Genomic DNA, 119,324 nt, shown 5'->3' with positions numbered 1-119,324 from the left:
TCAGAAGTTCTAAGAAACTCTAAGTGGGTTGAAGGACGAGAGCCTGTTTAAGGGAAAGAGCATCGAGAGAAGTATAAAACATCCTGAAAGATATGTGTTGAAGAAGCTAAGAAAAAAAGAGTACCTCAAGAAGGAGAAATGGATAAATTGTGTGGAATATTACTGAAACACATAAATTAAGGTTAGACAGAGCAGGATCCCCAGGTTTTAGCAGTATGGAGGAAATGGATGGCTCCAGCAAGAGCAAATTTTGTCAAGTTTTGAGAGCTTAAGACAGACTGAAGTGGTTGAGTAGTTAATTATTAATAGGATTTCCCAAGTGGCGCTAGTGGTTAAGAACCTGCCTGCCAATGCAGACGCTGGTTCAATCCCTAGGTCAGGAATATCCCCTGTAGGAGGAAATGGTAACCCACTCCAGTATTCTTGCCTGGAGAATCCAAAGGACAGAGGAGCCTGGCAGGCTAAACTCCACAGGTCCACACAGAGCTGGACACAACTGAAGCGACTTAGCACAGGTGCATATTGCAACTTCAAAAAACGGAATTGCTAGTCACAATTCAATATGAATTATCAAAAAAAAAAAACAAAAAAAAAATATGAATTATCTCAAGTCCTGTGTAGGGAGACTCATGAGGTATGTATCGCACTTGAAAATCTTATGTAAGCCTAATAATCTGTTCCCAACATTTTACAAAACTGGAGACAATTTAACAGAGGTATTTTCTACTTCAAAGAACCATAAGGTTCTTTCAATTAGTAGAATTCAATCTTCCATGAGAATTTAAAGGACATAACACTGTATTTCTCAGATGACCTAAATGCAGATATCTCCAGAGTGACACATCTCACATTATTCACTTATCATTGCATTTATCCACTGTCCTCATAAATGGTACTCTTATTTAACTATCTTTTTATCTCAGTCTTGTCTTCTTCCTGCTATGCCAATCTCATCTACCCTATCCTTGAGGGCCCAGCTGCAGTCTCATCTCCTGTTTTGAGGCCTGCAGAAAACACTGATCTACATTAATTGCTGCCTTTTCTGATTTCTAATGAACTATATTACATATATTTATACCAAGAAAATATCTTTATTTTTCACTTATACCTGATCAAGAGGAAAGACTACATGATTCTTGAGTTTAAGAATCAGATCAAATTGTATTCTTGTAACCCATGGTACAGTTCCATGCACATAATAGATTCTCAATAAAAATGTGTTGTATTAAAAAGTAATGAAAGAGATAATTTTCTAATTTTTTTTTAAATTTTTAGTTCTGGTAATGCCGTGTGAAGCTTGCAAGATCTTAGTTCCCCCACCAGGGACTGAACCCATGCCTTCAGCAGTGAAAGCTCAGTCTTAACAACTGTACCACCAAGGAAATTGAAAGAGATAATTCTGAAAACACAGGATAAAAAATAAAAACACACCAAAATCTGAAATGCAAAGGATGTCTAGGTTTCCTTCCACCTTGAGCAGATAAAATGCTTTTAAGTGCCTCCCAAATTAAGGAGTTTTTATACGGATTCCTAAATCTTTTTACAGAACCACTTGGCTTCATTGTGAAGCTCGGTTCTCAACTTCTGACTCAAGTTCAGAGAGTAATGCCACTTTTAGCCTTGATTCTGTAACTGTACTGACAATTCTATTTTCTTATCTCTCTGTGGAGATAATTACATTGCAAGTGATTTGATGAGTCAAAGTTTTAATAGCAGTTTGAAGAAGGGCCTATATATATTTGGATCTTCATTGGTACAAATAATGTACAAATAACATGTTTTGTTGGCTTCTAAGTTGCTTTCCTAACATGTGGATACACAGTGCATATATCATCAAGTGATTGATATATTAGCATTTTACCACAACAGAAATATTGAAAAGAGACAATGGGGGGAAGTACATAATCTACTGCTGCTGCTGCTGAGTCACTTCAGTCGTGTCCAACTCAGTGTGACCCCATAGACAGAAGCCCACCAGTCTCCCCCGTCCCTGGGATTCTCCAGGCAAGAACACTGGAGTGGGTTGCCATTTCCTTCTCCAATGCATGAAAGTGAAAAGTGAAGTCGCTCAGTCGTGTCCGACCCTTAGCGACCCCATGGACTGCAGCCTACCAGGCTCCTCCATCCATGGGATTTTCTAGGCAAGAGTACTGGAGTGGCTTGCCATTGCCTTCTCCGGTACATAATCTGAGATATATATAAAAAGAAAACTAATTTCAGAGCTGATTATAAACAATAAATCATTCATGCATATTAGAGTTAAGTTTATCTGTTATATAATAAATTTCATGCATTTTATATGCATCTATTTTTTAAATGCCTGCTGCTGCTGCTGCTAAGTCGTTTCAGTCATGTCCGACTCTGTGTGACCCCATAGACAGCAGCCCACCAGGCTCCGCCGTCCCTGGGATTCTCCAGGCAAGAACACTGGAGTGGGTTGCCATTTCCTTCTCCAATGTGTGAAAGTGAAAAGGTAAAGTGAAGTCGCTCAGTTGTCTTGTACTCTTCGCGATCCCATGGACTGTAGCCTACCAGGCTCCTCCATCCATGGGATTTTCCAGGCAAGAGTACTGGAGTGGGTTGCCATTGCCTTCTCCATAAATGATCAGTAACTATTATTATAAAATATTTTCTGGAAAAACTTAAGTTCCTAATTTAGATTCATTATTGAAACATAAAAATTTCATCTCTTACAGCTAAAAATTTGCATACCATGGAAGTATCAACAGAAATTCTTTCACATATCCCTAATAGATTATTTACAGTTTTGCTTCACAAATAAAAGGAGGTAAGTCTTTAAAGTCCTTTTAAAGTGTTAGTAGCGTAGCAATTTTTTTGAGAATCTAAAAGATATTATTCTCCAAATTTAATCACAAAAACAGAATGACATGAAAGAAATCACCTCAAAGAAACAATACACCTTAACATTAGAGCTGGTTCGTCCCAATACACCAGCCCCGAGCATCCTATATCATGCATCAAGATGGGTAACACATGTACACCCAGGGCAGATTCATGTCAATGTATGGCAAAACCAATACAATAATGTAAAGTAATTAGCCTTCAATTAAAATAAATAAATAAATAAGAAAAAAATTAGAGCTGGGAAAGCCTTAGTCCTACTCTCAAAGTACATCAATGAGCAAGTTGAGGAGCAAAGTGGCATCTGACTGAGTTTTTAAGTGGCAGAACCAAATGTAGAATATTAATTACCTGACTCCAAGCAATGCTTAATATGTCACGTGATATTCTATGATTCATTCATTCCACATTGAGCACTACTGTATGCTAAGTGTGAAGGACAAAGGTACAAGTTCTTACAGTGGGCAAGGTCATGACTGTTAGAAAAGACAAATATTTAAATATATACATTGAAGTATACTGTTGTGAATGCCAAAATACAAAAGAAGAGTGAGTAAATAATTTTTTCTAGTCTAGGAGAATCAGGTAAGCCTTCATAAAGTAACATTTAATCTGGGTCTTCAGAAGGTGAGGGCTGCTGTAAAAAAATTACCTCAAATACGCTGACTAAAAACAACAGAAACTTATTTTCTCAAAGTCCTGGAGGCCGGAAGTCTGAAATCAAATTGGTGACAGTTTAATTCCCTCTTGAGTTTGTAAGGCAGAGTCCATCCCCTGCCTCACTTCCAGGTTCCAGTGGCCAGTGGCTTGTAGATAACTCATTACAATCTCTGTCTCTGCCTTCACATCATCTTCTCTGTATTCCTTTCCCCTTCTCTTTCTCATAAGAAAACTTGTCGTTGGATTTAGCACTTACTGTAATTCAAGATGATCTTATACCAAGATTCTTACCTTAATTACATCTATAATGACCTTTTTTCAAATAAGACCACACAAAGCACACAATGGAATAGTACTCAGTCATTAAAAAAGAAGAAAATACTGTCATTTGCAACAAATACAGATGGACCTAGAAGCTGTCATACTAAGTGAAGTTAAATCAGACAGCAAAAGACAAATATCATATGATATCACTTACATGTAGAATCTAAAATGGGATACAAATGAACTTGTTTGCAAAACATAAACAGACAGAGAATAAACTTATGGTTACCAAAGGGGAAAGGGATGGGGGAAGGATAAATTAGGAGTTTGTGATTAGAAGACACAAACTACTGCATAAAAATAGATAAACAACAATGCCCTACTGCACAGCACACAGAGCTATAGTCAATATCCTCTAATAACCCACAATGGAAAAGATCATGCAAAATAATATATATATAAACTGAAACACTTTGTTGTACAACAGAAAGAAAAACAACATTGTAAATCAAATATAATTCAATTTAAAAAAATTATGATTTCAAGTTTCCCACACAGTGATCTTCAAGGAACCTCTGGAGCTCCCAGTATTGCTGGTCAGGATCCACTGCTCTAATAAACCCTCAGAAGCATACTTTGCAAAATCAAATCATTTTAGTGTTAACCAACTGAGAGAACAGTACTAAAAATCCAAATATCCTAAGTGATACATCACTTTTAAAAACTACTTTTGGTGTTTTCTATTCAAAAACAGGTTCAGTTCAGTTCAGTTCAGTCTCTCAGTCGTGTCCGACTCTCCGCGACCCCATGAATCACAGCACGCCAGGCCTCCCTGTCCATCACCAACTCCCGGAGTTCACTCAAACTCATGTCCACAGAGTCGGTGATGCCATCCAGCCATCTCATTCTCCGTCGTCCCCTTCTCCTCCCGCCCCCAACCTTTCCCAGCATCAGAGTCTTTTCCAGTGAGTCAACTCGTCGCATGAGGTGGCCGAAGTATTGCAGTTTCAGCTTTAGCATCAGTCCCTCCAATGAACACCCAGGATTGATCTCCTTTAGAATGGACTGGTTGGATCTCCTCGCAGTATAAGGGACTCTCAAGAGTCTTCTCCAGCACCACAGTTCAAAAGCATCGATTCTTCGGCGATCAGCTTTCTTCACAGTCCAACTCTCACATCCATACATGACCACGGGAAAAACCATTGCCTTGACTAGACGGGCCTTGGTTGGCAAAGTAATGTCTCTGCTTTTTAATATACTATCAAGATTGGTCATAACTTTCCTTCCAAGGAGCAAGCGTCTTTTAATTTCATGGCTGCAATCAGCATCTGCAGTGATTTTGGAGCCCCAAAAAATAAAGTCTGACACTGTTTCCACTGTTTTTCCATCTATTTCCCATGAAGTGATGGGACCAGATGCCATGATCTTTGTTTTCTGAATGTTGAGCTTCAAGCCAACCTTTTCACTCTCCTCTTTCACTTTCATCAAGAGGCTTTTGAGTTCCTCTTCACTTTCTGCCATAAGGGTAGTGTCATCTGCATATCTGAGGTGATTGATATTTCTCCCAGCAATCTTGATTCCAGCTTGTGCTTCTTCCAGCCCAGCGTTCCTCATGATGTACTCTGCATATAAATTAAATAAGCAAGGTGACAATATACAGCCTTGACGTACTCCTTTTCCTATTTGGAACCAGTCTGTTGTTCCATATCCAGTTCTAACTGTTGCTTCCTGACCTGCATACAGGTTTCTCAAGAGGCAGGTCAGGTGGTCTGGGATTCCCATCTCTTTCAGAATGTTCCACAGTTTATTGTGATCGGCACAGTCAAAGGCTTTGGCATAGTCAATGAAGCAGAAATAGATGTTTTTCTGAAACTCTCTTGCTTTCTCCATGATCCAGCGGATGTTGGCAATTTGATCTCTGGTGCCTCTGCCTTTTCTAAAACCTGCTAAAACAGGTAAAGAGTCCTAATTTTGGAATGAACAATGTGATGTAACATCACCATGAATGACAATGTTTCATTAAACCCCTAAGAGCTGAGATGACACCCAGCAGTGGATCATGGTCAAAAATCAGAGACTACTTGATAGAGGCAGCAAATATTGACCTTGGTTTTAAAGGAGAAAAGAAACACGAATGACTGAGTAAAAAGTAACAAGGTAAAAGGTATAAGATATGAGTTAAAAGGTACAAGATAGGTTCTATGTTTATTCTGTTTTTTTAGGATTTCCAAATCAGAAATTTTACTAAGTCCAGGTAGCCTGTTCCAGGATATATAACAAAAAAGGGAGTGAAAGTCTCTAAGCTACAAAAGAGTTTCAGTTGGCTTACTATTTTCCCTGTGCCTGTAATTTTGTTCTGCTTTGTTTTTGCCAATTACAGATTTCAACATAGAAACAGCCGGCTAAAGAAAACAGCTTCTAGATGTATGTTGTTCTTAATGACTGGTTACTAAGTATTTTCAGATCTTAATTTTGGGTCAGGTCCTTATTGTAATTATTGATTTCACTTTGAAGTTTAAAAATAAGAGTTACTGTGCACTCACATATCCATTCCCTTATTCAAGTTATTAAAAATCCTGTCATTTTACAAGCCATGTTATAGAGCACTCTGGGGTCACATAGAGTCGGACACGACTGAAGTGACTTAGCAGTAGCAGCAGCAGCAATAATATTTCCCAGTGTCTTTATTTTAACAGAAAATGCTCAAATTCTGTCTAAGATATAATAAGGCATAATACCAGAAAGTTCAGGAGTTAGTCCGTTGAATGACTAAAAGCAGTATACTCATCCATTTTCTCATTTACTCAATGAATATTTATTAAAGATCAAAGTACATATGCACACACACAGGCACACTCCGAACTCTTTTGCAGTGATCAATGACTATCAAAACACATATTTTCAGTTCTAATGTGTTGAGCTTTAAAAACTAGAAATAAAAAGTATTTAACTCAATAAAAGCCAGTTGAGCTTCATTTCTTCCCAATTTAGATTATACATGATATAAACAGCACACATTGCTCCTCTTCAAGAGAGGAAACTACATGAAAATGTCAAATTTACTTGTGGTTTCATTAATCTCAGATAACCCTGACATTCAAACATAAATTTGGAGCCACAAGAAAAATCCTTCTGAAAAACAGTATAAATTTTTTAGGTGATATTCTTATTTTTGTAATCAAAATTGTTATTGCTACTCTATCTCATCCATGTTTTCATTTTTTTATAGCACCTTAGGAAACTCATCATCGGCTCTTCAGTGAAGATGATATTGAGGATGTTTTTGTAGTACATAGTGTTCTTTTGAGACCTTCAGGTGACATCTCTTTCTGGTCTTAGTATAAGTGATGACTATATTTTAAGCAACTAATTAACTTCTACATTATGTTGCCTTGAATCACATATTAAAATATGCTTCTGCTTTACTCAAAATAATATCTTTAATTGATTCTCAGCAAGTATTAGTAAGGGCTTCCCCTTATTAATTGCTAGTAGTAAAGAACCTACCTGCCAATGCAGGAGACATAAGAGACCCAGGTTCGATCCTTGGGTCGGGAAGATCTCCTGGAGAAAGGCATGGCAACCCACTCCAGTATTCTTGCCTGGAGAATCCCATGGACAGAGGAGCCTGGTGAGCTATAGTCCATGGGGTCACAAAGAGTCATACACAACCAAAGCAACTTAACATACACAAGTATTAAATAAACAGGAGAATATAAGTTCCATAAGAATAATTCTTACTCCATGAGTAAAATTCCTCAATTGTATCAGTGTAATACTGATATCCTATTAACTGGGATTCCCTGATAGGTCAGTTGGTAAAGAATCTGCTGTAATGCAGGAGACCCCGGTTGGATTCCTGAGTCGGGAAGATTTGCCTGAGAAGGGATAGGCTACCCACTCCAATATTCTTGGGCTTCCTTTATGGCTCAGATGGTAAAGAATCTGCCTACAATGCAGGAGACCTGGGTTCGATTCCTGGGTTGGGAAGATCCCCTGGAGAAGAGAAAGGCTACCCACTTCAGTGTTCTAGCCTGGAGAGTTCCATGGACTGTATAGTCCATGAGTCACAAAGACTCAGACATGACTGATTTTCACGTTCATTAACTGCACCAATTTTCCACATACTTATCTTCCTTGATGCTGAGCTTTTAATATTGACCTTCACTTGTTTAAAATATCTTTTCTCCTTTAATATACATTTTCTATTTTCTGTCTTGAGTTCATAGCCAATAACAATTTGTACATACATCTTTACTTATATAAATACACACTACAGCACAGGTATGAACATAACCATGTACTTGATATACAAACACAATAACATTTCCATGAGACTGGTTTATTGGAGAGTTCACTGGGTGATAAAGATGAAATAGTTGGTTTTGTTTTGCTTTCCAAAAAGCTATACAAAACCCCCACCCCGTTGCATTTCATTTTCTTTCTGAGGAACTATTCTGTCATCATATCTATATAATTTATTAACCATTTTAACTTTTAGAACTGTCTGATTCATTTTTTAAATTTAGTTATTTATTTTAAAGTTTAATTCCATATCTGATTCAAAGACCTTTTTATGCTTTCATTCTAACCTAAGCTACAATTATCACCCTAGAGGCTTAGATCTGGGACCAGGCTATCTGCTTACTATACCTCTCTCATTTCTTTGTTCTCTTTACTCTGACTGATTCCTCCATCATTGAGCATACCTGAACCAGTTGAGAAGTGGGACTGAACAAAATACTGTCACAGCTCAAAGCCTGAGTGTAAGATGCATTTCTCAGTTCTACTTTACCATGGGGTTATTGGAAGCTTACATGATCATTAATGATGTTGTTCTTGGATGCCTATTCTAATTTTTCTTAGATGTGGAACTTGCACAGAAACCTGAGTGGAGAGGGGAAAAGAAATAATCTGGATATTCTTGGGACCATAGCTGAAATAGCATCAAAGCAGTGCCAAAATAGATCACCATTAACCTCTAAAAACTATGCCTCACAAAACTATTCAGAATCTTCGGGCATATGAGTCAACAAAACCATTTTACATGATAAGCATCTGTGTGAAGAGAGCAGAGAAAAGAAGCTAGTGTGACAAGTAGTTTCACAAGTTCTCTTGGTTATTTGTGTCTATGCAACCAAATGATTTGAGAATTCACAGGCAGATGTGAGTGGATATTAGGAAACTAAATGCCAATTCCCTTCTTGCAGTCATCACAGTTTTCTTGGGAGTTCAATTTGAGGAGAGAGACAGAACAGCTTTGCTCTGTAAACAAAGCCCACTTACAATGACTGCCCTTATAATGACTACAAGTGACAGGATAGGTGGTGTCAGAATCTCTTCTTGGAACTGGCAAATCTCAGCAGGTTCTAAAAATGGTCAGCTCCAACTGCTGGTAGGTATAGACTGCAACCGGGGAAGGAAATGGCGACCCACTTCAGTATATTGCCTGGAAAATTCCATGGACAGAGGAGCCTGGTGGGCTATAGTCCACAGGGTTGCCAAAGAGTCAGACACGACTTAGCAACTAAACAGTAAAACAGGCTGTAACAAGTGTAATACTTTTTGCTTTTAATACTAGCTTTGGGTGTTAGCCATAATTCCAGAACATCATAAAAAAATCCTATTTCACCTCTTGTCAAGCCTTCCCTAGCAGAATCTTAGTTGTATTCAACTAGCTGGCTAAGATTCCTTGATCTCAGGGAAGGTAAGTCTTTTGCTAGCCCTAGAAAATGACTCATGATTAATAAAAACTAGTCACAGAAATCCCACTATCCCACTTTCCTTCGTTAAATATTTTCCCCAAATTTCTTGGAGATAGAGGTGCCCATATGACATGTTATACTCAATGAGACATAAGAGAAAGTCTGCTAGGAGACTCTGGGTAAATTTTATGTTCCAATATAAAAAGATATACTTTGCAAGAAGAAACTTTTATGTCCCAGGCCTTCCTACTCAGGATACTGGTTGTGTGGTTTTGGTGCCTGCAAATGCTGCAACTATCTTGAGACAATGTCTAGAGGGCCACTGAGAGCATGATGATGCTAACAAAGTGAAATGTTATCCTTGAGCTGCTATACGCAACCTGCAATAGTCTTTCAGATTTCTTGCCTTTGTTATATAAGCCAAAATCCATAAGGAATTCTTCTAACTACACATAGATTTCTTCTCAACCGAAGATGTTTTAAAAATGCACAGTTAAATTATTAATGATCACGCATTTTTCATTAAAAGATTATATTTACCTCCAGATAATTTCCTCCCAGATATCAGGACATGCAAGCACACCCTGTCTTGATGACAATCTCTCTATCAGTATGAAAGGCTAAATATTGCTTTCAGGAACAATTACTCATTGGTCTCATTATCTTCAATAACCGTGATTTTGAGGAATTGGAAATAAAGAACAATTTTTCTTTAAAAATAACTAAAGATTTCCTTGGACTTCCTTGGTAGCTCAGATGGTAAAGAATCTGCCTGCAATGCAGGAGACCCAGGTTTCATCCCTGGGTGGGGAAGATTCCCTGGAGAAGGGAATGGCAACCCACTCCAGTATTCTTGACAGGAGAATCCCATGGACAGAGGAGCCTGGCAGGCTACAGTCCATGGGGTTGCAAAGAGTTGTACATAACTGAGTGACTAATACTTTCTTTCACTTTAAACAGTTCCTATCAAGTTAATGAGCCTCTAATTCCTGCAGTTGGAGCTAGAGAATCAATAAAAAATGAAATAAAGTTATAAAGAAGGTCACAAATGGAAAAATTAGAGATAGATTAACTTTTAAAGTAAATACATGACACAAAAGAATCCCTATAATTTAAACATCTGTCTTGGCAGAGATACAGATGGTTAAACTTGGGAGAAACCGCTATGTGACTTTAATTTCTACTATTATCTGCTGAATAGGTAATTTCAATAAAGTATTTTAGAATAACTTACAAGAACCATTTTATATCATACATTTTTGCAAGGAAACCTTTTTAAAAATTAAATTTATTCTATCATGTACATGACGAGAACAATAGAGTTGGTAATTCATTATATTAATATTTCAGCTTATTTAAATACATAATTAATATCTTTCTAGACAACTATACAACTTTTCATTCCAGATTTACTTTAGAAAGAGAGTTGCATATTCCTGTATCCTGAAATCTATTTTTTATATATAAACTTCCTTTCACAACATATGTTTCAGTTACAAAATCACACTTATTTAATTTTAATAATTGACTAAGTGTGATCGATAACTGGAAGAAGATTTACAAACACAGGCCTCTCTCTCTTTCTGCCGGAGAGAGATACCATCTCTCTTTCAGTTGCTTTAGAGTCTAGTTGCTGTAGCTAAAAGTAAATGGCTATCTTCTGGTTAGAGATTTGATATTTCAGGGAGAAACAAAATATTCATGTGCTTATGCCAGTTAAAGCAGCTTTGTTTCCCACAAGTAATGTAAGACAGATTATTTTTCATGCTACTACTCTCAAGCTAAATTTGCTTATATTTCAACCACAAAACTCATTTGGAATTTTCTTATCCTACCACTAAGGAATAATTAAGCTGTGTATCATAAGCTAAATGTGCACATTTCAAAAAAAAAAAAAGGGCCCTAGTCTTCCAGTATATCTATTCTCATTGCTTGCATGGCATCTATCCCTATTGTATTCTCAATGCATAAACCACATACACACAAATGTGGGCATAATTTGAAAAGTAAATAATATTTTCTGTTTCTTAACTGGTGTGTTAACCAACCAAACACAATTTTCTCTGATTACAGCACACTCTGATTATCTAAAAGATACCTGATTATCTAAAAGAGATAGATACAGATGGAACTGTGACTTAGGCAGTGCTCATTCTTTAATGGCTTTTTAACCTTATCTCTGGAACAATTCTCCCTATCTTCTGCAGCCCCAACGAACAAATCATTAATTCAGCTTGCCACTGTCACAAAAGCAGTTGAGCAGGACAGACTCTGCTGGGTTACTGCTAATTATATGTGTTGTATACACCTTCTTTCCCAGTCCCTGAAGGTTCTACTTTTCCTAGCAAATCTAATAGTAATCTAGCTGACTAGGTTTTATTACGAGGGTCCCCATGCCATTTTCATATTTATCATAATCTCCGAAAATAAATATATTTTTAAACTCTAACTTGATATGTAAATATAAGTGGCCATTGTTTTAGTCTATTCAGGCTGCTATAATAAAACACAAGAGAACGGGTGATTTATAAACAACAGGAATTTATTTCTCAAAATTCTGGAGGCTGGAAGTCTGAAGTCAGGGAACTGGCACTGACAGGTGAGGACCCTCTCCTAGCTTACAAGCTTGTTCTTGTATCCTTACATGCCATGAGCAGCAAGAGATCTAAGTGCAGTTGCTTTCATAAGAGAAATAATTCCATTCAAGAAGCCTCTGCCCTTATGACCTAATCATGTCCCAAAGACCCTGTCTCCTAATACCATCACCTTGGGGGTTAGGTTTCAACATATAAATTTGTGGGGGACACATGAACATTTGACTTCCCTGGTGACTCAGTGGTAAAGAGCCCACCTGCCAATGCAAGAGACGTGGATTTGATCCCTGGGTCAGAAAGATCTGCTGGAGAAGGAAACGGGAATCCACTCCAGTATTTTTGCTTGGGAAGTCATATGGACAGAGAAGTCTGGTGGGCTACAGTCCATGGGGTCACAAACAGGTCGGCCACGACTTTGCCACCAAAACAACAACATAAACATTTAGACCAAAACAGCCACCTACATCCAACATCCGGCAATTTCTTCAAATAATCCAGTCTGTATTATATCTCTTGGCTTTCATATTCAAGAGGCTTTTTTTACTGAGGATACCTTAGCTCTTTGTCTACCTGGTTCAGTTCAGTTCAGTCGCTCAGTCGTGTCTGACTCTTTGCGACCTCATGAACCACAGCACACCAGCCCTCCCTGTCATCACCAACTCCCAGAGTCCACCCAAACCCATGTCCATTGAGTCGGTGATGCCATCCAACCATTTCATCCTCTGTCGTCCCCTTCTCCTCCTGCCGTCAATCTTTCCCAGCATCAGGGTCTTTTCAAATGAGTCAGCTCTTCACATCAGGTGCCCAAAGTATTGGAGTTTCAGCTTCAAAATCAGTCCTACCAATGAACACCCAGGACTGATCTCCTTTAGGATGGACTGGTTGGATCTCCTTGCAGTCCAAGGGAATCTCAAGAGTCTTCTCCAAAACCACAGTTCAAAAGCATCAGTTCTTCAGTGCTCAGTTTTCTTTATAGTCCAACTCTCACATCCATATATGATTACTGGAAAAACCAAAACCTTGACTAGATGGGCCTTTGTTGGCAAAGTAATGTCTCTGCTTTTTAACATGCTATATAGGTTGCTCATAACTTTCCTTCCAAGAAGCAAGAGTCTTTTAATTTCATGCCTGCAATCACTATCTGAAGTGATTTTGGAGCCCAAAAATAAAGTCAGCCACTCTTTCCACTGTTTCCCCATCTATTTGCCATGCAGTGATGGGACCAGATGCCATGATCTTAGTTTTCTGAATGTTGAGCTTTAAGTCAACTTTTTCACTCTCCTGTTTCACTTTCATCAAGAGGCTTTTGAGTTCCTCTTCACTTTCTGCCATAATGGTGGTGTCATCTGCATATCTGAGGTTATTGATATTTCTCCCAGCAATCTTGATTCCAGCTTGTGCTTCATCCAGCCCAGCGTTTCTCATGATGTACTCTGCATATAGGTTAAATAAGCAAGGTGACAATATACAGCCTTGACGCACTCCTTTCCCTATTTAGAACCAGTGTGTTGTTCCACGTTCAGTTCTAACTGTTGCTTCCTGACCTGCATACAGGTTACTCAAGAGGCAGCTCAGGTGGTCTGGTATTCCCATCTCTTGAAGAATTATCCACAGTTTATTGTGATCCACACAATCAAAGGCTTTGGCATAGTCGATGAAGCAGAAATAGATGCTTTTCTGGAACTCTCTTGCTTTTTCGATGATCCAGCAGATGTTGGCAATTTGATCTCTGGTTCCTCTGCCTTTTCTAAAACCAGCTTGAACATCTGGAATTTTACAGTTCACTTGTTGCTGAAGCCTGGCTTGGAGAATGTTGAGCATGACTTTACTAGTGTGTGAGATGAGTGCAATTGTGCAGTAGTTTGAGCATTCTTTAGCATTGCCTTTCTTTGGGATTGGAATGAAGACTGACCTTTTCCAGTCCTGTGGCCACTGCTGAGTTTTCCAAATTTGCTGGCATATTGAGTGCAGCACTTTCACAGCATCATCTTTCAGGATTTAAAATAGCTCCACTGGAATTCCATCCCCTCCACTAGCCTTGTTCGTAGTGACGCTCTCTGAGGCCCACTTGACTACCTGGTACACACCTGTTAATCCCTCAACACTCAATTATCCTCAGAAAATTCTAACCATTCCAGTAGTTTCTCATTTGTACGTTTATGCCCTCACAACAATCAGCACTCTACCACAGCACGTACAAAAGTTCATTACACTAATTTTAACACAGCGATCTTTTCTTAATAGGCAGTGACAAAAATTGACAATGATTCTATCTCATTCAGCTTTATATTACCACAACTTGTAAAGCAATTGACATCTAATTCTGCAAAATACTTATGGAACAGAATGTATCATACGTAAAGTAAAAAAAAAAAAAAATTGCTGCATGTGATAAAGAAATAAATATCTGATGACTCAGAGGGTAAAGCATCTGCCTGCAATGCAGGAGACCTGGGTTCAATCCCTGGGTCAGGAAGATCCCCTGGAGAAGGAAATGGCAACCCATTCCGGTACTCTTGCCTGGAAAATCCCATGGATGGAGAAGCCTGCTAGGCTATGGTCCATGGGGTTGCAAAGAGTCAGACACGGCTGAGTGCTTTCACTTTCTTTCACTTATATACTATCAAGTACCAAAGCAGCTGTGAGGAGGATATTTTACTGATAGAGGAGTGGGGAGTTGGGTTTTTTTTAATTTTATTTATTTTAATTGGAGGCTAACTACTTTATATTATTGTATTGGTTTTGCCATACACTGACATGAATCCGCCCTGGGTGTACATGTGTTCCCCATCTTGAACCCCCCTCCCACCTCCCTCCCCATATCCTCCCTCTGGGTCATCCCAGTGCACCAGCCCCAAGCATCCTGTATCATGCATCAAACCTGGACTGGCAATTCGTTTCACATATGATAATACACATGTTTCAATGCCGTTCTCCCAAATCATCCCACCCTCACCCTCTCCCACAGAGTCCAAAAGACTGTTCTATACATCTGTGTCTCTTTTGCTGTCTTATATACACGGTTATCGTTATATCCTTTAATGTTAGTCACTCACTCATGTCCGATTCTTTGCCCATCAGGCTCCTCTGTCCATGGGACTCTCCAGGCAAGAATACTGGAGTGCATTGCCATTCCCTTCTCCAAGGGATCTTTCCAACCCAGGGATTGAACCCAGGTCTTCCATATTGCAAGCAGATTCTTTACTGTCTGAGCCAGGAAAGTTCTCCTTTAACTATATTCATATTACTAGTGCTTCTATTATATCTGCCTAGGGTACATCTCAGAGAAGGCAATGGCACCCCACTCCAGTACTCTTGCCTGGAAAATCCCATGGATGGAGGAGCCTGGTAGTCTGCAGTCCATGGGGTCGCTAAGAGTCGGACATGACTGAGCAACTTCACTTTCACATTTCACTTTCATACATTGCAGAAGGAAATGGCAACCCACTCCATTGTTCTTGCCTGGAGAATCCCAGGGACGGGGGAGCCTGGTGGGCTGCCGTCTATGGGGTCACACAGAGTCGGACACAACTGAAGCGACAGCAGCAGCAGCAGCAGGGTACATCTGCCTCATGAACTTCATAAATTTTCCTTTGTATTATATAGTAATAATGTCGCAGAGAAGTCAGCTCTGTACAGAATTGAGCCTGTGTTTTTACCTTGTCAGTGCTCTATTTGAAACCTCATTCAAACTAGTAAAAATTCCTACAATTTTCAGGCAGCTTCTCTACCAAGTCACAGCATTTTCTTTCAAAAGGTGGGTGATGATCTTTTTCCTAAAATTTGGTCCTAAGTAGAAAAACTCTCATGTTTCCCCAACAAATGAAAAGATATTAAATTATAAAGAGAAATTCAGACTAAGTTAGGAAATCTGCCTAAATTGATATTTTGCTGCTTGCCACAAATGAGTTTAACATACCAGGTTAAAAAAAAACTTCCCTGAAATAGCAAAGAGACCCATATGACATAACATTAATAAAACATTTTTTGTGACTTCCACATGATCATATTTATCTCTAATTTAAAAATAAAGCATATGATACAAGGAACCTAAATTTATTTACATCTGCAAACACATTTTTCCATCATTCATTTCACTATTTTGAATTTTCTAATGACTATACAGCCAGCAGTCACTATAGAAATAGTACACCTCTTTTAAGCTTGCGCTGTAAAGTGGATGAGGATGATGAAAAACTTAACTAAAACTGCTTCTAATTTAGGGCAGAGGAACTTTAATAAAGCTGAAGAATTTTCCAAATACATGCCTGTATTCCATATGACTGAAAATACACAATCATAAATATTCTATTTTACATAAGATTTTTTTTGTAATCAGGGTAATAATCACTTATAATTTGGATTATTTTTTAGTGTTTGATTAAATATTCCATTTCTGCCAGTATATCCACTATGAATTACCCTCCTTAATGACACAAATTTATGCATTTCAAATTGATTTTCATATACTACATTTAACTGGAACAAAATTGAACAAATATTCTACACAGGAGAAATAGTCATTAAAGCAGCAGGACTCCTTTATTGGTTTCTGGTAGAACAGGTGAAATTCCTCCCACCTCTTATCAAACGAAATATAGAAAACCCACATTTGTTAAAAATATTTGGTACAGGCAAAGCATTCTAGCTATTGTAATATCGTTTGGCTAAGAATTTCTTCTACATGGATAATTACCTTTCAAAGGATCAAAATACAATGAAATATATAATACCTATTTGATTACAAATGAATCATTTTATGATGAGGGCAGTTCAAACTGTTGAAATTTCTCAGTTACCATTTTTTCAGCTTCATTGAGATATTGACAAATATAACTTGTATATATTTAAAGCATACAACTTGATGGTTTAATATATATGTACACTGTGACATGATTACTACAATCAAGTTAATCGGCATATCCATAACCACACATTGCTATCACAATTTTTGTAGTGAGAACACTGAAGATCAACTCTTATAGCAAATTGCAGGTATACCATACAATATTATTAAATATAGTCATAGAGAACTGTTGTAGCTCAATCAGTAAAGAATCTGCCTGCAATGTAGGAGATCTGGGTTCAATCCCTGGGTTGGGAAGATCCCCTGGAGAAGGAAACAGCAACCCACTCCAGTATTCCTTCTGGATAATCCCATGAACAGAGGCACCTGGTGGGCTACAGTCCATGGGGTCACAAGAGTCAGACATGACTTAGTGACTAAACCACCATAGTCACATGCTGTTCATTAAATCTCCAGAAGTGATTCATCCTGCATAATTGAATGTGTATACTCTTTGTACGACATCTCCCCATTTCTCCCATCCCTGAGTTTCTGGCAAACACCTTTCTATTTTCTGCTTTTTTGAGTTCAAATGCTTCAGATTCCATATATAAATGACATCACGTAGTAATTTGTTTTCCTGTGTCTGGCTTATTGCACTTGTCCTCCAGGTTTGTCCATTGATGCTTTCGAATTGTAGTGCTGGCAAAGACTCTTGAGAGTCCCTTGGACAGCCAGGAGATCAAACCAGTCAATCCTAAACAAAATCAAGTCTTAACATTCACTGGAAGTATTGATGCTGAAGTTGAAGCTCCAGTATTTTGGCCACCTGATGTGAAGACCTGGCTCATTGGAAAAGATCTTGATGCTGGAAAAGATTGAAGGCAAAAGAAGGGGAAAGCAGAGGATGGTTAGATAGCATCACCAACTCAATAGACATGAGTCTGAGCAAACTCCAGGAGATAGTGAAAGACAGGGAAGCCTGGGAGGCTTCAGTCCATGGAGTCACTAAGTGTCAAACATGACTTAGTGACTAGACAACAATAAAATATATACAGTCACATTATCTTTATCCATTAATCCATTGATGAACACTTTAGGTTGTTTCTATATATTGAATATTGTGCATAATAATTTAATGAACATAGGGGTGCAGATTTCTTCAAGATGCTTATTTTATTTCCTTTGGTTACATACCCAGATATGAGATTGTTAATCATATGGCAGCTGTATTTTTCATTTTTTGAGGAAAATCTATGCCGCTTTCCATAATGGTTGTACTAATTTACATTCCCATCCACAGTGCACTGGAGTTCATTTTTCCCTATATCCTTGTCAACATCTCTTTGCCTTTTGGTATTGGCCACCTCATGCGACGAGTTGACTCACTGGAAAAGAGTCTGATGCTGGGAAGGATTGGGGGCGGGAGGAGAAGGGGACGACAGAGAATGAGATGGCTGGATGGCATCACCGACTCTGTGGACATGAGTTTGAGTGAACTCCGGGAGTTGGTGATGGACAGGGAGGCCTGGCGTGCTGTGATTCATGGGGTCTCAGAGTCGGACACCTCTGAGCGACTGAACTGAACTGAACTGAATAGCTGTTCTAAGAAGTTTAAGGTGATAGCTCATTGTAGGTTTCATTTCCACTTCTCTGATGATTAGGGATGTCGTGCACCCCTACATTCATATACCTGTTGGCCATTTGAATGTGCTCTTTTGACAAGTATGTATTCAGGCCCTTAGTCCATTTTTTAATCGAGTTTGCTTTTGTTTTTATAGTTTGTTTTTGCTGTTTGACTGGCTGAGTTATTTATATATTTCATATTAAACCACTTACCAATTATATGGTTTGCAAATATTTTATCCCATTCTTTCGGTTGCTTTTCCTTGCAATCTCATTGAAAAATAGACAAAATTCATTGTCTGTTTTTGCTTTTGCTCCTGTGATTTTGGCATCATATCCAACAATTTATTGCCCAGATTAATGTCAAGAAGCTTTTCCCCTATGTTTTAGTCTAGTGTTTTACAGTTTCGGGAGTTAGGTTTATTCCTTGAATCTGCTTTGAGCTGATTTTTGTAGATGATGGGAGAGAAGGGTCAAATTTCATTCTTCTCCATGGGGATATCCAGTTTTCCCGATATTGGAAAGAGATTAACTTTTCCTTATTATGGGGAATTACCATTCTTGTCAAAGATCAGTTGACTGCAGCTGCGTGGATTTATTTCTGGGCTCTCTATTCTGTTACACTGGCATATATGTCTTTTTTTTTTTTTTTCTGCAGGTATACTGTTTTGATATAGCTTTGTAATATAATTTGAAATCAGGAATTATGATACCTCCAACTTGGTTTTCCTTTCCCAAGATTCTTTTGGGGTTCCATATGAATACTAGAATTGTTATACTACTTCTGTAAAGAATGTCATTGGGACTTTGATAGGGCTTACATTGAACCTATGCACTGAATCTATGCAATCTTCCATTGAATCTTTGGGTAATATGGATATTTTATGAATTCTTCCAATCCACAAACAAAAGATGTCTTTCTACTCATCTGTGTCTCTTGATTTCTTTTACCAATGTTTTATAATTTTAAGTGTATAAGTCTTTTGTATATTATGTCAAGTTGCATCTAATATTTTATTCTTTTTTGTTGTTACAGTGAATTAAATTGTTTCCTTAATTTCCTTTTCAGCCAGTTTGTGTATTTTGTGTTGTTTGTGTACAGAAACATGACTGATTTTTGTATGTTGATTTTGTACCCTTCAACGTTACGGAATTCATTTATTAATTCTAACAGGTTTTGTTACTTGAGTTTTTAGAGTTTTCTACATATATAATTGTGTCATCTGCAAAGAGAGAAAAATCTACTTCTCCCTTTCCAATTTGGATGCTTTTTATTTCTTTTTTCTTAACTTATTGCTTTGACTAGGACTTCCAGTACTATATTGAATAGAAGTGGTAAGAGTGAGCATTATTGCCTTGAAACAGTTATTGAAGGGAAAGTTTTCATTTTTTTCCTCACTGAACATGTTAGCTGTGAGCTTTTCATAAATGGCCTTTGTTGTGAACTTTGGAAGAATGTATTCTGTTGCTTTTGGATGTAATGTTCTGTGTATATTTGTTAAGTTCATATGATCTGATGTTTCCTTAATGATATTCTGTCTAGATGATCTATCCATTGATATAAATTATTACATTTCTATTTCTCACTTTAGTCTGTTAATATGTGCCTTATATATTTAGGTGCCCCTATGTTGGGTGTATAAAAATTTACAAATGTTAGATCCCTGATGTTGTATTGACCCCTTTATGATTATAGAATGCCCTTTTTTGTCCCTTATTATAGTCTGTTTTAAAGTCTGTTTTGTCTGATATGAGTACAACTACCCCATCTTTCTTTTGGTTTCCATTTGCATGGAACAGCTTTTTCCATCCTTTCACTTTTAGTCTGTGCATTTCTGAAGTGAGTCTCTGGCAGAAACATAAAGATGAGTCTCACGTTTTACCCATGAAGTCACTCTATGTCTTTCGACTGAGGAATTTAGTACATTTACATTTAAAGTAATTATTGATATGTATTTATTTACAGCTATGTTGTTAATTATTTTCTAGTTGTTTCATAGCTCCTCTCTGCTTCTTTCTTCTCTTTCCTCCTTTGTAATTTGCTAACTTTGCTTATTAGTATTTTTTAATTCCTTTCTCTTTAACTTTTGTATATCTGCTTTTTACTTTGTGGTTACCATTAGGCTTACACATAACAACTTATAAGAACTTAAGTTTGATAACATTCTAAGGCTCTATATTTCTGCTCTCTATCTCCACCAGGTTTTATATTTTAGAAGCCACATCTTATATGTTTTTATCTTGTATGAAAGTATTAGTCTTTTAGTCATGTCCAACTTTCTGTGATCTCATGGACCATAGCCTCTGTCCCTGGAATTCTCCAGGCAAGAATACTGGAGTGAGTAACCATTCCGTTATCCACAGGATCTTCCCAGGCCAGTGATTGAATGTGGGTCTCCCATATTGCAGGCAGATTCTTTATCATCTGAGCCACCAGGGAAGCCTTGTGTATCTCTTAACTAATGATTGCAGTTATAGTCCTTTATCATATGATTCTTTTGCAATTATTCTCTCCTACTATGTATCACATCTTCTAATTCTCATGAGATTGTCTCCTGTATAGCAGATTATTTCAATTTTAATGAAGCTAAATCTAATAAATAATTTATTGTTTTATTTAAATTTAATAAAATAATAACTCCAGCTTATCAGTTTTTTTTTCACAGACTATGCTTTTGGTATACTATCTAAAAGTACCCCCATCATCACCATACCCAAAGTCTTCTAGGTTTTCTTCTATGCTATCTTTTAAGAGTTTTATACTTTTACATTTTATATTTATAGGGTTGACCAAAAAGTTTGTTCTGGTTTTTCCATTAGATGTTATGGAAAGACCCAAACAAACTTTTTGGCTAACCCAATAGATCTGTGATCTATTTTTAGTTAATTCTTGTTTGTGAAGGTAATTTTGGCATTTTTAAAGTATGAAATGATTTCCAGGATTGGTACCCCAGTTTATAACATTATAGCTATGGAAAATAAGGATTTGGTTTATATGAGCTTGTTTTTTAACCATCAAAGAATCAATTGGTTTTTAAGTTGGAAATCATTTGCTCAAGTGGTTTCTAAATATCTGTTTTTACGTTGGTTTCACTAGTTACTTGGATGGCTGCATGGATTTGGTTTATTTTTTAGAAGTTAATTCTTAGGATCTAATAGGATTTGGTTTATTTTTTAGAAGTTAATTCTTAGGATCTAATAATCAAGAAGGGACTTTAAGGCACATGAAAATAATTGACGATTATACGCTACTACTGTGCAGTAGGTTCGGAGAAGGCAATGGCAACCCACTCCAGTACTCCTGCCTGGAAAATCCCACGGGCGAAGGAGCCTGGTAGGCTGCAGTCCATGGGGTCGCTAAGAGTCGGACACGACTGAGCGACTTCACTTTCACTTTTCACTTTCATGCATTGGAAAGGAAATGGAAACCCACTCCAGTGTTCTTGCCTGGAGAATCCCACGGATGGGGGGAGCCTGGTGGGCTGCCGTCTATGGGGTTGCACAGAGTCGGACACGACTGAAGCGACTTAGCGGCAGCAGCAGCAGTGCAGTAAGTAAGGTATTTAGTTTATTTAAGGGGGATGGCTCAGCTGGTAAATAATCCACCTGCAATGTGGAAGATCTGGGTTTGATCCCTGGGTTGGGAAGATCCTCTGGAGAAGGAAATCTCTACCCATTTCAGTATTCTGGCCTGGAGAATTTCATGGACTATTTAGTCCATGGGGTCACAAAGAGTTGGACACGACTAACTGACTTTCACTTCACAAGGGCCCGAAAGGCCAAAGAATATTCAAACTACTGTACAAGTGCACTCATTTCACATGCTGGCAAAGTAATGCTCAAAATCCTTCAAGCTAGGCTTCAGCAGTACCTGAACTGAGAACCTTCGGATGTACAAGCTGGGTTTAGAAAAGGCAGAGGTCCCAGAGTACACTGTCATCCTGCTTATTTAATTTATATGCAGAATACCTTATGCTAAATACTGGGCTGGATGGATCACAAGCTAGAATCAAGATTGCTGGGAGAAATATCAACAACCTCAGATATGCAGATGATACCACCCTAATGGCAGAAAGTGAAGAGGAACTAAAGAAACTCTTGATGACCGTGAAAGAGGAAAGTGAAAAAGCTGGTTTAAAACTCAATATTCAAAAAACTAACGTCATGGCATCCAATCCCACCACTTCATGGAAAATAGAAGGGGAAAAAAGTGGAGAGAGTGAAAGATTTTATTTTCTTGGGCTCCAAAATCACTGCAGATGGTGACTACAGCCATGAAATTAAAAGACATTTGCTCCTTGGAAAACCTATAACAAACCTAGACAGCATATTAAAAGCCAGAAAATTTGCTGACAAAGGTTCATATACTCAAAGCTACGGTTTTTCCAGTAGCCTTGTACAGATGTGAGACCACTTCTTTGGACCACAAAGAAGACTGAGTGTCAAAGAATTGATGCTTTTGAATTACAGTGTTGAAGAAGACTCTTGAGAGTTCCTTCGACTGCAAGAAAATAAAAAAACAGTGAATCCTAAAGGAAATCAACCCTGAATATTCATTGGAAGGACTGATGCTGAAGCTCCAATCCTTTGGCCACCTGATGCAAAGAGCTGACCCATTGGAGAAGACCCTGAAGCTTAGAAAGATTGAGGGCAGGAGGAGAAGAGGACAACAGAGGATGAGATGGTTGGATGGTATCACCGACTCAATGGAGATGAGTCTGAGGAAATTCCAGTTGATAGTGAAGGACAAAGAAGCCTGGCATGCTGGAAAAGAAGCCATAGCAGTCCATGGAGTCACAAAGGGTCAGACATGACTTAGTAACTAAACAGCAACAACAACAAAAGCAAAAGGGAAATTTAATACGATTTAAATAAAGTGGAAACGCATACCTAATTTTACCGTTGTCACCAAGATTCACCTAAACAATACACCAGTGATCAAATCTGAGCATAGTGCTGAACTTCTAGTGGATGGAAGCTTTAGAAAGGTGCTTTATCCTTTGACAAGCATCATTTTATGCTAACACTACTGTGATTAAGTTTTCGTGAGACCGTAGACTCTTTCTGAAAGTGCAACATCATATGTATATTTTAAAATGACACATGATAGCGGCCCTTGAAATATTCAAAAATATTTCAGTTCTGCATTTCTCAAAATTGCATAGCAAATATTACCTAAGTCATCAAGAGATTTATCTACAATGTCCCTATTCCTTAATGCTTAGAGGCCATATCGACAGAACAGTTGGGGAAATAATATGCCACTGGAAAAAGTAACAACAGGGAATGGAGGTGAGGAGTGGCTGAGAAGGGTATCAAGGATACAGGTTATGTTATCTTCATTGATAAAAACTGTATATAATCTCACATCTTTCCTTACCTATCAGACCCAACTTCAACATTCTCTTTGAGTTTACCTAATTTACAAGCATTGCTTTATTAACATCCAAAAATAAGTACTTACAAAGAAATGGTGAATTCCATTCTCCTTACGTCATAAACCCATGTCCTGTGCGGCATTTTGGGTATAGATTACACATTTTGCTTTATAAATTATGAGAGGCAGAGTTTTCAGATTACAGGTTGAGCTTGCAGCAGTGGAGACAGAACAAACCTTGGACTTTGAAATAAATTTGACCTGCAAATTATCAAGGAAAAATTAAATTGATAGTTAACAGTTAAACCTATCCATGGTTAGCCAAACAAAATCTTTGAAGTTCTAAATAGAAAGATTTGTGTTCCAGTCACATACCTCCTGTTTCCCAATGTATCAGTCAGGCAACAGCAAAGCATGCCCAATCTGATACTGTTTCTTACTTGTTTGACTTGGCACACACTCACTTCAACACAGCTGATCACCTCTACCAGCACCAGTTTCCCAAAACAATGTTTCTTCCTTCCACTGTCTGTTAATACTAGACACATTTTAACAATGGTTTTGGACATTGTAATTCATTCTGAAATAGTGATTTTGACCCAGATATTTTCACTTTGTCAGAAAGAGGGAAAACAGTCCTAAGGCAAGGTAGGAGGTAGGTAGCCAAGATAGGTAGCCAAAGATGGAAAGAAATAGTCATCTTTGCCTAGCCTCAATGACACTGAGTGGCCACTGGCTTCACTTCCACAGAATAGGCAAATCTAAGTAGAATATGGAATAAACTTCTCAAGGAATATTATTAATGATCTTTCTATAAAGGAGTGCTGGGTCTGAATGATCCTTACTGTTGATACACTGTGTCATCACACCTCCTGTCTTCATTTTTTTTCCCATGACTATAAAGTTTGGTGAAAAATTATTTCTTTTTATTTGACAGACAACATGACTTAGTAATAAAGAGGAAACAGCCTAGACAGAGGAGTGAAGAGGAGTTCTAGATCCTCTTGCTCTCTTAGAGCTAACCTGTGGCAAGTCACTTTTCTGAGTCTCAGGTTCCTCTTCTGTAAAATGAAAAATTTAAATATCTCATATTATCATTATAAGAATCAAATGGAAAAATATACGTGAATGGGCTTTGCAAAAATAAGGTTCTACTCATAAAGCATCAGTTGTGCTATTTCTGCTGAAAAGGGATCTAAATTTGCATTTACTCATTTACTCCCTCTCAATCAGTCCCCCTTGAGAAAAACTTGTAACAATCTTTCTAAAACAGAAGACCAGAGTTAGGGGCAAGATTAGAATAAATCTAGTCCCCAAAAGGAATTGGAACTATAAATTTGGCCTAGTGAGATCACACAAGGAAGCAAGTAGTCTGACTTTGACCACGTTTACAGTTTCAAGAAGAGGCAGTTGAACTCCATGAACACTGAGTGATCCCCTGATCGGCTGATATCCAATCAATTGATTTCCACTTGAGAATGCTATTATATCTTCAGCATCTAGATGGGTGGATGAATTGAATTCTGCCAGGAGTGAACCGCACAACTGCACTCATCTCACACGCTAGCAAAGTAACGCACAAAATTCTCCAAGCCAGGCTTCAACAGTACGTGAACCATGAATTTCCAGATGTTCAAGCTGGATTTAGAAAAGGCAGAGGAATCAGAGATCAAAATGCCAACATCCACTGGATCATTGTAAAAGCAAGAAAGTTCCAGAATATCATCTACTTCTGCTTTATTGACTACGCCAAAGTCTTTCACTGTGTGGATCACAATAAACTGTGGATAATTCTTCAAGAAATGGGAATACCAGACTACCTGACCTGCCTCCTGAGAAATCTGTATGCAGGTCAAGAAGCAACAGTTAGAACTGGACATGGAACAACAGACTGGTTCCAAATAGGGAAAGGAGTACGTCAAGGTTGTATACTGTCACCCTGCTTATTTAACTTATATGCAGAGTACATCATGAGAAACGCTGGGCTGGAGGAAGCACAAGCTGGAATCAAGACTGCAGGGAGAAATATCAATGACCTCAGATATGCAGATGACACTACCCTTATGGCAGAAAGTGAAGAAGAACTAAAGAGCCTCTTGATGAAAGTGAAAAAGAAGAGTGAAAAAGTTGACTTAAAGCTCAACATTCAGAAAACTAAGATCATGGCATCTGGTCCCATCACTTCATGGCAAATAGATGAGGAAACAGTGGCACACTTTATTTTGGGGGGCTCCAAAATCTGCAGATGGTGACTGCAGCCATGAAATTAAAAGACACTTGCTCCTTGGAAGAAAAGCTATGACCAGCCTAGATAGCATATTACAAAGCAGAGACATTACTTTGCCAACAAAGGTCCATCTAGTCAAGGCTATGGTTTTTCCAGTTGTCATGTATGGATGTGAGATTTGGACTATAAAGAGAGCTGAGCGCAGAATTGATGCTTTTGAACTGTGGTGTTGGAGAAGACTTTTGAGAGTCCCTTGGACTGCAAGGAGATCCAACCCGTCCATCCTAAAGGAGATGAGTCCTGAGTTTTCATTGGAAGGACTGTTGTTGAAGCTGAAACTCCAACACTTTGGCCACCTGATGTGAAGAACGGACTCATTTGAAAAAGCCCCGATGCTGAGAAAGATTGAAGGCAGGAGGAGAAATGGATGGCAGAGGATGAAGTGGTTGGATGGAATCACTGAATCAATGAACATGAGTTTGGGTGAACTCCTGGAGTTGGTGATGGACAGGAAGGCCTGGCGTGCTGCACTCAATGGGGTTGCAAAGAGTCGGACACACCTGAGCAACTGAACTGAACTGAACTGATGTGAAGAACTGACTCACTGGAAAAGATCCTGATGCTGGGAAAGATTGAAGGCAGAAGGAGAAGGGGATGAGACAGGATGAGATGGTTGGATGGCATCACTAACTTGATGGACATGAGTTTGAGTAAGCTCGGGGAGTTGGTGATGATGGAAAGGGAAGCCTGGCATGCTGCAGTCCATGCGGTCCAAAGAGCCGTACATGACTGAGCGATTGAACTGAAATGAACTGAGGCATGAACAGCTGCTTCACAGCTGGGAGCTTCCAGAATGCTAAGGTGCAAAAATGAGTCATGTTTTCTGAAATTAGCTCTGGTGATTCTAGTTACTCCATAGAGAACTATTCAAAGGGTATACTTTGAAAATACAGGACTGAAGAAAGTGAAGAGGGACTCAAAAGCCTCTTGATGCAAGTGAAAGAGGAGAGTGAAAAAGTTGGCTTGAAGCTCAACATTCAGAAAACTAAGATCATGGCATCTGGTCTCATCACTTCATGGGAAATAGATGGGGAAACAGTGGAAACAGTGTCAGACTTTATTTTTTTGGGCTCCAAAATCACTGCGGATGCTGATTGTAGCCATGAAATTAAAAGACACTTACTAATTGGAAGGAAAGTTATGACCAACCTAGACAGCACATTAAAAAGCAGAGACATTACTTTGGCAACCAAGGTCCGTCTAGTCAAGGCTATGGTTTTCCCAGTGGTCATGTATGGATGTGAGAGTTGGACTGTTAAGAAAGCTGAGCACAAAAGAATTGATGCTTTTGAACTATGGTGCTGGAGAAGGCTCTTGAGAGTTCCTTGGACTGCAATGAGATCCAACCAGTCCATTCTGAAGGAGATCAGTCCTGGGTGTTCATTGGAAGGACTGATGCTAAAGCTGAAGCTCCAATATTTTGGCATATGCTACTGTATTAGAATTCTATCTCTGTATTACATTAGAGAGTTGAAATTACACCTCTCTATATATAACTGGATCCCTAGTGTTCTTGCCTGGAGAATCCCAGGGACGGGGGGGAGCCTGGTGGGCTTCCGTCTATGGGGTCACACAGAGTCGGACACGACTGAAGTGACTTAGCAGCAGCAGCAGCAGCAGTTTACTATTTTTGTACAGGTTAACAATAATGTCTGTAGAGATTAATTACTCGATAGTATTGAACAAAAATGAAATGAGGCTGGACTTATTTTAAAATATCTCTGCCTGGCACCAGCAAGACTTGGTAAAATTATGAGCTTGATTTTCTGCTCCATTGGTGAGATGTGACATAAAACTATCAAAGATCACCATACAGAGTTTCAAATTACACTTCCAAAAGAAAGGCTCCATTATATCCTGCACTTAATAAAAGGATCAGCTCTCCAATGAAGTGGGATTCTGCTTGCCTACTCTTCCAGCACTAGCGCTACATTTTTAGCTTGCCTCCGGATACTCTGGATAAGGTCACTGATTTCCACTGAATTCTAAGTGGTTTTGTTTACGGAAATAGCGTCTCTTAGACTTACAGGTTTGTCATGAAGTTAGGTACTAAGAATATTGGCCACTATGGACTGTCTCCACGGCTAACGGATCCTCCTATAGGCAAGAACTTATTTTTGTGCTTCTGTGATCACACAGGCCAAGAGGCCCTTCCGCAGCATAATTCTAAGTCCTCATTAGGTACTCAGTCATCCAGTGCCCCATGTCTGAAAGTGTTAGTCGCTTAGCCGAGTCCAACTCTTTGGGACTCCATGGACTGTAGCCCATCAGGCTCCTCCGTCCGTGGGACTCTCCAGGCAAGAATACTGGAGTGGGTTGTCATTTCCCTCTCCTGGGAATCTTCCCGACCCAGGGATCGAACTGGGGTCTCCCGCATTGCAGACATATTCTTTACTCTCTGAGCCGTTATTTTCCAGGCTGTTGGTTCTGAAGCCGCTCAGTGATTTCGGAGTTACCTAGGCATAAGCCTACCTCCAAGAGAAAAGGCTACCACTCAGTGAAGAAAAGGGGGGTAAAAAAAGCTTAAGATATTGGAAGTCCAGCTTTGCCACAATACGTGTAGTTTTTTCCTCATCTTAAAATATTTACTCACATCTCCCTGGAGAGTCTTTTGAAATAACTTCTGAGTGAGATAAACTTCAACCGTAACTAATTAGTGGCTGCTTTCTAGAAACAATTTACAAGGTGTACCTGCAGAATTCTCGTCGTTTTATTAAAGCCACAGCTCCTAACATCTGTTTCCAGTGTGACCCGTAACCTTCAGCCAGCAGCCCCGCCCACTTCTAAATCCGCTTAGAGTGCCACCTCCTCCTTTGACTTTCAGCCTATCACATATTCTCTAATGGCTCAATGTAGCTATCGCGAGACTCCAACGGTATCCTTCGAGAGTCTCTAACCGTGTGGACTTGCGCAGAAGAGACTCGTGAAGCTAGGGTCGGAGAAAAGGGGCGGGGCGTCCCGACGTGCGCGTTCACCTTGACCCCACGGTCCAGCGCGCGCCCGGCATCTAGGCGCTGTGGTTTCTGGGCCCCCCGGGAACCCCAACACAAACCAGCATAAAGCGCGCGTGCCCACCTCAGGCCGATCGATGTTCGGTGGATAGCGAATGCGTGCCCGGGACCTGCAGGGGCATCAGAGGGCCCTGGGCCTTGGTGCTTGGAGAAACAGTCTAGGTAGGAGCTTGGGTGATAGAGGGTCAGGGGTCAGAGGTCGGGGGCGGAAGGCGCTTCTGGACGCAGACAGAGGTCCAAGGGAGGGACGACTCCGTTGTTTTGGAGCCTGGGACACTAAAAAGCTAAGAGGGAGCCGCAGCGCGAGTCTCCCCGACCCTTCCCTGTTCCCGACGTGCGGGCCGGGGGACCGCCGAGGCTTGCCCGGGATGAAGAGGAGCCGCGGGAGGGAGGCTTGCTTTGCCCCCGCGGACTCGGCCCACGGTGTCTCGTTCGAGCGTCCTAGGGCCCTTGATCTCGCTCCTCTGCCTCCAGGCAGCTTGTTTGCCCGGCCTGCTGGGAGCGATCGGCGCTGACAGCCTTGCTCAGACTCCTCAAACCGCTTTTGAGTCTTTCGGAAGAAAACTGAGTGGGTATCACCATTCTCCGCAGATGTGCCCCTGGAGACTGGAACTGGGCAGCTGCCTAGCTTATTGGTGTGCGGGATTGTAAATGCGGTAAACGGGAGGCCGGGGCCTCTGAGTTAAAGTTCTCAGGTACCTCAGGAATCAGGTTAATTGCATTCGCATTCAAAACCAGCCTTGCATTTTGTGCCTTTTGACTCCGTGATAGTTTCTGCTTTTCTGAACCGAGATATGTTTCTGATGGTTGACGGTCACTGTCAGATAAACAGGATTAGTAAACAGTGACTTTGTGCCTTTTTTCTAAGGGACTTGACCTTAGCAATGAAGTAAAAACCCTAGATGTTTGGTGTTTTCCTTTTTCCGCCTGCAATGTGTAAGACCTGGGTTCGATCCCTGGGTTGGGAAGATCCCCTGGAGAAGGGAACGGCTACACACTCCAGTATTCAGGCTTGGAGGATTCCATGGACGGTATATAGTCCATGCTCGCAAAGAGTCAGACAGGACTGAGCGAGTTTCACTACTTCTATTTGAATTAACTTGTGACTTTAGTAAACAAAAATACTTTTAGAGTTATTAAAGCTATTTTCAATTATTCTGTTGGGTGATAGCAAGAATGATGAAACTCCCATGAATCAAAATGATCCATGATACCTGTACCGTCACCAGAAAGGCTTGTTGTTTTATGATGAGAAATCATGCTGGAAGCAAGATAGTAGTGAGCAGTAGTGGGATAAATGTTCTGTAATGCAAAACATGGCTCTTCCTAGAGTTCACAGAGTCCACTTAGCGAATAAGCTGGCAGTTGAAAATAAAATGGTTTTGAAGGATGCTTTTTATATATATCCTCTTCTTGTCCGGCCTAAAGAACTGTACTTACAGGATTATTAAATCTGTTATTAAGAGTTCAGGCTAGAACGATTTGGGGGAATAGAATCTGCTGGTGAAAAATGAAGGCCTTTTATAAGTATCTGTGACTAACTATATTTTAGAGTTCTGCAGAGGAAAATACTGTCAACCTGCTGGGGTTATCACTAAGTAAAAGGTTGTGTTAATGCTAGGTCATTGAGAACTTCTCAGTCATCAGTAATGATTGAGTTTCACTTACATAATGCTTACCTTGCAGCGTGGTATCTCAAATGTATATACTCTCCGATTTCTTGGATAGCCTAAATCAGGACCTACCATGGGTTTGTTCTATATCATTCAGTATTGACAATTATCTTTCAATGAAGAGATAGTAATTTGGAGGGGGAAAAATCTGAATAAGTTTAATTGATATCCATCTGTTGTATAGTCTTAGTAACTTAATATTTTATGTTTATTTTTCTAGCAATCTATCTTTGTTTTCTGTTAAAAACACAGATCAGTCAGTTTTCTGTTTCACTCTGGGCCAGAAATTGTAAGGAGTAGTTTCACACTACCTGTAGTCTGTTTGAATGTGGTTGAATAAGATTTGTCCAAAAAGAAATTTGAGTAAAAGACTTCTGGGTCCTTGAGAAGAGAGAGAATATTCACAGATTTAGAAATCTTTGTTTCAGATTACTTTGTATATCATTTCCATCCTGGCCCTGACCCGGCATTGTGAGTACAGTGCTGAATAGGGTACTGTTCCTGCCCAGATTTCAAGTAGTTCAGAGTCAAACAGCTGAGAACACTATAGCAGTTGGAATCAAGAAGGAGAGGCCCTTAACTCAGCATACCTGGTCGTGGAATGTTTTGTGGGAGATAAGAGTCCCTTGGACTGCAAGGAGATCCAACCAGTCCATTCTAAAGGAGATCAGTCCTGGGTGTTCATTGGAAGGACTGATGCTAAAGCTGAAACTCCAATACTTTGGCCACCTCATGCGACGAGTTGACTCACTGGAAAAGACTCTGATGCTGGGAGGGATTGGGGGCAGGAGGAGAAGGGGACGACAGAGAATGAGATGGCTGGATGGCATCACCGACTCGATGGCCATGAGTTTGAATGAACTCCGGGAGTTGGTAATGGACAGGGAGGCCTGGCGTGCTGTGATTCACGGGGTCGCAAAGAGTCGGACACGACTGAGTGACTGAACTGAACTGAACTGCGAATATCGCGATAGGCCAAAAAGCATGAAAGGGCATTTCAAGCAAAAGGCGTTTAAAGGAATGAGAGTGAAAGTGTGGTCCATGTAGGAAACTGTGATATATAATCATGTTACACCCAAGCACTGGTATTTAAGTGGGGGAAGAAGAAGATTCATCTGGTATGAGGAAAATAAGGAGAAGGATTTAGAATTGGATTGTGATTAGAGTAATATGGAATTTTACTGGGACTTGACATATTAGCTGCCAGTTAACATTATGGTTTTGAGTAGCTTTGATCAAATAATTTAATCTTCTTTGGTTCAAGAATTATCCCTAGAAAAAAATCTTTAAATAAAAAAAAAGAGTTAACCAAAACAGGGTGGTGGGGCAGAGGGAAGGCAGATCGTTAATGTTGGCTCAATAGAGAACTGAACGAAAGGAGAGCCTGCTAGAAACCGTGGTATTTATTTTTCTTGAACTTATCATTGTAATTGACAAATACTTTGATAATACGGTGACATTGGAAGAATCAAGTTGGAAGCAAACATCTGAGTGAATGTGCAGATTATAGTGGTATATATAATTTAGAAGATACTGCATGAGGTTGAGTATTACCAGAGAAAAGAGCAAAGAGTAGAAGGAAAGTGTTCTGGTTCAGTAATATGTCTATTACAAGACTGTTGTAATAAAAAGGGCACATATTAACCTCTGTTTGCAATTGATGGCCTCAGACTGGTCATGAGACTACTAATGATGCACCACCAGTTGAGCAGACATTTCGCATCTATGCTGTACTTTGCCAGGAAAGAAATGGATTTCCGTAGGCAGCTAGCTATCCATAACAAGGTTTCTCAAAATTGGCTGGATGCTAGAATCACCAAGTGAGAGTGAAAGTGCTAGTCGCTCAGCCGTGTCCAGCTCTATTTGACCCCATGGACTGTAGCCTGCCAGGCTCTTCTGCCCATGGGATTCTCCAGGCAAGAATACTGGAGTGGGTTGCCATCCCCTTCTCCAGGGGATCTTCCCAGCTCAGGGATTGAACCCAGGTTTCCTGCATTGCAGGCAGATTCTACTGTCTGAGCCACCGGGGAAGAATCACCAAGGGAACCTATAAAAATAATGGAGATAGTGCCTGGGCCCTGCCCCAGAGATGATAGTTTAATTGGCTGGGCTAATACCAGGGCATCAGGATTTTGAAAATTTCCCCCAGGTGGTTCTAGTGTTCATTCAAGTTTGAAACACACTGATCTGTAGTTCCCCATCCTGCCACTTTAAAGTTTGGTTATTGTAAAGTGTAGTTTATAGTGTTCTCAGGGTGATAATAATAGCAACTACCACTTACTGAATATATGCTAAATTTCAGTTGCTGTGCTCTTGTACATACACAGAGAAGCTAGATAATTTCTAACTGGCAAAGCTAGAATTAGAATTTAGGACCCCAAAACTCACATTCTCTCAAATAAGCCACATTGCTTTGCCAGATGTGAGATTCTATAGCCAGTTGCTTTGGGGGCCATTAGAGTTAATGATTCTATCATCACCATATTACTAATATTATGGTGGTTAGTGAGATAGATTGTGTAACTGGCCCAGTTCCCTCCCCATATGTCCCCACCTCTTGACTTTGAGTCCATCTGTGTGAACTTGCTTTGGCCCTTGGAACCTTAGTGTTTTTACTCTGACCAAATGCCAGAAAGGACTTGTGTAATTGGATTTGCACTCTTACTCCTCAGTCACTGTCATAATATCATTCTTGGGTTTTCTTCCTGGTACGAGGAGAAGGATGATTATACTTAGGAAAGCCAAGTGGCTTTTCCCGAAACCTGGCCTATATCAGCCAATCCTAAGCTAATCTGCAGATCTGTGGGAATAAATGATTGCTGTCTCCAGGCAGAGCTTTGGGTGATATGTTATACACCATATTTATGATGGTGGCTAACTGATAAACTGGTGTAGAAGACTGACTTGATTCCGGTATTCCAACCTTTGCTCTGAGAACTGGACACAAACAAGCACTTAGGTTATTAGGGACTTTCTATATCATTCTGATCTCTTATCCAAGGTGATAGAGGAGATAAGATGCTTGAAAAGTAGTTAAGTTTAGTCAGAGGTTTATTGTAGACCTCCACCTCCATATTCATAAACTGATTAAGGGAGTGGAATTCTCGTGATTGACTTAGAACAGCAGTTTTTGATAGACATTTTGCAATTATGAAAATGTTCAATTATTGTCAGTCCATTACGGTAGCTTCTGGTCACATAGAGCTTTTGAGCACTTGAACTATGGCTAGGAAGAATGAAGAGCTGAGTTTAAATCTTTTTGTTTTTAACAGAAATACTACCTCTTAAAGTTAGATGTAGCTGTCAGCATCCTTATGGGACTACACAAACAACTTCTTTGGGGCTTCTGAGGAAACCACTATCTTTTTAAGTCACAAAGCTAACATGTTCCTCAGTAAGAGAAAGGTTCTGTCAACAAGGAAATGAGGTAGATCTTAGGCAGATAAATAATAGTACTTGTTTGTTTCATGGTTATTGTCCTATTCAGATTTTTCTATTTATTGGGCCAACTTTACTCATTACATTTTGTTAGTAAATTATGCATTTTGTCAATACATTTCAAGTTTATTAGAATAAAGCTATTAAGAGTTTTTAATTCCCTTCTGTACCTGCTTTTTGTTTGTACCTTTTAAATCAGTTTATTAAGATAAATTATGTACAATAAAATTCAACAATTTTATATATACAATTTGATGAATTTTGACAAATGTATAAAATCATATGATCACCTGTGGAACATTTCTGTTACCCCAACGGTTTCCCTTCTGCTGCTTTGCTGTCAGTCATACCTCTTACCACTTCCTGACCCCTGGAAACCATAATCTGCTTTCTAACACTGTAGATTCTTACTTTCTCTAGAATTTCATATAAATGGAATCACGCACTGTATAGTCTTTCACATCTGGCTTCCTTCACTTAGTATAATGTGTTAAAAATTCATCCGTGTTATATGTATCAATAGTTTATTATGAGTAGCATTCTGTTTGTTTATCCATTCATCAGGTGATGAACATTTGGATTGTTTCCAGGTTTAGGCATTTATTAACAAAATTGGTTTTAACAAATTCAAGTTTAAGTTTTTTATGATTCTGTGTTTTTTATTTCTCATAGGTAAACACCTGTGAGTGGGATTAATAGGCTGTGCAGAAAGTATATATTTAATTTGTAAGGAGTTGACAAACTTTTCCTATTGGAATGTTTGAGAATTCAGTTCTTGTTGTTCTGTGTCCTCGGTCTTTAACATTTTAACTGTTCTACTAGATATGTAGTTTCTCATTGTGGTTTATGAGTTGAATTTGCAATGGCTTTATGACTGACATGGGACTTCCCTGCTGGTTCAGACGGTAAGGCGTCTGCCTACAACACAGGAGACCCAGGTTCAATCCCTGGGTCAGGAAGATCCCCTGGAGAAGGAAATGGCAACCCACTCCAGTACTCTTGCCTGGAAAATCCCATGGATGGAGGAGCCTGGTGGGCTACAGTCCATGGGGTTGCAAAGAGTCGGACACGACTGAGCGACTTCACTAAATGACTGACAATGGTAAGGATATTTTCATGTGTTTATTTGGCACTTAGAGATCATCTTTTGTGAAATGACCATTCAATATTTTGTCCATTTTTTAAATAAGGCTTTTCTCAGATATTGGTTTGCAAGAGTTATTTATATATTTCACATATAAATCTTTCATCAGATCTCTGTGCTGTTTTCTCTTTTTATGAAGACTTGCCAGTTTTAAGAATAAGAAGTTTACAACTGTTTAAAGTTAATTATCTTCTAAAGGAGTGTAAAAACAAGAGAAAATATTATATTTATGCAGATATTTTTCATTCATAATGCTTTTTTTCTTTGTGTAGGTCCAAATTTCCATCTATCATTTTCCTCTGCCTTGAGTACTTCATTTAACATTTCTTGTGCTGTGGGTCTCCACTTCAGGTTCCACTACCAGGTCCCACCACTACCAGCCCCACCACTAAACATGGCAGCCCCCTTGGTGATACTCTCATCTCTTGTGCTAATTACATTCACGCTGTCACTTAGCTTTCCATTCGGATTCCTTCAGTGTCATTCTTTACGAAGACCTCAAAGTTTCTGGACAGCTGAGATGTCCCATCATTTTATGTTATCTTAGACAGGGCTAGATTCGGGGGAGAATAATTGAGAATAGGTTGTTAGCAGGGGTAGAGGAGTGTAGACTGCTCTGTGTGCTGAGTTTATCTTCACAAAACCAAAATGCAGCTTGATGTTTGTACTGAATTAAATGCCATGGTTTGATCTACACTACTTTTATATCCTCTCCTCAAATACGGGATGGTGTTGAATACTTACTGGGGACTCATCCAGTACCTGGCTGGATTTTATTAAAAAAGTGAGATTACTGAGAATATTTATTAAACTGCACTTGAAGCCAAATTTTATTTATACATTCCTTTCTCTTTTTTTTCAGCTACATGCTTGGAATACATTGGATTAGGCACTGTGACTTTAAGATTTAACTTCTCTGAGTTCTGTGTTACATATAGGAATCGGCTGTTCTTTTGGGAAAAGGGAAAGGCTACCCACTCCAGTATTCTTGCCTGGAAAATTCCATGGACTATATAGTCTATGGGGTCGCAAAGAGTCGGACACAACTGAGTGACTTTAAAAAAAAAATATATATATATATATATATATATATATATGTATATAGTTTAGGGCCTGCCTTATATAGGCTACTTTCAACTTAATTGAAAAAGCTTTCTTTTCTTTTTTTCCTATATTTTTAAATTCTTTTCTTTTATTGTCTCTGCTTTATTTCCCCTTGTTGCTATCTGTCACCATCTTATTTCTTATCCAGCTATCCTCTTATTCTTTTCATTAGCTAATTCACAGAAAGAAATACATTTGCATATTTTCATCTTCCTCTTTTGAAAAAGAATATATTTTTAGAGATTTTTAAGCTATGTCAGGGTCAAGTGAAGTTTTGTTAACCTTTTGGAATTATAAAACAAAATGAAATCCTGTATGTGTTCAAGTGTTACTAAAAGTTTTCAAATAAGCATTTCCAGAATATTTGAGAGATTTACCTATCATGTATTTAAAAATCATTAAATGTATTTTTAGAATTTATTTTAAACAAACATTTGTCTATATTAAATTTCTCTAAAAAGACTGTTAAGATCCTGAGGATTTGTGTGATACAAGAGATTATAGTCAATGTGTTCCATAACTGTATTTGACTTATTAAAAACAATCCATTGCTTTATGTATCTCTTTAAAGATTTCATGTTATATGTGGGATTATTATTCTATGTTGAATTGCTCATCTGGGAATATTTTAATACTAAAATCCTCTCTTGGAATGTCTGCTATTGTGTTTATCTTCTAGGGTTCACATTTACCAAGAGAACTTGAGAATGAGCAGCCGACGGAAACGTGCTCCCCCAGTGAGGGTAGATGAGGAAAAGCAGCAGCAGCTTTGCTGGAATATGCATGAGGACAGAAGGAATGAACCTCTCACCTTAACTGATGACGAGCAGTCCTGCCCAGGTTTGGACCCCTCTCCTGCTCACCGCATCATCCTAGATGACAGTCTAAAAGAAGAAGTGGCTCATAAAGAAAAGAAGAGATGTTCCGAAGCCGTGAGCATCTCAAAATCAATTGATAAAGAAGAGACTGGTGGCATTTTTTCCCCTTTGTCTGTAAAGCTGAATATTGTAATTTCTCCCTATCACTTTGATAATTCTTGGAAAGCATTTCTAGGAGAATTCACTCTTCAGCTTCTTCCTGAACAGTGTTTAATTGAAAATTTTTCTGAAAAGAGTTTTACACTGACGAGTTCCGAGTTGAGCAATCAGTTCCTGATCTATGTTCATTCGGGATGTGAAAATGTAGAGAAAAAAGAAAGAGGACTCAATGAGCCAGTCAGTATCTGTGACAAGGGAATTCAAGTGGAGTCGTCCTTCAGCAGTGAAATGTTAGAAGATTTGGGGTGGCTGCAAAAGAAGAAAAGAATAAAACTTTACCAAAAACCAGAAGAAAATAACATTATCAAGGTATCAATTTATATGGTATCCTTTAAGGTTCTTCTCCATTGGATACCCCATTTTGAAATTAACTTAGAAGGAAGCTCTGTAAAGCCAGCAATAAGCATTTCATTATTAAGTGTCAAAATACACTTCATTGGGGGCATTCAATAACTGTAAAAATATATATACATGTGTATTTTATATATCATAGCCAGTCATTTCCAGGCTGTACTTTTTTGGGATCTTCCTGATTCACCCTTTCCAGCTCTACTGTCAGTGACTTGTTGTGATCTTTATTATCTCTTTCTCTTCCAGTAGCAATCCTTTAGTCGTTGCCTTTTCAGTTCTTTCATCTCCTTTGTCTCTCGGCTGGTATGATATGAATGCAAATGGAATTCTAGTCTATTTATGCCTACAGAATTAACTATAATCTGGCATATAAGTCTCTCCTTTGATAGGCCTTTGTCTCCTCCAGCTTTATCTGTCTCCTTCTCAACTCTTTATCACTCTGCTTTGTATTCTGTCCTAGAAACTACACATTGATGTGTTTCCTGCATACATCCTGATGTCTTTCTGCATCTGTGCTCTCGCTCTCATACGTCCCTCTGCCTGGGTTGTTGGTTCCTCATCCCTCAAAACTCCTGGTCATTCCTCAGTGTGCAGCTCAGGGTTTACTTCATCTGGGGAGATCTTTTTTAAATTCCATGTTTGGTATTACGTGCTCTTCCCCCATAATACCTGACGCACATGCTTATTTTTGCCTTGATCGCTTGTAGTGTACTTCCATTTTAGACCTTTCCCCCCCTTCACTTGATTATGAAGTTTTTTTAATCTTCACAGCCCAGTAGAATACCAAATACTAAACAGATTTTCAGCAAGTGGATGAATAAATTTATGATTCATTTCAGGCTCTGCTATTCACTAGCCAAGTAACTTTTTGTGAATCTTTTAAAGACTCTAAATTCAGCTTCTTTCCATATGAAATGTAAATAATACTCATTCCTTTTACCTCATACAACTGTGCTAAAAATCAGGGGAGGCAATGTAAGTAAATGTACTTCGAAAACTATAAAGCAAGTTAATATGTCTTCATGCTAATACTTGAAATATACTTGAATATACTTGGTTCAATGCTTGAAATTCTAAAATGTTAAATTCACTTTTGTTCAGTTGAAAACATCATACATGTGTGTTATACATTTCCCACACTAAAAAGCAGTTATATCAATAGCCCTATTTATAGCTTCAGAATTGACTGAAGGAAAGGAGAAAATTGAGAAGCATTAGATTGTAATTAATTCTTCCCTGTACAGTCAAACTCTGCAGCCTAGCATCCCCTCTCTGGTGATTGTGAACACCACAAATTGTGGCTCAAGTTGAAAACAGATTTAAGAATTTGTGGTTTGTATGCCTGTGTTCTGTCCACTTCTCCCCCACATCAAGTCTTGATCTCTTCTGTCTTCCCTAATCCCTACTTTAATAAATATTTAAATACTTACTGCTGCAATAGCAAGGCATCTCTAAGCAAACATACAGCAGAATATAAATAATAATGAAAAGTACTCTTTGCCACTTATTCCAGTGTAATGCTGATTGAATTTTGTTCTTAACTGAAAGAATATGAGACTCTCAGTGATCATGGAATCAGGCCCAACATAATACAGGGAAATGAAGGAAACTGTTGATTATCATCAGGAACTTTTAAAATTATACTAAGTGGGCTATCTCATATAGTTGTCTCTCCATTTTGCAAATGACAACATTTGGGTTAAAATCAATCATTTTTTTTTTGTTCTTTTAGCTCTTAAATATCAATGCCAGTATTAAAATTCAAGTATTTTGACTGGAAAGCTTCATACTACATTGTTTCACCAAAGTCAAGCTGTATAACCTTAATCAAGGCCTATTTTCCTGAACATTTTAGTGTTTGATCTAGTAGTAGGGATTAGTAAAACCTATCTGTGCTTAAGACTGTTCTTGGGGAATCTATTTTTAACCAGCTTTAACCATCATTATTCTGATGATCATCTAACTGGGAAATCATTGACTTGGTAGGTAGAATTGGTGTTCTCATCACAGTCTCGCAGGTTTGGTTCCAGTTAGGGAAATATTTTTTTCTAGCTACTTAAATGGTGCATCACACATAGTAAGCACTGCATTTGCAGAATAAATTTGTTATTGAAAGCGGAAATATCTGAGATTTGGTAGGTATATATTTAGAGTTTGTGGGGTAAATACTCAATATCTTTAAAACTGCTAAAAATGTATTTCTTATATGGTCATAAAAAATGGTGTAGTATAGTCAAAACTTTTTAATGTTGATTAATTATTTGTAGGTTGGAATTTATCTTTTGGAAGCTGGCCTAGCAAAACCGGATTTTCTGAGTGATGCAAGTTCAAGAATGAAAAAGTTCAATCAACTCATGAAGAGAGTGATGGAAAAGCTATACAATTTTATTATTCCAGGTAATTTTTAAAGTAAACTTTAAAATTGCTGCTACTGAAAAGCTGTGGATTTCTCCCAAATCCTGTATATAACAGCCAGAAAAACAGCTAATAAAACCATAATAAAATTGAACAACCAACATAAGATTGCTATATGACAAAATTATCTTAAATGCCCCCACTACTATACTTTTTGTCTTTTTTTTTTTTTTGCTTAATAATATGCTTAGCTTATAGTGTGTACTCAAGAAATGTTGATGGCATCAATAGGCAGAATATAAAGGGATCTGAGCTGATTGGAATTTTTGCATTATTCCTGTGTTTTTTTTTTTTATTTTGTCATGGCCAGAGATTCTTGGCTGGCCTTTACTCCACCTCTCCTTTGCAGTCTGACAAATAATCTCAAGAGCCTGCTTCCCATAAAGACCAGTTAACTTTGCTACTGTTTCTTGGCAAGAAGTTGCATCCTTGGTCAGGACTGCAGTTTCAGAGTTGTCTGCCATTGGTTCCCAAGGGAGAGTGTGGATGGCTTGCTGCAGCCCATCAGCACGACTGGAAAAACGGCTCAGATTCTCCAAGTCCTGCTCATGGTGGGTCAGCCTTATTTCTGGTGCAAATCAGAACAGTTTTATACTGGGATATCTGGGAAATCAGTTTCTAAGCTTGGTTATTGAGTTGTTTTTCTGCAGTACATTCTTTGCAGAGCTTCATAATACTAATAATAGTAAATCATTTGCATGCTAAAGACAAAAAAAGGAAAATCACTGGTTTCAGAATTGGAAGGAATGCTTTGAAGTACATCTAGAACATTTTCAGAGTTATGATAAGAGTCCATTATTCTGCCTTTTAAAAATAATAAAATTGGAACTTTTCAAAGGAAAACTTCAAATTTAATTACTAATAATATGCACCTACACTAACAGAAATAGCCAAGCATGTAACTACACATTTATTGTATACTTTTGAAAATCTTAAAAGGACATAATTTTTATTGAAAAAAGTTAACTGTGTATTTTGTAGTACAGTCTATATTTTAAGGCCTATGAGGTATGTCCTACAAATGTGTGTAGGCCTGTTTGAAACCATTCAGTAATAAATCATTGGCTACAGGGGCCTTGCAAATTTTTCAAGAGTTTGAGGGTTGTTTTTTTTTTTCTACATTATAGGCATGAATCTTTTTCCACAGGGCAATTGTGCCTAACAAATGAATCTTAAATTCTTATGAATTTGTATTGGTGGCATAAGCCCTTAATCTCCTAATTGGCTGCTGCTGCTGGTACCCTATCCTTTTTTAGCATAAGAAATAGAATGGGAAACTTTGTCTTATTAGATGTAGAAAAATTGCCTGTGGATTTTTTTAATGTTATAAAAGTAAAATAAATTATTCTTTTACAAACTGCAGTAGATATTCACATTTAGTTCCTCAGAGTTTTATTAAACATCTGCGATGGGCGTAGCACATGCTGGCTGCTCTGAGGAGCTATAAAAACAAAAGACAGCCTTTGCTCTCAAAGAGCATTACAGTTCAGTGGGGAAGGGATGAATACACACAAACAATTATACTACGAGAAAGACTGCAATGTATTGTTATATCCAGTGTATAAGAGTGTTGCATGAACACACAGGAGAATATTCTGATCAGGGAAAACAAAATGTCATGAAAAAAGTATCAGTTATATTATCTTGAAGGGTGGAAGCATAGATTTTTGATCAGTCAAAAGGCACACTAAGCAAAGCCCCAGAGTCGGGAGAGTACATGGTATGTTCTGGGAATAAGAATTGCTTATAGTTATAAATGTAGATCTTGTTGTTCTGAGTACACTTGTTCTTGGATATGCAGATGTGTTGGAAGAGGATGAGGAAGGTTCCGATAGTGAGCCAGAGGGACAGGACATTGATGAACTCTATCACTTTGTGAAGCAGACACATCAGCAAGAAACTCGGTCCATCCAAGTGGATGTCCAGCATCCTGCACTGACCCCTGTGTTGAGACCGTACCAAAGAGAGGCTGTCAACTGGATGCTACAACAGGAACATTTCAAAAGCACCCCTGCTAGTGGCAAGTATAAGATACTTAAAGGCGAATTGATCAGAGGGATTAGATGAGAGAGTTACGGTGGAGGAAATCAGTCAGTAAACAAATCATATTGAAAGCAGGGGATAGAATGGGTGTGTTACTGTAAACAAAATTATTTTCTAAGACATCCTTCAAAATTGACACCTAGAGAAATTCATTTATGAGTTCCCTCATCCATAAAAGTTTGAACTGATTTTTCCAACCAGAGTAAGGGCTGCCTTGATGGAATTTTTAAAAACCAAGAAATTTTTTTTTACATGCCTTTCCAACTAAGAATTGCTTTTGTAACCTGATCAGATGGGAATCATGCTAATATATGAAAAACTGTACAATTTAATCATGAATGTTAGGGACAGAAAGCAAGTTTATAAAAGTGGGAGACTAACGTGTGACTAATCTGACCTTCCTACTTATACTTATTTTCTTAACTCCACAAAATAAATAATGAAATGTCATCTGGTAAGTGTTTTCATAAAAGTAGTCGATTATTGGGAATCATTTGTGTCACTGCTTTATCATTGTCTTTAAAGGGATGGGCACTAGATGAGATTTTTACATGATGCTAGGAAGTGAAGTGCTAACCATTTCTCCTTTTTCCTATATAGATTTATTTTAATTAGTAATGAATATCTCTTCTGTATTTCTCCCACTTTTTTATTCAACAAACTTTTTAAACTTTTTATTTTGGAAATATCAGTTCATAGCCAATATTATTTCTTACTCTTGCTTCTCCCATATTCTGACTTATTCTGAAATAGTAATGCCACATGGAGAAGGAAATGGCAACCTACCAGTATTCTTGTCTGGAAAACCCCATGGACATAGGAACCTGGTGGGTACAGTCCATGGGGTTGCAAAGAGTTGGACACAACTGAGTGACTAAACAGCAGTAACCCCACATATTATATCATTTCATCTGTTAATATTTCAGTTTATTTCATTAAAAGATACAGGTTCTTTTAAACAAATATATATATATATAAAATGAATTTTGAAACCCTAAAATTTCTCAATATCACTGTCTCTCTTCCTTCCTAACCCCCTTTCTGTTTCTCTCTCTTTCAGTTCAGTTCAGTTCAGTCGCTCAGTCGTGTCCAAATATCTGCGACCCCGTAAATCACAGCACGCCAGGCCTCCCTGTCCATCACCAACTCCCGGAGTTCACTCAAACTCATGTCCATAGAGTTAGTGATGCCATCCAGCCATCTCATTCTCTGTCGTCCCCTTCTCCTCCTGCCCCCAACCTTTCACAGCATCAGAGTCTTTTCCAGTGAGTCAACTTGTCGCATGAGGTGGCCAAAGTATAGTTTGTTCAAATCTGAAACCAAATAACATCCATATAGTACTGGAATTACTTGGTGTCGCTTAAGTTTCTTTTAGTCCGTAGGTTTTATTTCCTCTCCTATTTTTTTCTTATATTTGTTGAAGAAATTTTATAGCTCTATAGAATTTCCTACAGGTTATTTTTTCTCTAAAATAAAATAATTTTTTTTAACTAAGGAATTTGATTAAGGTGTAACATAAACAGTAAATGCATAGATCTTAAGGGCACAGTTTGATAAGTTTTGATAAATCTCTGCATCTGTGTAACTAGCAATTCAGTTAAGACAGAACCAGGCTTTCCCAAAAGTAGACACTGGCCACCCATGCCTCTTGAGACTTGAAATGGGACTGTCCAAATTATGTGGTGTAAGTTTAAAATACACAATAGATTTCCGATAATACAAAAAGAAAAGAATGTGAAATATCTCACTACTACTTTTTATATTGATTACATATTGAAATGATAATATTGTATTTGATTAAATTAGACAAAAATATTAAAATTAATTTTACCTGTTCCTTTTAATATTTGTATCATACAGTGCTGACATAAAATATTTCCATCACGCAGCATTTTCCATCATTGCCTCATCCGTGTTCCTACTTCAATCCCTTCAGGAGGCAACCACTGTCATCATAAATTAGTTTTGCCTATTTTTGAAACAGACAATGATAAAATATGTCCACTCAGGTGGAGGGAGTTGCTTCTTTCAACATATGTTTTTGAGGTTCATCCATGCTGCATGTATCAGTAATTCATTGGTTTTTGTCCCCAGGCTAGATTTTGTTGATTAAATCACATGTGTCAATTAGTGGTTTTTCGGTTCTCTGTGGTTCCCATCTATCTTTTAATTTTTTTCATTTTATAAAACCTGTATTCCTACTTCATCTATTAATCACTGAGGAAGGTAACAAAAAATGACTAACCATTTCACTGGAAATAGAGACATACTTACAACTTAGCAGTTGGTTTAAACAACTTAAAATATTGAGAAGGGATAGTGAAAGATGCTGGTTGACACAGACTCAGTACTTCATTGCTGTAGTTTTAGATATTTTTTTCCCTCAGTTAAAGCTTTTCCTCTACTCAGACCCATATGAAAGGTTAGATCTGATATAAGTTAATGTATTAGCCCAGTATCATTTATCTGTGAAGTTATTTAATGATATAAGGTAAATTCTTTAAGCATGTATAAAAGACAAGCTGCTTTCATTTATTGGGTAAGCCTTGATATGTATTGGTTTTCTTTTCCTGTTAATCCTCTATACTAGTATAATTTGTACATTTTGCTATGCTTTGCATAATTAAAATACAATTAATTAAATTATAAAGTATCCAATAAAATATAATTGCAAGTATAATTTGCTTTAGTTTTTCTGTCTTATCACTTGCTTCTATGGAAAATATTTGTGCGCTTAACAAAGGAAGTGAAAGAGTAATATCTGAAGAATGAGAGCGGGTTCCTGGCCTTTTACCCACATGTATGTGTCTTCCCAGGGTATACTGACTGTTGACTTTTATTTTAATGTGATTATCTGGCAGAATGGAAAATAAACAGAAAATGGTTTATTTTTCTTTAGAAAATGCCTTACACTTTCTGTGGCGAGAAATTGTTACATCTGAGGGTTTGAAACTCTACTACAATCCATACACAGGCTGGTAAGGCAAAACTTTGCTTATGTGCTTGATATTGAAAACAAATATTATGAAAACCTATGTGAGATTGATGGCATATGTCTTCAGCCTTGGCAGTACCTCCAAAAGGCATACTAAATTAAAGTCTCATTAGACAGTTTTATAGATAGGATAGACATGGAATTAATAGCACTTGTAATTAATAGATAAATGCAGTAGGATAGACTTAAGATGTGTAGTTATTGATATTTAAAGAGATTATAATTTTAAGTAAAAATGTCACCTTATTATGGGACAGTTCATTAAATTTGTTAATTATATTATAAAAGAGTTTTAAGAATCATTAAATATGATTAGTGAATCAGTAGTTATTGCCATTTTTATTCACAGATTCATAAAGGTCACAGAAGGTAGACATATTTCCCTTTATTTATGGGAGGAAAAAAAATGATGATAGTACCAATTCTGTTTCTGCACGCTTAAGTTGTCAGCTCAGACAGTTTTTTTATTCTCATAGTTCTTATATTCATGATCTAGGGATTATAATTGTTGCAACTGAAAGTATAGTTTTAAAAAGCGTAAGACTTTTATGCATTTCTTCCAGTTCTCTTTAGGAACAGTGTGATTTATATTTGCATTCCTATGATGCGTTTTTCTTGTATTTTCCTTTAGCATCATTCGTGAGTACCCAAATGCTGGACCACAGTTGCTTGGTGGGATCTTAGCAGATGAGATGGGTCTTGGAAAGACAGTGGAGGTTTTGGCTCTGATTCTGACACATACTCGACAAGATGTCAAACAAGATGCTCTCACTCTTCCTGAGGTAGGAGGAGTACTACAGGGCTTGGGAAAGCAGAGCATATGTTCTCCAGAAAGCATCGTATGTTGAACATTTGGTTGGCACTTAAGTCAACACTTTCAGTTTATTCTGTGGCTTATGATTTGTATTAGTTGTTAACTTCACATAAGCACAGAAAATGGAATATTTGTGACCTGGCGAAGTTTTTTAAAGTGATATTGGCCAACCAGGAAGGGGATAGATATGCTGCTATTTATCAAGCTTCCTTCTAGTTGGCAGAGAAATTCTCTAGGAAAGTTTGATTACTTCCTCAAATGTTTTATCACTTCTTCAGATCTCCATATTACTGCTACATATTTTTGAGAGCTATTTTTCAAAAATTGTGCAAATCTCAGATATGTAAATCTAGGGGTCAAATAATTAGAACTTTGTTAAAGGATAAATAGCTTAGTAAGTAGATTTCTCATTGAAACGAAGAAAATTTCTCAATAAACAAAGTCTTTATTCTAAAATGTATGTGTGTTAGTTTCTCAGTCATGTCTAACTCTTTGCAACCTCAGGGATTGTACCCCCCAGGCTTCTCTGTCCATGGGATTCTCCAGGCAAGAATAGTGGAGTGGGTAGCCATTCTCTTTTCCAGAGGATCTTCCCGGCCCAGGGATTGAACCTGGGTCTCCTGCATTGCAGGTGGATTTCTTTACCATCTGAGCCCTTAGGGAAACCCTCTAAAATGTATAGTTGTGTTTAAAAATATAAATTTTAGAGTTTATAAGAAAAAAAACTTCACTGAAACTCATAGCTTATAGCTTATATTTTCAGATAATGAAATCGTCAATTAGCACATTAAATCCTGCCAAAATGAGGTCACTAGTTAAAGGCATAACTCTAATTACCTGTAGGGCCCACCATGCTCGCAACCTTAGCAGTTATATGATCTTCTGATAGGGTAAAGTTTGCAAAATTATCCTTTCAGATTTGAGTAAGGGATAGAGTAGGGAATATCTGTTTCCTTTGTAGAAAAATGAGTTGGCGTGTACAGTTTTAACTATCAGTAACTTCCTTTTGAGGGTTTTCTTCTCATTAGCTGTGTTAATTTTAACTTATTTTGATTGCTATTACAAATTCAGTGGGTTAATACAATTTTAAACAAGCCTTAACATGTTAATTTCAGAAGTTTCACACTTTAAGTAATTTAATATGCATAATTTTTAAAATGATGGCTAGCTGTTAACTCTGAAATAAAAAATAAGGTTTGTATGTGTGAATAACTTATTTAGCCCTTTCTTTCATAATTTGTTACAACTCTTTTGTATCTCCTTTATAGAAGGAGGGTTACTTTTGTGCAGCAACTCAGAATACTGAAAGCAAAACACTGTAACTGCTTAATGTTGTTTATATCAGGGAGAAGTGGTAAATTATTTCATTCCATCACATTATTCTGGCGGAAATGTAAAAAAGACAGAAACCCAGAATATGGAATTTGAACCAAAAGAAAAAGTTCAATGCCCCCGTAAGTATGAAATCTCTTAAAGATAGCACCTTTTGCAGCGATATTTGTTCTAATTCTTATAATCTTTAATAGCAATGTCTTATAATTGTTATAAATAATTGTTTTTACAGTTCATGGGGTCGCGGAGAGTCGGACACGACTGAGCGACTGAACTGAACTGAACTGGATACTTTGCATAAAAGTTTGGTTACAAGGCATATTATCTTAACGAAAATAAAGATTTATTCTTTGGTTTGACTTGATCCAGATAGTTTGTTGCTTAATTGGTAGATTAGCAAATTAATGTAATTTTCTTAAATTATTTTCATTACTGTAGTTTATTTCTTAATTGAGGTAAGTTTATTACATATTCTTCAAAATGATGATATACAGACAGCATGTCTTTAGTAAATCTGTATTTTTTACTTAACATGGTTCTTAATGCACATTAAGATTAACTGGTTTTGTTTTCTTTTCACTTTAATTGTTTTGACTGAGTTAGCATATCCTTTTGCATTTAGCTACACGTGTGATGATCCTGACAGCTGTTAAAGAAATGAATGGAAAAAAAGGAGTTTCTATTCTTTCCATCTACAAATATGTCAGTTCTATGTATAGATTTGATGTTCAGCGGAACAGGAGTCTTCTGAAACGGATGCTCAAATGTTTAATTTTTGAAGGCCTTGTGAAACAGATCAAAGGCCATGGTTTTTCTGGTACTTTTACACTGGGGAAGAATTACAAAGAAGAGGACATATATGATAAAACAAGAAAGCAGGTAACAGCATTTATCAAGTAGTTGTATGTGATGCTTTACAAAGTAAGTTGACAGATCCCTCCTGTCTAAAGCTCTTAGAGCCAGGTGATAAAGAAACATTAGGAAAAGCACTAATGGCTATGACTTCTGTTTTCTACTTTTTGAATAAAAGTTCCATCAGAGTAGAAACTAAAAATAATGTATTAATTGAGTGGATCATGCAGTTAGTTTGTAAATTATAATACAGGTTAAAATTAGCTTTCTTCACCCTCATGCTATTGTCAGCACTCAAAAAGCATGTTCCATCCTTTAAAAATGTTAATACATTACATCTGTATAGCTCTTTACATATGATTTGAATCTTTTATTTAAGTTCTCATTTTCCCTTGTCATCACCTTTTAAAATATTTACATTTTGTTATAAAACTTCTTCTGGGCTAATACTGCTAAGTCGTTTCAGTCATTTCTGACTGTGTGTGACCCCACAGACGGCAGCCCACCGGGGTCCTCCATCCCTGGGATTCTCCAGGCAAGAACACTGGAGTGGGTTGCCATTTCCTTCTCCAGTGCATGAAAGTGAAAAGTGAAAGTGAATTCGCTCAGTCATGTCCGACTCTTCGCGACCCCATGGACTGTAGCCTACACAGGCTCCTCCGTCCATGGGATTTTCCAGGCAAGAGTACTGGAGTGGGGTGCCATTGCCTTCTACAATTTGCTTTTAAGAAAATAGTTAAAAATTTGTGAATATCAATCAAGAAAAGACTGATGACAACAATTCAAAATGTGGAGTTTGTGAAAGAAATGGCAGACCAAAAAGTCCTCTTCGAAGAGTAGTGAGTCTCCGGCATTTTTTCCCCAGCCAGGTTAGAAGACTGCAATGAACTTCTGTGCTTTTAATAATCCTTCTGCTACCAAAAAAGGAAAATCTTCTTCAGTTAATGCCAATCATTCCATGTTAATGTCATTCATTCCTCTGTTCACCCTTGACTGTGACATCACTTCTAGGAAGGTGTAGCTGGCATCTGCCTCCCCAACACAGCCTCTGTCTGTTATATAACCCTCTTATGCAATCCTGTAGCATCATTTTAAAGGGTCATGCTCAGTTGTGTCCTACTCTTTTGCAACACCATGAATTGTAGCCCACCAGGCTCCTCTGTCCATAGGATTCCCCAGGCAAGTATACTGGAGTGGGTTACCTTTTACTGTTCTCTTTCCCAACAGACTCCTTTGAGACCAGGAGCTAAATATACCTCATACTTATATCCCCAGCATCTAACATGTTGCCTGGCACAGAATTGGCATTCAATAAGTAATTGCAAGAGGGTACACCAATAGAAAGGAGAAAGAAGGAATTTATTTGTGTATTGCAGTAACTAGTAGATTAATTTTTACTTTGGTTAAAAGCTGTATTTTAATGCTTGATATTTTTATTATTGCCCCTGTTGTTGTTTGGTCACTAAGTCATGTCCAACTGTTTTGTGACCCCATGAACTGTAGCCCATGGACAGGCCCCTGTGTCCATGGGATTTCCCAGGCAAGAATACTGGAGTGGGTTACCATTTCCTTCTCCAGGGGATCTTTACAACCCGGGGATTGAACCCATATCTCCTGCACTACCGGTGGATTCTTTACCACTGAGCCACCAGGGAAGCCCATAATTGCCCTAGTTTGTATTATAAACTACCAGTCTTTTATTGATTTAGACAGACTGTAAATTATAAGAGGTTGATAGCAAAATTAGTAGCTCCCTTGGATTTTCCTGGTGGCTCAGACGGTAAAGCATCTGTCTACAAATGCGGGAGATCCGGGTTCGATCCCAGTACTATTGCCTGGAAAATCCCATGGACAGAGGAGCCTGGTAGGCTACGGTCCACGGGGTCACAAAGAGTTGGACACGATCGAGCGACTTCACTTTCAGTTTATTTTAAATTTTGTTATTTCCAAATCTTAATTAAACAACAGTAGAATTTTCTTTTCCTTTTGGGCCTGCAGGGAGAGGAGTTCATACAGAAGTTTGAAAACCACTGATCAGGAGTGATTCTCCTCAGGCAAAGAGTGACAAAGACTGCCTACGAGATTTTTTTTGTAAAGCACATGAAGTTGGGTGTTTAATTTTAGCTATGTCACTCCATTGAAATAAATTAAATAAATAATGTTTTTCATAGGCAGTGGGGAGTCCAAGGAAAATTCAGAAAGAATCCAGAAAATCAGGAAACAAGGACACAGACTCTGAATATTTGCCATCAAACACCTCTGATGATGATGATGATGATCCTTACTATTATTACTGCAAGCCCAGGAGAAATCGTAGTAAATGGAGGAAGAAACCTGTTCCGTCCACAAAAAGGGAAAAAAGCCAGCTGAACGTCAGTCTCAGCCCACAAGATCAGTGTCCACCTAGCGGTAGCTCTGAAATCACTGATGCTGCTGCCTCTGAAAGTCCATGTGTCTTTGAAGTCGATCCGGAACTTCCAGCAGAGGGCCGAGCTGGCTCTCTGAGCCCTGTTGGTGGCGGCGGGCCGCGTGCTGATATCACGGGCCCCTGCGGTTCTCCCGGTTCTCGCTTTGAGTGCGTGTGTGGCGAGCTCGGCCGGGCGGACCGTAAGCCTCGCGTGCAGTGCCTGCGGTGCCGCCTGTGGCAGCACGCACAGTGTGTGAATTATGAAGAGAAGAGTCTGAAGACGAAGCCTTTCTACTGCCCCCACTGCCTTGTTGCGATGCAGCCAGTGTCCACAGGAGCGACTCTGATCATCTCCCCCAGCTCCATCTGTCATCAGTGGGTGGAGGAAATCAACAGGCACGTGAGCTCCTCCTCTCTTCGAGTCTTGGTAAGACAGTTTGGACTCTTTAAAGGGATAGGAAAATGTAAATGTTTGCTTATGATACTTTTTATAATCTTTGTCACCTTGTTTTTATCCCCAAAATGAACTTAATGAGATAATCATATTAAGTCAGAACTTGAAGAGGAAATTGAGAATAAGAAAAAGTATGGTAGACTGTTTATTCTTTTCCGACATCAGAGTTTAAAGCACTTTGAATGGAAACTTATGAAAGTTTTTGAAAAAGCCCTTAATCATATAAGGGAGAACATCTTTGTATTCAGAAAGAAATGCAGTCCAAAGGCAGCATTGTTTAATAGTTATCTGCTTCTTTGATCCTACGCCTTTTAGCTCCAGAATCTTCCTCTGACGCCTCAGTTACCCCTTCTGTAAAATAAGAATTTACTCATTCAACAAATATTTAGTGAACACCTATTGTGTGCCAGAAATTGTGCTAAGTTCTAAAAATTGTACCCCCACACACTTTGTGAAGATTAAATGATTTGATAAAGTGCTGGCACATAGTGAGTGTTCGTTTAATGTTATTGGTCACTACTGTTAGTATTTTTTACCCTTTGTGTTCTTCTTTTCTTCTTTCCACACAAATGTTACTGGAGATTTTCTATATTTCGGCCACTATGATAGGCACGTATATTACAGTTGTTTATCAGACACCATCTTTGCCACTGAGGAGCTCTGTTCTATAGAGGAGATAAACCTTGGTTTGTATCTTGACTCTACTAGTTTTGAGTAAGTCACTTCATGTTTCCTATGTGTGACATAGGAATAATAACAACTAATGGAGTTGTTAAAGATGGGAGATAAAACTTTGCAGTGCTAAAACATAAAAGGCATTCAGTAAATAGTAGCTCTTATTGTTCTACTTTCTCATAGCATTGTGCTTTTGCACAAACTATTAATTCCATCTACCCACCCATGAAAACTCCTGACTGTACTTCAAGATCTACTGCAAATTTGAATTCCTCTCTGAATTTACCTTCTTAGCCATAAAATTGGTCTCCACTGTGATGCTATCGCATTTACTGTTACAGTTCCTTTCACATTGCTTATGTTTTTAGTCTTCCACACTAAAATGCATCTTTCTCTAAATAGGTCTGGGATGTATCTTACAGGATGTTTGGTTATAAACAGAAAGGGCTCGGTAAGGGTATAAATGAATGTCTGTGATTATATCCTAGGTATATCAAGGAGTGAAGAAAGATGGTTTTTTACAGCCTCATTTTTTGGCAGAACAGGATATAGTCATCATTACTTACGATGTCCTCCGTTCAGAACTAAACTATGTAGACATCCCACACAGCAACAGTGAGGATGGGCGTCGCTTAAGGAACCAGAAGCGCTACATGGCCATTCCCAGTCCTCTTGTAGCTGTGGAGTGGTGGAGGATCTGCCTTGATGAAGCTCAGATGGTCGAATGTCCTGCTGTAAAAGTGAGAATTTCTGCAGAATCGCTTGAGGGCTGGGGAAGAGACTGGAGGAAACTGTTCATAGGAAATTTAATAGTTTACATGTAGTTTAACCCACAGTATTGACATTTGCCATAAGTTTGCCTTTGGACACTCTGCATTTGTTTTCTCTTGTGCTTGAGCTGTATAATCCTTAGAAATTATTTGGTACTCAGAATCATTGCTCTATCTGAAAAGTTCATGTGTATTTGAACAAGATGGTACTTTTTATGTGATGCAGATCTAAGTAAACTCTTCTTAGGGACTTTTATCAGCGTTTCTGCTGTGTGGAGTGCTCTCACCATACAGGCTCTGGTAACTGACAGCTTTTTATCAGAGACCAAATGGTAATGGAAAAATGCTAGAGGAAAAATTTTATTCAGACTTCATTGTATGTCTTTATTCTGTCTTCTTTGCCCAATCTGTGACCCAAACTGAATTTATAAGTCATGCCTATTAGCACAGTGGTTCTTCTCATCTGGAGGATAAGGTGGTCTAGGGAATGTATCAGTCAGTTTGGGCATTTTCATTCTACCCATACATGAACTTCCATTCCTTTTTGAAGGGACACATGGCAGCCTCCTGCTAATAAGAGCCCCATACTAGAAGATAGCCCATTGAATATGATGTTCAGTATTGAGTGTGATAACTATTCTGTAAGGGCATCTGATCTGAAGCCTGGGCTTGAGAGCTGTTTTCATAAGTAAACACAATCCTTCTGCATTTTTCTTGTGTCTGTCTTTTCGTTCTCTCCCATCAGGCTGCAGAAATGGCTCAGCGCTTGAGTGGGATTAACCGCTGGTGCATCAGTGGCACTCCAGTACAGAGAGGATTGGAAGGTAATGGATGGTTTCCTCACATATTGCATTTATTTGAAAAACTTAAAATTTGAGCAAAAAGTATTGATTAACTTTTGCTGAAATCCGTAGGTGATTATGCATATATTAAAATATATTTATATTTGATCCTAATAGTTTCAAATTTCTTCCTTTTTAAATGGAATCATGTGCTTTTTGTTTTTATGTATATATATGAAGACAGATATGTAGTGAGTAGTCCTACTGTCCTGATTTGAGCAGTTATAGTGCCTGCCTGAACACTGTAGACACAGGTCTGAATTGAACTCAAAGTTCCAAAATTGTGAGTAGAAAACAGGGAGACCCTGACAAGAAAGAAAGAGGGAAAGAGAGAAGAAAAAGGAATTAGTGTCACTCAGCTGTGTCTATAAAGATAAGGACTTCCCACTCACACGTTTTAACTAACGATGCTTCTACATGAGTCTCACTCATATAACTAATTTTTCCCATAGAACACAGACAACATTTTTAAAACTTTTGTCCAAGTTGCAAATATTTGAGACTAAAAGTTTAAATAAGTAAATGTTGGTTTACGTAATAAACTTCTTGAAAAACTGTCACTAAAATGTGGCTTAATTATAAAAATATAAATATCCTTAGTCCTATGGCAGATATTTATCTTCAAAACCTATCATTCTTGAAAATTCAGGTTTTCATGTATCATTTGTTCTTAGCAGGATAACTTACCATTCTGCTAAAGAAAAAATATCAACATCTATTACAGTGACCTGAGAAACACTATTTTTTGATGATTATTTTTAGAGGAAAAAGTTTTTTAGGAAGATGTTTAAGTATACATTTAAATACCTGTGTAATTTTAAAGTTACATTAAGATACATATTTGTAGAATAATATCAGGCTAATAGAAAACAAAGATCATGGCATCTGGTCCCATCACTTCATGGGAAATAGATGGAAAAACAGTGGAAACAGTGTCAGACTTTATTTTTTGGGGCTCCAAAATCACTGTAGATGCTGATTGCAGCCATGAAATTAAAAGACGCTTGCTCCTTGGAAGGAAAGTTATGACCAACCTTGATAGTATATTAAAAAGCAGAGACATTACTTTGCCCACAAAGGTCCGTCTAGTCAAGGCAATGGTTTTTCCCGTGGTCATGTATGGATGTGAGAGTTGGACTGTGAAGAAAGCTGATCGCCGAAGAATCGATGCTTTTGAACTGTGGTGTTGGAGAAGACTCTTGAGAGTCCCTTATACTGCAAGGAGATCCAACCAGTCCATTCTAGAGGAGATCAATCCTGGATGTTCATTGGAGGGACTGATGCTGAAGCTGAAGCTGCAATACTTTGGCCACCTCATGCGACGAGTTGACTCACTGGAAAAGACTCTGATGCTGGGAAAGGTTGGGGGCGGGAGGAGAAGGGGACGACGGAGAATGAGATGGCTGGATGGCATCACCGACTCTGTGGACATGAGTTTGAGTGAACTCCGGGAGTTGGTGATGGACAGGGAGGCCTGGCGTGCTGTGATTCATGGGGTCGCGGAGAGTCGGACACGACTGAGCGACTGAACTGAACTGAACTGAACTGAATGATAAAGCCAAATTTAGAGGTCTGCTGTTACATTGGAAACTGTCCAACATGTTGATATTTAGGTGTTAATAAGCTCTCATTGAACTCAAAAGTTAACTTAGAAGGTATAGAGAAAATGCCTATCACAGTTACTTTATTCTCATTTTAATGTTAAAAGAATATGAGCCGTAATTCTGCACTTCCCTGGATACTTAATTTGGGATGAATAAGATGTTGGCAGGTGTTTTGAGCAACTGGCACCCTAACAAATTTTTGATTAATTTTTTAAACAGCTTTATTGAGGTATGAATGACATATAATGAAACTATAAATATTTACAATGTAAAATTTGTAAACTTTTGACATATGTATTTACCAGTGAGTTTATTTCCACAATCAACATAATGACGCCAAAAGTTTTCTCATGTCCAAGTTACCTTAAAAAATAGCATGTCCTGAATGTTTGGAAATTTAGTTTATTTCTTATCTTTTCTTCCATGATTCTCTGATATCTTTAATACTATCACTCTTATAATGTATCTGGCTTTTTGTTTTTTGGTTTTTTGTGTGTTAATAGTAACTGCAGTGGGAATGTTAGACTGATGTGACTTCAGTTCAGTCACTCAGTTGTGTCCAACTCTTTGCAACCCCACGGAGTACAGCACGCCAGGCCTCCAAGTCCATTACCAACTCCCGGAGTTTACCCAAACTCATGTCTGTTGAGTCGGTGATGCCATCCAACCATCTCATCCTCTGTCATCCCCTTCACTCCTGCCTTCAGTCTTTCCGAGCCTCAGGGTATTTTCAAATGAGTCGGCTCTTCACATCAGGTGGCCAAAAGTATTGGAATTTCAGCTTCAACATCAGTCCTTCCAGTGAACACCCAGGACTGATTTCCTTTAGGATGGACTGGCTGGATCTCCTTGCAGTCCAAGGGACTTTCAAGCAAGTCTTCTCCAACACCACAGTTCAAAAGCATCAATTCTTCGGCACTCAGCCTTCTTTATAGTCCAACTCTCACATCCACATATGACTACTGGAAAAACCATAGCCTTGACTAGAAGGACCTTTGTTGGCAAACTACTGTCTCTGCTTTTTAATATGCTGGCTAGGTTGGTCATAACATTCCTTCCAAGGAGTAAGCGTCTTTTAATTTCATGGCTGCAATCAGCATCTGCAGTGATTTTGGAGCTCAAAAAAATAAAGTCAGCCACTGTTCTCACTGTTTCCCATCTATTTCCCATGAAGTGAGGGGACGAGATGCCATGATCTTATTTTTCTGAATGTTGAACTTTAAGCCAACTTTTTCACTCTCCTTTTTCACTTTCATCAAGAGGCTCTTTAGTTCTCCACTTTCTGCCATAAGAGTGGTCTCGTCTGCATATCTGAGGTTATTGATATTTCTCCCAGCAATCTTGATTCCAGCTTGTGCTTCATCCAGTCCAGCGTTTCTCATAATGTACTCTGCATAGAAGTTAAATAAGCAGGGTGACAAAATACAGCCTTGACATACTCCTTCTCCTATTTGGAACCAGTCTGTTGTTCCATGTCCAGTTCTAACTATTGCTTCTTGACCTGCATACAGGTTTCTCAAGAGGCAGGTCAGGTGGTCTGGTATTCCCATCTCTTTCAGAATTTTCCACAGTTTATTGTGATCCACACAGTCAAAGGCTTTGGCATAGTCAATGAAGCAGAAATAGATGTTTTCCTGGAACTCCCTTGCTTTCTTCATGATCCAGCGGATGTTGGCAATTTGATCTCTGGTGCCTCTGCCTTTTCTAAATCCAGCTTGAACATTTGGAAGTTCACAGTTCACATATTGCTGAAGCCTGGCTTGGAGAATTTTGAGCGTTACTTTACTAGCGTGTGAGATGAATACGATTGTGCGGTAGTTTGAGCATTCTTTGGCATTGCCTTTCTTTGGGATTGGAATGAAAACTGACCTTTTCCAGTCCTGTGGCCACTGCTGAGTTTTCCAAATTTGCTGGCATATTGAGTGCAGCTCTTTCACAGCATCATCTTTCAAGATTTGAAATAGCTCAACTGGAATTCCATCACCTCCACTAGCTTTGTTCATAGTGATACTTCCTCAGGCCCACTTGACTTCACATTCCAGGATGTCTGACTCTAGGTGAGTGATCACACCATCGTGACTATCTTGGTCGTGAAGATCTTTTTTGTACAGTTCTTCTGTGTATTCTTGCCACCTCTTCTTAATATCTTCTGCTTCTGTTAGGTCCATACCATTTCTGTCCTTTATTGAGCCCATCTTTGCATGAAATGTTCCCTTGGAATCTCTAATTTTCTTGAAGAGGTCTCTTGTTTTTCCTATTCTGTTGTTTTCCTCTATTTCTTTGCATTGATCACTGAGGAAGGCTTTCTTATCTCTCCTTGTTATTCTTTGGAACTCTGCATTCAGATGCTTATATCTTTCCTTTTCTCCTTTACCTTTCGCTTCTCTTCTTTTCACAGCTATTTGTAAGGCCTCCTCAGACAGCCATTTCGCTTTTTTGCATTTCTTTTCCATGGGGATGGTCTTGGTCCCTGTCTCCTGTACAATGTCACGAACCTCCGTCCAGAGTTCATCAGGCACTCTATCAATCAGATCTAGTCCCTTAAATCTATTTCTCACTTCCACTGTATAATCATAAGGGATTTGATTTAGGTCATCCCTGAATGGTCTAGTGGTTTTCCCTACTTTCTTTAATTTCCGTCTGAATTTGGCAATAAGGGGTTCATGATCTGAGCCACAGTCCGCTCCCAGTCTTGTTTTGGCTGACTGTATAGAGCTTCTCCATCTTTGGCTGCAAATAATATAATCAATCTGATTTCGGTTTTGGCCATCTGGTGTGTAAATTCTTCTCTTGTGTTGTTGGATGAGGGTGTTTGCTATGACCAGTGCATTCCCTTGGCAAAACTCTGTTAGCCTTTGCCTTGCTTCATTCAGTACTCCAAGGCCAAATTTGCCTGTTACTCCAGGTGCTTTTTGACTTCCTACTTTTGCATTCCAGTCCTATATAATGAAAAGGACATCTTTTTTGGGTGTTAGTTCTAAAAGGTCTTGCAGGTCTTCACAGAACCATTCAGCTTCAGCTTCTTCCGCTGACTTACTATGTTATATTTGCAAGTAGAAGTCTCATTTGTTTTCTTTTTGTATTAGACCAGGGTTTCTCCACCTTAGCCCCGTGAACATTTTGAGTCAGATAATTCATTTTTATTAGGGGTTGTTCTGGGTATTTTGGATATTGAGCTTTTCCACTCCTGATGCTGGTAATTTTCTTGAAGTTGTGACACCCACAATTGTCTCCAGTCATTGCCAAATGTCCCTAGTGGGCAAAATCACACCCTTCCATCCCAGTTAATAGCCACTCTGCTAGATTGATAGAGGTAAATCAGATTTGATGATTTATTAATTAACAACATTTGTTTTTGCTCCATGGTAAAGTGAAAAATTTTAAGTCAAACCATCCTAAGTCAGAGACTATCTGTATTCTCATCATGCTGTTTTTCTTTCTTTTCAGATCTTTTCGGGTTAGTGGTATTTCTTGGTGTTGAACCTTACTGTGTCAGACACTGGTGGGTTCGACTTCTCTATCGTCCTTATTGCAAGAAGAATCCTCTTTTCCTCTACAGCTTTATTGCCAAGATAATGTGGAGGTCTGCGAAGAAAGATGTGATTGACCAAGTCAGTAGGATAAGTATTCATTGATTAAGGGTATTAGGAAAAAACTTAAGAAGAAGCAGAGTTGGGGTGAAATGTTAAATTTCCAGATTACTTTTTTTTTTTCCTCCTCTGTTAGATTCAGATACCCCCTCAGACAGAAGAAACGCACTGGCTTCACTTCTCTCCAGTGGAAAGACATTTCTATCACCGTCAACATGAGGTGTGCTGCCAGGATGCAGTGGTAAAACTCAGGAAGATTTCTGACTGGGCTTTGAAGCTCAGCAGCCTGGACAGAAGGACTGTCACCTCCATCCTGTATCCATTGCTGAGGCTCCGACAGGCCTGCTGCCACCCACAGGCAGTTCGTGGAGAGTTCTTGCCACTCCAAAAAAGGTTTTATTATCAGTTTTCTTAGACTGTAAGAGATAATAGAGTAGTAATCGACAGTACTGCGGGGAGGAAATGGCAACCCACTCCCGTATTCTTGCCTAGAGAATCCCGTGAACAGAGGAGCCTGGTGGGCTGCTGTCCATAGGGTCGCACAGAGTCGACACGACTGAAGCAACTTAGAATGCACGCATGCATAGACAGTATTAAAGCAATCAGCTTCCTAGCCCACAGTTTCATTCAGAGTCTTAGAACTGAGTTGTCATCTGTTTTTAGCAGTGTAGTGATTTTTCTTCAATATGGAACCCCATTTGTGAAAGAGAACCACATCAAAATTATTTGCATGGTTTTGAACATTTTTTTAGGACTGTTGAAGGGTTTTGTTGTTTTTTGATTTTTTGTTTGTTTATTTGTCTTCTGCTGCACTCCAGATGTGAAACGCTTTTGTTCATTTTGCATTATATTTTTTGGTTCTGACATCAGGGAATTAGGTGAATTAGATTCCTATTAAATATTTTCTTTATAATTATACTAGCTATATTCTTTGATTATTCCTTTCAATATTCTGTTGTCCCAAAAACTTTGTTTGTTCATCAAACTGTGATAGAAACTAGCCTTTTTTTTTTTTTTAAGCACTTGATATTAAAAAGATATCCTTTCAGGTGCTATAAGAAATATAAAGAGCAATTTGACTCTTATCCTTGCTTTTGAGCAGTTTGTAGATGACCTGAGGCAATGACAAAGATTAGTGAAAGTGTGAAGTGAAAGTGTTAGTTGCAAAGTCGAGTCTGACTCTGCAACCCCATGGACTGCCTGATAGGCTCCTCTGTCCTTGGGATCCTCCAGGCAAGAATACTGGAGTGGGTTGCCATTCTCTTCTCCAGGGGATCTTCCTGTCACAGGGATCAAACCCAGGTCTCCTGCACTGTAGTCAGATTCTTTACCATCTGAGCCATCAGACAAAGTTTATAGATCTCTATAATGTAAAGAAAACACTGTGTATTTCACAGAAGGTATATATGAATTGCTGTGGGGCTCCCTGGTAGCTCAGACAGTAAAGAATTTGCCTACAATGCAGGAGACCTGCCTTCAGTCCCTGGGTTGGGAAGATACCCTGGAGAATGGAATGAATGCCCACTCCAGTATTCTTGCCTGGAGAAGTCCATGGAGAGAGGAGCCTGGCAGGCTATAGCCCTTGGGGTTGCAAGAGTCAAGACACGACTGAGCCACTTCACCACCACAACCACCACTTTGCACTTTAGGGAGATTTTTCTAGTTTTGCTCTTCACTGACTGAAATGAGACAAAGTATGAAAGGATCAAAAGAAAGCTTGCTAGAATAGTAATCTGATAATGATGAAAATGGAGGTAAACAGATATCAAGGATCACAAAGACTCTATAACTGATACTCTTGATCTTATGTAATATTATTTTCTCACTTGGAATCTTCTTTCTAGTTCTGAACAACCTGCCTTTTCTTTTAGCACCATGACAATGGAGGAACTGCTGACATCCCTGCAGAAGAAGTGTGGCACTGAATGTGAAGAGGCGCATCGGCAGCTAGTCTGTGCCCTCAATGGCTTAGCAGGCATCCACATCATTAAAGGTAGAAGGTGATGCTTTGTTATCTTCGATTCTTCTGAATACTTAATGAGGAAGATTAGTTATCATGTAAATCAAAATCTCCCCAGAAAGACACTTTCACACAGTATTAATCATAATTTAAATAGGTCCAACTTAATGGAGAGCAGTTATACAGAACATTTCCAAAAAAGAAAGTTTGAATATGCTTTCACCAAACATTTCCACTTTTAGAAGTATTTTTGTGTGAACAGTCGAAACAACCAAAATAGTGAACAACTGAAACAACCAAAATGCCTAGAAATAGAATGGTTAAATTGTGACACGTTCAAGTGAATGTTGCTCATTGACTTACAAAGCAATATCATTTGTAAGTTCAATCTCCCAACAAATATTCGAGTATTTGCTGTGTGCTGGTTATGATTTAGGTACTAAAAATAATGTAAAATAAGTGTCAATCTAGCCTCATATCTGAAAAATTATCATTTTTCTATAAGCATTTTATAGTATATGTTATACTACATACATATATTTATACTATATACATATATATTATACTAATATACATATATGTGTATATATATTGTTTTATCCTCATGATTGCCCAATAGTTTAGTCATTACCATCCCTATTTTATTTGAGAAAATGTGTTCAGAAGACTTGGTTGCTTTCTCAAAATTACAGGTAAAAAGTGACAAAGAATTTGCCCTGAATCTCTTGATTTCACATCAGATATTTAATTTTTTTATTATACTGTGTCCTCTTCTTTATCAAATAGGCATTTGTAAACCTCAGTATTACACTATATAGTAGGTTGCAACTCACCATCAAAAATTTCTGATGTTGAGTGATATGTCACTTGTAAATGATCACAATAATAAATTTCAGATTTCCCAACTTGATTATGAACTGCATTTCTCATTTTATTCTGTGTTGTTATGACTCAGAAGTTTAGACAGTAAATGAATTTCTTCACTTGGACTTTTTTCTAGTCTCCTTGTCAGACTTGTCTCTCTTCCTCTGCTGTGAAATTATGCACAATATGGGAATTAGGGGGAGGGTTATTCATCTGATCATTGTCCAAACACTGTAGCACTCTAACAAGATCAGCATGTGACTGGCTCCTCTGTGGCAAAATACCATGCTATGATGTAGCAGGAGGGGCATCACTGCTCTTTTCAGGTAGTTTCCACTGCCTTCTCACCGTAGTTATTTGCTGTGGCTAGAAAATATTGCTGATTGTTAAGAAGAATTCCTGTTAGAAAGTCCATTAATAAATGGTATGTCTATTCTCATTTAGTTGTAATTATAAACTTAACTGTGGGGGATTAACTGCTTTTAGTTTCTGGTTTAATTCATAGTAGTGTATTAAACAATATACATTTTTTAAAGTAACATTACATATTTAACTTACATAATTTAAACTCTTCTAATATTAGAGACCAGATAATAAAGAGATGACTTCTAAATGAAATCTAAAATTAATATCAAACTCTAAAGGGATTTGATATTACATGCTAATATACATATATATGATATACAGTATATATTTTAAGGTCCTCACTGATTATGGTGTTAAAAACATGATGTTATTTCAATTTTGTATACTATATACATGAAATATGTGTGTGTGTGTGTGTGTATCTGCACACACATATATATAATATAGAAGTGTTTTAGGTTCAGTTTTCTGAGAAAGAAAACTTTTTTCCTGATTATCACATACATTTTTCATTTCTACATGTTTTTTTGGAAAAAATTAGTTTGGCAGTATCAAACCAGTACAGTTTGTCTAGTTGTTAATATGTTTAGTGCCATCAAGTGGCAAAGAATGGGTATTTCCATATTTGACTTATATTTGCATAGCTTATTAAATATGGATATTTTTATGTCTTTCCTAAACATAAAAATATATTTTTTTTTCACTATAAAAAAATCTTTATTTTTTTTTTGCTAAGCAGTGAAAACAGATATTATAATGAATAGCTCAGTTTTATCTGCTTTTATTATAGTCTAGTAATTGTACCTTCTTTAAAAGGTATGATAATTATGAAGAGAAAATTGTTAAATGAATTATTCTTTATAAATGACAGTATAAATATTAATAGAATCCATATGTCTTTCGAAAAGCTAAAGAGAGCTCATTGTATGAAGATAATTGTGTTACTCCTACATTATAATGCAACTTTATTATTGTGAAAGTAATCTGCTTTATAAAAATGAATAGAGGTTAGATGACTTGTCAAGTACTGTGAAAATGTGTGCTTTAGAAAGCTTTATATTAAATAACTGGTAGAACTAGATATAAACCAGTGGTATAAAAGCAAATGTTTTGTGCAACAATATGAATGTACTTAATGCTGTTGGTTCAGACGGTAAAGTGTACTTCCCTGGTGGCTCAGACGGTAAAGCGGCTGTCTACAATGCAGGAGACCTGGGTTCGAGCCCTGGGTTGGGAAGATCCCCTGGAGAAGGAAATGGCACTCCACTCCAGTACTATTGCCTAGAAAATCCCATGGACAGAGAAGCGTAGTAGGCTACAGTATATGGGGTCGCAAAGAGTCGGACATGACTGAGCGACTTCACTTTCACTTTTCAATGCTGTTGGACTACACTCTTAAAAATGGTTGAAATGGTAAATTTTATTTTATGTAGACTTTACCACAATAAAATACACGTATATGGAATCAGCTTTAACAGAGAGAGTGTGTTTGTTAGTCACTTAGTCGTGTCCAACTCTTTGCAGCCCCGTAGACTGTTCTTCTGTCCATGGAATTCTCCAGGCAGGAATACTAGGGTGGGTTGCCATTCCCTTCTCCAGGGGATCTTCCTGACTCAGGGATCGAACCCAGGTCTTCCGCATTGCAGACAGATTCTTTACCGTCTGAACCACCAGGCACATATATATATATGGAGTATTCATTATGGCCATGAGCAAAATTCTAAATCCATGATATTAATGAAACTTGTTTAAAGTTTAAAATAAGCCAGTAGGATAAAAGCTTTTTCCTCAGCAAACTGAAACTAGAACATCTCTTTATCTTTTTCTCCCTTATGTTTCATGATTTTGCCACTGTTAGATTTTCATTTTAATTGTATGTATAAATTATTGGTTTCAAGTTTTTCCCCAGGCAGCAAATAAGATAGGTTCCTTTATTCAGAGCCATTAAAAATGTTTCACCTCTCCTTCGCTGAAGTCTAATGAAACTTTCTGAAAGAATCAGGTAGTAAATATTTTAGGCTTCGTGAGCCGTAAGATTTGTGACAACTATTCAGCTGTTGTAATACAAAAGCAGCCACAGACAGTATGTAAAGTCCACATGACTGAGTTCCACTAAAACTTGATTCATGGACCCTGAGATTTAATATCATGTAATTTTAATATGTCACAAAATAGTATTATCTTAGTTTTTATTTCTCTATTAAAAATGTAAAAAAATTCTTAGTGTGTAGACCCTACAAATATACAGTCAGATGAGACCCATGGGCCATAGCTTGTCAGCTTGTGCGTTAATACTTTTTTATGACTTTATTTGTATGAGCTACTTTTTCAGTTCAGTTCAGTTCAATCACTCAGTCGTGTCCGACTCTCCGCGACCCCATGAATCACAGCACGCCAGGCCTCCCTGTCCATCACCAACTCCCAGAGTTCACTGAAACTCATGTCCACAGAATCGGTGATGCCATCCAGCCATCTCATTCTCTGTCGTCCCCTTCTCCTCCCGCCCCCAACCTTTCCCAGCATCAGAGTCTTTTCCAGTGAGTCAACTCGTCGCATGAGGTGGCCAAAGTATTGCAGTTTCAGCTTTAGCATCAGTCCTTCCAATGAACACCCAGGATTGATCTCCTCTAGAATGGACTGGTTGGATCTCCTTGCAGTACAAGAGACTCTCAAGAGTCTTCTCCAACACCACAGTTCAAAAGCATCAATTCTTCGGCTATCAGCTTTCTTCACAGTCCAACTCTCACATCCATACATGACCACAGGAAAAACCATAGCCTTGACTAGACGGACCTTTGTGGGCAAAGTAATGTCTCTGCTTTCTAATATACTATCAAGGTTGGTCATAACTTTCCTTCCAAGGAGTAAGCGTCTTTTAATTTCATGGCTGCAGTCAGCATCTGCAGTGATTTTGGAGCCCCAAAAAATAAAGTCTGACACTGTTTCCACTGTTTTTCCATCTATTTCCACTGTTTTTCCATCTATTTCCCATGAAGTGATGGGACCAGATGCCATGATCTTTGTTTTCTGAATGTTGAGCTTCAAGCCAACCTTTTCACTCTCCTCTTTCACTTTCATCAAGAGGCTTTTGAGTTCCTCTTCACTTTCTGCCATAAGTGTAGTGTCATCTGCATATCTGAGGTTATTGATATTTCTCCCAGCAATCTTGATTCCAGCTTGTGCTTCTTCCAGCCCAGCGTTCCTCATGATGTACTCTGCATATAAGTTAAATAAGCAAGGTGACAATATACAGCCTTGATGTACTCCTTTTCCTATTTGGAACCAGTCTGTTGTTCCATGTACAGTTCTGACTTTTGCTTCCTGACCTGCATACAGGTTTCTCAAGAGGCAGGTCAGGTGGTCTGGTATTCCCATCTCTTTCAGAATTTTCCACAGTTTATTGTGATCCACACAGTCAAAGGCTTTGGCATAGTCAATGAAGCAGAAATAGATGTTTTTCTGGAACTCTCCTGCTTTCTCCATGATCCAGCAGATGTTGGCAATTTGATCTCTTTTTTAGGTATAACAAAAAAAAGCATAAATCTCTTAGACTAGCTGTGAATTATATAACCAGAAATAGAATTTTAAATTTTTGAAATGTGATTATAAGCTATAAATCATTTTGGCCTAATACCAACAGAAACAATACCTATCAAGGAGAGTGCATTATTTTTCTGAGAAGTACATGTGCATTGGTCATAATGTTTTGAATATTTGTTCATAAACACATGTAAGTACCCTAAATTTGTCCTTAATTTCAAACATCCTAATGACTATTGCTTGGAAGTCATTAACTTCAACAAGAAGAAAACATTAGTTTAAAATTTAATCCAGAGTTTGTTTTTTAGCATAATTTTAAAACATTGTATTTGATTGGTGTTCTATTTCTGTGGAATTTTAATCCCCAAGAAAGGGTGCTATCATCAACTTTTTTTCCTGGGGCAGTCATATTAATACCAACTCAAATTCCTTTTCGTAAAAAATAAATTGGGGAGTTCTAATCAATGCTATATTTTTACAGTAGGTGTTTTTAGATAACTTTGAGAGCTAAATACGTGATTTTCTTATTCTTTAAAAATATTTTGATTATCCAGGTGAGTATGCTTTGGCAGCAGAACTATACAGAGAAGTGTTGCGTTCATCTGAGGAACACAAGGAAAAACTCAAAACAGATTCACTGCAAGTAAGTAAAACTAAACAGTTTCAAACTATTTGATCTTTATAAAATAAATTTTCTGAATATTTAAGAGGACGAAAGGTAACAAGTGGAGTGAGTCACAGTCACTGGGGATAAAGCTTAGAATTCATGTTCTCTTAACAAGCACCCAGGATGTCTTTGTGTATAGACCCAAAAGTTTGAGAATCACTAATATTCTGTCTACTTAGGCCAGTATTGGCCTCAAGGCTAACTAGATAAACCTAACCTACATTAGAAAAGCAGCTCAAAACGTTCGTATTTCAAAGAATGGCATCAGTTTTATCACTTTTGCGTATTTACATCAGCATATTTATTTACATGATATTTAGCAAAAAAAGAAAGTGAGTTACACTCTGCAGTGGAACTAAGTAATAATAATACTTATCCAATGGTCTTCTAATTTAGTTTTTGGAGGTCTTTTAGGGAGATTTGGATATTTGAATTGTAACACTTAAGTGTGAAATATCCTCTTCTTGATTCTATCAGTGGATCATATAGATAAGACTCTCTAGCTAAACAGTAAATAAGGTCCCTTTTATGAATCCTGGTAAGTTTAGGCTTGAGTCCCAGGTGAGGCTTCTTTTTTACTGTTCAGAACCTAGACTTTGGAATCTCATGTTCACCTGTGTCTGAGCAGGTGTTAGGAGGAGTGTATGGGGGAGGGCGAAGAGGAGAGAAAATTAAATACTAGTATCCTTACATTATGTATGCATGGATGAGGATTACAGAAGGTTTTGGACCTTAAGCAAATGTGTTTACCTTATGAGAGAAGGAGAAAGTGCAAAGATACTGAGCTCCTGAATAAAGGAAACAAAAGTGAACAGGTAAGTCCAGTGTGCCTGAGTTCAAGGGTGAAGAGTAAACCATCAGTCAGCCTGGTTCTTGCTTTGAGTCACAGTAACTTAGCCTGCTGACCAAGCATAACCCACCGAATGTCTAACTCTGTCCAGTCAAATTAGCCAGTCTGCTCTGTTGGGATAAAATGTGTAAGGGAACACAGAGAGATAAGTGTTCCTCCCAGTCCATTCCACCAGCTTGTGCAGAATGCAGCAGAAGCCTCAGTCCAATCACAGACCCAGTATCACAGTGAGATGTCTGGCTTATATTAATGTTTAATACAGAGATTTAAGATGGAGTTTTCTGCTTTATTCTGCACTGTCTTCACCTCCAGCCCCTCCTCTTTTCAGCCCTTAAATTCAACAGATCCAGGTCACAGCCCTGTTCTCTTATGTATTTCCTTATCTGTGGTTTTATAATATTATAAATTGGTGGGCTCATCCAGACTCATTTTCCAGCAGAGGAATCAAGTCTATGTAGTCAACCTTTCTGCTTTACTGGACTTACTGGGCTTATTCATACTTCCCCATATAGACAAGTGTATGTATAAGAGAAGTAACCTATATTACATACTCTGTTAAATGCATAGACATGTTTCATAAGACCATATATTTTAACTGAAAATTTACATCATTATGAATTAAGATAATTACAGTAAAACTGACTCTGAAGAAAGTTGGTATTCAAGTTATTTTTAAAGGAAAAGAACTCTGTGATTTGGTCTTAAATGCATTGTTAGTGTTCTGTATGCCTTAGTGATAGTAGATTCTCCCCTTAAGAGTCCGCTGCATTGGCTGTCATAATTGCTGCCTTTTGTGTGTTTGTAGAGACTTCATGCTACCCATAACTTGATGGAATTGTTGACAGCCAAGCACCCAGGGATACCTCCTACTCTGAGAGATGGCAGACTTGAGGAAGAGGTAATTTTTTTTTTTTCATTCTGCCTATAAAAGAATTTTTTCTCAGACTTCATGTTCCGGCTAATTGATACATCCTAGGAAATCAAAAGGTAATCATATTTCCTTGCTGCTTTGATGTTCCAAACTTTGCTGTGGTGATTTTGGGTGTCATAGAATAACAACTTTCCATACTATTTTGTTTCTCTGATAATCTTCTTGCAGCTGTGTGGCAACTACTTGTTATAGACATGGCTGCTGGTAGCCAGCAGCACAGGATGTAAATAAACAGCAAATTAAAGGAAGTCTTGTTGGTTTCATGACAGACCTGCCAAAGGTGTAGTTTAGTAAAAATAAAGTTTTCTACTTTTTCCACCTTTCAATGTATTATTTAAAGCAAGAAATAAGCTCAAATTTTTGCTATAAATTATGTCCTCTCAAAGAAATTCCTTTTGCAATGAATATTGCCTCTCATTAGAAACAGTAATGTAAAATAGTTTGAATATACTTATTATGTCAATTCCCCAGTGAATCTTTGCCTCAGTAACGATCAGAAAGATGGCAAACCTAAAAGCAAAAGAGTAGTAGATGTGTTTAAAAACTACTAAACCTGTAAATGGAGCCTTTATGTAAATTAAGAGGATAAAAAATGAAATTTTTGTAAGTATGTACTTACTTGTAATTGTAAGTAAGTATGTAAGTATTTTGTAAGTATGTATCTGGTATCAACTGTATGAAATTTTCAAGTGAAAAAGTGTATGAAAATTTTCAAGTGAAATTTTATTCCCAGTGCAGGCGCCTAATCTTTATATGTAATCAGTCATTCCATTAAATGCTTTCAGTGACAGGAATCTCTCTGGGAAACAGTCCTATCTATTCAGTTCAGTTCAGTTCAGTTCAGTCGCTCAGTCGTGTCCGACTCTCCGCGACCCCATGAATCACAGCACGCCAGGCCTCCCTGTCCATCACCAACTCCCGGAGTACACTCAAACTCATGTCCACAGAATCGGTGACGCCATCCAGCCATCTCATTCTCTGTCGTCCCCTTCTCCTCCCGCCCCCAACCTTTCCCAGCATCAGAGTCTTTTCCAGTGAGTCAACTCGTCGCATGAGGTGGCCAAAGTATTGCAGTTTCAGCTTTAGCATCAATCCCTCCAATGAACACCCAGGACTGATCTCCTTTAGAATGGACTGGTTGGATCTCCTTGCAGTATAAGGGACTCTCAAGAGTCTTCTCCAACACCACAGTTCAAAAGCATCGATTCTTCGGCGATCAGCCTTCTTCACAGTCCAACTCTCACATCCATACATGACAACAGGAAAAACTATTGCCTTGACTAGACGGACCTTGGTTGGCAAAGTAATGTCTCTGCTTTTTAATATACTATCAAGGTTGGTCATAACTTTCCTTCCAAGGAGCAAGTGTCTTTTAATTTCATGGCTGCAGTCAGCATCTGCAGTGATTTTGGAGCCCAAAAAAACAAAGTCTGACACTGTTTCCACTGTTTTTCCATCTATTTCCCATGAAGTGATGGGACCAGATGCCATGATCTTTGTTTTCTGAATGTTGAGCTTCAAGCCAACCTTTTCACTCTCCTCTTTCACTTTCATCAAGAGGCTTTTGAGTTCCTCTTCACTTTCTGCCATAAGGGTAGTGTCATCTGCATATCTGAGGTTATTGATATTTCTCCCAGCAATCTTGATTCCAGCTTGTGCTTCTTCCAGTCCAGCGTTCCTCATGATGTACTCTGCATAGAAGTTAAATAAGCAAGGTGACAATATACAACCTTGACGTACACCTTTTCAAGACAGCTCTAATGACCAGCTATTTACAGCCAATGGATATTAATTGGAAGGTTGTGACAGGAAGAGGAAAATTGCATCCTGAGGTGGAGGGTTCATACTTTGTAGATGTATTTCCAAGGAAATCACTTTATCACTTTTGCCTAACTCTCACATGATATGAAGCCTTGGTATTTCAAAGCTGGACAAGATCCTAGAAAGCATCCACTTCCACCACCTCTTTTTGTAGATGAAGTAACTGAAGCCTAGGAAAGTGAAATGGCTAGTCAAGAGAGATGTGTCTATTCGATGGCATCGTGAAATTGCCGTTGTTGTAAGTCAAAAGTGGTCTACTATTGGCAATTTCTTAGGGCTCGTCCCACTACTAAGTGGAACGTTGGGATTTCCAGTTCAGTAGTCTTTCCAGTTTTGCTCCCACTGTCCACAGAGCCTCTGATCATCCCCTTTCTTCATTCATAAAATAGTTTCCAGAGTCAGTTAAGCATTTCAGTTAAATGGACAAAAGTGAATTTCCCTAAGTTTCCTAGTGGAAACTTACAAGAATAAAACATTTCAGTGTTTCTGTTGCTTGCAATTAACATGATACTTTTTGTTTTGAGAAGTTGAAAGGAGCCCAATTTTTGAATCCTTTTTGTACTAATCTTCTAGGACTCCCATAACAAAATACAGACTAGGTGACTTAAACAATAGAAGTTTCATTTCTCACACTCGTGGACTGGAAGAATTACTGTTGTTAAAATATTTATGGGGCCCAAGGCTGTATACAGTTTCAGTTTAATTCCTATTAAAATTCCAATGATATTTTTCACAGAAATAGAATACACAATCCAAAAATCTGTCTGGAACTAGAAAAGATGCTGAATAGCCAAAGTTATCTTGAAAAAGAAGAACAAAGTTGCAGGCATTATGCACCCTGATTTTAAGCAATATTGTGAAGAAAGCTGATCACCGAAGAATTGATGCTTTTGAACTGTGGTGCTGGAGAAGACTCTTGAGAGTCCCTTGGACTGCAAGGAGATCCAACCAGTCCATTCTAAAGGAAATCAGTCCTGGGTGTTCATTGGAAGGACTGAGGCTAAAGCTGAAACTGCAATACTTTGGCCACCTCATGTGACAAGTTGACTCACTGGAAAAGATTCTGATGCTGGGAGGGATTGGGGGCAGGAGGAGAAGGGGACAACAGAGAATGAGATGGCTGGATGGCATCACCTACTCGATGGACATGAGTTTGAGTGAACTCTGGGAGTTGGTGATGAACAGGGAGGCCTGGCGTGCTGTGATTCATGGGGTCGCAAAGAGTTGGACACGACTGAGCCGCTGAACTGAACTGATAAAACTATAGTATTTAAAAGAGTATAGTGTTGATATAAAAGCAGACACATAGATCAATGGGAAAGAACAGAGAGAGCCCAGAAATAAACCTACCCACATATAGTCAGTTAATTTATAAAAAACAACCAAGATTCAGTTGCTCAGTCATGTCCAACTCTTTGCAACCCCATGGACTGCAACGCCAGGCCTCCCTGTCCATCACCAACTCCCGGAATTTACTCAAACTCATGTGCATAGAGTCAGTGATGCCATCCAACCATCTCATCTTCTGTCATCCCCTTCTCCTCCCACCATTAATCTTTCCCAGCATCAGGGTCTTTTCCAGTGAGTCAGTTCTTCACATCAGGTGGCCAAAGCTGGGGTTTCAGCTTTAGCATCAGTCCTTCCGATGAATATTTGGGACTGATTTCCTTTAGGATGGACTGGTTGGATCTCCTTGCTGTGCAAGGTACTCTCAAGAGTCTTCTCCAATACCACAGTTCAAAAGCATCAATTCTTTGGCACTCAGCTTTCTTTATAGTCCAACTTTCACACCTATACATGACTACTGGAAAAACCCTAGCCTTGACTAGACAGAACTTTCTCTGCTTTTTAATATGCTGTCTAGGTTGGTCATAACTTTCCATCCAAGGAATAAGCATCTTTTAATTTCATGACTGCAATCACCATCTACAGTGTTTTTGGAGCCCCCAAAAATAAAGTCTATCACTATTTCCACTATTTACCCATCTATTTGCCATGAAGTGATGGGACCAGATGCCATGATCTTAGTTTTCTGAATGTTGAGTTTTAAGCCAACTTTTTCACTCTGCTCTTTCACTTTCATCAAGAGGCTCTTTAGTTCTTCTTCATTTTCTGCCATAAGGGTGGTATCACCTGCATATCTGAGGTTATTGATATTTCTCCCAGCAATCTTGATTCCAGCTTGTGCTTTATCCAGCCCAGCGTTTGTCATGATGTACTCTGCATATAAGTTAAATGAGCAGGGTGACAATATGTAGCCTTGATGTACTCCTTTTCTGATTTGGAACCAGTCTGTTGTTCCATGTCCAGTTCTAAATGTTGCTTCCTGACCTGCATATAGATTCCTCAGGAGGCAGGTTAGGTGGCCTGGTATTTCCATCTCTTTCAGAAATTTCCACAGTTTTTTGTGATCCACACAGTCAAAGGCTTGGTATAGTCAACAAAGCAGATGTTTTTCTGGAACTCTCTTGCTTTTTTGATGATCCAGCAGATGTTGGCAATTTGATCTCTGTTCCTCTGCCTTTTCTAAATCCAGCTTGAACATCTGAAAGTTCACAGTTCACGTATTGCTCAAGCTTTGCTTGGAGAATTTTGAGCATTACTTTACTAGCGTGTGAGATGAGTGTAGTTGTGCAGTAGTTTGAGCATTCTTTGGCATTGCCTTTGTTTGGGATTGGAATGAAAATTGACCTTTTCCAGTCCTGTGGCCACTGCTGAGTTTTCCAAATTTGCTGGCTTATTGAGTGCAGCACTTTCACAGCATCATCTTTTAGGATTTGAAATAGCTCAACTGGAATTCCATCACCTCCACTGGCTTTGTTCGTAGTGATGCTTCCTAAGGCCCACTTGACTTCACATTCCAGGATGTCTGGCTCTAGGTGAGTGATCACACCATCGTGATTATTTGGGTCATTAAGATCTTTTTTATATATTTCTTATTCAGTAGGGAAAGGACAGTCTCTCCTTTTTTTTTTTAATTGAAGTATGGTTGATTAGATATGGGGCTTCCTTGGCGGCTCAGATGGTAATGAATATGCCTGCAGTGCGGGAGATCCAGATTCAGTCCCTGGGTTGGGAAGATCCCCTGGAGAAGGGAATGGCTACCCACTCCAGTATTCTTGCCTGAAGAATTCCATGGGCAGAGGAATTGGGAGGCTACAGTCCATGGGGCTGCAGAGTCAGACACAACTGAACAGCTAACACTACTACTACTATAGTTAATTTATGATCCAGTATACAGCATAATGATTCAGTGTTTTTATAGATTATGCTTCATTATAAGTTATTGCAAGATAATGGCTATAATTCCCTGTACTATACAAGACATGCTTCTTGCTCATCTGTTTTATATGTTGTAGTAGTTTGTATCTCATCCCCCTGGTTTGCCCTGTTCCCTCTCATCTCCCCAGTGGCAACCAGTAGTAGTTTTTTCTGTATCTGAGTCTGTTTTTGTTTTGCATATATATTCATTTTATTTTTTAGATTGGCAACCAGTAGTAGTTTGTTTTCTGTATCTGAGTCTGTTTTTGTTTTGCATATATATTCTTTTTATTTTTTAGATTCCATGTGTAAGTAATATGATAAAATATTTGTGTTTCTCTTTCTGCCTTGTTCACTGAGCGTGATATTCTCTGCGTCCATCCATGTTTCTGCAAATGGCAGAATTTCTTTCTTTGATTATAACTGAATAATATTCCATTATAAATATTTGCAACAGCTTCTTTATTCATTCATCTCTGTTGATGGGCACTTGGGTTTTATCATGTCTCGGTTAATTGTAAATAGTGCTGCTCTGAACATCAGATTATATGTATCTTTTTGAACTAGTGTTTTCATTGGTTTTCCATCTGTATACTCAGGAGTGGAATTGCTGAGTCATATGCTACTATATTTAGTTTTTTGAGGAATCTCCATACTGTTTTCCTTAGTAGCTATACCAAGTTACATTCCTTGTATACTGTTCTTTTGGGTTCTTTTTTCTCCATGTTATCCCCAGCACTTGTTATTTGTAAACTTTTTGATATATTCATTCTGACCTGTGCGAGGTGATACCTCATTGCTGTTGTAATTCATATTTCTCTAATAATTAGTGGTTTTGAGCATCTTTTCGTGTGCCTTATTAGCCAGCTCTGTGTCTTCTTTGGGAAAATGTTCAGGTCTTCTGCCCATTTTTTAATTAGGTTGTTTTTTTGATATTGAGTTTTATGTGTTGTCTATATACTTTAGATGCTGACCTCTTATCAGGGATTTAGATATTAACCCCTTATCAGGCAGTTAAAGAGTAGGCACAGGATAGGAATAGACATTATTTCAGAGAAGACATACAGATGACCAACATGCACATGAAAAAATGCTGAACATCGTTAATCATCAGGGAAGGCTAGAAATCTAATACCAAGGTATCATCAGGGTTGTTTGCTCCTAAAGATTCTCTCCTTGGCTGGTAGATGGCTGCCTTCTCACTGTGTCCTCATACGGCCTTTTCTCTGTGCACTTGCATCCCTGGTGTGTCTCCCTTTTCTTCCAAGGACACTACTCTTGCCTGGAAAATCCCGTGGACGGAGGAGCCTGGTAGGCTGCAGTCCAGGGGGTCGCTAAGAGTTGAACACGACTGGGCATCTTCACTTTCACTTTTCACTTTCATGCACTGGAGAAGGAAATGGCAACCCACTCCAGTGTTCTTGCCTGGAGAATCCCAGGGACGGGGGAGCCTTGTGGGCCACCGTCTATGGGGTCACTCAGAGTCGGACACAACTGAAGTGGCTTAGCAGCAGCAGCACCAGTCATATTGGATTAGGGCTCTGCCCTTAGCATCTCATGTATGTGCATTTACTCAATCACTTTCTTAAAGACCCTGTCTGTAAATATAGTCACATTGGGGGTTAGAGCTTCATCATTACAGATTTTTGAGGGAACACAGTTCAGTTCACAAAACCGGTGTTAGTGTATATTCTCAAATATTAGTTCTAAGCTGAAGTCATTCCAAGGAATGATAATAACTGATACAAGAAATTCTAAGATGTTTCCCGCTTTCCCTTACAGTTTAAAACATTACTGCTCTTCCGCCTCCCTTTTTGTTTTAAATTAAAAAATTAGATAGAAATTTGGAGAGCAAATCCTTGAAATTTTTTGTATTATATGACTTACAAGTAAATGTAAGTCAAGGTGGCCTCCAGGTACATTCTCTTCAACCTACATATTAGGAACTTCTAGCATGAGTTTTACATTCTCTACAGTATACTTGAGTTTAATGCTTAAGTGAAATTAAACAGATTTAAATAAATAAAATAAGCACACTGTTCTTGAAACATCATACTAGATTATTTTCTTGACCTGGAGTGAAAGTTTATACTTGTTTCATGTTTCAACACAGGCCAAACAACTACGAGAGCATTATATGAGCAAGTGTAACACAGAGGTTGCGGAAGCCCAGCAGGCTTTGTTGCCTGTGCAGCAGATTATCCGTGATCTTCAGAGAAAGGTATGTATGTAATTTTCCTTGCTTTCATTTTTCTCCACATAACATTTTGGTGGTGTGAAGACCTTCAGGAGTGTGAAGTCAAGTGGGCCTTAAAAAGCACTACTGTTAATAAAGGTAGCGGATGCAATGAAATTCCAGCAGAACTATTCAAATCCCTAAAGGATGATGCCATCAAGAATTTGCATTCATTATGCCAGAAAATCTGAAAGACCCAGCAGTGGCCATAGGACTGGAAAAGTGGTCAGTCCTCATCCCATTTCCCAAGAAGGATACTACCAAAGAATGTGCTAACCGTGAAACAGTTGCACTCATCTCTCAAGCTAGTATGGTCTTACTTAAAAGCTTGCATGCTAGGCTTCAGCATTATGCAAACCAAGAACTTCCAGATGTCCAGCTGGGTTTCAAAAAGGAAGAGGAACTAGAGATCACATTGCCAACGTCCAGTAAATTATAGAGAAAGCAACGGAATTTCAGAAAAACATCTATCTATGTTCATCAGCTACACTAAAGCCTTTTACTGTGTGGATCGTGACAAACTGGAAAGCTGTTAGAGAGATGGGAGTACCAGACCCCCTTACCTGTCTCCTGAGAAACCTGTGTGCAGGTCAAGAAGCAACAGTTAGAACCCTGTATGGAACGACTGATTGGTTCAAGATTGAGAAAGGAGTACGACAGGGCTATCTGCTGTCACCCTGTTTCTTTAATCTGTATGCTCAGCACATCATGAGAAATGCCAGGCCGGATGAGTTACAAGCTGGAATCAAGATAGGCAGGAGAAACATCAACAACCTCAGATATGCAGATGATACCACTCTAATAGAAAGCAAAGAACTAAAGAGCACCGTGATGAGGGTGAAGGAGGAGAGTGAAAGAGCCAGCTTAAGACTAAATATTAAAAAACTAAGGTCATAGCATCCGGCCCCATTACTTCATGGCAAATAGAGGGGGAGAAGGTGGAAGTAGTGACAGATTTTCTCTTCTCTTCTTCAAAATCACTGTGGATGATGACTGCAGCCATGAAATCAAAGACGAATGCCTCTTGGCAGGAAAGGGATAACAAACATACACAGTGTGTTGAAAAGCAGAGGCATTACCACGCCAACAAGACCCATATAGTCAAGGCTCTGGTCTTCCCAGTGGTCACGTATGGTTGTGAGAGCTGGACTGTAAAGAAGGCAGAACACCAAAGAATTGAGGTCTTCCAACTGTGGTCCTGGAGGTGACTCCTGGAAGTCCCTTGGACAGCAAGGAGATCAAACCAGTCAATCTTTAGAGAGATCAACCCTGAATATTCACTGGAAAGACTGCTGCTGAAGCTGAAGCTCCAGTATTTTGGTCATCTGATACAAACAGACAACTCATTGGAAAAGTCCCTGATGCTGGGAAAGATGGAGGGCAGAAGGAGAAGAGGACGTTAGAGGATGAGATGGCTGGACAGCATCACCGATGCAATGAGCATGAACTTGGGCACACTCCAGAAGATGGTGAGGGACAGGGAGGCATGGCCTGCTGCAGTCCGTGTGGTCTCAAAGAGTCGGACACGACTGGGACACTAAACAACAACATTTTGGTTTGTGTTCTGATCTGGGGAGAAACTTGAACTTTCTTATCGTCTTGGAATTCTTAGCACCTAGAATAGTGAAGTGAAAGTCACTCAGTCATGTCTGACTCTTTGCGACCCCATGGAATGTACAGTCCTTGGAATTCTTCAGGCCAGAATACTGGAGAAGCCTTTCCCTTCTCCAGGGGACCTTCCCAACCCAGGGATCGAACCCAGGTCTCCCACATTGCAGGCAGATTCTTTACCAGCTGAGCCACAAGGGAAACCCATATAGTACCTGGACCACAATAAAAATTTTTTTGCTGTTAACAGTGTTTATTGATTGCATGAACAGATACAGAGATAAATCACCTATTTTGAGGTTATTCTCTTTGATTTCTTTTAAGGTATAGTGGGGTTTCCTCTACCCTTGGTATATCACAAGTTGTCTTTTGAAGAAAGTAGACTTCCACAACCTTCTTTTGATCTTAGATGTGCGTGTTTCCAAAATCTTTCAAGGTTTGGAATATTAGAACTATAAGTATTTTTCTTATGAAATATGTGCCATTTGTCATTTCTAAAATTTCACTTTCGTGAAGTCAATAGCAAAGTTTAAAAAGGAGGCTACACAAAATACACTTTTAGTCTTTGATTTTAATCAGTTACACCACGTGTTATTCTTCCTAATTCATTAATTATTTAGTATTCAGGCATATAATTTCATTAATTACCATAGATTATTCATTAAGTAGAATCTTGTTCAGTTAGTTGAGGATAAGCATGAAGTCTTTATTATGCTGAGAAAGAAACCTGTTACCTTTTCAGATATATAGAGTGAATACTGATTTCTAAAGTATTTTTTTTAGCACAGCTTTGTTATACATGTATGTACAATAAATTCTCACTCAGAGTAATCATGAAATAGGTGTTCTATTTAATTATATATGCAGATGTTGTATTCATTCATTGTATAGCCAACATGTCTATTTGTCTCCCTACTACTATTGTGATTTTCCTGAGAGTGGCATTTATTGTTCCTTTTAGAACCCTTTTCAGTGATAGAAATATAGTGAGTACTGAAAAGACATTAATTATCTTGATTACAGATTCATTCTAATTCTCCTTGGTGGCTGAATGTGATACACAGAGCAATAGAATTTGGTATTGAAGAGGAACTTGCTCAAAGAGTGCGAAATGAAATAACCAGCAACTACAAGCAACAAACTGGCAAGCTTTCTATGTCAGAGAAGTAAGAAAGTAGCATAAAACAGGATAATTATATCAGTAGTCATCCCAAATATTCAGATCATTTGGTATTAAGAGTTACAGTTAAAGATCACAACATACTGTGGTTATGAACATCTGAATTTTATATTTTCTTAAGTGTATATTTCAAACCAAAATATGAGGAATAAATCTAAAAGATAAAACTTTTTTCCTGTATATTAGTCATTTTTAAATGTTTTCTTTTTTAGTGCTTTTTTTTCTGGTTTTTTTTTTTAAATCCGCTTGAAATATTTTTTTTGTATCTTTGTTGGATAAAGTTGTTTAAAACCAAGTTGAAGCAGAGTTTTGAAATAGGCTCTGTTTTGGAGACTTTTGCCCTTTGGGTAAGCTATTCCCATTTCCCTATGTCACTCATTGCCTGAGAGCTAAGCTCATAGTGCCACAGTGAGCAGTTTTATATTGTAGAGTCTTTGCCTTCCCATCTTTCTTCTCATCAACACTTACCATTCTTTAAGATAGATATATTGGATTACTGCTCTTGATGTGTGAATGGTGACTAATTCTTTCCAAAGAACAGATATACTCTGTCAAAAGTACCTTCAGTGGTTTAATTGAAAGGGATGTCTGCCTAGTGTGAGGAACTTAGGTGTTGTGGCAGAACTGGATTCTGGGTGGAAGGACCTCTGCCTCCGAGATCACACCCCAGTTGGAGGTCAGCCTTGGCATTAAAGCTGGTTTCAGTGAAAATTTCAGTGTAAGAATGTCTGTTAAATATTTAAAGAATTTTCATTTGCTGTTGTAAAAACGTTTCCAAATGTCTGCTAACACCCTAAAAAGATATGTTCCATTTTCCGTGTGTCATTATTAACTTGGGTGTACCTTAGTATAATCATTTATTTCATCATACAGAACCTGATAGACTTCTCATTTCTAAAGTATATGCAGTATTCAGTTAATTCGCTCAGTCATGTCCGACTCTGCAACCCCATGGACTGCAGCACACCAGGCTGTCCATCACCAACTCCCAGAGTTTACCCAAACTCATGACCATTGAGTCGGTGGTGCCATCCAACCATCTCATCCTCTGTCATCCCCTCCTCCTCCCACCTTCAATCTTTCCCAGCATCAGGATCTTTTCAAATGAGTCAGTTCTTCCCATGAGGTGGCCAAAGTATTGGAGTTTCAGCTTCAGTATCAGCCCTTCCAAATGAACACCCAGGATTGATCTCCTTTAGAATGGACTAGTTGGATCTCCTTGCAGTCCAAGGGACTCTCAAGTCTTCTCCAACACCACAGTTCAAAAGCATCAATTCTTTGGCGATCAGCTTTCTTCACAGTCCAACTCACATCCATACACGACCACTGGAAAAACCAGAGCCTTGACTAGATGGACCTTTGTTGGCAAAGTCATGTCTCTGCTTTTTAATAAGCTGTCTGTGTTGGTCATAACTTTCCTTCCAAGGAGTAAGCGTCTTTTAATTTCCTGGCTGCAGTCAGCATCCGCAGTGATTTTGGAGCCCCAGAAAATTAAGTTTGACACTATTTCCACTGTTTCCCCAGTAGCCACTTGTATTAGCAAAATACAAATTGCCAAGTTAACTCAAGAAAAGTTAGAAAACTTGAATAAACTATCATAAAAGACATTCAGTTCAGTTCAGTCACTCAGTCGTGTCTGATGCTTTGTGACCCCATGAATCACAGCACGCCAGGCCTCCCTGTCCATCACCAACTCCCGGAGTTCACCTAAACCCATGTCCATTGGGTCGGTGATGCCATCCAAACACCTCATCCTCTGTCATCCCCTTCTCTTCCTGCTCTCAATCTTTGCCATCATCAGGGTCTTTTCATATGAGTCATTTCTTCACATCAGGTGGCCAAAGTATTAGAGTTTCAGCTTCAACATCAGTCCTTCCAATGAACACACAGGACTGATCTCCTTTAGGATGGACTGATTGGATCTCCTTGGAGCCCAAGGGATTCTAAAGAGTCTTCGCCAACACCACAGTTCAAAAACATCAATTCTTCGGCGCTCAGCTTTCTTTATAGTACAACTCTCACATCCATACATGACCACTGGAAAAATCATAGCCTTGACTGGATGGACCTTTGTTGACAAAGTAATTTCTCTGCTTTTTAATATGCTGTCTAGGTTGGTCGTAACTTTCCTTCCAAGGAGTAAGCATCTTTTAATTTCATGGCTGCAATCACCATCTGCAGTGATTTTGGAGCCCCCAAAAATAAAGTCAGCCACTGTTTCCCCATCTATTTCCCATGAAGTGATGGGACCGGATGCCATGATCTTCATTTTCTGAATGTTGAGCTTTAAGCCAACCTTTTCAGCTCTCCTCTTTCACTTTCATCAAGGGGCTCTTTTGTTCTTCACTTTCTGCCATAAGAGTGGTGTCATCTGCATATCTGAGGTTATTGATATTTTTCCCGGCAGTCTTGAATCCAGCTTATGCTTCTTCCAGCCCAGCGTTTCTCATGATGTTCTCTGCATATAAGTTAAATAAGCAGGGCGACAATATACAGCCTTGACATACTCCTTTTCCTATTTGGAACCAGTCTGTTGTTCCATGTCCAGTTCTAACTGTTGCTTCCTGACCTGCATACAGGTTTCTCAAGAGGCAGGTCAGGTATAGTCTTAACCTAAAAAGCAAACAAATCCCATTTATATTTTTTTACTTTTTAATTTCTTCTTATTCTAGGCTTTGTTTTTCCTTTCAGAAATGCATGCACACATATCCATAAATTTTTTGTCTTAACCTGTTTCATTTACAGTTTATCAGATTGGTTAAGAGCTTTTAAATTTAACTCTTAGTTCTGCCACGTAGCTTTGTAACTTTAAATTGCTTTAATTCATTAAGCTTTATCTACATTGTGGGGACCATGATGTCTTTTGAGGTTAACAGAAGTGCTTGGCAAAGTGGCTGGCATTTAGTAAATGGTTAATAAAAATACATGTGTATATGTACAAGTTCCTGGTAATATGGAAAATAACTGTTGGCCATTTTTCTTCTTTCTTCTCACTTTTCTGTCTTTACTTTTCATCCTACAGTCACCACCTCTCCACAAAGAGCATCGATGTCAGGGGGCATCAGTCAGAGTTGAAAAAAATGTGACAATTCTGATCTTTCACAGACATCAGAGGCAGAGACATAGGTTTTGTTTACTGTTTTTTGGTTCTGAGGCCAGCAACTCTCAGATGTTTTTGTTATCTTTTATAGTGGACTACCCAATGTTACTATTCTTTGTTTACTAGCAGATAGCAGTTGCGAAGGTAAACTCACCCAGGTGTGACTTGGTAAAATGTTGCAATTTCTTTAACACGCTGCCAACCACTTTTTGAATTTTCAAGAAATTGACCTACTATTCTTTTCTTTGTTGTGTGTGGTGCTGGTGCTGGGAATCAGGTTCCATGACTGCCGAGGACTTCAGTTCTTACTGACAACACATATGGAAGAGCTCAGTAAGTTCCAGAAGCAAGTGAGAGAGGCTGTAAAAAACCTAGAGGGACCTCCATCTCGGCATGTTATTGAGTCTGCAACAATCTGCCATCTCCGACCAGTCAGACTTCCTCTCAATTGGTGGGTAATAGCAGAAATCACCTGGCGGATGGCGTCATTCCTTTGAGCTAGATTTCTTCTGAGAGAAGAAAGCACATAAAACTTGTTTTCATTTGAATTTCAGATAGAAATAGAGATGTGTTGTTAATCTCACTTAAGAAATAAAAACCTCTCTAAGACCACATACTAGAGGACTGTGTTGTTGTTGTTGTTTTTTCCTAAAATGGCATATTTGTTGTAACGAAAATGTGAAGTGTAAAATACCCAGCCTCTTTTAGAGATTACCTGATTGCCGGATATGTCTGTGACTCTTTTTCTCATAATTTCTTCTTTTTTTCCAGCTGTGTCTTTTGTAAGGCTGATGAATTGTTCACAGAGTATGAGTCGAAACTATTTTCTCACACGTAAGTTCTCTGATAGATTAAAATGAAACATTTTACAAGACTTGGTATGTTTGGGGTTTTTTAATATTTATTTTTATTAATGTACTTACTTGGCTGCACTGGGTCTTAGCTGTAACAGACAGGATCTTTTTAGTTGTGGCATGTGGGACCTAGTTCCCTGACCAGGGATCGAACCTGGGCCCTCTTCATTGGAAGCTCAGTCTTAGCTGCTGTACCACTAAGGATGCCCCAAGACTTGGTACTTTAATGTACAGGATTATATTTTCCTCAAAGTAATTTTTTTTCTCTCTTTTTCCATCAGTTTATAAACTTTAGCGTTTGACCATGTAACATACTCAGTTTCCCCTTGGCTGAAGTTTACCCTCTAAAAGTTCATGTCTTGTATTGATAGTAGTATGTGTACTTGAAGGGAGGACTCAGACTGTCCAGTCCAACAGATTTGAACTCAGATCCCTGCTCACTAATGTGCACAGAGGACTTCTCTCAGCCTCGGGATCCTCACTTGTAAAATGAAGATACCTATAACCATGACATTAGCAAAATTATCCTGATTTTACAAACGTGGAAATTGAGAAAAAGCTAAGTTATTAGCCCCTCAAAAAAAGAAAATAGTGTACTTTCAGGTCATCTTGTGGCCTTTTTTGTTTGTTTTTGTATGGTTGATAGGGGTGATAATTTGTGTTTTGTATTTTAATTCTCAGAATAAGATATTAGCCTGGAATTTATAGCCATTTTTTACTGTGCCAGATTGCTCTTAAAAGAACACTGACCAGTGTATGACGTATGTATGATGCCTCAAGGCTGCTGTGGTTTTTCCAAAGGCTTGCTAGCATGATCTTATAGATATGCCATTGAAAGCTGTCAATATTGTTGATGAAATATTTGGTTTTGACCTCGCTTTCCTGTTGATTCTGCCAGTATCATTTTTATGGTACTTGTTACCCACTGACAGTAGTTATCGTGGTCTTCTTCCCAAACACCTTCAGAGTCAAAGGCCAGACTGCAATATTTGAGGAGATGATAGAAGATGAAGAGGGACTGGTGGATGACCGAATAACTACCACCAGCCGTGGTCTGTGGGCAGTAAGTGAGACAGAGCGATCTATGAAAGCGCTACTGTCATTTGCAAAATCACACAGATTGGATGCTGAATTCATCGATGAGGGAAGTAATTCAATGGATCTCTTTGAAGCTTGGAAAAAGGAATATAAGGTAACAGTAATTTAAATCTTCCTGTATTAAAATTTCTCCACCTTTACATTAATTTTAATTGCTACTTTCCTTTTTCTCTCTTCAGTTTTTAAAAATCTGCTTCAGAAAGTTGAGGTGTCATAATTTATCTTTCCATGAAATGTAATGATTGTACTAATTAATAATAAATATACTGAAGAAATAAGCAATTTCTGTTTATTAAATTACTAAAAATAATAACTAAAATGAAATTTATATGAAACCTTCTATGTAGCCTTGAAAGTATGTTATTATTGTTTTAGCTTGACCTTAAACTGCTATTCTTTGAAATCAGAGTATGACTTTGTTTCATTTTTTGTTTTGTTTTGCTTTTGTTCTGTAAATAACAACCAAACATCAGCAACCTTGAAGACTGAAGGAAATTAGTAAATAGTTTTCAGCATATGAGACTAGTAACCATTGCAATTAATGATGCACAAAGGGACCCTTCATATTCATACTTTAATAATTTCATCAAATTCTGTCCTTGAGATTCCAGAATTTATTAATTTTGAATTTTCCTTTATATCAGTTCAGTTCATGTCCGACTTTGTAACCCTATGGACTGTCCTATGTCAGGCTTCCCTGTCCATCACCAACTCCTGGAGCTTGCTCAAACTCATGTCCATCGAGTCGGTGATGCCATCCAACCATCAGATCCTCTGTCGTCCCCTTCTCCTCCTGCCTTTAATCTTTCCCGGCATCAGGGTCTTTTCTAATGAGTCAGTTCTTCGCATCAGGTGGCCAAAGTATTGGAATTTTAGCTTCAGCATCAGTCCTTCCAATGTATATTCAGTACTGATTTCCTTTTGGATTGACCAGTTTGATCTCCTTACAGTCCAGTGGGCTCTCAAGAGTCTTCTCCAACACAATAGTTCAAAAGCATCAATTCTTCAGCCCTCAGCATTCTTTATCTTTATGGTCCAAGTCTCAAATCCATACATGACTACTGGAATTCTTTTTATGTAGATTTGTTAATCCCTTGTCCTACTTTGCAAGTGAGATGGGGGAGGAAATAAAAGAAATAGGTTTTTTTAATTTATGCCGTTATAATACCATTTGATATCTTTTATTTAATCTAAAGCTCTTCTTTTAAAGGAGGATAAAAATTTCTTTCAAGAAAGAGAAGCTGTCTATCAGTTCATGCATTTGATAGTTTAGGGAATGATACTTCTGTAGAGTCCAAAGTGTTGGTTTGTAGTAATTTTTTTTTCTTCACATTAGTCTTCTAAAGGCAAAAGCATATTAACACTGCTAATTACAGCAGGTCATGGAAGAAGACAGTACTATATACAGTGTTCACTTGCCCCTACAGTCTTCCTTTGAGCTCACTTTAACCACATATTCTATGTCAGAATTTCACCCAGATCTTTGTGCATTTTTTCTCTGTGACATTGCAGACTAAACCCTTTTAGACTGTAAATGAAGGAGCTACTGCTCCACACATCAGGATCTAACTTAAAGCATAATGTTATTGAAGACAGCGTATCAAAAAATTTTATAATGATTGATGCCATTTTTACAAATTTCAGAAACTTATATAACCAGATTATTAAGTATGTGTAGATGACTATAACTCCAGTGAAAAGTTCAGAGTAATAAGTCCAGTTCAGAATAGTGGTTACCCCATTGTTGGAAGTTGAAGGAAGAGTGCACGAGGCAGGAGAGCAAGGCAGCTGAGGAGGAACACAGAGGCTTTCTAAGGAACTGACATTGTTCTCTTTCCTAATTTGGATGATGTGGACTCAGTTGTGTATTTTAATATATTCATTATCCTATATACATATTAAAATTGAGAATGTGAAATATTTTATAATAAGATTTCTTTAGAAAATAGAGCAGAGATTCCACCAGTCTCGTATTGAACTCTAAAAATCTTTGATCCTACCAAGAATCTTGGGGTGTGCTGTTCCTCAGATTCTGAAGAAACGATATACTCTAGTGTCCTGTGAAGATTATCCAGTCACACTTCATCGCAAAAATGGCCCAAGATGGCTTGCACCTTAGACCCTAATGAAAAAACTATTTATGTCTTAAGACCTCACTGAAGATTCTAAGTGATTTTAACCAGTTTTAATTATGTGCTTTACCACTGTCTGTCTTTTCTGTTCCTTCAGTTGCTTCATGAATATTGGATGGCTCTGAGGAATCGGGTGTCTGCTGTTGATGAACTTGCAATGGCTACAGAACGACTAAGAGTCCGTGATCCTCGGGAGCCAAAGCCCAACCCACCAGTTCTTCATATCATTGAACCTCATGAGGTAATCTGCAAGTGAATCGCAGAAAAGAGCACAGCAAATAGATAGTCACAAAAATCTGAGACGCAGAGAAGAGATCAGTACAGTGATTTTTCAATAAATGTTTCCTGACTACTCTTAGTTTGAGCCCTATGATGTTTTTGTTTTTGTAGGTCAGAGATGAGCGATTTCGTATCTATCATGTGCTTAGCATCACTGATTTGGTACATTTGCACGTTTATGTGTTTCTTTCATATTGCATATCCATTTATTCTTGAGCATTTTCTGTGTGCAAAAACCTAAAGATATTCTTGGTCAGTCTTTAGACATGTGTCCTGTTACCCCAGCATTTTCAGAACTGGAAAAGTCTTCCCCAAAGAGTGGCCGAGAACCTGCCTTGCCCTGTTTTCCTTTGCTAAATGATGAACGGATATTGACATGTTACTCTCTGTTGAGTCCCTGTTTGTATCTCAGAATTTAAAAAATAACTCCACCAACCTTTCTTCTTCTTATTGAAAATATAATTTCCTTTATTATTTGTTTTTGTTCCTTAAATCTTTTAAATCTTTTTTTCTGTAAAGCTTAGGGACTGTAACTTAGAAAAACTTAGAAATGTTCATTGTATACTATTTCACTTCATTTATAAAAAAGAATTCTCAGTAACCTTTTCCAACACAGATTCCTCTTGTTTTTATCCTTTTTTTCTGTTTACTGTATTCTCCTGAGGGAGCACCACAGAGGAGGAAAGCAGATTCTTCTCTAGATTTCTTAAAATCACTTTATTTGTATGACCAAAGTAGAATATCATTTTATTTTTCCTTACTCCATGAATGTACTGTTACTGAAAAATCATACAAAAACCCTTTGGTTGACTTATCCTACTTCAGGTATATAGGGAAGTTTTTATCTAAAAGAATTCTGCAGTGAATTTTTCTTCTTTTTAGAAAAATATATGTATTTTTAAAAATATATTATCTACTGTCCATTTTGCACATTTGAGTTTTCACATGTAAATATGTTTCTTAAACATTTTAAGGAAGAATTAAAATAGAAAAATTGGGTATCTTTAATATATATATAATGTTACCACCTTAGCATAAAGATGTTTTATTTTGCTTTTTAGGTAGAACAGAATCGTATAAAACTGCTAAATGATAAAGCTGTTGCTACATCCCAGCTGCAGAAAAAGCTTGGGCAGCTTCTTTACCTAACTAACTTGGAAAAGGTATTGTTTTTAAAAGATGTTACTTTTTCCCATATTGCAGTATCAATAAACCACTTTATTGACTCCTTTTATTTAATCTCTTAGTCCCATAATTAATGCTATAGGTGTTTTTTTTTAATCATTCCTTTGTGTTAGTTTTATGTCAGAACACATAGTCTGCAGTACCTGTGCAGATCAGAAAAGAAGATGATGTCTATAGAAAATATGTTATACAGATAATGTAAAGGGTATGCAGTATATAGCATGCTGCTGCTGCTGCTAAGTCACTTCAGTCGTGTCCGACTCTTTAGATGGCAGCCCACCAGGCTCCCCCGTCCCTGGGATTCTCCAGGCAAGAACACTGGAGTGGGTTGCCATTTCCTTCTCCAGTGCATGAAAGTGAAAAGTGAAAGTGAAGCTCAGTCATGTCTGACTCTTAGCGACCCCCTGGACTGCAGCCCACCAGGCTCCTCCACCCATGGGATTTTCCAGGCAAGCGTAAATAGCATAGCACAATGTAAACAGACCAGTTCAAAACCTTGAATAGTGATAGTATTGCAACATACCTCTGGGTGAAGATTGCACTGTGTAATACATACACCTGCCTCCATTAATGCATGCACAGATATTTTTTTTAATTTGTTATTTGAAATTGTCAGGTGTGCTTAGAAACCTAAATAAGAGGACATGGCAATGAATTATTTAATATAATTCACAGCATATTTTCTGAGTAGTAAGCAAAGTAGTATATCAGACATGGATGAAGGTAATTCAGCTCTCTGGCAAGCATAAATATGACAATCAATCAACAGAATGACTTATCAGAGAAACGTGTAGTAGATTTTTGGATAGGAAAAATGAAGCAAAGAGTGGACTACAGTTGGTCCTGAAAAACTGGTGCAAAATAACATTTAGTGAATATCATTAAATGTCAGTGATGACAAAATGAAAAACATTCATTTTCTGTAAAATAGCATGGTCATTCAGAAGGTAGATTTTTGACCTAGACAGAGCAAGCTTGATCATGAAGTCACTATTTTCTCGATACAGGACTTTTTTCAAGTTATTTTCTTCTCTTTGTCCCATCTGTAAAATGAGAATAGTAATACTCTTGTAGGACTCTCTTGAGGATTAAATGAAATAATCAGTCAATCTCATGCAAAAATGCCAGATATATTAAAATAACATGGGGGGGAAAATCTTAATATTTCTGGACATGAGTTTTTAAAATATAAGATTTCTGTACTTAATATGAGAATTGAAATTAAGAGACAGTTGATCATTTTTTAGTTATAGAATAAGTTGATATCCTCTATATGTTGAATTATTTTTTAAAAGGTTAAAATCCCAAAGATATAATCTATGTGGGGAAACCCATTTGACTAAAAATAGAAAAAATGTTTAGTTTATAAATGAAGGAAAATAAGGAATCCATAAATTATTGCACATAGGACAAATCCAACCCATCACCAGTTTTTGTAAATTTTAAAGGTTTATTGAAACACAGCTATTGTCATTCATTACGTATTGTCTGCAGCTGCTTTTGTGCTATGTAATAGCAGAGTTGAGTTGTTGCAGCAGAGATCATATAGCCCACAAAGCCTAAAATATTTACTACCAGGACCTTTATGGAAAAAATGCTAATTGTTACGTTAAGCAAATTAGAAGAGAAGACAAACGGTAGATTGTTTATAAAATAATATAGTAATGCCTTCTCTTGTGTTCCTGCTCTTAGTTACTCCACTCCCACACAGACTCTGGATTTAGCCAGATGACTTGCTTTTTTGTGTCATAGCAGAGATTTGAAAAGTCTCTGCACTATGGGGACTTCCCAAGTAGCTCAGTGGTACAGGATCTGCCTACCAATGCTGGCGACCCAGCTTCATTCCCTGGGTCAGGAAGATCCCCCGAGAAAAGAAAATGGCAACCCACTCCAAATCCCATGGACAGAGGAGCCTGGCAGGCTACAGCCCATGGCGTTGCAAAAGAGACACAACTTAGGGACTAAACAACAGTAATGCACTTTGGCATTCTCCCAGTTGTGTTGTTTTTTTGGACTCTCAGACTAAGTGAAGAAGCCCATGTTCCATTCTTGAGGAACAGATGCCTCAACTTAGCCCTCTCCCCAGACCAGCTCTTACCAACTGCTAGACATGAGTGTGGGGCCAGCCGGAGGCAAATCAGCCCATCCCAGAATTACCCAGGTGATGGGTAGACTCAAGAGAAATGAAAGTTTTTTTTAGCCACTAAGGTTTTAGGTGGTTTGTTGCATGTTACCTGAAATAAATCATTAATTAAAAAGGGAAAGGATACTTCAGTTCAACTGTTTTAAATGCTTGCATACTTACATTACAGTTAATGGAGTTGTTTTAATGGTTAGAACTGCTAAAACCATGGACAATTAGCTTTTTTATTTCTGCTTATAAAAGGCAAAGGGTAATCAAGAGCAGCTGAGTAATCTGTGAGTCTTAAGTTTACTTTCCTTTATGTTGTTGTCCTCAGTTTTAAAACTTGTTCATTTTGATGACTTTGTTTTGGAAATATTCCAGTTTTTAAGGAGATTTTGAAAAGCTGTTATATTTTGACATGATTTCCAGGCATAGATAGCTCTCAAATCAATAGTATTTCTGCTTAGTGAAATTAGGGAAAGGGTCCTGAGAAGAAATCAGCATTAATAAGGAATTATGTGAATAAATGCTGCCTCTTCCCATGTCTGTAATCCCATGCCAACTGGATATGCAGAATACCTATTTCTTTATTAAAAAAAAAAAAAATCTAGCATGAAAGTAAAATTTGAGAATTTAGCTAAGTTGTATCAATATTTTGCTTTTTATTTTACCTTCTATAATAATCACAAATAATCATAGATGTAGTAATATGACAGCTTTCACAAGTGGTATTAAAAATTGTGTCCATGTTTTTGTTTGCTCCTTAAATAAATGTTATTTGTACATCTCAGGATTGATCGTATTAGGTAATATATGAATTATTAAGTCATCTCAATTATTAGGTTATTTTAGTTTCAATTGCCAATATTTACTTTTATAAATGAGTTGTAAAGCATATATCAGCTTTTAAAATATAACTAATACATGTTTTATTTCTTCTTTTTTGGACAGTCTCAGGACAAAACATCAGGAGGTATTAATCCAGAACCTTGTCCAATCTGTGCTCGGCAACTGGGAAAACAGGTGAAATTATAATAAATACTGCATGCATTTATAAAATACAGTTTTCAAAGGCTTCTACATACAAATTCCCCTGCTCTACCCTCAAACCTTTCATGTAAGGCAAATATTATCTTTGTCTTAAAGATAGGGCCAGAGTTTAACTAACATGCTTAATGTCAAATATGTTTGAGCAGTGTTTTTTCCCTTAAGTGATAGGTCAAACATGTTTCTAGAATAACCCCATCATTTTCATTAAAGATGAATAATTTTAAACATTGTTTTCAGTCACTTGACTGTCAGTTTATCATGGATGTTTGGGAATTGTACAGAAATACAATACAACATACACAGATTTACTTATGGTATTACAAATGTATGGTAACATAGTTCTTACTTAATATTATTAATATCTAATAGTATGAGAATTTAAAGCACAAATAACAGTAATCCTAAAGGAATTTATATGCGTTTGAATATTAGTGTACAAATGTCTAAAATAAATGGTACTATGTTAGTTCTCCTCAAAAAGATTATTTTTATTTTATGAAATGTGATTTATGATACTGTAAGTTCCTACTTTGTATGATAAATAAGTATGTAATAGCAGAATATCCTTTTTTTTTTTTTAAATTTGAAAAAGTCTTTTTTCTTTTATTTAAATGGATAAAAGTGTCTCTGGCACTTTTTTCCTATGAAACTAAGAGTAAAAGTTTAATTATATGAATTCTGTCCTCTGACCAGCAGTTATCAGAAAGCACATACCTTTTAGTCTCCATGATTAATGGAGAAGATTTTAAAGGATATTTTGTTGACAATAAATCTTAAAAGGATAGATTTGAAACTGAGCAAAAGAATATTAATCTCAGTAATACTGGAGATTACTGATAAAAAATAAGTGATAAAAGCATTTTGACAGAAGTTACTATAATAATGGAAAGGATCATAGTGTAAGTAGTTTTTTTACTTTTAGTTTTGATGAGATTCATGCAACTAGTTTGTCTCAGAAATTTTATTGTCTTTACCATTTGCATCTCATTTTCTGTATAATAAATGCTTTAATATACAAAAATTAAATGTTTAATAAGTTGTATAGAATGTATTGAGTATGATATCTCACAATTAATATTGTAGTCAATCTGTTGCTCTATTAGAGTAATTTGCATTTTTCCTAAATACTGAAATGAGAACACCAACATCTTACAAAATATTGATGACTATTAGTTCTCCTATTAGTGTGAGCAGAACTAAAAACTATGGTTCATTAAAAAAAAGTTTAAAAGTATAATTTAGTTTTCATGACTTAAAGGTTTTTTATTATATATCATGAAATATTTAGGAAATGAAATGATGGCTCTCTTCCTCTCCTTTTAATAGATTTATAGATTGGAAGGCATCTTTGATAGCATCTCTCTGAGGCATATTCTGTGTTTTCTTCTTTAGTGGGCAGTACTGACCTGCGGGCACTGTTTCTGTAATGAGTGCATTTCAATTATTATCGAACAGTACAGCGTGGGGTCTCACAGGAGCTCCATTAAGTGTGCCATCTGCCGCCAGACCACGTCTCACAAAGAAATCTCCTATGTCTTCACCTCAGAGAAAGCCAGCCAGGAAGAGGACATCCCTGTGAAGGTAAAGTTGGTTAAGAACTTGCATAGTCAGAGCAGTGTAAGAGGAGTCAGTATCTGGCAGTGAGAGAATCAAAATCAGAGCAAGTCTGGCTCAATGACTATGAAGCAACTGCTGTTGACTGTAGATATACTGCCTAAAAGCCTCAGTACAAATTACTCATTCCTCACGATAGGAACACAGGAATGCTTTTTCAAACATAGTAATAATTATGCCCACTGTAGCAAAAAAAAACAAGTGACATCTTAGAATTCCAGTCCTTTTTTTTTTAATAGTGTTTCTGAGCACTGCAGATATTAGATAGAGCTCTGGTTCAATTCCAGGTTTCTTTTTCTTCATTTTTCCATTCAGCCCAGTGTATCAGGAAAAAGAAGATATGCCCCACCAAACTGAGGGATAAAATAAATTGATTCCTGAAGTTATTAGTGAAGACTGTCACAAGGAGACAGTGCATTTTTAGATGGCATGGATTGATATTTCAGACTATAGCCAAAACTTTGCTTTATTTTCCTAATTTTTTTTTCCCATGCTTCATTCAGAACTTTAAGAAAAAAGACTATAATTTGAAATGCAAATAAAATAAATTCCAGATTTGTTGTTTAGTCGCTAAGTTGTGTCCAACTCTTTTGTGACCCCCATGGACTGTGGCCCACCAGGCTCCTCTGTCCATAGGATTTCCCAGGCAAGAATACTGGAGTGGGTTGCCATTTTCTTCTCCATTAGCTCTTCCCGACCCAGGGATCGAACCCACGTCTCCTGCATTTACCACTGGGCCACCAGGGAAGCCCAAAATCCAAGTAGGATCTGTAATTGGACTTTCTGGCTGAGGGGGTATTTATTTAATGAAAAGCCTTTACTAGGTTTTTTGTTCTTTGTTTTATGTAAACATGCTTTTTTTGTTTGTTTTCCTAACCAAACTTAGAGGACAATTCAACATATGAGTGTGGTAGAGAAAGTAGGCCAGAAGTAGTTGGAAGACTAGTGGAGCTGGCTCATAAGCTAGAAGTAGTAGAATATTTTTCATTAATTCCTTCTCCTTCCGGGTCCCTGCTGCTCTCTGCGCACTTTTTGTCCAGGATTGTATTTTGTGAGTAGACTTAACCACAGATCCTTATCAGAGAATAGGAGACCTTTTTATTATTATTACTATTACTGAAATATAGTTGATTTACAGTATTAGTTTCAGGTGTACAACAAAAATCAGTTAAACGTATACATGTGTCCACATTTTTTTTTTAAGGTTCTTTTCCCATATGTGTCATTAAGAGTATTGAGTTCCCTGTGCTATGCAGTAGATCCTTATTAGTTCTCTATTTCATATAGAGTAGTGTATATATCGGAGAAGGAAATGGTAACCCACTCCAGTGTTCTTGCCTGGAGAATCCCAGGGACGGGGGGAGCCTGGTGGACTTCCGTCTATGGGGTCACACAGAGTCGGACACGACTGAAGTGACTTAGCAGCAGCAGCAGTGTATATATATATATTGGACTTACCTGGTGGCTCAGATGGTAAAGCGCCTGTCCACAGTGCGGGAGACCTGGGTTCAGTCTCTGGGACAAGAAGATTCCCTGGAGAAGGAAATGGCAACCCACTCCAGTACTCTTGCCTAGAAAATCCCATGGATGGAGGAGCCTGGTGTCCATGGGATCGCAGAGTCGGAGACGACTGAGCAACTTCACTTTCACTTTAGTGTATATATGTCAATACCAGTCTCCCAATTTATCACTCCCCCTGGCAACCATAAGTTTGTTTCCTACTATTATGATTTGTTTCTGTTTTGTAAATAAGTTCATTTATACCAATTTTTTAGATTCTACATATGAGTGATATCATGTGATATTTGTATTAGTCCTTTTCAAAGAAGATAGGTATTTAGTACTCCAGATGTGACTGTAGAAATGGATAACTCAGGTGAGGTGGTAGAAGCTGAAGCAGTGAGATTTGAATGTTGAGTAAGTGGTCCAAATGGACAGTATATAATATCTGGAGTTGATTATACTTTATAGCCTGTTGACCACGCAGAGAACTGCTTTCTTTTTCAGTTCCCGCCCTCCTTTCTTCTTGCTCTTACAGTTTTTTCCTTCCTTTCCTTTCCATAAAGTCTTTTTTCTTTCCCTCTCTCTTCTCCTCTGGCCTCAGGCATCCCAGGGGCCACAGATGGCATGCCTGGCTAAGAAGGACTACTGACCGTTCAGTGAACATATTCATGACAGTACAGGGAACAAGCATAAGAAGGAACTGCTGTGTCACACTTCATGCAGTAAGGTTTAGGAAGTGATTGCCCTGGCTACCAGTAAACAGCACCATCTCTCTGAAACTGAGTCCATCAAACCCAAACACCTGTTCATTTTATGGCAGCTTTCCTAGACACCTAGGAGAAAGATCAGGACAGTTACATACGCTGTCCTGTAGGAACAGGAATATCAGTGTACAAATGCTGTATATTATGCTCTGACTTTTTCCTGTCTTTCATGGGTATTGATGAACACTTGAATTAATCGAAGGATCTACCAAAAAAAAAAAATTTCATAGAATTGAAACATGTTTACATTACCATATATAAAATAGATAACCAGTGTAAGTTCAGTGCGTGAAGCAGGACACCCAAAGCGGGTGCTCTGGAACCACCCATGGGGATAGGGTGGGGAGGGAGGTGGGAGAGGGGTTCAGAATGGGGGGGAACACATGTATACCTGTGGCTAATTCATGCTGATGTATGACAAAAGCCATCACAATATTGTAAAGTAAATATCCTCCAATTAACAAATAATTTTTTTCCAAAAAATAATACAGAATTTATCAAAGTTAAATTATCTTAGATGTACATATACTTATGTTCCCTTTTTATTAACTACACGACTGTTATTATACTTCCTATGCGAGCAAGTTCTATCACTTTTCTGCATTCTCACATTGCTTCTCTCTGCATTTACTTTATGTTTTCTGTCACTGTTTCTGTCTGCCATTTCCGCCTTCTGCTGCCTGTGTCCTTTTCTGACTGTCGCATTTCTTTCACCTTCTTGAAGCATCTGCTTGTTTTCTCAGACTCGCACTGCACTCTGACCATCTGAGACTATCCCACTTAATTGATCACGTCATCTTAGAGTTGAGGGATATAAGATGGCTCTATGTAAATCCTGAAGGCATTGTTTTGAAATTTATTTCATTTAAAGTTTTTATCTGAAATGTTTAAGGATTCATGTCAAGATACTCGGACGCAAACAGTGTAATTTCATACATGGTGCTTAATCATCTAGCTGATCTCTGGTCTGGTAAAGGATATTTGGAGAACATAAAAATAGAATTAAATAATATAAGACTTTTTTTTTCTACTGGTATTTCCCAATGTAAGGAATCCTATTAATTGACCATGGAAACAAAATTAATAAAGTATTCATTAGTGAATTAGGGTATGCGTTTAAGTTAAAGACTATCTCTACCCTAAGAGCAGTGTCACAGTATTCCTAAATGACCCTTGGAACCTCCTGTGCATTTCGCAAAGTAAACAAAATTCCCCCTGCGAGTTCTGACAACTGCCAGGCATTTTAGAAGGTGAAGTAGGCCTCCTGGCAGAACATAGGCCCCACGTGATCTGTTCCCTGTGTCCTCAGTTTGGCTCTGTTTCATACAAAGCATTTTTGTCACTGGAAACCCTGACCCTGTAATGAACAAGATTCTTATGTCATAAGAAGTTTCTATCCAAGAGAGAATACATGGATATAGCCACAGCAAAACAGCACCCGCTACACACACAGCGCTTCAGCTTCTCAAACTTTTGAGTGCCTAGTGACCAAGTGCTCTGTTTTTTAAATTAAAAGTATGTTTTCAGGCTGCATTCCCGTAACTTTTAACTTGTTAGATCTTGGATCTGGTCCAGAAATCTGCATTTTTAACAAGCAAATGTATTGCTGGTAAAGATGTTTTATACAACCTTTTTGTAAAGGAAAAAAAAATATTGTATTTTGGATCAAAACTCAGAGAAACCTAGCAATACCATTTGTCAATTGTTTCTTTTCCCTTTTTTTTTTTCAGTTTTTATTCAAATGACTTGAAGGTGACTTGTAAAGTCTGTCCTTTCTAACTATAATTAAAATATCTAGGTGGAATAAAACTGTAAAATTCTGACTGAGTTTAAAGTTGGCATAAAATAATTTGGTAAATATAATCCACAAGTGGTTATATTTAAATATGCTCCTCTAAGTTTTCTTATAGAAGATACTTGATATTATCTTATTGTCGCTCAGTCATGTCTGACTCTTCGTGACGCCATGGACTTCAGCACCCCAGGCTTCTCTTGAGCTGTCTCAAACTCATGTACATTGAGTTAGTGATGCCATTCAACCATCTCATCCTCTGTTGTCCCCTTCTCCTCCTGCCTTTAATCTTTCCTGGCATCAGGGTCTTTTCCAATGAGTCAGCTCTTTGTTTTAGGTGGCCAAGATATTGGAGCTTCAGCTTCAGCATCAGTCCTTCCAATGAATATTCAGGACTGATTTCCTTTACAATTGACTGGTTGGATCTCGTTGCAGTCCAACGGACTCTCAAGAGTCTTCTCCAACACCACAGTTCAAAAGCATCAATTCTTTGGCGTTCAGCTTTCTTTATAGTCCAACTCTCACATCCTGCATGACTACTGGAAAAACCATAGCTTTGACTAGATGGATCTTTGTTGGCAAAGTAATGTCTCTTCATTTTAATATGCTCGCTAGGTTTGCCAGAGAAGGCAATGGCAAGCCACTCCAGTACTATTGCCTAGAAAATCCCATGGATGGAGGAGCCTGGTAGGCTGCAGTCCGTGGGGTCGCTAAGGGTCGGACACGACTGAGCGACTTCACTTTCACTTTTCACTTTCCACTTTCACACATTGGAGAAGGAAATGGCAACCCACTCCAGTGTTCTTGCCTGGAGAATCCCAGGGACGGGGGAGCCTGGTGGGCTTCCGTCTATGGGGTCACACAGAGTCGGACACGACTGAAGTGACTTAGCAGTAGCAGCAGCAGTAGGTTTGCCATAGCTTTTCTTCCAAGAAACAAGCGTCTTTTAATTTCAAGGCTGCAATCACCATCTGCAGTGATTTTGGAGCCCAAGAATATAAAGTTTGTCTCTCTTTCCATTGTTTTCCCCATCTATTCCCCATCTATTATATTTACATATAATGTCCCCCATAATGTTTGGGTCCAAATAAAATTGTTAACTTTTTTGCAATTGCTACCTTTTTATCTCTTTGAAATAATTATTCAAAATACTTTAAAGAACAGGATATTTTTATGGCCAAATGCAGTTGTAAAATTTCCCATCTAGGCTGCCTGGGTGGAGTTTCCACTGGACTTTATTGAAGAAACATGTGAAAAACCCAAACATTTTCCCAGGCAAGAACTTGAAAAATATTCCTGATTTGTGAGATCAATCATATAAACTGTGTAACTGCACTCAATTGTATCTGTCAGTATCAACTTGGGTTTTTAGCATGGTGAACAGGTGCAGACAGAAAGAAAATAATATTAACTGATCTTACTCAACTAGAACTACTGTGGACAACACAGGCAAAGTGGAAGAGTCAGCTCTACTTTAAAAGAAGGTCCATAATAAAAGTAATGAAAATCAGAAAGTCCCAACACAGGAAATTACTTCCTCCATACTGTTTTCCTAAAAATAGGAAACATTCAGCGTATTTGGAAGTTACAAACCAGTAAGGAAACCTAAAGAAAAATCTGTGACCTATTACCAAATTATAGCCCTCGTTAAAATTGATTAAAGATTATAGTTCTCTTTGGGGTGTGAGGGAGCTAAATTGTATAAATTTGTCTTTTTTAAAATAATGTTTTTCAATGAATTTTCAAAAAAAGCTCTAATCTCAGGATTTTTGACTCTTATAATAAGTTTAAAAGACTGCAAAAAATCAATCCAAGTAATAGCTGGAGGATTTAAATACTAACTCTGCTCTGTTTTAGCTGTGATTGTCCCATTTGTAACAAGGCTGACACTCTGTTCCTATGGCAGCTAACAGAGGCAAGGCACCCATTTGACCCTAGAGCAGTGAGAGGTACTGTAGGTACAATATTACGAAGCAGTAGAGTAACGACATAATTCAGAAGACCAGTTCATTTATAGGAAAATGTGTGTTAGTTGCTCAGTCACGTCTGACTCTTTGCAACCCCATTGACTGTAGGCTCCTCTGTCCATGGAATTCACCAGGCAAAAATATTGGAGTAAGTAGCCATTCCCTTCTCTAGGGGATCTTCCCAACCCAGGGATCAAACCTGGATGTCCTGCATTACAGGCAGATTCTTTACCATCTTAGCCACCAGGGAAGTGTTTATCACTTACGATAAACACAATCCCAATTGTATCACTGATAAAATAAGTTTAAAAGTTCCCAGAATTACAATTAAAAGTCTCCCACCCATTCCCCTAAAATCCTTATTCATCTGTCAAAAATCAGTATAATGTTATTTTTTAGTAGAAGTAATTTACACAAAAGATTAAAATAAATTCAGAATGAAATGAACGGCACACAGTGAAAACTAATGTTCTCCTTCATTAATCCTACTTTGCCTTGCCACTGTGAACAATTTCTATTTTTAGTTACAAAGATAACCTCTGATTCTTAGTAATATACATCAGTTTTGTTTCTTGAAGTACTAGCTTTAGACAGTATCTGCTGACTCCTCACTATAAAATAGGAAGTAATGCATCTATTCCTCCTTCATGCCTTTCCTTTCTATTTTTGTGATAGTATCATTTTTATATTGTAATATTTATATATCCACATTTTGTTATATAAACACTTTGCATTACAGAACCAACCAGAGTGATTGAAGTCATGCAGAAAGGAGCAGGATCCTGATCCTGTATCATTTAAATTTCACTTTTCAGTGAAGACTCTTTTTAAGTACCCCAGTCTAATAGAAGTTCTCATTTTTTTAGCTAGCTTCCTGCACTTCTGTGTCAGCCTTATCTGATATAATTATTCATGTAACCTTCATTCTTTGATTCTTTTTTTCACTGTGCTGTAACTGCATCAAGAAATTTTAACATGATGAGCATGTGAATGGCAAATCAGTTTTTGCACTTCTGAAAATGACTTCATTCAGCCTTCACTTTAGAGTCATAAGTGATTGGCCTCGTTACTATGAGACATTATTTGACATGCCTTATGTATATTAGTTTGTGTGTATCTCACATGTATAGAATGTATAGATTATATATACTAATATGGTGGCTCAGACAGCACAGAATCCGCCTGCCATGCAGGAGACCTGGGTTCAATCCCTGGGTTGGGAGGATCCTCTGGAGAAGGAAATGGCAACCCACTCCAGTATTCTTGCCTGAGAAATCTCATGGACAGAGGAGCCTGGTGGGCTACAGTCTGTGGGGTCGCAAAGAGTCAGACATGACTGAACGACTAAGCACATGTAAGCACACAATGTCGTATGAAGATACGTTAAAGATAATATACAAATACATAGTATCTGTAAAATCTCTAAGGATATGGTCTGCCTGTAGAATCTATAGACATGAATATTTTCTCTGATGTTTGATGAAAACTGAATACATTCATCATCTCTATTATGTTGACTTTTTTCTGATGCTCTTCAGAACACAGCAGACACTTTAGCCTTTAATTCTGCCAGTGGAGCTGAGCTGACCATGAGAATCCATAGATACTACGAAGGAAAAGGTGTGGGAGAGGCACATGGATAGACTTATCAGGAAATGAAACCGAAGCAAGGACTGAGACCAGTGAGGAAGGTTGTAACAGGCAGCGAGCTGCTGGCTCAGTCGTGGATTGCCACGCCCTGCTGCAGAGTCCACAGTCTCCATTTGTATTGTATAAGTCACCGAAGAAAAAAGTACAAAGCGGTACTGACTTTCTAGCCATACAGCACTATTTTTCTTTTGTTTATATGAATCACATACAAGTAGCATTTTGCTGCTCCAGTTGGAAGGTGCTATGTCTGTTCTCCCTTCTCCAAGTCAAGAGTCTCAATAGATAGGACATAGATATGGAAGGAATAGTGTGAAGCCAGCTGCAATCTGTCTTCTCTACCATACTCATGGATTTTTCCTAAGGTGCACCCTCTTTCCCCAGTAGTAAGACCTCAGGGAATAAAAAGCAGTACCTCTCTCTAAGTTGCATTAGTAAAATACTTAGACCCATTCTGGAGGAGAGGGGTTGATCAAAGTCTAAATTAAATATTACTTGATTGCTTTATTGTTAGAATTATTTTAGTCTCCTACATATATGATAGAAACAAAGCTGAGTTTTCTACCCTTCTAACACATTTAACAGCTTTTAACACAGAGTCTATGATATCAGAATTTTAGAAGAGCCTGAGAGTATAGCACTGCACACTCCAATCAAATTTAACTCTGATTTTAAAAAATGTTAATTATACCTACTTACTCTGATGCTGGGAAAGGTTGGGGGCGGGAGGAGAAGGGGACGACCGAGAATGAGATGGCTGGATGGCATCACCGTCTCCGTGGACATGAGTTTGAGTGAACTCCGGGAGTTGGTGATGGACAGGGAGGCCTGGCGTGCTGTGATTCATGGGGTCGCGGAGAGTCGGACACGACTGAGCGACTGAACTGAACTGACAATAGATAAGAAGCTACATGACCTTTCTGATTTTAGTTATGCTAGTAGACAGCCTCTAGGCCAGATTTCATTGAGAAATTTTTTGTTAATCTTTATTGCTAATGGAGCTCTACTTTTTTTCATTGCCTTAACCCAATGATCTGGCGCTTTTAACTTTGTATTTAATTTTCCGAAAAGTGAAAGACCTGTTTATGTAGCTTTGAGATTTAGTCTGGTTTTGCTCATTAAATTATAAGCAGGTGAGCAAAAATCTTCTTAAAGAATATTTTATAAGATCCTTCTGTTGTAAAGAAGGAAAATTCCGAATTCTTTTTCTTCAATATTAACTATGCTAATGCTTTTGGCTGCTTCCCTCATGAGAGGAAAACCAGGAGAGGCACTGGCTTGGTCTGCGTGGTCGCACTTCATGTCTCTTTTTATAGTTCCTAGTTGACCTTAGAACTTGTGTCTCAGAGAGAATGGCCATAAAGATACAGTGAACAGAGGCAGGGGACAAATGAAGGGTCTTTATTCCAAAGCTCAGCCTTGGTCACTGATGTTTCGGAAACAAAAACCGAGCATTAATCATAGAGTCAGGGTTGGCAGATAAATATCTGGAAAACTGGAGACTATCAAGAGAGGATAGGAATGAGGAAGGGGCCAAGAACGATAGAAAAGGACAGAGGTGCTATAATTAAATGCAGTTTTATCAATCTCGTATATTAAGGAATAATCTAGCAGTTGTGGGGGAAGGGTTTCTATTCCTATGCACCCTCCAAACTCCAGCCTAACTTTGCATCTGTGTGTTGACTGACATGGCTGAAACATAAGCTGGGATGGATTAAGGCTACCAATTTACACGTCTTGAGAATATTTATACTCTCTGAACACCTTGCACAGGGATAGATTGACATCCCTTTTTCCTCTCCCATATCTTTTTTGCCTTTTCTGTGATCGCCTCCTATACAGATATAACCTGTATATAATCCATCACCTTCTTCCTGTTTTAGTCTGTTCAACGAAGTGAATGTTTCTTTCCTGTAGCAGTGATCACATTGTGTAGTCTCTTCAGAAACCGGCAGATTTGAGCCAAAGTGCATTTATGTATATGAGATAAAAAGAAACATTAAGAAGAACAGTAGAATGTGGATAATGCTTATTCCGTTCCGTTCCGTCGCTCAGTCGTGTCCGACTCTTTGCAACCCCGTGGACTGTAGCCTACCAGGCTTCTCCATCCATGGGATTCTCCAGGCAAGAATACTGGAGTGGGTTAAAAGCTGGTATAATAAAGTGTTCACTTAAGTCACTTCCAGGCCAGCCCAGCAGTATAAGACTTTCCTTTGCTTTTCTCCATATTCTGTAACATACGTTAGACTGTGTGCATTGGGAATAAGGGAGTGTCTTCAGCTTTGTACATCCAGTGCCTACTGTAGTTCTTGTCACTTCTGTGCACAGAAGATTTTTGTTGAATGATTTAAATTATCAAACATGAACTTACCTGAAATGTTGGAGGAACTGAATGATAGAAGGATGACACAGAAGAAAGCCTGCCCTATCTCTTTGATCACTTTTACTGACTCTGCCCTTAGACCAACCATGGTCTTTTCAGTATTATTTTGGGACTTTTGCTTTTCACTTGGAAGGGGAAAAAAAGCACAAACAGAAAAGAGAAAAGAAAGTTAAGAATAAGGATCTCTGATCCTAAGGATTTGAACTAAAAGTCCACAGGGTTTGCTGACTTCATTAACCTCTCCTATCGCTGCTGATAGGTAGGTGAAAAAAATAAGAGTTGATAAACCTGAATGAAATGGTACCACCCTCCAATCAGTGACTTCTTTTAAGACCAGTTCCCCAGATTTCATTACATATAACTAACCCAAAATCCTCCTCAAGCTTGCTTTGTGTTAGATTAAATCTGCTTGTCTTTCATGACTGTTTCTTATCTGAGTCTGTCTGGGAAAGCGATAGAGATCAATCGCAAGATTTGATTTGCCTATTGTTGATCATTCTAAATGAATAAAAAAATATGTTGAGAGTTTTAAATTATATTCTAACCTCTTTTATTTTTGTTTTATCTGTATTGTTTTACTCAGGTGTGTTTGGGATTGAAAACTTTAAAAATACATATTAAATTTTCTTTTACATTAAGTAAATTGGTTGAGTGTATACTATTTTTGGAAAACCATGCAAGGCTCTAAGAGATATAAAAGTAAATGCCATTTAGTCCTTGTTTTCAAGCAGTATATCAATAAATGACAGAAGTATTCTATACTAAGGTATGATATCATATCAAATGATACTACATAGAATCATCGCAGGGTAATTAATTAAGGAAAAAGCCATTCCTTTCCAAATAAAATCTCTCATCTTTCCGTTTTGAAAGACAAATTTAAATGTCAAACACAGAAAAGCCTAATAAAGTCAAAAAACATCTAGTTTATAAATCCACATACCATTCATCAAGCACTTGTGAGTTACTGAAACTAATATAATGTATTAATACAGCACTTTTGCTAACATTATTGCATTTAATACAATTAAATGTGAACTACATATAGAAAGGTAGGAAAATATGTACAACATGACTTTAACATGTGCAGTATTTGAGTGGTTTATTTTTATTGGCAAGGAATATGAACAGACAGTTCACAGAAGAGAAATTCTGAATGGCCAGCAAGTGATGTCCAAGCTCATTCTCAGGAAAATGCAGATAAATGAAAATTTGGTTCCTCATTTTACCTATGATATTGGCAAAAAATTGAATTTTAACAACTGTACTAAGAAGCAGGTACATCTAACTGTTGATAGTTTAAAGTTCTAGCATTTCTAGGGTCAGTGTGATAGGGAATCTACCACAATCCAAATAGTCTAAAAATCTTTTTTTTAACCTTTGACCAACAGTTCCACTTTCATGTGCCTAACCAACAAAAAATCTGTGCACACGTACCCAATCCTCTAAGTATAGTCACTGAAGTACTGTTTGTAAGAACAAAAAAGAATGAAATTAATGTAAATGTATATTAATAAGCAAATGTGAGAGTTGGACTATAAAGAAAGATGAGCACCAAAGAATTGAGGCTTTTGAACTGTGGTGTTGGAGAAGATTCTTGAGAGTCCCTTGGACTGCAAGGAGATCCAGTTAGTCCATCCGAAAGGAAATCAGTCCTGAGTATTCATTGGAAGGACTGATGCTGAAGCTGAAACTCCAATACTTTGGCCACCTGATGCGAAGAACTGACTCGTTTAAAAAGACCTTGATGCTGGGAAAGATTGAAGGCGGGAAGAGAAGGGGACGACAAAGGATGAGTTGGTTGGATGGTGTCACCGACTCTATGGACATGAGTTTGAGTAAACTCCAGGAGTTAGTGATGGACAGGGAGGCCTGGTGTGTTGCAGTCCATGGGGGCCACAAAGAGTCGGACACAACTGAGCAACTGAACTGAACTGAACTGAACTCTAGTCTTTTCCTTCATAGAGTTAGCACTCCAGGTTGGAATTTTGCTTATAAAAGGTTATTCTGTTTTCTTTTGAAATTTTTATAAGAAGCAGCTTAATTTTAGAAGGGTTCATAGTTATCCTGGTGTTTCACTTGAAAATATCTTTGAAAATGAGACCTTGCAAGGAACATGGAAGTTTCTTAACTGCTAAAATGATCACTTTATGCTAATTTCCTGTTTTCTTTTATTTGAGATAGTTTTGCTCTTATTTAAGATAATTTTTAGATTGAAATAGGTCCCTTATACTTTTTAACCTTTCAAGTATAATTGAAAGTCTACATATCCAGAAAAATAAATGTAGATATAGGACTTTAATATGAAAATTTAAAAATCTTCCTTAATTCTTTTTTGCTGACTTTAAACTTAGTAAAGCTTTCTTCCTTATTTGTTTCTATTTTTACCTTTAAGTATCTCTGTGTAAAAGTAGTAAGGGGGCGTGATATGAGGGTAATAGTAGGTAGTATAGGAATATTTTTACTTTTTGGTTACATCTGCCCCTCTTGTAGGGTGATCTGATATCTCTGAAAGGTTACCGAGTGTCTACTATTGGGAGTATTGGGCTAAATACTTAGTACACATTTTCTCCTTTAACCATCACAACAACCTTTGGAAGTAGATGTAATCATCATCCCTGCTTGACAAACTAAGGCTTAGAAAGGTTAGAATTTTTATAACTAAGGAGCTGCAGAACTGGCAGTTGAGTTTCAATTTATTTCACTCAGAATTTCATGTCATGCCATCTCCCACAGCATTCTAGGAGGAAAGCTTTCTTAATGAAGGCTTCAAAAACACTTGCTTTATTTCATTTTCTTATTCCTTTATCTTAGAAATGGTTATGCAGAGTACAAAAAACAGTTTTTAAGGGTTTATCTAGCTTTGTATAAATCTGCCTCTGTCCAAGTGGACATCACTTGTACCTCTGTCTTTGTCCTTTGTAATGCCCTTAAAAGAAAGGATTTTTTGTGTAGGTTCTTTACTTATTTACTTACAGCAGAGTTTTGATTTATTATATTCTGAACAATTTCAGTGCCATACTATCTAAAGTGATGAGTGTTTTTTAATGTATATTCTGCTTATCTAAAATAACAAAGTTTTGTAATTGCAAAATGTAGCCACTTAACTAAAAAAGCTTATCTTAGGGTCTTATGAATTTCTGGAGTGCTTTCTTATATTTTCTTGGGGAATAAATCTGTAACTTCTGCAGTTTGAAGCTAAAGAAAATTTCCAGCAAATACGAAATGAAAAAGAATAAACACATATGTACCTATCATACAGTTTTAATAGTGTTTTACATTGACTTTCCAGTACATTGTTAATTGGATTTTATTTGATAATAATGGGTTTTCTTCTTTGTGTTCAAAGGGCAGCCATTCTACAAAAGTGGAAGCTGTGGTCAGAACTCTAATGAGAATCCAGCTTAGAGATCCAGGGGCTAAAGCACTTGTTTTCTCAACGGTACAGTCAACATCCTCAGTGTTAACTCAGACTGGCTTTCTGTTTCTAATCAGTATATATCTGAGAACTAACTGTGAATGTTTGCCATGATGTAACTGAGTTTTAGAATTACTGATCGATTTTTCCTTGTTAATTTTTTTTTTCTATATCCATTGGATAGAATTATTTTTAGAGAAATTTGATGATGCTTCACAAAGCAATCTCCATAGCTGTATTTTATGTTTTTATATTAATTTTACTTAGGGATTTTCTTATATTACTATTTTAAAAGTGAAATCTAGAAACTTGAAAATCATTTCACAGAGGTACTTGGTTAAGGAAAATAAAATTAACCTATTGAATAAAAGGTATTGAGTAAAACTTCTAGTTTTCGTTTTTGAAAGATAAATAGCCACATCTATTTATATATTCCATAATTTATTTTCTATTACTTATGTTTATCTTAATTCATTTATTAAAGATGCTCATTTTTTTACCCTATCTTTAACCAGCATTTGATTTAAAATATCATTCAGGATAGAAAATAATATTAATGGTATTACAGTTGAAGTTTTTGTTTTTGTTTACTTAATTCTGAGGTATATAGCTTGTATTAGTTTAGTCCCTTTTCAAGTCCTTTTTACATGAAAATTATGTGTAAATATTTGGTTTTCTGTGTTCTTAGTGGCAAGATGTATTAGACATTATTTCAAAAGCTCTCACCGACAACAACATGGAATTTGCACAGATCAGTCGTGTTAAGACATTTCAGGTATGTCAAGAAGATTTTACTCATGTTTTTTGGAGTGAATTCAGTTACAAACTGCAACTGCTCTTAACTAGCTTACTTGTGCATTTATTGTCATGTGTCATAAACCACAGAAACACAGTTTGAGTTCCTGATTGACTATAAGATTAACATTTAAAGGCAAAGGGAGCAAACTGCATTTACTTTCCATCTATTCAGTTATACCCATAGCAAACCGTATTTAAAGATCTTGTGACGTGAGGTCCATTTCTTTAACATAGGAAAAGATGGCCTATGGAATACCTTTTGAATGGACAGAGGCCTCATGCCCCTAAACTTAAGTTCTAAAAACACTGTATTCGGCAGAAGTGCATATGGTCAAATTGCGCTGACCTCACACCAGCACAGTGACAGATACAAACCTAAGGGGAACACCAGAAAAAGACCAAGTGACACTTCAGCAGATGCGCGGCTCCTGCGCTCACGCTCGCACTTTGCTGCTGGCCCTCCGTCTTTCCTCTAAGCTCACATAGTTTCATTTGCATACGTCACCTCCGTGTATCTTGTGATTCTTCTGTGTATTATAAAGAACACGAGAGGTTGTGTGACACTTTTTTTTTCTTAAAGTCAAGCCACATGATTTTGTTTTCTAAAATTTGTCATCTTACATTTAATTTTCTTAATTATTGCCTTTCACAATGACCTGGATATCATTAGGCATTTTAGCATGAGCTATAGTATCCTGCTTTTATTTTTAATTATCCAGCTAAAATTTAAATGTACCTTTCTTTTTTTAGGAGAACCTGTCAGCATTTAAGTATGATCCCCAAATCAATATTTTGCTGCTGCCCCTGCACACAGGTTCTAACGGATTAACTATCATTGAAGCAACTCATGTTCTCTTGGTGGAGCCCATACTGAACCCTGCCCATGAGCTCCAGGCCATCGGAAGGGTGCACCGGATTGGTCAAACAAAGTAAGGACTAAAGTTCACCTCAGTCACATTTGCTATTTCTGAGATACAGATCAGCATTTAAACTCTTCATTTATGTTCATCTTAACCTATTCATTTTTAGTGACTTACTTATATATTAAATTTTCAATTCTTATTATATGACCAGAAGATATTTTGAGATTTCCAATGACTCTCCTCCAAACAGCAAATCCCCAAATTCTCCCAGATTTTTGTCTTTCCTTCTTCAGAAGCTAGCCTGGTCACTTCATCAAGATAGTTTCTTAAAATACCTAAGACATCTATTAAGCTGAAGGCATCTGTCATGACTTTGAGAAGAACTGATTTTTGATTGGCTGAAGTAGCCAGTATGTAAAAGAAGCCATATCTCATGCATAACTGAAAACAAATAGCTCTTTTATAAATGCTTCCCCTTAGGAAAGTACAACCTTCCAGATCCAATATAAGAGATAATTAGTTAAAGTAAACCTAATAGTAAATATTATGTCGTATGTACTACTTTTATTCAAATATCAGAATGGATAATTATCCTTTATACAGCTTCTCAGATGTACTACCTCCTGGATGTTAGATGGTTTCAATTTGTTCTAATGCATCCATATTCAGTTCAAATCAGTCCTTTAATCATGTCCAACTCTTTGCAGCCACATGGACTGCAGCATGCCAGGCTTCCCTGTCCATCACCAACTCCCAGAGCTTGCTCAAACTCATGTCCATCAAGTTGGTGATGCCATCCAACCATCTCATCCTCTGTTGTCCCCTTCTCCTCCTGCCTTCAATCTTTCCCAGCATCAGGGTCTTTTCCAATGAGTCAGTTCTTCACATCAGATGGCCAAAGTATTGGAGCTTCAGCATCAGTCCTTCCAGTGAATATTCAGGACTGATTTCCTTTTCGATTGACTGGTCGGATCTCCTTGCAGTCCAAGGGACTCTCAAGTGTCTTCTCCAGCACCACAGTTTAAAAGTATCAGTTCTTCAGCACTCAGCTTTCTTTATGGTCCGATTCCCACATGCATACATGACCACTGGAAAACCCATAGCTTTGACTGGACAGACCTTTGTTGGCAAAGTAATGTCTGTGCTTTTTAATATGCTCTCTAGGTTTGTCATAGCTTTTCTTCCAAGGAGCAAGCATCTTTTAATTTCATGGCTATGGTCACCATCTGCAGTGATTTTGGAGCCCAAGAAAATAAAATCTGTCACTGTTTCCATTGTTTCCTCATCTATTTGAAGTGATGGGAGTCCGGATGCCATGATCTTCTATTTTTGAATGTTGAATTTTAAGCCAGCTTTTTCACTCTCCTCTTTCACTTTCATCAAGAGGCTCTTAAGTTCCTCTTTACTTTCTGCCATAAGGGTGGTGGCACCCATACTAAGCACTTGTTAAATAAATATTGATTGAACACTTGCTGTGTGTCAGGTATTATTCTAGACACTGGAGGCTTCCCTGGTGGGCTCAGCAGTAAAGAATCTGCCTGAAATACAGGAGATGTGGGTTCAATCCCTGGGTCCAGAAGATCCCCTGGAGGAGGAAATGGCAACCCACTCCAGTATTCTTGTCTGGGAAATCCAATGGACAGAAGAGCCTGGCGGACTAGAGTCTATGGAGTCACAGGAGTCCACCATGACTCATTGACTAAACAATGATGACAAATATACTATACCCTGAAGATCCAGATTGAATAAGATATAATCTTGTTTCCCCAAGGATATCACTATGTAATACAGGAAACAGTTGATTTAACATATTATAGTAGAATGTGCAAAAATAGAAATGCTGTGGTAACAAAGAAGAGTGTAAACTCTTGTGCCCTAGAGAGTCAGGAGAGGCTTCATTAGATTGAGTCTTGAAGGATTAATTACTCCAGAGTTGGCCTAGAGAAGGGTGCTCACACAGCAGAGAGCTGCTTATGCAGAAACAAAGGAGAAAATCAACATGATGTTTCTCAGGACCTTCAGGAGTTTGAAGTTGCTGGGGTATAAAGTATGTGGAGAGGAGTGGCAGGAGGTAAGGTCTTGTATGCCACAGTCAGAAACATAGCCTGCTCTGTAAGCAGTGGCCGAGAGAGCAAATGATGACTTTAAGCAGGAAAGAGACATTGATCAAGCAAAATATGACAAAGTAATATAATTGTAATAAATGCAAGATTGTTCTAAAGTACTCATTTAAAATGTAGTTATGTCTTACTGGGTTTTTTCTGTGTTTGATTTGGGTTTTTGTGGGGGACGGGGGTGGTTTTGTTTGGTTTGGGGCTGTACCACACTGCACGTGGTTATCTTAGTACCCTGAACAGGGAGCAAACCCATACCTCCTGAAATGGAAGTGCAGAGTCTTAACCACTGGACCACCAGAGAGGTCCCGGTTTGTTTTCACCTTGTCTTATATTTTTAAACACTGACTTCTTATCTTATTGTTTTCAAAAACATACAGTGGGCTTATCTCAGATGTAAAATTACAAGTCTGTAAAGGCCACTCAACACTGCTTAACAATCCTACTTTGCTTCCCTAGTATATAGATTTTTCTGCTTTCTGAGGAGAGGGTCTGCAGTCTCTCTGTTCCTTCTCCTTGTTGAGGGAGGAAAGGGAAAACAGCTGCAGTCAGAGTAGAAGTAGCTCATCTTTCCATCACCAACTTGAACTGTCTGCCTCCAACAACATCCACATAGTTCATTCGGTAAATTTTTATTGCGCTCCTTCTGTGTGTCAAGCACTGTTCTAAGTACTTGAGATGCCCTCACCGAGCTTAAATCCTCATTGTAGGGGATTGGTAGAGACAGATGGTAAACAGTAAACATAATAAGTAAATACATATACTGTTAGGGGCAGGGTAAGGAGGATTAAGCCACCCTGCAGGTGGCTGGGCAGAAGGGAATCCAGCCTCCCTCCACCTCACCGTATGCTTCATCCCTGCTAGCCTTTCTGCTCCTCAGACTGTTGAAGCTTGTGCTTGGACTTGGCATGGATTTACTGCTGCTTCTGTGAGGTTGCTCCTCCCTCTCCTCCTCTGCTTATAGCCACCTATTCTCAACAGTCATGTTTCAGGTCATATGACCTCATAACCTTGTCTATACCTGAAAATGTCTTACATGGTGTGTTTTTATTACGTCTTCCCTCAGTAGATACTGTAGATATCGGTTCATTGAGATTAGTTTGTTGTATTCACTGCTGACCAAACCCTCTCACCCAGCACCTGGCTTACTACCTGGCACAGCGGATGCTGACTGATAAATACAGCGTGTAATATATGAAGTTTATTTGTTGTAAACTGTTCCCCAGGTGTTTTTAAGCTTATCATTGTTATGTACCTTCTAGACCAACTGTCGTACACAGATTCTTAATAAAAGCGACAATAGAAGAAAGAATGCAAGCAATGCTGAAAACTGCTGAAAGGAGGTGGGTAACAGTTCACTTCAAGTGGATGGCAGAAGTTTTCCTGTTCATATAAGGTTGTGTAAGCGTGTAGAACTTCTTCACCTAGATGATCACTTAGTCAACCAAAAGATGTAAGTGCAAATACTTTTACAGAGCAAGGTATGACATTTTACCTGTCCAAAATTTCCCGGCTAATACTCCAGGCATTCTATATTTGACTTAATTTATTCATAGGGATTATAAATTTGAGCAAACTCTGGGAGATAGTGAAGGACAGGGAAGCCTGGAGTGCTGCAATCCATGGGGTCCCAAAGAGTTGGACACAACTTAGAGAGTGAACAACAACAGCAGATACATAAAAAAATATTTAAACGATTCTGTTAAAGATGCTTTATTTCAGAGCTATTATACTTTGAATCACCCATATGTATTTTGCCAGCAGAGGGCTTTGGGAGAACTATCCTACATTTCCTTGCCACGCTGGATTACTTTTTAAATGAAATCTATCTTTATGCCCAATGTAAAAGGCTTGGTCTGAAATCTGTAACGTGAAACTTACAGCACACTTGTTGGTTACATGCAAGTTAAAAGGTGTGGACTTAAAACTAGGCTGGTAATTGTATTATTACTCTTAGACAGAGCAGAAGCAGGGAGACTAAAACAGCCTTAATTTTAAAAACTTAAGTTTGAAATCATAAAACTTGCTAACATTTACTTCCTAATATATTTTCTTTCCAGTCATTTTGAAACATAAACTAATGCCTAACTGAATTCTGGTGAGTTACGTGTGATTGGAAGATACACTCAGAAGAGATGATTGCCTTAGAAGGGATGGTTTTAGCTGAGGTATTAGTGCTTTGCACAGTAAAGCAGCATTGGAAACCAGAAATTCTCTTTCACTGGTGGTCTGTGGAAAAGAGAGAGGCTGCCATGAAAGCTTTTTGCCTCAAACATGAAGGCTTTTTGTTGGTGGTATTTCCAAATATAACAATTCAGTGATTATATTTAAGCTGCCTCAGTAAAAATAGCAGCTTGAATTTTTCTTGAAATAAATTAACTTTGGATACTAAGAAGGTAAGTTGTAAGGTGAAAGCCTTAGTAGTAGTTGGCAAGGAGTTTTGTTTATTAAGTGTACAGAGGAAAACATTTTATGGCAAAGTTTGAAAATGCTATATAGAAATCTTTCCTAATTTTAACAAGTTGTAATAATGATCCCATCATCTTCTTGGAGTTTCTTATAACTCAATTACAAAAACTTAGGAACATACTCTTATATTAAGAATATAATATTAATATATTTTTATGTCTTACATTATTATGAGACCAGAACAGTATATAAAAGACAAACATAATAATTTATTTCTTGGGGTTTCTTTCTGATTCTGCTCACTTGGAAAATCCTACAGTCACACGAACCCTTCTGCAAAGCATTCCGAAGCCTCCGTCTTGACCGTGGCTGACCTGGCAGACCTGTTTACCAAAGACACCGAAGACCTTGAATGAAGTACACTTGATTCAGTCCAGACTTTAGTGTATTTTAAATTTTTCATAGTTTATAGAATAAAGTTATAAGTAAAACAGTCCAGTAGATGTCAGTAAACACTGTTCTTAGTTGAATGAATTTATCGCTTTTTCGGTTGTACAGTCCAGTAGTTTTTGAGTCCTTTTCAATATACTATTTCCATAATAGCTATAAAGATCTTTAATTTTACACTCCTAATAAAATATTTGGGCTTCCCAGGTGGCAAAGTGATGAAGAATCCACCTGCCAATGCAGGAAACATGGGTTTGATCCCTGGGTCAGGAAGATCACCTGGAGGAGGAAATGGCAACCCACTCCAGTATTCTTGCCTGGAGATTCCCATGGACAGAGGAGCCTGACTGGCTATAGTCCATTGTGATCACAAAAGAGTTGGATACCACTGAGCGACTGCACACATGCACACATACAGAAAATACTTATTTTTATTCCAAAGAATATCTGTATCTGAGGGAATTAAGAGAGGTATTGTGTACTTTTCTTTTGATAAGCTCAGTCTTAAAAAGAAGTTAGAATAAGAGAGTAACTCAACTATTTTAGTTTTATATGACTCGGTAATACTTAACCAACATAGATCTCATTTTTGGAAGAGCCTTCAGTATCTTTAGCACAGGATTGACCAGTATCTTATTAGTAACATTTTTAAGATGGTGAATTATATTAGCCCCCAGTTCTTTGAGTAGTTATAGACTGTAACTTCATAAATAGTAACTTCAGAGTAATGCAGCTCCAACAGTAAGTTAATATTAGACAATTATTTCTTTTCTCTGTATCTTGCTACTAAAAATTAAAACAGTGAACACTTTAGGTATTTCTATTATATGTTAAGTATTATCACTGTAAGCAGTTAACATAGCTTTATTAAGTGTATTAATGTTTAATTAAAATTGTTTTCTCTACTTTTAATTTGTTACTAAATGTTTACATTTTAAGATTGATCTGTAACTATTGCAGTGTCTATAATTTCAGTTCTTATGATTATAGCAATATGGCAAGGTTTTTTTCTTTTTTACCATTATTGCATACTAATGTCTTGGATTCTTTTTCTTTCCCATGTTCTTGTGTAACTAGACTTTTCAACCTCTAATATCTAAATTTATGATAGGGTTTGTTATTTCATTCCACTAGTACTTCCCTCAAGGACTAGCATTTGATCTTTGTAACAAGAGAATGTCATATTCACAGAAGCAAATAATTGCAAGTGATAATAACCCAGTGTTTCTTCTGTGAAGAATTAATGGACTTTGAAATTGTTAAATAAGGAGTAGCTTGCTGTATCCTAGCCATTTGATGTAATACAAATGTTCTTGATTTATTTTCTTTGAGCCTTCAGAGTTTCAAGTGACCCTCAGGACTCATTAACTCCTACTTAGTTGTCCAGAAAACTAACAGAAATATACCCTGGATCACATTTGTCCAAGAGGCTTTGGTGCTTAGTTAAGGTGCATTTTCTTCTTCCGGTTTATAGAGTGACATAATCCAACTGAAGAAAACACACACACATTTTTGGTGCTTATTCTTCAGTTGAAGGAAGATATGCATTGATTCTTTTATATGAAATTAGACAAAACTATTATTTTTGTAGCTCTTTACATGTTATAAAGAGCTTTCCTATACATTTATGTGTTTAGTTTGCCCACCAGTCCTGTGAAGTTGATGAAATTTATAACATTCCTGTTTTAAAAGTGGAGAACTGAGATTCAGAAATACTGAGAAATATGCCTATGACACATAGCAAGTAAACAGTGGAGCCCAGGTCCCTTGGCTCCAAATCTCATGTTCTTTCTCTAAATCATACCTTGCTGCAGTTCAGAAGGCCCTTGGTTCTAGTTTAATGATGAACATGTTTCAGTATTTCTTTCTTTTTCCTAGTATTCCTTTTTGTGCTACAGTTTTAGGGAAAGTAATTTGATAATGCTTCAATTTTGTATAAAGAGAAATATAAAAATATAAATAAATATACCTATCTGTATTAGAGAAAAGCTGCTCTTATTTATTTCTGTAAAATGTCATCAATTAAATAAATATTTTAGTGTAATTTGAAATTCGGGCATTTATTAAATTTCTGATCCATAGAACATACTGCATGGTTTTCATTTTTTGTTTGTTTTGGTCTTTCAACAAAAGGTGTCAAAATTGTTTAAACCACAGAACCCTATATTTTATAGACATTTAATCTTTCTTCAAAATAGTTGTGACATTTCAGTTGCTCAGTCATGTCCGACTCTTTGAGACCCCATGGACTGCAGCACACCAGGCCTCCCTGTCCATCACCAACTCCCAGAATTTACTCAAACTCATGTCCATTGAGTCAGTGATGCCCTCCAACCATCTCATCCTCTGTTGTTCCCTTCTCCTCCCGCCTTCAGTCTTTCCCAGCATCAGGGTCTTTTCACATGAGTCAGTTCTTCACATCAGGTATTGGATACGAAGTATTGGAGTTTCAGCTTCAGCAGCAGTCCTTCCAATGAATATTCTGGACTGATTTCCTTTAGGATGGACTGGTTGGATCTCCTTGCAGTCCAAGGGACTCTCAAGAGTCTTCTCCAATGCCACAGTTCAAAAGCATCAATTCTTTGGCTCTCAGCTTTCTTTATAGTCCAACTCACATCCATCCATGACCACTGGAAAAACCATAGCTTTGACTAGATGGACTTTTTTTGGCAAAATAATGTCTCTGCTTTTTAATATGCTGTCTAGGTTGGTCATAGCTTTTCTTCCAAGGAGCCAGTGTCTTAATTTCATGACTGCAGTCACCATCCCCAGTGATTTTGGAGCCCCCAAAAATAAAGTCTCTCACTGTTTCCCCGTCTGTTTGCCATGAAGTGATGGGACTGGATGCCATGATCTTAGCTTTCTGGATGTTGAGTTTTAAGCTAACTTTTTCGCTCTCCTCTTTCACTTTCCTCAAGAGGCTCTTTAGTTCTTTCTGCCATAAGGGTGCTCTTTCTGCCATAAGGGTGGTGTCGTCTGAGGGTATATCTGAAGCATATCTGAGGTGACTGACATTTCTCCCGGCAGTCTTGATTCCAGCTTGTGCTTCCTCCAGCCCAGCGTTCCTCATGGTTGTGACAGTTCTCCCAAATAATTGTTCAAAATAAATTCCAATCTAGTCTCCACATCTTGGCTGCAAACAAAGGGCTTTTTTTTTTCCTCCTTCTGTCTTTTTATATTTCCTGAAATATCACGGTACTTAAAAATAGTTGTTCTTAAATGAGTACTTTATTAATGAACCACAGAGGGAAAATAATAAGGTAATTCAAGTCCTTAGCAAGCTGAAGTGTGTTTGTAACTGGGACTGTATCTCTTTTTTTTTAAATTTTTTATTTACTTATTTTTGGTTGTGCTGGATCTTTGTTGCTGCATGGGCTTTTTCTCTAGCTGCAGTGAGCTGAGGGCTACTCTCAGGTCGCGGTGCACAGGCTTATTGCAGTGGCTTCTCTTGTGGAGCATGGGCTCTCGGGCATACCAGCTTCAGGAGCTGCGGCACACGGGCTCACTCTGGGCTCTAGAGCACAGGCTCCGTAGTTGTGGTTCACAGGCTTAGTTGCTTCACAGCATGTGGGATCCTCCCAGGTCAGGGATCAAACCCGAGTCTCCTGCACTGGCAGGCAGATTCTTTACCCAATGAGCCACCAGGGAAGCCCTACATCTCTCTTAAATGAATCCAAGTAAGCTTACTAGGACTGAAAACACTTATTTATATATAATGTGAAATACACATACCTAATTCCTTAGTCTCTTGCTTCAAACTCAGGTAGCTTTACCATATTTATTGCAGCTTCAGCTTTTCTCTTTGTGATCTCAGCAGAATGGCCCATGTTTTAGAGATAGCTTGTTAGGGATTGGTCCCTTTTATACTGTATTAATAACAAACTTAAAACTCTCGACATGGTAATTCAACATACAACCACAAATTCTTTACAAATAGTTATCAAACTTGACAGTATTTGTCAAAATATTTAGGATTTGAATTTAACCATGCAAGATTAATCATCAACCCAAGTTACCCTGTTAAGTAAACAAACAAATGATGTATTTTAAATCTTGTGCTCTCCTTTACAAGTTCTCCCGATATTTAGTTGTGCTTGAGTTTTTTTATGCTTATTAAACTATAGGATAATCTTTGAGAAATGCAAAGATCACCTATGCTAAAAGAGCTCAGGTCTTGTTAAGCTGAATAAAAAGTATCTTTCAGTTTTTCTAGAATTTAAACAAAATCCCACACTTATATGCTATTTCTTAATTTCTTATTGGCATAGCAATATAAAAATGACATGCTACTAAAATGAAGCAGTACAAGCAAAATGCCTTAAACCTGTCTACTCTGGTAAAGAAAATCTAATCTTCCATAATGCTTCTTCAAAGTGGGAATAGTCAGCTCTACAATTTATAAAATGTACAAGAATTTCTCTGTACCTTTCTTGAGTTGTGAATTTCACATAAATGCTGTCATACGTAAGGCTTGAATATGAAGCACTTGTGAGCCTTCCATTAAAGGAAGGAGTAATGGATAAACCGCAAAGGGAACTTGGTTCTCACAGTGGGCATGTGGTGTTGCCTCTGAGTTAACAGACTACCATATACAGAAAATAGCAGGAGAGCTTGGCCAGGACCAAAGTTGACATCTCCAACTTTCCTTTGCCTTCAGTCAGCCTTTCAGAGCCCTGCATACTTTGTCTTTGAAGGTCCTGTACCATCCCTTGAACCCTATTCCATTATTTAATATCAGTGACTCTCAAGACCGATTTTGTTTATTAAAACTGTGTTATATTGGAACCAAATCCTTCGTACTACAGCTTATACTTTTTCCTTGGAAAATAGAAATAAAATTTAAACTCCATTACCTGTGTAACAATTCTTTGTATGGATGACTAAGTTATTCAGTAACTTTTTCTTTCTGCCATTCGGATATTCCATCCCTTCAGCCTTTTCTTAAAGAGCTTAATCTCCAAATCCCTGTGGTATCTTTGTCTCCTAGTAAACCTCCCATGTTCCAAACCTTCAGTAGAACCTATTCAAAAAACAGTTTTGAGCAAGGACCTATTTTCAGCACATGGGATCTTTTCACACCTGTGATTTGTATGCCTCACAGTTCTGATGACTGACCCTTCCAGTGCCTTGAGGAGCAGACATTTGTCCCCATATTTCCTTAGAGGAAGAGTTTCCCCAGATGAGCTTCAGAGGGCAAGTTTCCCTGTGCACAGTCTTCAGATCCCTGGAGAGAGTTTTGTAGCAGCCCAAACCAGCTTCCCAGGTGGCTCAGGTGGTAAAGAACCCGCCTGCCAATGCAGGAGCCATAGGAGACTAGGATTCTATGCCTGAGTTAGGAAGATCCCCTGGAGAAGGAACCCACTCCAGTATTCTTCCCAGGATAATCCCATGAACAGAGAAGCCTGGTGGGCTACAAGCCATGGAGTCGCAGAGTCAGACATGACTAAGCAGGTAAGCAAAGCAAAGAAAACTGACAAGCATAATCCATATAAGCAAAAGCTCTTCAGAGTCCTCAATGATTTTGATGCACCTAAAGATCCTGAGACCAAAAATTTTGAAAACTGTAATAGCCTATTTTTAAATTAACTTCAGTGTCTCCTCAGCAGGAGCAAGGCAGGGAATGGGCAGATTTTTCTGGCCACATTGTAAGTTGCTATATGCACAATTTTGTTGATCATGGGCAAAGGCCTATTGTAGGAAGAAGTCTGTCCACACAGCGGCAGCAGTGTTTGCAAGTCTGGTAGACTATAAAACAAAGAGTTCCATTTAATTTTACATCTTATACTTTGTTTAAAAAAAAAAAAACTGAAATGGTTGAGGTTGCATGTAGCAGCTTTTAAAAGCTGTGTCCACATGAATGTAAACAAGTGATATTCTGTGACTGCCCCAGGACCACAGAAATTATTGTCACCTGTGATGGTCAGATTTACGAGTCATTTTGTCCAGGCTGTAGTCTCAACCGATAAGATACTGTGTGGCTATGAAATGTTTTCATAGATACAACTAGTGTCCATAATAGGCTGGCTTTAAAGGAGATTATTCTAGATGAGCTGGGCAGGCTTGATTTAATCAGTTGAGTGTCTTTCCAAGCAGACATGAGACTTACCAGGAAAAATTCCCCCCTTGGACAGCAACTTCAGCTCATGCCTTAGATTTCCAGCCTATCCTTCCTGATGGCCTGCCCTCTGGACTTCAGACTTACCTAGCCAGCCTCCACAATCACATCAGCCAATGCCTTGCAATAAATCCTTGAATATGTATCTCCAACAGGTTTTGTTTCTCTGGTTGAACTCTTGATCCAGACTATCCTCGGAGAAACAAATGGGTGATATGGTTTATGCTACCACTTTTAAATAGCATTGTAATGTTTCTAAAAAAATATACTCAAAACGTGACTTAAACATCTAAAGAATAAAGATTGCACCCCAAAGAAAGGATAGTTCATGAGTATCATTGGCTCAGTAAGTGGACTCCCATGTACACATTCCAGGGATCGGCAAGGAGGTCCATTAAGATGTGGAAAGAAGATACTGGAACTCATTCAGACTGGAGGGTTTTTAATAAAAGATAAATTAAGCTTCCTCTTTTTTAATATGCAGAGCAACACCTTTATTCCCACCCATTTATATAGCAGTCACTTGTTACCTATGTAAGTGAACATGGGAGCTGCTGCTGCTGCTGCTGCTAAGTCACTTCAGTCGTGTCCGACTCTGTGTGACCCCATAGACGGAAGCCCACCAGGCTCCCCCGTCCCTGGGATTCTCCAGGCAAGAACACTGGAGTGGGTTTCCATTTCCTTCTCCAATGTGTGAAAGTGAAAAGTGAAAGTGAAGTTACTCAGTCGTGTCCGACCCTTAGCGACCCCACGGACTGCAGCCTACCAGGCTCCTCCATCCATGGGATTTTCTAGGCAATAGTACTGGAGTGGCTTGCCATTGCCTTCTCCGGAACAGGGGAGCTACTCGTTATCAAGTAAAATGGTTGTGGTGAAGATACCGGCATCCTTGTAAGATACCAGCAGGGAGGAGCTGGTTTACTGAAGTCAGAGAACAGGCCTGAAGCATCCATTATAACGTTAATTCTCCACGGAGAAAGGAAATTTTGAACACAACATGAGTTCTCAAAAGGAGTTAGTGAAATAATTTCTGAAAGTTTTTAAGTACAAGTGAACTTTAAGGCTCTTTTAAATCCGGTAGTTAAATCACCATGGCATTTTCCATTTTAGATTTTCTTTCTGCCAAAATATTCAGTGCTATGTTCCAGAATCTCTTTAGCCAAATGAATAATAAATACCAAAAAAGGGAGGCTGCTATTTCCTTTTCTAGAAAGTGAGTAAACATAGAATGCATCTATTTCTTTCTGAAAACATCAAGTAACTCAATGAATTCAGTAGAAAAGGCATTTTAATGTTTGTTGTTGGGTGTGCAGTACATCTTGCTGTTGTTTTTTAGTTGCTCAGCCATGTCCAACTCTTTGCAACCCCATGGACTGTAGCATGACAGGCCTTCCTGTCCATCCCTATCTCCCAGAGTTTGCCCAAACTCATGTCCATTGAGTTGATGATGCCATCCAACCAGCTCATCTTCTGTTGCCCCCTTCTCCTCCTGCCCTCAGTCTTTCCCAGCATCAGGGTCTTTTCCAATAGTACGGTTAATAGTTGCTGAATTTAATTGGTTGGAATAACTGATAAACACTCTTCACCCTAGAGCAGCGTTGTGTGGGTTACTAACGTCAGCAAGCATCCTGTCTGATAAAGAGAATGAGCTAATGAACGTTAAAATCATTT

General features: G+C 38.1%; 1 protein-coding gene across 5 annotated transcripts; it reads left to right on the top strand.

Annotated features, from left to right (window-relative positions):
• The first annotated feature begins 29,100 nt into the window (after positions 1-29,100).
• On the top strand, positions 29,101-116,704 carry SHPRH (SNF2 histone linker PHD RING helicase). 5 transcript variants are annotated; one of them, XM_055432905.2, is made up of 30 exons: positions 29,102-29,334; positions 37,211-37,877; positions 40,187-40,316; positions 42,136-42,354; positions 45,277-45,355; positions 46,004-46,154; positions 47,532-47,640; positions 48,141-48,397; positions 50,542-51,204; positions 52,395-52,646; positions 53,422-53,500; positions 58,570-58,733; positions 58,849-59,105; positions 60,584-60,705; positions 65,997-66,085; positions 67,765-67,857; positions 75,086-75,193; positions 77,840-77,982; positions 81,374-81,547; positions 81,868-81,930; positions 82,917-83,142; positions 85,278-85,421; positions 86,521-86,622; positions 89,721-89,792; positions 91,212-91,400; positions 104,839-104,931; positions 105,596-105,682; positions 106,456-106,634; positions 109,945-110,025; positions 111,411-116,701. In XM_055432905.2, the coding sequence occupies exons 2-30, from the start codon at positions 37,239-37,241 to the stop codon at positions 111,505-111,507; spliced, it is 5,061 nt and encodes a 1,686-aa protein (XP_055288880.2). In that variant the 5' UTR covers positions 29,102-29,334; positions 37,211-37,238; the 3' UTR covers positions 111,508-116,701. The 5 variants fall into 5 exon arrangements, 4 of the variants coding, with proteins under 4 accessions (XP_055288880.2, XP_055288881.2, XP_055288882.2 ...); XM_055432906.2 differs by lacking the exon at positions 29,102-29,334 and adding an exon at positions 29,388-29,740 and having other exon boundaries at positions 111,411-116,702; XM_055432907.2 differs by lacking the exon at positions 29,102-29,334 and adding an exon at positions 29,745-29,867 and having other exon boundaries at positions 111,411-116,702.
• Positions 116,705-119,324: the final 2,620 nt, after the last annotated feature.

Source organism: Moschus berezovskii, chromosome 10 (assembly GCF_049115385.1).
Source record: "Moschus berezovskii isolate FMDL1 chromosome 10, NW_MosBer_1.0, whole genome shotgun sequence".
Taxonomy (NCBI): Eukaryota; Metazoa; Chordata; class Mammalia; order Artiodactyla; family Moschidae; genus Moschus; species Moschus berezovskii.
The sequence above is the reverse complement of the archived record's forward strand: the minus strand, read 5'-3'. Positions and strand labels throughout refer to the sequence as shown.

Coding starts and splice junctions, on each gene's coding strand:
- SHPRH (XM_055432906.2), top strand. CDS start 37,239: ATGAGCAGCCGACGGAAACGTGCTCCCCCAGTGAGGGTAGATGAGGAA. Junction 77,983..81,373: donor AAGCTTTCTATGTCAGAGAA/GTAAGAAAGTAG, acceptor GCTGGGAATCAG/GTTCCATGACTGCCGAGGAC. Junction 91,401..104,838: donor AAGAGGACATCCCTGTGAAG/GTAAAGTTGGTT, acceptor TTGTGTTCAAAG/GGCAGCCATTCTACAAAAGT.